The 144179-nt window shown below is 37.9% G+C and overlaps 4 protein-coding genes and 1 long non-coding RNA gene across 7 annotated transcripts; 2 read left to right on the plus strand and 3 right to left on the minus strand.

Annotated features, from left to right (window-relative positions):
• The first annotated feature begins 22795 nt into the window (after positions 1–22795).
• Positions 22796–28743, plus strand: LOC110696648. The gene is made up of 2 exons (XR_002506367.1): positions 22796–23877; positions 28497–28743. It is a non-coding gene; the product is annotated as an uncharacterized LOC110696648 (long non-coding RNA).
• A 3811-nt stretch (positions 28744–32554) lies between these two features.
• On the minus strand, positions 32555–68192 carry LOC110696744 (protein FAR1-RELATED SEQUENCE 5-like). The gene is made up of 2 exons (XM_021874095.1): positions 68153–68192; positions 32555–33216 (listed from the first exon to the last, which is right to left on the minus strand). Exons 1-2 carry the CDS (start codon positions 68190–68192, stop codon positions 32555–32557), a joined length of 702 nt encoding a protein of 233 aa, XP_021729787.1.
• A 3647-nt stretch (positions 68193–71839) lies between these two features.
• On the minus strand, positions 71840–74440 carry LOC110696788. The gene is made up of 5 exons (XM_021874129.1): positions 73341–74440; positions 72938–73259; positions 72712–72858; positions 72526–72639; positions 71840–72449 (listed from the first exon to the last, which is right to left on the minus strand). Exons 2-5 carry the CDS (start codon positions 72998–73000, stop codon positions 72297–72299), a joined length of 477 nt encoding a protein of 158 aa, XP_021729821.1. The 5' UTR covers positions 73001–73259; positions 73341–74440; the 3' UTR covers positions 71840–72296.
• A 10675-nt stretch (positions 74441–85115) lies between these two features.
• Positions 85116–91051, plus strand: LOC110696649 (CBL-interacting serine/threonine-protein kinase 6-like). Of its 3 annotated transcripts, none has more exons than XM_021874003.1 (3): positions 85116–89029; positions 90348–90665; positions 90785–91051. In XM_021874003.1, the coding sequence occupies exon 1, from the start codon at positions 85541–85543 to the stop codon at positions 86942–86944; it is 1404 nt and encodes a 467-aa protein (XP_021729695.1). In that variant the 5' UTR covers positions 85116–85540; the 3' UTR covers positions 86945–89029; positions 90348–90665; positions 90785–91051. The 3 variants fall into 3 exon arrangements, with proteins under 3 accessions (XP_021729695.1, XP_021729696.1, XP_021729694.1); XM_021874004.1 differs by lacking the exon at positions 90348–90665 and having other exon boundaries at positions 85116–88819; positions 88911–89029; XM_021874002.1 differs by lacking the exon at positions 90348–90665.
• A 52083-nt stretch (positions 91052–143134) lies between these two features.
• On the minus strand, positions 143135–144072 carry LOC110696745 (uncharacterized mitochondrial protein AtMg00810-like). Its single transcript, XM_021874096.1, has 3 exons — positions 143509–144072; positions 143392–143405; positions 143135–143294 (listed from the first exon to the last, which is right to left on the minus strand). The coding sequence occupies exons 1-3, from the start codon at positions 144070–144072 to the stop codon at positions 143135–143137; spliced, it is 738 nt and encodes a 245-aa protein (XP_021729788.1).
• Positions 144073–144179: the final 107 nt, after the last annotated feature.

Consider the following 144179-nt stretch of genomic DNA (forward strand, 5'->3'; position numbering starts at 1 on the left):
CCCTGAACCCTTATTTGGTTCAAGACCTTATGGAGTTGACGATCTCTTGGATCGTTAAGGGGTGTAACCTTCGCCCTGTGAACGGTTTACAAGTTCCTAAAAACTTGTTAGCGACTCTTTTGCTCTATCTTCTTCCCTTTTGGACACCACCGTACTTTAGTGTATGATCACAGTGGGGTTCAAGCTAAGGGGGTTAACCTTGAAATTTATTCCCTACAGTTCTGTGTATTCCCTCTACTCATTTTCCCTATAAATACCCCCTCCTTTCTACACTTCGGGGAATCAAGTCCTTCTCTCTTTCTCTCTTTTACACCAACTTCTCTCTCTCTCATATTATAAGCCTAAAACCTATATTCTTAATTACACCATTCTTCCCATAATCACTCCAAGGAGTCCATACTTAACCAGAGGTTCTGTCCTTAAACCGAGGCGTGAAAGGTATAAATAACTGAGGGTTTGGACCAAATCAAATCTACATTTATTTAATTTAGTTTTCATTTGATTTATATTTTTTTATTGAAGTTACTAACAATTTATTCATGATGTAGCAATTTTAAGGAACGCTCGGAATGTGAATAATTAATTAATTTAATTACTCTTATTTTATTTTAAAATTGCTAGTATCATGATTAGGTTTATTTATATTTGATTTGACTGACGCTATTATTGTTATATTTCTTCCAATATTAATGTTTATTCTATTATTATATATGATCACCATATTGCATGTTTAAAGGGAATATGTAATTGAAAATCATGCCTAATAAGATAATTTGGACGACCGGTTTAGGTTCCTTTTTAATCTTTCAATTAAATCAAGTGATCACTAATATTTTAGAATTATATGTTGTATTAATATTCAACCAATTTATCCTAATAATAGTTTAGAGCAAATTGAATCTTTGTTTGCATGCCTTTGAGATCGCAAGAATCACTTTTCACTATAAGAATCAAGTAGAGGCCAATACGGGCGAATGTGACTCCATGACTTACTTCGTACCATCATCCTCGATCCTCCTTTCGTTGTTCCGAACCATATGGAGTTAGTAATCTCATGTATTATGAATGGGGTGTAACCTTCACAGGTCAGCCGTTGTTGCCTATCGTTGTCCCTTATTTGTGGTTGCCTTTATGATCCGTGAACGGTTTACAAGTACCTTAAAAACTTGTTGGCGACTCTCTACTTTCCTTGTCCTTAATCGTATATGTCAATTCTCGCTTCCTATGAGTGCCAAGCAAGCCTATTCACACATGCTTTAACGTAGGCGCACTTCAAACGACACCTACAGCGTGCGTCACTTTAAAACCTATATCAGTGGTGGCGTATTTCGCTTCTAAGGTAATGGTTTCTGTTAAACACTAGTAATGCATTCGAATGGATTAATTCGATCATGATCTTTTGTGCTTAGCCTTGTCTTACCTTGTTCATACCTTCTTTAAGTACATAAATATCGAGCCCCGAGTGTCAAAACCCAAATATCGTTATGTTAGAGGAGTTTAACTCCGGATGTGGGTGTTTGTGTAGGCTGCGGGCGCAAGTATGGGCTGCGGGCAGGCAGTAGCAAACACCCGCTTTGGAGGACGTAGGTCTGACCCGCGGGCGCGTGTTTGGGGCTGTAATCGCGGGGTTTTTCGAGTGTGAGGCGGTTTGTGAGATGTTAGTTCTTTTACTTTTTCTTTCCTTTCTCTAATACCCACGATTCCTTTTATTTTCTTTTGATTCCTTTGGGCCCACATGAACATAAGAACATTTATATGCTACATGTTTGTGTAAATCAGACTACTTTTATTTTTCATCACTTATTATTATTATACGATTGATTCATACATTAATCATTTCATTCTTCATCAATTATTTTTGGAGACGGAAAATAAGAAAAAACCTAAACACAAATCTACCCTTTGAGATCTAAACAATTCTTGAGCAATCCCAACCTTCGACTTCAGGTACAAGAATTACGGAGGTCGTTGTGTAAATTTTAGGGGGCGTGCGTCACTAGAATATATGTACCGATGGTGGCGTATTTCGCTTCTAAGACAGTGGGTCCCAAACCACGGCACAACTGAAGGAGGACAAGTCTTTTATAAAAAAAGTTCTGTAATTTATTATAGTTTTTTATTTCAAAAGGTAATTTTTTCCATCAATTTAGAAGCGAAATAATATTTAGATCTGTTGATATCATGGCTAGCAACTCTCAATCTCGTTTATACCTAGATCTGTCCAAAATTGAGTCTCTTGATGGAGCTAATTACAAGAGATGGTCACAAAGAATGTTGATTGCTTTTGAACAAGTTGAAGTTGATTATGTTTTGTTTAATGATGCCCCAAAACCTATTAAACAAACCAATGTTGTTATGGATGTACCTAGTGCCCCCATTATTGGTGAAAAACAAATTACTTCTTCTAGTCAGGATACAACCACGACTATTATTGTTAACGAATCTGAAATCAAGAAATATGATCGAAATAAGTTTGTTAGGGGTCATCTTCTAAATCTGATGAAGAATAATATTTTTGATCTGTATGTAAAAATCAAGTCTGCTAAGGCTATGTGGAAAGCCCTAGAAAAGAAATATGAGGCTAATGATGCTGGGAAAAAGATATATGTGACAGGTAATTGGTTGAATTTTAAGATGGTTGATTTAAAGCCTATCGTGGATCAAGTCCATGTCTATGAAAATCTTGTAACTGAAATTCTTGCTGAAGGCATGAAGATGTATGAAATCCTGCAGGCAAATGTTTTGATTGAAAAGTTACCCAATTCATAGTCTAATTATCGTAATCATCTTAAGCATAAGAAAAGGGATTTGACCCTCGAAGAACTTGTGAGCCACATGAAGGTCGAGGAGGCAAATCGCCTTAAGGACTCCGCCTCTAAGCCGAAAAATGAATTATCTGTGAAAGCTAATCTCGTTGAATCTAACCCTGAATCTGACAGGAAAACAAGTGAGAATCATGCCGGGAAAGGGAAATTTGAAACAAAGAAGGGTAGCCTTAAGCCAAAGGGCAAGATTGAAAAGAAAAGGACTACGGTTAAATGTTAGAACTGTGACAAAGTTGGGCACTTTGCTTCAAACTGCAGACTTAAGGGAAAAGATGGAAAAAAGGCAAGCAAAGGGAACAAAGGAAAATCTAAAAATCAGGCTCATTTGGCTGAGGATGATGATGTGATTGTTGTGGTTGTTTTTTAGGTAAACTTGGTTGAGAATAATACTGAGTAGATTGTTGATACATGAGCATCCAAACACTTTTGTTCCATCAAGGATTTGTTTGCAAATATGGAAGAGGCCAAAGAAGATGAACAAATTTACATGGGAAATTCTAGTAGCTCAGCTGTGCTTGGAAGAGGAAAGGTGGTCTTAAAACTAACTTCAGGAAAGACTTTGGCTCTGCATAATGTAATTTATGTTCCTTCTCTTCGTAGGAACTTAATTTCTGGTGCTTTGTTAAACAAATTAGGTGTTAAGATAGTTTTTTATGCTAATAATCTTGTGGTAACCCACAATGGGGAGTATGTAGGAAAAGGTTACCTTAGTGGGGGTTTATTTGTCCTTAACATTGTAACCGAATCTTTTATGAATAAGAATTCTTCATCTGCTTATATTATTGTGTCTTTTAAATTATGGCATGCTAGATTGGGTCATGTTGGTGCTACAAAATTAAAACGAATGAAAAGTTTAAACTTGCTCCCAACCTTGTCATTAGATAGACTAGATAAATGTCAAGTTTGTGCAGAATCTAAATTTGTGAAGAAACCATAAAAATCTTTCACTAATAGGGAGACTGAACCACTTGAGCTAATTCACTCTGATTTAGCTGACTTTCAGAACTTGAAAAGTAGGGGAGAAAAACGATATTATGTTACTTTTGTTGATGATTACTCCAGATACAACAGGTTTTATCTTTTAAGGTTAAAGAATGAAGTTGAGTCCAAGTTTCTTGTTTATAAGGCAGAAGTTGATCGAAAATCAGTTGGATCAGAAAATTTTGTGTTCGATCAGACAGGGGAGGAGAGTATTGCTCTAGTTTCCTAAAGGGTCTATGTGAGACTGAAGGAATTATTCATGAAGTCTCAGCTCCATACAAAATGGGATTGCAGAACGGAAAAATAAAACTCTTAAGGAGATGATGAATGCAATGCTCTTGAATTCCAGGTTGCTAGACAACATGTGGGGGAAGCTGTACTGTCAGCAAATTTTTTTTAGAACAGAGTTACTCACAAGAAGTTAGACAAGACTTCATACGAGCTATGGAAAGGTTATGCTCCGAATCTGAGTTACTTGAAAGTGTGGGGGTGTCCAGCAAAGGTGGGATATACTTCCTTCAAACGGCAAACAGTTGGTTTGAGAACGTTTGATACGATATTTATTGGATATGCTGAGAATAGTGCTGCTTACAAATTTATGAGTCTGGGTGACAATGTCATTAGCGAGTCCCGTGATGCAGAGTTCTTCAAACAAGTGTTTCCTTTGAAGAAAATTGATGTCACTAACAATTTTTATTCAATTCCCTTGTCTACAGAGTAGGTTGAAACTTATCCCAGGACTGAGGAATTAACTCAGCCTAGGAGAAGTAAACGACAGAGCACATAAGCAACTTTTGGCCCTTATTTCATTACAGCGTTCCTAACTGAGATGGAAGGTGAAGATGATCTGGATGAGGTCATGGTTTGTCTTCAGGTTGTAGATGAAGATCCCAAAACATTCGAAGAAGCAATGACCTCGGTTGATGCAAGTCTTTGGAAGGAAGCAGTTGACAGTGAACTTGAGTCCATCATGCAAAATGGTACTTGGGAACTTATTGACTTACCAAAGGGAAGAAGACCTATAGGGTGCAAGTGGATTTTCAAGAAGAAAATGAGGACAGACGGCACCGTGGAAAGATTCAAGGCCAGATTGGTGATAAGAGGCTTCACTCAGAAATATGGCATTGATTATTTTTATACTTATTCTCCGGTGACCAAGATAGTAACTATTTGTACGTTGTTTGCCTTGGCATCATCATTTAAATTGTTTGTGCATCAAATAGATGTTAAGAAAGCTTTCTTGAATGGCGATCTGGAAGAGGAGATTTATATGGAGCAACCTCCAGGGTTCGCAGTACCTGGGATGGAGAATAAGGTTTGTAGACTCAAGAAGTCCCTGTATGGAATGAAGTAGGCACCAAAGCAGTGGTATGAAAAACTTCATAGTACCATTCTTAGTTTCGGTTTTATTGTCAATGGTAGTGATGCATGTGTTTACTCTAAAATGTTTGGTAAGCATTGTGTGATCATATGACTGTATGTGGATGACATGTTGTTGTTTAGTGCTGATTTGAGTGCTATAACTGAAACTAAAAAATTACTTTCTTCTAAGTTTGAGATGAAAGATTTGGGAGAAGTAGATGTAATTCTTGGTGTTAAGGTGTTAAAAACCAAGAAAGGCTTTTTTCTTACTCAATCTCATTATGTGGAGAAAGTGTTGTAAAAGTTTGATTGCTTTAATCTTGTGCCTTTGAAGACTCCGTATGATCATAACACTATTCTAGTGAAGAATGTGGGTGCGGCAGTCTCTCAGGGAGAATATGCTAAGGTAATCAATAGTTTGATATTTTTCATGAATTGTACTCGCCTAGATATTGCATTTGCTGTAAGCAGGCTTAGCAGGTACACTCATTCTCCTAGTGCTGAACATTGGAGTGCATTAAAGCGTGTGCTTAGGTACCTTCGAGGGACCATGACTTGGGGTTTGGACTTTATTGGCCATCCTTTGGTTCTTGAAGGGTTTTGTGATGCAAATTGAATAACTTCTAGTTATGAAGTGAGCTCCACTAGCGGGTTTGTGTTTACTCTATGTGGGAGTGCAATATCATAGAAATCTTCAAAGCAATCATGTATATCTAGATCTACTATGGAAGCAAAGTTCATAGCCTTAGATCTTGCTACCCAAGAAGCTGATTGGTTAAGAAACATGTTAGCGGATATCCCATTATGGGGGAAACCAACACCACCGGTCTCTATGCATTGTGATTCACAAGCGGCGATTTGTGTTGCAAAGAATAGTGTCTACAACGGCAGAAAAGCGGCACATACATGTTAGACAGAAGTCGATAAGCCAATATATTGTGAACGGGGTTGTTTCTGTGGACTATGTTCGGACAGAGAAAAACCTAGCTGACCCTTTTACAAAGGGCTTATGCAAGAGAATGGCAGCTGAGTCATCATACGAATGGGTTTAAGACCTTGTGATGGACGAATTTAAAATTGTAAGTAATAATTAATGTTTGATTTGAATAAATCCTTATCTATTAATGATTGTCTAATTGTTAAAGTAGTTGGATTTATTGTCTATTAATTATGCTTATAATGCTTGAATCTAATGTCTCCTTTGAGTGGTTGTTAATCAGGTAGATTCAAGGCAGGTTGAGTGTGACTCTTAATGTCATTTGTCCAGTTATTCTTTAGTACGGAGAAAATAGTGATTCTTAAATGTACTTAGAATCTCTAACCCAAATACTCCAAGAATGGATAGATTTTGAAACTGAATGTAGAGATTGAGCATACGCTTAATATCTCTAGCCCAGTGGCTCAAGAGTTGGGAACGATATTGATTCTTAAATGCACTTAGAATCACTAGCCTGGATACTACTTGAGTAGGGAATGATAAAGGTACCATAGAGATGAGGTTGGGTTTAGCCCTTAATGCCCTAAGAGCTGATATGAATTTTGATGGATATAACCTTCAATCGCAGTTGAAAGGTTTGGAATCTTGAGTCTCGGTCAAGAAACGCTAAGCAACACGAGCTTAAAACCTAAACTAGGCCAAGAATACACAAGCACAAGCTTACGTAAAACTTTATAAATTTCAAATCAATCAATCATACTTTTCGTTAAACACCATCACGTATTTATAAGCTAAATAATTAGCCTAAAAATCGGTAATACAAATTCTAATCTAACTAGGAAACTAACTCTAACTTGTAAAGATAATATTTTGCAAATATGATCTTTAAAGTTAATCTTATCTTATACTAACCGAATTAAACTAACAAAAATATCCTAATAAATTCGGTCATCTAATAATAAACTAAAAATAACAATAAAAATAATTATAATAACAATATTGATGCCTTGGAACCGCATCAAGAGCTTGTTGATCAGTGGTAAGATAGATGTACCGTTGAGTTGATGGAGGTTTAACTTAAGTGTTCTTAATGTTCCAGTTCCTTTGCATGAATAGTCCTGGATTTGCAAAGTGCATGTGAGGTACACATGTCTGCAAGAATAGTCTTTGGATTTGCTTGGAATGTAAGGAACACCTGCGTGATTACGAAGAGTGGCAATCTTCTAGGGAGGTCAAGTGTGGTTCTTCTGAAGTACTCATTAGTACCCAAGTGTAGCAAAGAATTGCGGGGTTGCTCGAGCTCTAAAGTCAAGGTATGTGTTCCCAAGGTCCCTTACTCGCTCCTAGGAGTGCAAACCTTTGGATACTCACTAGGAAAGTGTTGAAAACCTTGTGCACTAATGTGTTAGTTCAAACCTTTGGATACTAGCATTTAAGTACTAAGACTTTCTTTTACTATTTAGATCTCATGTTATAACATTCGTATGCATTAGTGGGGGATTGTTGAGCACTAGTAATGCATACGAATGGATTAATTTATGATCTTTTGTACTTAACCTTGTCTTACCTTGTTCATACCTTCTTTAAGTACATAGATATTGAGTCGCAAGTGTCAAAACCCGAACATCGTTATGTTAGAGGAGTTAAACTCCGGATGTGGGTGTTTGTGTAGGCTGCGGGCGCAGGTATGGGCTGTGGGCATGCAGTAGCAAACACCCGCTGTGGAGGACGCAGGTCTGACCCGCGGATTCGATGTTGCGGGCGCGGGTTCGAGGCTGCGATCGCGGGGTGTGTCGAGTGTGAGGCGGTTTTTTGAGATGTTGGTTCTTTGAATTTTTCTTTCCTTTCTTTAATACCCACGATTCCTTTTATTTTCTTTTTATTCCTTTGGGCCCACATGAACATAAGAACATTAATATACTACATGTTTGTGTAAATCAGAGTACTTTTATTTTTCATCACTCGTTATTATTATACGATTGATTCGTACATTAATTATTTCGTTCTTCATCAATTATTTTAGGAGACAGAAAATAAGAAAAACCCTAAACACAAACCTACCTTTTGAGATCTGAACAGTTCTTGAGCAATTCCAACCTTTGAGTTTGGGTACAAGAATTATGGAGGTCGTTATGTAAATCTTGGGGGGCGTGCGTCACTAAAATATCTATACTGGTGGTGGCGTATTTTGCTTCTAAGACAGTGGGTCCCAAACCACGGCACAACTAAAGGAGGACAGGTCTTTGATCAGGAAAGTTCTTTAATTTATTTTAGTTTTTTATTTCAACAGGTAATTTTTTCCAACAGTTTCCAAAACAGAAGACAGCAGAAGGAGGACAAGTCGTTGATTTGAGTATGGCGATTAAATTTGTTCTAGGGAATTTCTTGATTATCTAATATTATTCATGAAACCAACAAATATTTTTTCGACAAATTCAAAAGCGAAATAGTATTAATTTATAAACTGTTGATTTTAAATTTATGGAGTTCGTTTTGTTTTGGATTAAGAATTTCATACATAATATATTATGGACGAATTGTTATCTTGGACGGTGAAGAACTTATTCATTCAGTCGAATTATCGATGTCAAGGAATTAGATGTTAGTATGTTACTCCATGATAGTAGCGAATCTCTATCATTAACGTAGTGTTTCTCACATGACATTTTTGTAAATAAACCAACAACTTTATTCAACTTTATTCAACTCTTGAGCCCACAATAATGAAAAGATTGTTGATTTCTTTATGAAAATGTCCCCATGAAAAACAAAATATGAGAAACAAGGAATTCTCCGTTGTTTACTATACAAATTCTCTTGATCAAGAAAGCCGGTCGTGTTTTATTTTGGGTAAATTTCGGAGAGCGAAAATCTATGCAATTGTTGATCATCATCAAATTTGTGTAATACCTTTGGCATTATTATCTTGATTTGATTTATGTTGCTTGAAGCACGAGTACATAGGGCCATAGTGGGGAATTTTTCTTTATTCTCTTATTGAAAGTTGCGGCGGCCTTGACAATGGATTTGGGCTTCAAGATTTAACATCATGGTTATACAATCAAGATCTAATTTGGTGAAGTTTCATCCAAGTCATATTCTTGAGTATGAAATTGAGTATCCTTGAGCTTTGGTGGATATATGGAAATATACTTTCCAAGAATTACATTAATTGGTATTATATAATGATCTTGCGACTGAAGCATGTGCTAGCTCAGTGTCTTGGTGGGCATTGCCACATTAAAGGATATACTTCCTCCGTTTCTTTTTAGTTGACACGTTTCTTTAGTCACGTTTGCCAATCCACTTATTCAATCATTAATATTTTTAATTAGGAAAATTTGTCCAAAATAACACCACCTTTCACCGGTTTTCCAAGAATAGAACGACCTTTAGATTATTCCAAAATAAAACGACCTTTGATACACATCTGCCAAAAATGAAACGCAACCTGTTATGAGAAAGGTTACTATGTCACGTGTCACAATGTCATTAGTCAATTTTTTAATTTTTTTTAAAAAACTTTAAAATAAAAAAAAATTCTTTACAAAAAAAAAAAAAAAAAATCCTCCCTCCCTGGCAGCCAACCCCACCGCTAGGCCTCCTTGTAACCACCGGCGACTAAAGCCCCAACTCCGGCGTCGATGGCACCCCTCCTAAACCAGACCCATACCCAGACCCCGACCACCAGCTCCAACCACTGAACCACCTTCCTCCCGCCCTAAAACCCTCCTCATTCATCTCGAAAACGATCCTCCCTCCCCTCGAAAACGTTCCTCTCACCACCGGCCGGCGCCGAACCACCTCCACTATGCCGGCGAACTAATTTCGCCCTTCAAGACGACCGTCTCCACCCCTTCCCCCCTCGAATCACCACCCGAAACATTAAACCTTAAATTCTTGTGGTGGTTTTTGGATGGCTCAGGAAGAGGGGAAAGGGCCGAAAATGGGTCGGTAAACGGGAGGGGTGCTGGAAATGGGGTCAGGAAGTGGAGGGGCCGGAGAAAGGGTGGTTTCAGGTGAATGGTCTTGGTGGGGGTGGTGGATGCCGGTGAAAGGGGTGGGCAGAGGGCTGGGAAGGGGGGTTTGGTTGTTTTTTTTTTTTTTTTAGTTTTTTGTTTTTTTAAGTTTTTTTAAAATCAAAAATAAAAATAAATAAATTGACCAATCAAATTAGAACATGTGTCCCAAGGTTACCTATAAAACAAGTTTCCGGTTTTTTGTTTCATTTTTGGCAAATGCATGTGAAAGGTGGTGTTATTATGGAATAATCAAAAGGTGGTGCTATTATAGGAAGACCTCCCAAAGGTGGTGTTCTTTTTGACAAATTTTCCCTTTAATTATCGATAAGAAAAAATTATGAAAATTTGATATTTTGAAAGTATATAATGTGAAGAATCTAACAAGATCCCACATGAATATATTTTTCATTACTTATAAAGAACAAAACAAGGTCAAAAGGAGGTGTGTGAATATTACTAAAGTCAAAACGTGTAAACTACAAAAAACGGAGGTAGTATATTTCCTAATTTTCATTACTGGTGGCTCATTGAGAAGTAAAATTGCGAAGATCAAGGAAGTTTCTCCTCAATTTATTTTTAGTTAAATTCTAACTTTATATAATATATGTGTATATTACATGTGCCCAAGTACACATAATTTTATTATTATGGAGTTTTGTGATGCAATTTGGGGGTTGAGTTAGATTTTGTGACTAACTAGTAAGTTGGTTTTACTCATGTTAGTTAGTGGTATTGAGGAGGAAGATTTCCATGAGTGATTCTTTTATCTGTGGCTATTTGTTAGTTTTATGAGTTGCAACTACCTTTCCTCTACTATTTGTTTTAGCTCTGTCTAATCATGTATGATTATTGGTGTTATTATTTTTCCTAGTAAATTAGGGATGTTATTTGTTCTATCTTTTGATAGTCGTCATGTTGACATGTTTCCCTAAGCTTGGAAAATTATATTTTGTTGAGTATGGAGTATGTGATGAGCTTATGATTTTCCCTTTCAGATTGAAAAGAAAATTTAGAATTATTGTTGTTAATTCCTGTGTTTGTTTAGCTTATCTTTGAACTAGAATTGTGTATAATTGCCTGAGGACTAGTGTTTTATTTTTTCTTGTTGAAGGTCTAGGAGTGATCGGTTTTTTCTCCATGCTTGAGAACAGAAGTAAAAGGTATGGTTTAACAAGGACTAATAAGGTTGTACAAATCTATATATTGTGGACTCCACATGCGGTAAGAATAAAAATTAAGTTTCTACGTCTACTATGTTGATTTTATATCATGTGAATTTTTTCTATGTGAAGGTAGCCTTATAGTTCAGTTTGTTATGCTGCTAAAGTGTTATTAACCCAAGTTGTTAGTTGTCTTTCCTTAAAACTTTGACAAGAATCAGGTTTTATTATCACAAAGTGTGTGATGCCGGGGGGGTTCTAACTTTGAAGTTTATCTGTAAAGTACGTTTCATATCGTATTTGTAACCAGTATGTAAATGTTTAGGTGATGCATATGTTGGACTATGAGCTATGTGTGTAAGTCTATGTGACTTAGATACGACGAATCATGTATGTGAAGTTTCTCAAATACAGTTTTTATCATGTGTTAACCTATTAACCTTGGTTGATCATGTGGTTGCTTTTGTCTCTTAAGCTTTGGTCTGACCAGTGTAATTGATGAGTGAATCAACTAAGGTAAGTGTAATGGTTAAAGCTTAAACTAGCTGAGTTTCGTCTTGTGTTCACTTTCTTGTTTGATTTCTTGGTATTCTAGTAATGGTTGACAGAAATCCGGAACCATATGAATAGACCATGATAAATGTTACTTGAACTAGTGAAGAGAAGAAGGATGTCAACTTGAAAGTAAGCCCTTGTTGAGTTTTATGTGCTTGAGGTTTATGTCTTGCCTTGCCATGATATGTCCTTCCGTTGTAAGTGTCTTTCAAGGACATTGAAGGGTGTTTGTTTACATTGAAAGGAGATTAAGGGTAAGATATTGTATTTTCACTGTATACATGTAAGTTTGGTAATGACCAATTTTGTTACTCGCTTGTATTATGAGTTTGTTTGGTTTGCAGTAAGGTTGTGTAAGCTTCCGAGCATGATTGACTAATAATCATGGGGTTTAATAGTGATACAATCATATGAGACAACACAAGTATAAGGTATAACCTTCATATATTAAATTAACTTTTGCAGTTAATGTGGTGAGTGGACCTAGACAAGTCATGTGGGGGGTCAAGTGTACGTACCTAAACCATATCAAATGTTTTTTTCATTCTTGGCATGCTAGTGTATTGATGTAATGCATGGGTGTGTTTATTATGATAAGCATTGATGTTAGTCAGATGCTTGCTTAATCATATGTTGTCGATCACTCATGTATTGGTTGATTGAGATTGAAGGTCTTAATATTTATCTATGCCAAGATGAAAGTACGAGATAATGAGATGAGTGGTGAGATTCTAGAAGGTAAGACCATTGAATCAACCAGGTATGTATTGAACTCATTCTCACTATGTAGAGAATTTAATATGGTGAATATGTTGATCATATTAAAACCAGAGGTGTTGGGTGTGGATTAGCTATGATGTTTGATCCAATATTCTAATGATTTGAAAGTTAATTGGTTTAAAATATTATTCTTGACATGATGTAGCTTTACAAAAAGAATGTTATTATTTCACTTAATTTGTCTATATAGCATTGTCCAATCGTTGTTGGAGTTGAAACAATGCAGGGGACAAAAGTTAAGTAAACAATAAAGATTATGATTGCCCAGCCAGTGTAAGTTTATACAGGTTGATGTTTGTACTCTGTTTTGAGTTATTTACAAAGCAACAGTGTGACACACTATCCAGTATGAAGCAAAGATTATTTCTAGGGATGATAAGTGTCAAGAATATAAGTTATTGCAAAATAAACTCTAGAATTTTTGTCCATTGTGGGGGTAAGTTGATCCTCATGTTCTCTACATCATTTCCACAAGTGTCTTTGTGTGTTTTGCTAGGAACTATGAAGGTAGTGACAAATTAAGACAAGTCTTGTGAAAATGGTACTCTTGTTAGAGTATGTAAAAGCAGGAAAGAACCAAGCAGTTCCTTACAAAAGGATGGAGCACAAATAAGTCCTTGATTGTCTGAGGGAATGTGTTTAAAATCCCATGTGGTGTTTCATTCTAGTGACGAAGTGTTAGATAATGAGTTTACACTATTGAGGTATCAAATTTTGTAACCCTCTAATTTTTATGGTTATGAGATGCCTTGCAAGACATGCTTCTTGATATTAACAGGTTGAGTCCTAGTGCTCTTAATGTGTCCATGGCCTAGGTTGGGTGGTCATTGGTCAGGTGAGACATCTTACATAGATGCACCGATGTGCTTTTAACTTTGAAATTTAGTTTTTATTGAGTTTTGAGCCTAGTTTTGGTTGACTCATAGTTATTTTACACTGTTGGTGTATGTTGAATCTAACTCTTTTGAGTGGATTTGACCAGGTGATTCAGAGATAGGCTGATTGTGGCTCTTAATGTAATTAGTCCGAATATTCTTTGAGTAGGGAGAAGTGGTGATTCTTAAATTACCTAGAATCACTAGCCCAGTTACTCCTAGAGTAGGAGTGATAATGATGTCGACGTAGAGGATAAGCATACTCTTAATACCTATATACCGTTAATCAAGAGTGAGGAGTGATGGTGGTCTGAAGTGACCTGAGACTTCATAAGTAGGGAATGTGAGAGGTACCGAAGAGATGAGGTTGGATTTAGCCCTTAATGCTACACCTAGTCTATGACTCGATGAGTAGGATAGGTGCACCGAAATGTTGAAAGAGGATGAGCTAAATAGTTCTTAATGTTGAAACTTCGATGCATGAATAGTACTTAAATTTGCAAAGTATTGTGACTTGAACATATTTTCATGAATAGTTCTCGAATTTGCAGGAGTGTGTGATGTAGTTACACAGCGACACCTGCGTGAGTACGAAGAGTGGTGATCTTCTAGGGTGAACAAGTATGGTACTCTTCAAGTACTCGTTAGTTCTAAAAATTAGCCAAATTTGCGGAATTGATTAAACTCTAAAGTCAAGTTATGTGTTTACAAGGTCCCTTCCTCACTCTAGGAGTTCAAATCTTAGGATACTCACTAGGAAAGTGTTGAAAACCTTGTTCCATAATGTGTTAGTTTAAATCTTCGGATACTAGCATTTAAGTATTGAGACTTTCATTTATTGTTCAAATTTCATGTTGTTATTCCGCTTGCATTAGTGGGGGATTGTTGGAAATGGTAATGTAATAGGATAATTGCAAAGCCTAACAATCCGCACTCATGGGGGATTAAACGTTTCAAGGAATACTCGCGGCCGACCGGGTGGGTCGTTGCCCGATCGGGCCCACCTAATTTGCTTGATTGGGTTTGTTTATTTGTCTCTTATTCTTGGGATACATATCAATACGAATATTGCCTTTTTCTTTCTGAAATTAATAACACAGTATTATTGAACCCTAAACACATAAATATAAGTCTACCCTTTGAGATCTAAACAGTTCTTGAGCAATTCCAACCTTTGATTCGGGTACACGAATAGCAAATGTCGTTGTATAAAACTTAGGGGGCAAGCGTCATTGGAAAACCTGTACTGGTGGTGGTGTATTTTGCTTCTAAGGCAATGGGTTCCAAACCATGACACAACAAAAGGAGGACAGGTCTTTTATTTGAGTATAGCGATCGAATTTTTTCTAGGGAAGTTCTTGAATTGCTAATATTATTCATGGAATCAACAAGTATTTTTCCAACATGATATCCCATGACAAGTTTTCAGCATATATCCTGTTGTAGCACTCTATGACTGGTGGGATAAAGGATGATGATTTAGAGGTATGAGTTGCCTTATTGGGATGAATTTTCAAGAAAAAGCCATCCCTGAGATAAGAGCAGATTGACACAAGTACAAGAATGATGTGAAACTTAAGTAAAAAAGATATCAAGAGTCAAGAGAACATTGGAAAACACATACATGTCAGATCCATCTAGTGCTAGGGCTTTTTTAGTAGCCTCTTTTGTATTAAAAAAGAATGATAACATTATAAAATTAGCAAAAGAAAGCAATCTAATATTAAGAAAGAGGGATGGAGGTAGGGGTTCTTTAATTTTATTATTGGGGTCACATTCTGTAGGGTGGTGCTGGTGGCTACTAAACATATGTAAGTTAATAACTGACCCTGCCACTAGCCAACTAGAATCATCTCATCTAAAAAGAGATCATCAATAAATAATATTGCTACAGAAAAATCTTGTTATGATTTGCAGTTGAATGCATTTATGTAATGGGTTTTAAAAGAGCACAATATATTGACTAAGTACAAGAGAAAATTTATCGTTTAAAGGCTCAAACCCAAGGAAATTAAACAAGCATGTTTAATTATTTAAATTATTTAATCATCCAGTAATCTAGCCGATACCACCAAAGCCTTAAAATAACCGAGCTGCTACAACTTCCAAGTCTCTCCAACACCCTATAAGATGGCATTGTCCAAAAGTTTAAGTGATATTGACTTGCCAAATTGAAAAAACTCTACAAGTAATAGATAGTTTGATACAGTAAACATGACAAAGTAAGATCACTGCCATAATGGTAATGTAGTTAAAAATATCAGGAATTCTACGCTTGCATATCTTGAAGCCAGAGGATCACAAAGGTCCGTTGTTTTGATTGATACAAACGAGAAGTAACTTAAAATTTATAGGATAACATAAAATTGATAAAAAAAAATGCAAATCCTCCAAAGGTATTTCAGTCTCAGACACCTAAGAAAAGAAATCACTACCACAATGGAGAAAAGGGATAAAGCTTAGAAATCTTGTGGTACAATATTTAATGAAAAGTAAGTATGACATCACATATGAAATATTTGGATCATACGTATGTACTCATAATTTTGATAAATTAGCTTAAACAAGATTCTGTTTTGCAAAGCACTAGGAGAAAGAAAGTAAGCCCTAGGCCGATGACTACAAGTTGCTACACAATTTCATTCTATTATTTCCTTCTTTTTCAGTTCTAATATGATCTCTTCTCTATACTAGTCTATAGAATCCCCCTCCCAATCTTGTTGTTCTTTTCTTTGTTTCTCACCTGATATTTTCTCGCTCTCTTAATCCCCCTCCCGATCTTTTCTATGTCCCCCCATCCCTCCCCCCCCCCCTTTCTCTCTCTCTCTCTCTTTCTCGATCTCTCTTGTCTTCTTCTTTTCTCTATCTCCACCATCCCCCCTTTTTTCTCTTTCTCTTTCTCTCACCTTTATTCTTTCTCTCTCTCTCTCGCACCTTTTCTCTTCTCTTCTTTATCTCCCCCATTCCTTGCTCCCCCCTTCTTTCTTTCTCTTTCTCTCACCTTTCTTTTTTTTCTTCTTTATCCCCCCATTCATCCCCCTCTCACTCTCTCTCTATATTTGTCTCATATGAGACTCATGTTCACACCTAGGCTTGGCTAATTTGTTTAAATCTTGCTTAATTTGAAACAAAAGCAAGTCTATAAGTCATAAATCCTTAATATTGTCATGTTGGTATGTCAAGTTATTGTTGTTGCATGATCCCTATAAATTGAGGCTCTAATATCATGTTAAGTTTAAGAAACCTGCCTAATCTACCAAATGAAATCAAAATGCTAGTTATTTTAAAGCATTAACCAATCATACATTGACAGCACTATATTGTATCATGATAGAGTGTGTTGATTAGGTCAACCTATTTACTATGTCTAATATTTCACAAAAGATGGATTAATTCTGATTGTTAAACTTCAGAGCCAGCAAAATGAGCAGCTGCTTAATTTTGCATACAAATAGTAAATATTTAGAAATGAAATGCCCTAAATATTTAATTTACCTTTCTAGTTGGAAATGAGCATTTGCTTAATTTTGCATATAAAGTGTAATTAGTCATCAGCATGAAGACTTGAGTCAATTGTTCCCAATGCTCTTGTTGTAGACCAGGATGTCATCAAAGAATGTCAAATCACATTGTCTCAGGAATGGTCTAAATACATCATTCTACAACTTTGAAAATAGGATGGAGAATTAGTAAGCCCAAAGGGCATGACCAAGAATTCATAATGAACTTCATGAGTCTTAAATGTTGTTCATTGTTTTGAAGAGTTCTGAGTTGATGATATTTGCCCTGAGAGCTAGCTTGCTAATTCATTAATTAACTCATCTAGAACTGAATGGGGAATTTATTCTTGATAGTTCTTTTGTTAAGCTTCATGTAATCAACACATAACCTCCACGTTCAATCTTTCTTCTTAACCAAAACTACTGGGAAAGCAAAGGAACTGGAACTGGTTTAATAATTCCTCTTTTTAGCATCTCTTGCACCCATTATTCAACGATGTCATTCTGCTTGAGTGGATACCTATAGGGTCAAATATTCCCTGCCCCCTTCCTTGGCTCCAATCTAATTATATGATCATAAACACCTTTACTTGGGAATAAGTCTTCAAGTTCCTCAAAAACATTAGCAAATTGAGATTTCAATCCTTTTAATTCATCATGTACGTCCACAATCTTCCCCAGATACTTAGATTAGACATGTAGGTTGAACAGATTCTATCATCTAAGATACCTGTAAAAAAAAAGATCCGAGCAGCACAAAACATTAATCTTGTTGATGGTTTATCTTGCAACACCTTTGGTTTCTGACTAGGCATACCCTTCAACACCACCTTATCATTATGCACCTTGAATTTCATGGTCAAGTGCTTGAAATTCCAGAAAATGGACCTCAAGGTACTCAACCATTGAATCCCTAAGACCATATCACAGCTTCCCAATGGAATCAGCATGACATCTGTAGTGTACTCTACCCTCCTAGTGTTAAGTAAACCTTCTACACAATTCTTGACACACTAGGTTATTCCTATCAGCCACCATAACTGATTGTCCTTCAATATCTTCACTCTTGTGGCCTAGTGATTCAACCATCTGTATATCCAAAAAGCTCTAAGTGCTTCCTAAATCAAACAGAGTATGCAGAGGAGTTGCATTCACCATAGCCTTAACTCTCATGGTATGGAAATTCTGACTTCTAGTCAAAGCACTCAAAGAAATACAAGGATCCAAGTCCTGAGTCTGTTTTTATTCTTTCAGCTCAAAACGTATGTATAGCAACATCAACTTCATCCAACCTACGTATTTCTACTGTAAATTATTGGGGTTCCTTAAACTAGCATTTGTGATTCTTGTCATAAAAAGGATCATATTAATAACATAGCCTTCTCATCTCTCACTTCTACAGGGAAATATTTGGTCGATTAATTTTTTTTTAGGGAAGGTGAGATGTATCATTTGTGGGGTAGGTAAGGTTGTTGTTGGTGGCAGGACTAGAAAAGGTTTTCTGGTAAGGGGTGTAGGTTTTGGGAGTTTTTTAAGGGTTAGTAGACATGGACTTATCTTGTAACCATGCAAGTCCTATTGTTGCAGTTAAAGAATGAGGTTTAAAGGCTCTAATGAATGGTCTAATCCCAGGTTTGAAACCACAAACGAAGCTTTCTAGCAAGTATTTTTCATGGAACACATAACTATTCTACAACATTACATCTCTTCAATTCTCAAATTCATCAACATAAGTCTCAATGGTACCAGTTTGACTCAACTTGTTAAATAAATCCTCTAAAACATTGACCCCTATTTCATCCTTAAATCTTCTATTAACATCAATCACAAAATCATTCCAATCAACAGTAGAACAGGTAGATAACTAACTAGTCACCCAGTTTTCAGCCTTATCGTCATGTTAAGTGAAGCGAAGTCTACTTTTTGTTCATTAGGAATTTTGTACATATTAATATACTTAGAGCATTTATTAATCCACATTCTAGGATTACTACCATTAATTTTAGGAAACACAATTTTAGGATTATATGGTTATTACCCCAGCTTTGGTTGCACACCACACTCATCAGCTCGAGTTATAGGAATATTATCCTTCATTGTTTGCATAATGCGCGTCATTTCATCAAATTTCTGGGTAGAAGCCAAAATCTGAGCCTCGAACTTCTTCTCCAGCTTTGCTAATTGCGTTTCCATTTTTTTAACCTAGTTGGTAACTGTTGGTGCCAAAATGATCCAGCAGCAGCATTAACTTGGCTCTGATACCACTGATAAGGTACATAATCCTTATCATATTTCTAATAACAAAATTCGAGCTCAAATTACAGAAAGGAAATACAGAAGATAAGAAGATTGAAGAAGGAGATGAGAATAACATAATAGAAAGAGAAAGAGGGGAAGATAATGAGATAGGGAGAAAAGGTAGTAATTGATTTCTTAATTAGCCAAATACAACACGACAAGCTTAATAAGAAAAATTGCAAAATAGAAAGATTCATTTCTAACAACCAAACTAAGGGAGAAAATGACTAAAGCAAAAGCATTAACAAACTTAAGCCTAACAAACTTTCCCGCCAAAAATATAACAGTATTTCCTTAATTGCATTCATAATGTAACATTTAGTTAGAGAATTTATTATTGGATCCTTTGAAAATATTATCATCTATTTCTCAACCCAATCTCGAAGCAAATATGGATCAAGAAAAAATGTATCTTGCTCAAGCGGACAAATCTATGCATGAATGAAGATTAATTATTTTTTTAGACTTTACTTAACTATCTTTGTAATACATATTACGCAGAGCATATCAAATTATCAATGCAATATAGTTCAACCATAACTTTTAAAATAAAATGATATAGAATTAGGGACATTGTCTTTTCAAAGTTCAAATTAAACACCGTTTGACAGCGATTGGTGTGGGCTATGCAGTTCGTGGCACGACGTGTGTTATACAAATGCAGTTGCTATAGATTGGTTAGTTAATGTGTCCCAGTGGCTGGCGATTGGTATAGATCTAAGCTAGAGTAATAAATAAGAGAAATGAATGTAGAATGGTAGATGGATGATCAAATCAATAAAAAAAAGATAATATTCATTTCCTAACAAATGTAATTTTGAAAAATCAATTTTAAAAAAAACCTCACAAAATGGGTAAGCAGGTCGGGTTTGGTCCACAAATATACGAGTTATATGATTTTAGGCAAATTTGGGTTTCAGGTAAAATAAAATTGTTCAAAACTAAAAAAAATATGTCGAGGTCAAAATTTGATAGCCTTACCTCTTAAGTCTTAATTATGTGCTCGCGATGCGTGCAAGTAAATTAGATTTTCACTATCAATTTGATCCACATCAATAACTAATTAAACTATGATCTTGATATTCAACATAATTGTAAACTTTGAAAATATATGTTAAAAATTTTAAATATCATGCTAACAAATACTTCCTCCATTCAATATTGCAACCTTTCCCTATTCACAAATGTTTTCTCTATTTCTATCCCCTCATCACGTGAGCCCCTATCTTTATTCCTCTTTATCTCTCTCCTCTTCTTAAAACTCGTGTCCCCGGCCACTTGAAAAACCGTACTCTAGAAATTTTCTCCTTTTGAAATACATGTTTGGCCCTTTTTAAAATGTAAAATAGGAAATAACTAAGTGTAGGGAATATTTCAAGCATCCAACATTTGAGCCCCACTGTGATCGTACACTTAAACATGGTGGCATCCAAAGGGAAGGTTACACCCCTTAACGATCCATAAGATCGTTAACTCCAATAGGTTTGGAACATAACCATGACTGGACATTCGGGGATGAAGGTACAACTCCAACCTAAAAGAGATTGAACTTGCCCTTATAATAGGCCTCTACTTTATTCTTTTCGTATTCATGTGCGCTTTCTGACTAACATGTAATCAATAGGTTTACCCTAAACCTATTTAATATATGTTGGTTGAATATTAATGCACAAACAAATCTATTATTGGCGATAACTTGAATTATAATCATATTAGCCTAAACAAGATTATTAATTATCTTATTAAGCATGATTACAAGTACAAATTCCCTTTAAATATGTATAAAAGGCGTCATCAAGCAATAACAATAATACGAAGTAATGTATATCAAGCAACATAAAAATAACAACCATCATCATAATAATAATATTCTCAATCTCATCAAAGCATAATAATTTTAGCAAGATCCTATGCATGATACCAACAAGATTAATAACAAATCCTAGCATGTCACTAAACATTAAATATAAAAGTTTTATCCCTAACATGATACTAACATGATATTAGGAAAATAGGAAGCAACCTAAACATGATACTAGAAACATACATGATATTAGAAATCGTAGTTATTACCCTAAACATGATACTAGGAATTAATATAATCAAAGCATGATTTCTATATCAAAAGAATAATTAGAGCAATTAAATAACTTACTTGTATGCCTCGTATCTCTTTCTAATAATAAAATACACGCGTTAGTAACTTCAAGGAAAATATTAAATTAAACAATTAAACTAAATAATTGAAATAGAGATTTAGGACCAAACCCTCAAAAATTATCAACCTTTCACGTCTAGGGCGAAGGCAACTTCGAACTTGTCTAGGTGTGTCTAGAACTCGTGAATGTGGAATTTTGCAAAAGGGGGAAGGTTTAGAAAGAGGGAGAAAGAATAAGCTTTTATTTCTTGCATGCCATAGTCCCGTTTTTCATTCATAATTTCCTCTATTTGTTTAAGATATCTTGCATGCCATAGAGGATTTTGTCTTCCTTTATTGTTCATTGATATCTTGTGTTTGATATATGATTTCCTCTTTTGTTTTTTAACGATATCCTGTAATGTTTTTCAGATATTTTTCCATATTAATAAGCACAATCATTATGTAAATATTGTTGTCAATACTATTGGAAATAAGAAAAGAAGACCTGTAGTTGAGTTCATTGCGCACTACAAGAAAATAACCTTTTCGTAGCGATTATTTTAACCTTTATTATCGATTTTCATTGCAACAAAAAAGCTTTTCCAATGAATGGTCATTCGATACAATATCCCTCATTGCCTTAGCCTTTAATAGTGGTTTTTTAATATCGATGGGGTTGGCCTCAATAATCGATATGAAAAACTACATCCAATCGTGGTGATTATTGTAGCAATTATAATCGCTATAAATGTTGAACTCATTTTCTTAAAAAAAAAATAAATAAAAAAATAAAAAATCATACATATGATCTTTACAAGATTCGAACATGCAACCTCCAACTCTTATATTAAATGTTTCACCAATAACCTATGACATATTTTATGTATTATTTGTCAAAAAATATTTATATATCAAGTGTAGAAAAGGCTTTTCGTATCGATTTTTGGGATTTAGTGGTGATTGTAAATGATACGATTTCTCATAATTTTATTAATGTACAAAAATAGTGTGGGTATGTATTATTATGTTTTCCGTATTGATTTTATATGGGAAAACCATGGCGATTGTAAAATGATACGATTTCCTTAATTATTTCACAAACATACTTGCATATTGTAGCGAATGTACAATCGCTACAAAATAATCGCTACGAAAAGACAATTTTCTTGTAGTTGACAACCGAAGGGATAAACTTGTAAAATTTAAGAATAGAGATAATCTGTTGGTAAGTTTTTATTTTTTGTTTCATATAGATAATATGTTTTATCTTCCATTTTTAACTTCAATATTTAATTATTCTTGTAGATTGATGTTGTACATTCATATGGTGGAAAAATATTTAAACATCCTATTTTGTTTAATCTTACTACATGGGGTGACAATAAATATCTTAATTTCAAATGGAGGTAAACCAAAGAAGTAGAAGATTGTGGTCTGTACTTAATCAAAGTTATGGAGTTATATAATGGTGACTGCGATGAAACTCTATCAGAATTAAATTCGATAATATATTATTTTGATTATATCTTTTATTGTGTTGATGATGTCCTATATTGTTTTGATTATATCTTTTATATTGTTGATGATGTCTTTTATCGCATAAATCATGCCCTCTATTCTTTTTATTATATCTTTTATGCTGTTGATGATGTCTTATATCGCATTAATGATGTCTTCTATTCTTTTAATTATATATTTTTTTCTTTTTATTATTTCTTTTATTCTATTGATGATGTTCTTTATCTCGTAAAAAATTTCCTATATTATATTGATGATATCTTGTAAATGTTTATATGATTTCCTCTTTTATTGTCCATATTTTATAATTGTTTTGATGATTTCACTAGTGGAAAAAAGTCTATTTGTAACGGCTTAATTGTAACGGGCATGTTGTTGCCCGTTACAATAACATCATTCGTAACGGGCAATATTAAGGTCCGTTACAAAAAAAATTCAATCCGCGTAAAAAATGAGTATTTGTAACGGGCAATTACCGACAGTTACAAATACTAAGTTATTCGTAAGGACATTTGTAACTGACTTAAAATGTCCGTTACGATTAAATGTTCAAAATTAATAACCCTAAAAAATTTTCAAACCCTAAAAACTTTTCAATCCCCTTTTTTCATTTTCCCTCCCTCATACTCGATCTGTTCCCCATTATTGAAGCGCAATCTCATCTTCTTGCAAGCTCCTTCGCCGATCCTCTGTTTCTCCGTCGCCGGGCCTCGTCTCTTCTCCCTTTCTCCTTGCAAGCTCCGGTGGTCGCCTCTTTTTTTTCATCCCTTCTCCATCCCTTTCTCCCTTGCGAGCTCCGGTCGTTTTCTCCTCGCAATTTCCGCCGTTTGCTCCGGTGGTTTTCTCCGGTCGTTTTAATTGATTGGGACGGTCGTTTTCTCCGGTCTCCTTTGCAAGATCTCTTCTCGAAACTCAAGAATCCAGGTATTTTTTTTTCTTTTTTCTTTTTTGAATTTGAATTTGAATTTGAGCTTGAGTTTTTTTATTTTGTTTGTTATGAATTCGAGTGGATTTTTGGATAATTGATGTTGATTTTAGAAGTGGGGAGCCGAGGTGATACTGTGAAGTGGGAAAGTTGGAATTCTTAATTTTATATATTTGTTTGTGAATTATTATATAATAATGAATAAAGAAAGGGTTAATTTGTTTAAGGTTGTTGATTATTGAAATTATCATGTTGATGAAATTTTCTGTTTATTATATAATATAGCTGGTGATGATTGTTGTGAGCTGTATTTGAGGATCACCTGGGTTTTATTGTGATGTTGCAATGATTATATCTGTCTTTGGATTCTCGTATTTGAGGTTCAATTGGGTTTTATTGTGATCTTGCAATGATCGCCATCGAATCCATGCTGTTTATGGCTAGCTAGGCAATGCTTAGGAACAGAATTATTGTTTCTTACGGAGTAAAATCTGTTGGGATTTTAGCATCTGCTATATGACTATATCGTCGTAAAGATTTGAGGATATAATGAGTTTGTAGGTAGCCATAGTTTAATGAAAGGGATTTAGGTTACTTGTCTCCTTTTTTTCATTCTAGTTGAATTATAAAAAATTTGCTTCTTTTGTAGAAAATAATTTTCTCATTGTATGGTAAATGAAAGCCTGCGAACGGCTTGGGATTCTTTTCTTACAAACAATTTTGAGGCTTCAGGCAATTTTTCTCCTTTTTTTTTGCTGATGTATTGATGTACCAAAGATGAGAGCTATAACTGCTTGATATTTATGTACGAATTCCTAAGAATTAGAGGTAGAGGTGAATATTTTTCTCGCATTTTGAAATTTTGAAGTATGTTGTACTTTATATAGATACTTTTAGTGTATAGTTTCATGGTTGGTCTATTTTATTGTATGTGCATAATTTATTTGCATCAAATATCAAATTTTCTTTGTTAGGTAAATAACTCATGTTTATGTGTTTGGTTACTTTTATTTGACATGATTGATCTTGAATGTGTTAATATTTATTATGCATTATATCTTCATATGCCTAGATACCCGTTCAAGATTTACTCATTAGGAATAAATCTTGAATAGTCCCCATTTGGGACTGTTCTTAGAATTGTATTCTCACTTAGGATGTAAATGGTTGCTTGTTTTTCGGAAGTAAAGGTAATTTTGTGTTAGCATTCCCTAATGTGTTCTCGGGGTACATATGTAATTAAGAAATTAATTACATCGTGTACTCTGAAAACCATAGGGAAATGCTGCCGAAATTTCCTTAGGGCCGAAAAATGGTCAACCATTTGCTAGTGAGAATACACTTCCAACGATGGGTTAGGTTGGAGCGATAAGTACCTTTGGAATCATGCATTCGGAATGTGTTGATATGTGATGTTGAATATAATTTGTTTCTTGGGTTTTAATCATACATTTTTAGAAATGGACCGTCGTTGGATGTATAATGGTTCTCGAACCACACCAGAATACTTAGCCGGGGTCAACGAGTTCGGTAGAATCGCAGTGCAACACTAGTGGAGTACACTCGTTGAACAAAGGCTAACCAAAGCAAGACCTATTTTTTGCCCTTGTCGTGATTGTAACAATGTGAAGAGGTAGGAAGACATTAAGAAAATAGAGGACCATTTGATTATTCGTGGGTTTATGCCAGACTATAGTATTTGGTATTGGCATGGTGAAAAATTTCCTCCCGCGGATAATTCTTCTATTAACGACAATGAAGCTAATGAGAGAGAGCCGAATGGTTTTGATGATAATGAAGTGGGTTTTAATGATGACATGGAGGAAGACAGAATAGAAGAGATGATAGACGGGTTAGGCGATCATGTTAATGAAGATTCTCATATATATGAGAATGTGTCGAAAGCAGCTGAGACACCGTTGTATCCTGGTTGTTCTAAGTATTCCAAGCTTTTTGGGATTTTAACTTTATATAACTTGAAAGCGAAGAGCGGGTGGACCAACACTAGTTTCACTTTGTTGTTAGAAACCCTCTCTAATATGTTTCCAGAAGGAAATGACATTCCTAAGTCGACTTACTATGCGAAGAAGTTGATGTGTCCATTGGGTTTAGAGTACACCAAGATCCATGCATGTCCTAATGATTGTGTGCTATATCGAAAGGAGAATGCAAAATTGGATGCTTGCCCAAAGTGTGGTGTGTCACGATACAAGCGAGAGGGCTTAAATAAGGATCCCTTGAAGTGGCCACCAGCTAAGGTAGTATGGTACCTTCTTATAATACCAAGGTTGAAGCGCCTGTTCTCAATTAAGGATGAAGTAAAGAAGTTGGTTTGGCATGAAAATGAGAAGAAGTCTAACATTCAAAAAATAAACAAGTTACATAATATATATGACATAATGAAAAAAAAAACATATGATAATTAATCATTATACTACAAAAATAAGGCTCATAAAATAATGAATCTATCAAAAATAACATAAGTACTCACCAATTTGAATATAACAGAACAAAACATCACTATAAAGATTGAACAAAACATCACCAATTTGAATGGAATCAATTCGAACATAATAACCCAGAGATAACTCAAAATTCCCAATTTGAACATAATAAATTAATAACTCAATTTCACAATTCGAACAAAATAAATTAATTTCCCAGAAATAACTCAAAATTCCTAATTCGAACATAATTCAAATTCCCAATTCAAAAAAACAAATGAAAGAGGAAAAGAGGAGTAAATTATAAAATCCTTACCTTTGAGTGACTGAGAGAGGTGGTGGCGACAGAAGGTGGTGGCGCGTCGCGGATTGAGGGAGTACGAAGTCTACGAACACCAGATCTGAAGAAAGGAACTGATATTCGACCAAGGAGACAATATACGGTGGCCAGAGTGAGATACGGTGGTGAGATACAATGGTCGGAGTGAAGGAAATGAAGGGTTTTGGTGAGGAAGTAGAAGAATTGAGGAGTGAAGGGGGCCGAAAGTCAGAAAAATGAAGGAGAAAATTAGGGTTTGCTATATATATGTAGGGGAATTGGGTTGGAATCTATATGGGCTTTAAACATTTCGGTTTGGATTTTGGTTTTCGGTTTTTTAGGACCCAGAACCGAATCCAAACCGAAATAATTCGGTTTCAATATTTTGGAACCGAATCCAAACCGAAAACCGAAAAAACCGAACCGAATTTCTAGTTCGGTTTGGTTTGGATCGGTTTTCGGTTTTTATCCAAACTACTTTCACCCCTAGATCAGACACACAGCTGATTCGTTGCAATGGAAAGACATTGACAAGACATTTCCAGAATTCGGGAAGGAGCCGAGGAACATAAGCCGGGTAGAAGTCCCTTAGGCAATTTTGAAGCCTTTTTGGCTCTATACGCTCCTAAAAGTGAGTAAATGGTCAATTTTCATTGATTTCAATTCATAGAAACCAAAATATAAGGTAATTAAGGATGTTTAGTATTATATTGTGCTAATTTGAACCAATGCATGGAAGATGGGAAAGGTAGAAGTCCCTTAGGCAATTTTGAAGCCTTTTTGGCTCTATACGCTCCTAAAAGTGAGTAAATGGTCAAGTTTCATTGATTTCAATTCATAGAAACCAAAATATAAGGTAATTAAGGATTTTAAGTATTATATTGTGTTAATTTGAACCAATACATGAAAGATGGGAAAGGTAGAAGTCCCTTAGGAAATTTTGAAGCCTTTTTGGCTCTATACGCTCCTAAAAGTTAGTAAATGGTCAATTTTCATTGATTTCAATTCTTAGAAACCAAAATATAAGGTAATTAAGGATGTTATGTGTTATACTGTGTTAATTTGAACAAATACTTGAAAGATGGGAAAGGTAGAAGTCCCTTAGGCAATTTTGAAGCCTTTTTGGCCTTATACGCTCCTAAAAGTGAGTAAATGGTCACTTTTCATTGATTTCAATTTATAGAAACCAAAATATAAGGTAATTAAGTATTTTATATGTTATATTGTGTTAATTTGAACAAATACTTGAAAGATAGGAAAGGTAGAAGTCCTTTAGACAATTTTGAAGCGTTTTTGGCTCTATACGCTCCCAAGAGTGAGATAATGGTCAATTTTCATTGATTTCAATGCATAAAAATCAAAATATAAGGTAATTAAGGATTTTTAGTATTATATTGTGTTAATTTGAACCAATACATGAAAGATGGGAAAGGTAGAAGTCCCTTAGGCAATTTTGAAGCCTTTTTAGCTCTATACGTTACTAAAAGTGAGTAAATGGTCAATTTTCGTTGATTTCAATTCATAGAAACCAAAATATAAGGTAATTAAGGATGTTATGTGTTATATTGTGTTAATTTGAACAAATACTTGAAAGATGGGAAAGGTAGAAGTCCCTTAGGCAATTTTGAAGCCTTTTTGGCTCTATACGCTCCCAAAAGTGAGTAAATGTTCACTTTTTTTATTGATTTCTACTCATAGAAATCAAAATATAAGTCAATTAAGGATGTCAAGTGTTTTTTTTCTATATTATGAGTTTTATTTCTATAATTTGGTTCATCACATTTATTCTAATGATTGTTTTTATTATGGATTGTTTTTATTTTGTAACCTCTTTCATATGTTTTTTTTTCAATAGGATTTTTGTCCAAGGACAACCCTGTATGATGTTGACGAGTTGAATGTGGTTCGAGAACAGTGGGCGCAATACTTTAGAAGTAAATATTTATTGAATGCATAACTATTAGCTTAGGTAGAACAATGTAATATTTTTAGTGTTGTTGTATATGTTGGATAAATTTATACAAGTTTTTATTTGTAATGTGTTACTACTTCAGTTTTTATATTACGTCGTATTAATTTTTATGAAAGATTGTTCGGTATAATTGCTTATTTACAGAAACAGGTTTATTATAACAGGTTTTAATTAATATATATTAATTATATATAAATACATGCTGTCGAAATTAAATAAAATGAAATTTTAATTTAATAATTATTTGTAACGGGCAGCAGAATTGTCAGTTACAAATAACCAGTTATTCGTAACGGGCATTTTTGTTGCCCGTTACAAATAAGTGTTAAATTATATACAATAAAACTTTATTCGTAACGGACATTTAAGATGTCAGTTGCGAATAATCACTTATTCGTAACGGGCGTTTTAGGTGCCTGTTTCGAATAAGGACTTATTTTAATACAAAAAAGGATTTATTTGTAACAGACATTTCAGATGTCCGTTACGAATAACCCCTTATTCGTAACTAACATTTCAAATGTCCGTTATGAATAACCCCTTATTCGTAACTAATATTTTAAATGTCCGTTACGAATAATGGGTTATTCGTAACGGACATTTGAAATGTCAGTTACGAATAATGGGTTATTCGTAACGGACATTTGAAATGTCCGTTACGAATAAATCATTATTCGTAACGAACAGTGCCCGTTACGAATAACAATGGTCATCCGTAACGGTCGCATACGTAACGGACGTTGTCCGTTACGAATGGGCCCTTTTTGCCCGTTACGGATGACGTTTTTTCCACTAGTGTTTCCTCTATTCTTGAACATTATATCTTTTATTGCTGTAGATGATATCATATTGAGTTAAACTATGTGTGGATTTCATTATCTGATTTGAGGATATAGTTTATATTTTCTTATATTTTTGTTTCTTTTTTTTCTTTTGTAGAAAGTCAATAGGAAGATTTTTAGGTGTAAACTGGCATTGGACTTGGTACTTAGCCCTAAGAACATCTTTTCTAATGATATTCGAATGGATTGTGTAAAATTTTGTCTAAACAAAAAAGAAATTCTTGCGAAGTAGAAAATTAGGAAGAAAGAGGAAGAACTGTTTTACGCTGAACAAGCAAGAATAGAAAGAGAAGCACAACCTTTGGTTGCTAAACTTAGTAAACAACATAAACAAGAATCAAACCAATATGTAAATTTGTTTATATATATATATATATATATGAACATATGTTTTCAATTGAAATTATATTACATTTTTACATATAAATTATATGTTTTAATTGTTTGAGGATATCATTTGTTTAAATATCATATGATTGTTTTGTTACATATGTTGATATTCTTATTACACTTATTTAAACCTTATTATAAAATTTAATAAATGTGTCTTTTACAGAATATTAGTAAACCAATATAGGATATATTTTATTAATTGAGTATACCATAAATCTCTTGAAGTATATCAGTTATACATTTGAGGATATGTAACGTATGTAAGAAGATATGATATATTTCTTGGAGGGTATGTATTTTATGTTAAAGAATGTGTCAGATAATTAGAAGGATATATATTATCTTGCTTTATGATATGATAAATACGATATAGAATATGTATGATATCAATTTTAATATAGAGGATATGTAATTCATTATTTCTTACATATATTGTAGTATACATCATATAAATAATAGTATAAAGGACAAATAGCCACAAATTCAAATATATTAAAATATAATAGAAATATTTTTCCAAAATATTTAAATTAGTTGTGGATTAGAAGTTTTTGTTCCAAATTCATTAACATGTCTAGTAGTTGTCTTTCGCTTCTCAAAGTGACCTCTGATTCTCTTGTTTCTTTCAGGTGGCCTTACTTTTGTTTTTGGTCGTAAAGGATCAGGTACTGTTTTTCTACTTTCTTCTTCTTCGTTGATTTTCTTGATCTTTTCCTCATCAGATTGAAATGCTTTCTTAACTGCCTTATACATCTTGTCAAGAGATTCATCACACACTTTTTTAGCATCATCGTTTGTTTGGAACATGCATACTAAATTGTAGAAATTTCTTGCAATAGTGTGTCTCCATGGAGTATCTAGAATTGTAGCAACTTCTTCAACATTTCCTGAAAATTTTTTAAATAGCATTTTAGTAATGAAATTAATTTTTTTTGTTATTAATACATTATACTTTATTGAACATACCTTCTTTGTCTTCCCAAATTGAAGCTTTTACATTTTTTGTCCTTATTTTCATAATATATTGTGGAGGTATGGTGAATACATTACGCATATGCATTACTCTAAGTATATGATAACAAATTATACCTGTTGCATTGAAACATAAGTGATACAAAATACAAAACATCATCAACAGAATATAAACTAAAAACAAAATAAGAATCTGTAGCATAATAATTGTAAAATTAAATAGGAGTACGGTTTATAAATAATAAAATATAACATATCATAAGAAGAACATAGTACATGTGTTATAAAATAGAGTATATAATGAAGACAATAGAAGACATCAGTAAAAGTATCACAAAATTTCGCAAATTCTATAGAGGACATCATTCATTAAATAAAAGACATCATCATCACAATATAAGAAATCAATTATTAGATACAGAATATTATCTAGACAATAGAGGACATAATGATAATTCTGGAATTAAAATATAACTGTTTCATTAAAACATAAGTAGGAACATGCAAATTCCTTCAGACTATCACTGTAAAACACACTGCTATTGTGTTTGAAATCCTCATTCAAAGAAACTTGAAACATCTTTAGACCAGCTGTCATTTGATTTGACACATTTCTAACATACGATCTCATACTTGTCTCATGTTCGTCTTCAAAGTCATTACAAATGTTGAGAGTGTATATTTCAGCAGCCTATTTTAAGAGTTTGCATTTTGTCTTTGGCTTTTCTGTTTTACATATGAAATTATCTGCCTTTTCATTGCTTCTCCACCTTTCAATTGTAGCTTCAAATATATGAAAGAATTCATATGATGAAGTTATTTTGTTAGCCTTGAAAGATATTTCTCTATTATTAATTTCAGATCTTTGGGAAGACAAAATTCCAGCTGAAAAAATATCTTTGCTAAACACAGGACACCATTTCTCTTTTAAATTATACAGTCTGTCAAACCATTCTTTCTCTTCTAATCCATACTTTTAAATAATATCATTTCAACATTTATGAAATTCTTCCTCATCATCACAACCATATAAGCATTTGTCAAACATGTTTTTAAAATCTTCATTGCTTTTCAGCTGGCCAAATATTGATACAATGTTTTTTTGGAGATGCCACAAACATAACCTATGTCTTGTCTTTGGAAGAACCTGAAATTTTGATAAAATTATAACCATAAATTATATGGTTTTATAATATAACACTTAGTTTATAAGTTAATATAAATCTATAAGAGGATACCATTCAGTCTTTTCATGATATTATTTACTATTAAGAAAATATCACCTAGTATTTGGAGGATATAATCTACTCCTTTTATGATATAATTCATTCAACATAAAATATCACCTAGTATTTGGAGGATTATATATATGATCTTTTGAGAATATCTTACCTTTCCATTGCATTGCTCATTGCTTGATCTTGATCAGTGAGAATTATCTTTGGTTCTGCTCCTGCCATTGACTTTTTGAAAGTTTCAAGTACCCATTCAAAATTTTCTGTAGTTTCATTAGTTATAAAAGCACACCTAAACATTTTTGTTCTCCAATGATTGTTTACTCTAACAAATTGTGCACATATTAAACCATATTTTTTGGTCTATATGTGGTATCAAATATTAATACATCTCCAAATGCTTTAAAATCTTCCAACATCATTGAATCACGCCAAAAATAGCTCACTATATGATCAGTTTCACCAAACTTTAATCTGTAAAAGAAAGAAGAATCTGATTCTACTCTTTGTTGTAGTGTGTCCAATACACTTGCATATCTCCTCCTTCAATTATGCTAGATTTGTACCTAGTTACATAGTTTAATAGATCTCTCTTTGTGTGACCTAAAGCTTCCTCTGATCCTACTTCTCTTTTAAGGTATTCATAACAGTCCATTGGTTTAATTCCACTATCTACCATCTTTTCAATCACCAATCCAATCTCTTCTTTAACACTTCTTTCAGATTTCAAGTGATGTCTTTCTGAAGGATAAACCAATTCATGATTGTGTTTAATATTGTGTTGAACAACACAATATTCTCCATATTCTGTCTTGTTGAATCTAATATTAGCTCTACAACCAGTTCTGGTCTCATTAATACTCCTCTCTTTTCTTTTCTTTGATGACTCTTTTTCCTCAGTTATGAATTCTGAATTTGCTATCTCCTTTTCTTTTTTCTTTCTCTTTCTTCTATGACCTTCTTTTGAGCAGAAAAAATAAAAATCAGATATTATCCCATCTGTTTTATTTCGCCTGAGAGTATTTTTTTTTCTTACACTGAATCCAATAGCTCTTGTATGAGCTTTATACATAGGCAATGCATCTTCACGATTATCAACAAGTCTTCCCGCCAAAGATAACTTGATATTTTCATCATTATCATATTTATAATAATCCAAATCTGCAATTTGAAAATGTTAACACTAATTATATCCTCTATGTAATTAATCATATCTTCTATGCTATTAATGATATCCTCTATCTTACACAACATATCCTCATTTAATGTGAATAATATCCTCTATTTAACGCAGCATATCCTCATTTAATGTGAATAATATCCTCTTTTTAATATATGATATCCTCTATTGTGTATATAAAATCCTTTATTCTATATATTATATCCTCTATTCAGTGTAATATATTTCTAGTGTTGACATTCTTTTTTTTATTTTATTACATAGTCATTCGTATTTATGATATCATTATCATAATTTAGGTTATCATGTATTATTTGTGCTATAATGTTCATCAATAATGATCTATTTTTTACTTAAATTTTTTTCTCAAATTACAATGACCTATTTTTTACCCTGATTTTTTACTTTTATATATTTTGAAATGTATATGAACATTACAATACATTCATTAACAGAATTTTAAGCAATAAATTTATATTACAATACCTATTTTTTTTAGATGTTACAGTAGATTCATTAGGAGAACTTGTTGATGCTTTTCCATTATCATTCTTTGCTTGTTGAACATTTGATTGAATTTCTAGGCCATTCGTTTCATGTTCTTCGATCGAGCTTCTACAATTTTTTGATGTTGATGTAGAAAAATTGGGTGAAATTGGTTGATTTTAATTTGTTGATATTTTTTGCATTTTGTTCACATTTGCTGATTTTTCTTCTATCGATATTGCACTTTTTTGTTGATTTTTTAACAAAAATGAGTATAAGTGTGAAAACCAAGGTTATACATATATATACATATATGTATATATATATATACATATATATATGTATATATATATATATATGTATATATATATATTTATATATATGTATATATATATATATACATATATATACATATATATATATATATATATATATATATATACATATATCTGTATATATATATATGTATAATATGTATATATATACAGATATATGTATATACATATATATACTATATGTATAATATGTATATATATATATATTTTTTTGTTCTTAATTAACTTTTTTTTTTGTTAGTTAGAGGCCAAAATATATAATACTTTGTTTTTTGAGGAAAGAATATATAATACTTTATTTGGTATTATATGTTTAAGAAATAATTTTTTATTAATTTTAAAAATATAATACATAGTATTTGTTTTAATATTTGTTATAAATACATTTAAGTTGAGATTTATTTGTTTGATTTATCAAATAATTTGTTTTACCCTATTGAGGATATAATATATCAGTTCAAGCATATACAATATCCTAAGGTAGATATGATATTTTCATGTAATGACTTATTTTTCTCTATCGAAAATATTCTGCACATATATAAGGCTATGATATAAATCTCTGATTATTTGTTTTACTTTATTGAGGATATAATTTATTTATATATGAATTCATTATTCGAATTGAGGATATGATATGCTATAGCTTAATTTAATTTGAGGATACACTGTTAAAAAGTAGGATATGATTTGTATGTTTGAGGTTGAATTTTTCTTAATTGAGGAAATGCTTAAAACACCATATTTTATCTATCAAACTATTCTACAAAACTTGATAATATCTTCCAATGTTTAATATTTAAAACTAGTGAGTAGCTCGGGCGTTGCCCCGAGTTACTACGTACTGTTGTAGACGTTCAATCGATAATTAAGTCTTTTTGAAAATTGTAGCTGTCATGGTCAAACTAAAATTAAGTTTTTTTTAGTATATTCTATTTTAATTGAACCTTGTGGTTTGCACTTATATATTGTTTTTTACATATTAATAACATATTTGATAATTGGCTAAGATGGTGAAATGGTTATTGTTGGTATACAAGGTGGAGGGTTCGATCCTCCTTATTGTTTTTAAATTCAATATAATTTTGGTCGCTTGGGTGATGTTGTTGTTTGAATGATGATGTGGCATCATAAGATATTGAAAAGATGACGTGGCACAACAAAAAGGACTACGTGGCACATCGACGTTCTTAGGAACGCCTTTTAATATATAAAAATAATATAGTCTTAAAATAAAAACTTTAATATTTAATACATCAAAATAACATTTATTCATTTTTCAGAATATAAAAAATTGAAAATACATAAAAAAAAATTAAGTTTTAATCATATTCTTATTCTTACAAGATTTCAAGAACATACTATGACATTGTTATTACATTTTCCATAATTTTTCTACCCAAAACAAAATATTTTATATATTTGAAACTACAGGACAAACCTCTACAAATAACACCTTCTCTTTTCCTAATTCTCTAACACATCCCACCTTTTAAAGATGGGATGTGTTAGAAATTTTGAAAATTGAGAAGGTATTGTTTATAGGGGTTTGTCCTGTAGGTTCAAAAGTAAAAGATGTTGGGTTTAGGTTGAAGAAATTACAGAAATGCAGTCACCATTTCCTAGTGTGCTCTCAAAATCAGATAAAAAGAAGAGATATAATTATGGATCTACTTTGAGGATTGTGCAACCACCCTCTTCTTCTTCTGCATGTCCTCCGATGAAATATCTCCAAAAGCCTCTGTACCAGCTTCAATATCATCTTTCCATGTTTTCTTCTTTTTATCTTTTACAGGATTTTCAATCTTGTTCACTTCTTTTGTTAATTAAATACAAAGTTTTTCCTCACCATTGCATCGATCAATTGCTCCCTGTAATTTACCTTTTAGAAAACCTAATTGACTTTCCATTGATTTTATATCGATTTCTTCATTATCAATTGAATCGTACTTTTTTTGTGTGATGATTTTTTTGTTTTTCCATGTGTACTTTTTTTTAGAACATTTAGATTAAGGGTTTTCTAAATAGAAGCAAAAAGAAAGAATATTGAAGGAAAGTTTAGATTTGCATAGATGAAAGCAAAGTGTACTATATATAGGAGGACGTCAAGTTTTAGGTTTAGGTTTTTTATTTTTATTTTTTTTAAATATTGTGTCGCTTGGTTGATGATAAGAATCTTTGAATAATATTAATATTTTATTGAAGATATTTTTTTAAGTAATTATATTTTATTTAAGATATTTTTAATAATTTGTACCTTGAATAAAAAGATAAGAATGATATCTTCTGTATACTTAAATATTTCATTTATGTAATTATATCCTCCGTCCTCATAGTTATGTCCTTAGTTCATATATTTTTATTTGTAGACACCTAAAAAGTCTCCCCAAAACAAAACCTGATGATGAATAACCTTTCACCGCCACTATTGGTCGCGTTCAGTATTTAATCCCGAGAGTGCTTAAAAAATCGTATTTAATTAAATTTAACTTTTCAATAATCCATGGATCAGTCTTGATGTTTAGTCAAAGCATAGTTTTTTTAATTTCAACCCAAACCTTTTTTTTATTTTATTGTTTTATTATTTAATTTGGCCCAAACCTTTTATTTATTTTATTTACTTATTTTCTTATTTTAGCCCAAATAATAATAAATTAGAAATGGTCGGAAATTATCAATCGGCACTTAAAATGCTGAACGAAATTAGGGTTAAAAATGAAATTATACGGAAAAACGGGCTAAAATCTCCTGCGTCACGACATTATTCTAGCGTGTCACGGGAAACTCTCTCGTCTGACGGTGGGATTCCCCGTGACACGGGACACCCGATGTGACACGGGAGTTTCCGTGTCCTTTCCGCGTAAACCCTTAACGCGTTTTCTCCCCCGTTCACTAAATATTTCCTGCGTCACACAACAGTACACCGTGCCACGGAAATGTTCCCCGTCTGACGGTGGGATTTCCCGTGTCACGGTACACTTTGCTGTGTCGTGGTATTTTTTTAGGGTTTTTTTCTTTTTAGGGTTCTGTGTGTTCCCTCAACACATTTTTTATATAAATACCCCCTCATTTCTGATGTACGGGGCATGAATTAATTCTCTATTATTTTATCTCTTCTATGCTCTTGTCTAAACACTAGCCTACCCTATTCTTTCAAAATTCTTCTTCAAGCACTCCAAGGAGCCCATACTTTACTCGTGGTTCTGTCCTTAAGCCAAGGCGTGAAAGGTAGAACTGTTTGAGGGTTTGGCCCGAAATCAATTCTATTTAATTTAATTTAATTCAATTATTGTTTTATTATTATTTCCTTGAAGTTACTAACTCGTTAATTATTTTATCGTTGCAAGCAAACAGAATCAAAGTAAGAATTATGTTCCTTTTATTTCTATTATTTTTCTAACGATTTTATATTGTTGAAATTATTATTAAATTGCTTCCAATATTAATGTTTGTTCTATTATTATTTTTTATCACTATATTGCATGTTTAAAGGGAATATGTAATTGAAAATCACGACTAATAAGATAATTTGGATGACCGGTTTAGGTTCTTTTTAATCTTGTTGTTTAATCAAGTGATCACAATAGTTTAGAATTATGTGTTGCATTAATATTCAACCAATTTAGCTAAATAACAGTTTGGAGCAAATTGAATTTTTGTTTGCATGCCTTTGAGATCGCAAGAATCATTTTTCACTATAAGAATCGAGTAGAGGCCAATACGGGCGAATGTGACTCCATGACTCACTTCGTACCATCATCCCCGATCCTCCTTTCGTGGTTCCGAACCATATGGAGTTAGTAATCTCATGGATTATGAATGGGGTGTAACCTTCACGGGTTAATCGTTGTTGCCTATCGTTGTCCCTTATCGTGGTTGCCTTTTTATGATCCGTGAACGGTTTACAAGTTCCTTATTAACTTGTTGGCAGCTCCCCACTTTCCTTGTCCCTAATCGTATTATGTCAATTCCCACTTCCTATGAGTGCCAAGCATATTCACGCATGCTTTAACGTAGGCGCACTTCAAACTACGCCTACAATTTGGCGACTCCACTAGGGAGGATTCTTGGTTATTTATCAATTTGCGTGATCGATATTGAATTAAGATGAGTTGATGAGACTTGAAAGATTCTTGAAAAATATTCCTGTGATTAATTTGGCATTTTTTCATAAGCATAGACGTTTTAACGTCGCATTTAGGTCTGTCCCGTAGGAAAAATTGAATAACTTGATTGCGTACGAAGGAAAACAGGGCACCAGTCAGATTTTCTGACTGTCGTGCTACGGCAGAATCTGCCGTGTCACGGTGCATTACACCGTCTGACGGTGTGCAGCACCGTGGCACGGGAATCTCTGCCATGTCACGGCAGTCTAAAATCAGTCTGGTGGCTTGTTTTCTCTTTTCACAGTCAACTTCCTTCGATTTTTCTAAAAAAACATATGTGCTCTACATGCGTCTTAGCCCCGGGGATTTAAGCTCTATCAACCCAAAAACGCTCATGGCAATAAGGGTTCATCCGAGTTATTAAATCCACCCAAACCATGGAGTCGAGTTCGATTTCATCACGAACTCGCGAAGCCGCCCGTTGGCATACACCCTCAAGGGAGGCTGCCTTGCTAACACGTCCAAACTCTTAAACATGGTACCCTTTTGACACCCAAAGCTTGACCAATAGTTGAACATAGATCTTGACCTTAGGTTGCGAACTCTTTTACATCATCGTGACTAAATGCTACATGGTTTGTTTGGTGCTAATCCTTATGTGTTTGCTCTTTTTGTTTAACCCATGACCGAGGGTTTTTATTTCTACATAGTAATTAAAATCTGGAAAATAAGAAAATTTAGGCCTGGAATTGAGTACCGTGTCACTGTAGGTTTGCCGTCCCACGGTGTACAATGCCGTGCCACGGTACATTGCCCTGTCTGACGGTGCTTTGTACCGTGTCACGAAAGTCAGCACCTTGACATGGTGCCCAGAAGGTATGTCCAGTCAGCTTTTTTTTTGGTCTTCGTGCATGCTTATGTGGTTCGTATGTCTGGTTTGGTGTCCTGTCTAGCTGTACGGTCATAACACGTGTCCATAACTGTAGGGAATAATTTCAAGCGTTAATCCCCTTGCTTGAACCCCACTATGATAATACACTAAAGTACGGTGGCGTCCAAAAGGGAAGAAGATAGAGCAAAAAAGTCGGCAACAAGTTTTAGGAACTTGTAAACCGTTCACAGGGTGAAGGTTACACCCCTTAACGATCCAAGAGATCATCAACTCCATAAGGTCTTGAACCAAATAAGGGTTCAGGGATGAAGGTACAAATCCAACCTAAAAGAGATTGAACCTGCCCTAATAATAGGCCTCTACTTTATTCTGATCGTATTCATGTGCGCTTTCTGACTAACATACAATCAATAGGATTAACCATAAACCTGTTTATCTATGTTGGTTGAATTTAATGGACAAACAAATCTATTATTGGCGATCACTTGAAATTATAATCACATTAACCCTAACAAAATTATTAATTATCTTATTGAGCGTGATTACAAGTACAAAATTCCCTTTAAACATGCATAAAAGGCGTGATCAAGCAATAACAATAAAATATATATCAAGCAACATAAATAAAATAAATAAATATAATCATGATCATAAAATTATAACAATGAAATAATCATCATAATAACAATCATATTAATCATAATAATAATCATGTTCATAATAATAATAATTATAGCAATAATAAAAATAGCAAGATCCTAGGCATGATACTAACAAGATTAATAACAAACCCTAGCATGTCACTAAGCAATAAAAATCAAATCTTTAGCCCTAACATGATAATAACAATCATAGATATTAGGAAGAACATAGGAAGCATCGCAGGAATCATAACAAGCATATTTGATATTATAACCTTTTCCCTAAACATGATACTAGAAATATCATAATAACAATTTAAACATGATTTCTACATCATATCAATTAATAAATTAAAGTACTTACTTTGATGCCTCGTACCCCTTTCTAATAACAAAATACACACGTTAGTAACTTCAAGGAAAATAATCAAAGAAACAATTAAATTAAATAATTGAAAGAGAGATTTGGGACCAAATCCTCAGAAAGTAAACCTTTCACGTCTAGGGCGAAGGCAACTTCGAATATGGCTAGGTGTTTCTAGATCTAAGGAATGCGGAATTTTGTATGTAAAAGCAAGGTTAGAAAAGAGAAAGAGAAGGATGAATGATTAAGGAAATCTTGATGAGAATTAGCGAATGATTAAAGAGAATAAAAGAGAATTGAAAACTGATTGTAGGTGAATATAATTGAAAACTGATTGTTGATGATTGAAAACGGAGTTTTTCTGTCATTATTTATAGAGAAAATCAGCCAAAAAGATAATATTAAAACAGAGCATCTGGCGCACGAAAAACAGAGCTGGCGCCAACCCTGGCTAATTGGCGTCAGGCGCTAACACTAGCGCCAGGCGCCAATGGCTGGCGCCAGGCGCCAGGCCTATTTTTGACGCGTTTTCAAAAATTAGATAAGTTTTCCGTATTGGAGGATAAAATCGTATCTTTTCCTCGAAAATGCTTTTTGATTTTAATTAAAACTCTGAAAAGTCAACAAAAGTCAATTTATCAATGCTAATTGAATTAGGAATGAAAAGAACCTTCTAGAAGAATCTAGAAGACCAAAACCATTCCTAATTGCATTAGGAATGATAAATCATATTAGGCCCTCCCCTAGATCATTGGGTCGTATATAAGGCTCAAACCGGGCCCAGTTTAGTAAATTGGCCATAACTTCCTCAATATTCATCGGAATTGGGCTTATAATATATCGTTGGAAAGGTCTTTGCAAGCCCCATCCAAATACACTACTATTGGACCCATGTCATGGACCAACCAAACTGGATTGTCTGCTTTCTTAAAATAAGTTTTCAAAAACAGGGAGAAGAGAAAAGAAATTAAAACTGTCCGCAACACTGAACTTTCCACACTTTCGCTTCATTCGATTATGATTCGACGTGAAAGGTACAAATCATCAGGTTTGGTTTTGGAGAGACACAAATGGGTGTCTACAGAAGCCCCCACTTTGACTGAGTTTGGAGAAACGCGAGTTTCGAAAACAAAAGTCAAAGTATCGATAGGGATGGAGAATGATTCAGAACGTTCTGCGATCCTTAACCACTCTTGTAACGTCGATACCTGCAAACTAGCGTTAGTTAAACAGATAAAAGAGTTAAGAAACGTGTATCTTGCACCGTCGAGCACATGTCTCTGAAAGTAACCGATTGTTTTGACGACCTCCTGCAAGCTAGAGAATGTCATCCCGCTTGAAAACTGCTACACCTGTAACTGCTTCCAATATAGAAGATTGCTTTGCCCGAAACGATCCTCCTCCGCATTGATAATATTACACGTCCAAGGGAATACTATCGAAACAATCTTCAGTTGTTTGTGACAACTCTCCACAATCTAGGGAACGCCACCTTGCTGTTTCGATGTTCACTCGTCTCTGAACAAAGAGCTTCCTTTTTTGAATATGAAGTTCTAACTGATGTGTCCACGCGTCTCTGAATGAAGATCTTGATAATAGGATGTCCACGCGTCTCTGAGCAAAAGAGCTTGTAGGAAATGTCCACGCGTCTCTGAACAAAAGAGCTTGAAAAGGATTGTCCACGCGTCTCTGGAGCAAAGAGATTTGATGGAGATATTCACGCGTCTCTGAACAAAAGAGCTTGAATAATATGCCCACACGTCTCTGGAGCAAAGAGCTTTGAATGAAATGTCCACGCGTCTCTGAACAAAAGAGCTTTGATGATATGCCCACGTGTCTCTGTACAAAGAGCTTGATGGAAGAAATGTTCACGCGTCTCTGAACAAAAGAGCTTTGATGCTTGAACGTTTGTTGCGATAATATTCCGAAGAAAAATTTCCGAAGACAAACGTTGTCGATCTTTAAAGCTCGCCTGAACTTTGCTTCCGCTAAAACCAATATGTCGGTGTCTCCGTGATTAGGCGCTTTAAGCTAAGTGAGACGATTTTTCATCAGGTCGACCACTTATTGTGATTGAAATCAAACTAACTACTTAATCATGTCAAATTGCTTATAGGGGCTAACTGGCGTACCAAGGAACCCAAAATTGTTGCATGAGGTCGAAATCACCTTTCTCAGAGGCTTCGAGCTCTGTCGTTGCTGAGATAATTCTGGCGCCAGGAATTGGAGTAGGGTCTTCCCTATTCTACTGTACCTGTATTTATTTTTGACTATAGAACTTTGCCAATCTCTTTAATTATCTTAGGATTGACCTAAGGCTTTAAATTATCGTAGGGTTGACCTAAGGTTTAATGTTGCTTGACTTATTGTGATTTGACACGACTCAAGGTATAAACTTGACTCTCTATGATTGACTCGAGGTTGACTCGACTCAAAGTGAATTGACACGTGTGACTCGTGACCCGTGTGTGCATAGTATTATGATCGTGCGACTCGAGAATGCTAAAAAGCAAAAAATTTCCGTCGTTTTTGTGGAGGGTACCGACTTTCTCCTAAAAAAGAAAGACGCGAAAAAGAATCGAAGTTTTGAAGGTGCATGTTAAATGACGTTAATCAAATGTTGTTTGATACTATCTCTCAAGGTGCAAGGATTAATCCATCCTAGGCTATCTCAACTGTTGGCTCAATGAAAGTATTTGGGTAACTTAGGCACGGAGGCTAAGTACTTCATACTTCGATGTACTGACAATTATGAGTGATGAGTGATGTTGATATGACAGGGCATGCTTCAGCGTTGCGTTAAGATTCCATGACAAAGGGTTCCTAAGGGAAGTATATTTGGTCATGTATGTGTGATGTGTGTGATAGTGACACTAAATCTAGGCCGCAAGAGCTAAGTGTGTGGAAAGATATTATTTGTTAAAAGAGTCAAATGGTGGTGACTCTTAGGCTAGGTAAGCTAATGATGTAGGGATCAAGTCCCCAAGTCTAGCTCTAAGTGAATAGGGATGAGCATAGGGGATCCCTTGATATGATCATGGTGTGAGTGTGTGAATGTGAATATGAATGCATGTTTATTACGGCCGCACCTCAATGTGAGGTTGCCTACGTATCCGTTAGGAATCAGGCCGAACGTAGCTCTAGCCGAACCTCGCACAATTGTGTGTATACCTCAAAAAGGTCTTTTTAAGGGTTGTAACGTGGTTAGGCTAAAGGTTGAAGAAGAAGGGGATAAAAGGCTCAAGACCCTAGATAAGCCCCAAAGGTGTGCAACCTTGCTTTTGAATCTTTGTATTTTATGCTTGAGTTCCTACTCTTTTTTAACTCTCTTTTGCTTTAGCATTTATTTTATTTTTTATAAGTGTGGGCAATCTCGATCATGCGGTCTATCACTCACTTGGCATTCATGTTTCTCAGGAACGGTACCGAGCACTCGATAAGAGACGCAATCTGAGACGTGTTTTTATCAAAGACATTTTCATATCAAAGACATTAGAACACTTGCCCTTTTGCATACTTTTATTATTTTTTTATTTATTTTTGCTATTTTAATATTTTGAAACACTCAAGCTTTTTATGATATTGAAAACTGTATAAGTTGCACACTATCCCATCCCAAGGTTAGGTAGATGTAGGTTGAAGAAATGAAAGGTCTATCATTAGACAAGGCTCAAAGTGGTTTATGCAGAAAGGATTGTATAATTAGAAAGGTGAAAGTAGATATGATGTGGCTACAAGGGGTGCCTCAAATCATTGGTATACCTTGTGCTTAATTCGACATGGATTTTTTTTAATGCAGTGTAATGAAATGATCATATGCAAGGAAATAAATGCTCATTTTACTAAAAGAAAATATATAATGATCCTACAAAATAAATCTAAGGAGAATAGAAAGATTCCTATGCTAGACTTATTGGGGAGAGGGTAAATAAAAAAAAAAGAAAAAGAGGTCACGAAATCTTGTCGTTGAAGCTCGCCTCTTGTCTTGTGTTGTTTCCTTTATCATCACTCGCTCTTCTTGTTAACTGGAGGCATGGGAAGCTTGTTGTTATCAATTAAATGTTGGATAGCCTCCTTTAGCTTCCAACAGCTCTCAGTAGCATGACCCCTACCTTGATGGTATTTGCAGTGTTCGTCTGGATTCCAAATAGGTGATCTCTTCTCAAGTGGGGGATCTTGAATAGGTCCAATGGGAGTAATGAGTCCTTTGGCATGGAGTCGATTGAAAGCATTATCGTAGCTAATTCCAATAGGGGTGAAATCTCTTCTCAGTTGCTTTCGATTACCCATGGCTAGGATCTCACTAAGGTCGAAAGTAACAAAACTATTACTAGAGTAGGTGTTTTCGGAAGAAGAAGGATAGTCGTTCTTCTTCCCTTTACAGCCACTGTTACTATCGTTACTAATCTTGGCCTTCTTGTCGCGCGGAGGAACATGAAGGGGATTTGAATCAATGAGATCTTGAACACGATCTTTGAGGGCGAGACATACTTTGGTGGTGTGACCACGACCTCTATGGTATTGACAATAAGAATTTGGATCCCAATTGGGAAACCGTTTTTCAAGTGGAGGGTCTTGACTGGGACCAATGGGGTGGATAAGACCTTGATCTTGAAGATAGTCGAAAGCTTCATTGCAAGTCATTCTTATTGGTGTGTATTCTTCAATGGTCTGTTTTGTCTGTGGGTTAGGAGCATTGAGTTCTTCATTAAACTCTTGGCGAGAATTTTGTTCGATGGCCATTACCCGATTTGCTAATCCTTCTACCACATTCAAGAGCATGGCAACGGCATCTTGCAATTTTCGAACGTCCTCTTTTAGACTTGACGAGTCTTCCTTAGTATTATCTAAGAAAAGACTTTCATCCTCCTCAATTATGGCCACTTCATCGAGAGAGGTTATATAAGCTGTCTCGATCATGGGCTCTCCTACAGGTGTGATAAGAAGTGATGGATCGAAGGATGTTTGATTTTCTTCGATGGCTAGAATCTTAGACGTTTTATTGTCATCGATCAGATCTTGAATAGATTCTTTGAGTTTCCAACACTCCTCAGTGTCGTGACCCTTTCCTTGGTGATATTTGCAGTGTTTATTAGGGTTCCACTTGGGTGGCCTGGCTTCTGGAACTGGATCTTTGATGGGCCCTATGGGCATGACTAGTCCTTTGTGGTGTAGCTTCTCAAAAGCTGTTTCATAGCTCATACCAAGTGGAGTGAACACTCTTTTTGACCTTTGGATTCGCGATTTAGAGGTGTTGGTAGCATGTACCTCATTAATGGGAGAGGAAGAAGAAGGATGGTCGTTCTTATTTCCTCTCGCACTATTGTCTTTCAGAAGGTCATCTTCAATGTCAATGCCTATGTTATACACAGCCTTGAAAGTATTCAAGTTGTGTTGGTATTTTAAGTGCTTTGAATACTTCCCTTGGAGATTCTTGATAAACATCCTCACAGATTCTTTTTCGATAGGAGCCTTGACCATATTAGCAGAAGTTTCCTTCCATTTGTTGAAGAAAGAAGTGAACCCTTCATTTTCTTTTTGTTTTAACATCTTGAGTTGTCTAAGGTCTGTTTCGTCTTGGATGTTGCACTTATATCTATCTATGAAAGCGTTTGCTATCGACTCCTAAGAAGAGGTCTTTTCTTTCTCGAGAGAAAAGAACCATTGTTGACAAACGGTTTCGAGAGATAGTGGGAACAGAGAGGGGAAAACCTTCTTATCGATACCCTTAATACTCATTATAGTTTCGATAGCTCTTAGATGGAAGTAAGGGTTATCTGTCGCCTTGAATTTAGGGATGTCAGTGGCGTTGAACTTATGTGGAAGAAGTTCCTTGTCCAGCGAGACCCCTTGTGAACTGATTTCCTGAAATTTATAGTCACTAGATAGCTTTCTTAGACTCTCATGCATGAGGTCCATCTGTTGTTGCTTCACGGGATCATCGATCTTGAGTGCTAGGAGCTTCAGTGTCTCGGTCACGGTAACCAGTTGGTTCCTAAGCCCGTTGACTTCTTCTTGAGTTGCCATTACCTTTTTAGCCTTCCTCTTTTGACGAATCGGTTTATCAAAAAGCGAGACTTGAATAAAGAGGTTGTCCTTGATTAATCGCCCTTCTCTCCTCGACCAAGTACTGTGGAAAAGGAATTTGGGGATATTTTATTGTTAATTATTTGACTCAAACTTTATTCAGCATGCAATGGATGGAGGAAGTGAAGAAATATTGGAGTAGAATGTGAAGAATATTCAGATGGAGGGATATGGAGAATTGGGAATAGAAGGTACCCCCCATCTCAAATGACGGAAAAGACCGACTCATGCATGAACCTAAGACATGGTCATGGTGACATATACTCAAAGTGTGTGCGAAGACTAGTGAGTGTAGGTGACATGTTAAGACTCGTGTCATGGCCATGTGGCTAGAGTATGTGACTAGACTCAATTAATGACTCGACAAGGTGTTATTGACAGCGAACATTAACCGAATTAATTAGCAAACTGGTTAATTAGACTCTAGGTGATGACTCGACCAATAATCCGAACTGTCGGCCAAACGACTGGACTGGCGTCACACTGTGTAGCTTGGCTCCAAACGACAGAGCTGTCGCTAGGCACCACACTCCACATTGTGGCGCTACAGCTCAGACTTTGGCGCCAATATTGGAGCTTCAGTCTGGGACTGTTTTCGGTGTTATTAATCAACTGGGGTATGCCTAAAGTCGTACTAGGTCAATTCCGATTAAAATATTAGACTTTATTGACTCAAATTAATTAATTAATTAATTAATTAGGCAAAGTTCTTTAAGTCATTAATTTATTTAATCTCAACACAAGTCAAACAAACGATTAAGAGAAACATAGAATATATGCACAACAAATAATGCACAATTAGTCAAGTAGGCACAATATGATGCAATGAGTTCGCAACCTAACCATGGCTCTAGTTCTCTAAAGTTCGGGATATGGTTTAGTCAATAGAGGGTCCATGGTTAATTTCCCGGAAGCACCGCGCAGAAGCCTAACCGTGAAGGGTTGGCCCGAGTGGATGGGACACCGCGAGCTTTAGAAAAAACTCGCTTCCATGGTTTGGTGAATTCAACATCTCATATGTACCCTTTGTTGCACAGAGCGTTCAATCGGGTAGATGGAGCATGAATTCCTAGAGGGTTATGTCCATATGTAGAACACATATGGGTTTTAGAAAAGTGAGAAAAAAATGCAATCAGGAAGTAGGATCGAGCAAACAATACGAAAAATCGGTCGAAATTAGAACGCATATATCTGGCTCGGTATTGGGGGAGGTTGGCGCCAGCAATCAGAGACTGGCGCCAGTTTTTGACTGTAGCGCCTGGCGCCAATGCTGGCGTCTGGCGCTACAGTCAAAAGTCTGGCGCCAATGCTCTGGCCCCTGGCGCTACTTCCCACATGCCTCAGCAGCTTTCTATGCTCGATAAAATTTTCCAGTTTCGTGCGGTGTTATTTCGGTCCTAGTTGTGAAAGATATTTCTCAAATTTCCTACGTGTAAAATCCTATGTTTTTAACTCATTAAGGATGGTCTTTCCAATGAGATCTTTTTTATGCATATAACTAGAATGTTAATCAAAATTACGCACATGAAATACTTAGAACGTTTCGAGTCTCATCCACTCATTCTAAATCATTTCCGAAACAAATTCAGGAATTAAAATAGAAATCCTCCCCAGCGGAGTCGCCAAAAACTATAGGGAATAATTTCAATCGTTAATCCCCTTGCTTGAACCCCACTGTGATCATACACTAAAGTACGGTGGCGTCCAAAAGGGAAGAAGATAGAGCAAAAGAGTCGCCAACAAGTTTTAGGAACTTGTAAACCGTTCACAGGGTGAAGGTTACACCCCTTAACGATCCAAGAGATCGTCAACTCCATAAGGTCTTGAACCAAATAAGGGTTTGGGGATGAAGGTACAAATCCAACCTAAAAGAGATTGAACCTGCCCTAATAATAGGCCTCTACTTTATTCTGATCGTATTCACGTGCGCTTTCTGACTAACATACAATCAATAGGATTAACCCCAAACCTGTTTATCTATGTTGGTTGAATTTAATGCACAAACAAATCTATTATTGGCGATCACTTGAAATTATAATCACATTAACCCTAACAAAATTATTAATTATCTTATTGAGCGTGATTACAAGTAAAAATATTCCTTTAAACATGCATAAAAGGCGTGATCAAGCAATAACAATAAAATATATATCAAGCAACATAAATAAAATAAATAAATATAATAATGATCATAAAATTATAACAATGAAATAATCATCATAATAACAATCATATTAATCATAATAATAATCATGTTCATAATAATAATAATTATAGTAATAATAAAAATAGCAAGATCCTAGGCATGATACTAACAAGATTAATATAAGCAATAAAAATCAAATCTTTAGCCCTAACATGATACTAACAATCATAGATATTAGGAAGAACATATGAAGCATCGCAGGAATCATAATAAGCATATTTGATATTATAACCTTTTCCCTAAACATGATACTAGGAATATCATAATAACAATTTAAACATGATTTCTACATCATAACATCAATTAATCAATTAAAGTACTTACTTACTTTGATGCCTCGTACCTCTTTCTAATAACAAAATACATACGTTAGTAACTTCAAGGAAAATAATCAAAGAAACAATTAAATTAAATAATTGAAAGAGAGATTTGGGACCAAACTCTCAGAACTTAAACCTTTCACGTCTAGGGCGAAGGCAACTTCGAATATGGCTAGGTGTTTCTAGATCTAATGAATGCGAAATTTTGTATGTAAAAGCAAGGTTAGAAAAGAGAAAGAGAAGGATGAATGATTAAGGAAATATTGATGAGAATTAGCGAATGATTAAAGAGAATGAAAGAGAATTGAAAACTGACTGTAGGTGAATATAATTGAAAACTGATTGTTGATGATTAAAAACGGAGTTTTTACGTCATTATTTATAGAGAAAATCAGCCAAAAAAATAATATTAAAACAGAGCATCTGGCGCACGAAAAACATAGCTGGCGCCAACCCTGGCTAATTGGCGCCAGGCGCCAACACTAGCGCCAGGCGCCAATGGATGGCGCCAGGCCTAGCTCCAGGCGCCAATGCCTGGTGTCAGGCGCCGGGTCTGTTTTTGACGCATTTTCGAAAATCAGATAAGTTTGCCGTACTGGAGGATAAAATCGTATCTTTTCCTCCAAAATGCTTTTTTATTTTAATTAAAACTCTGAAAAGTCAACAAAAGTCAATTTATCAATGCTAATTGAATTTGGAATAAAAAGAACCTTCTAGAAGAATCTAGAAGACAAAAATCATTCTTAATTGCATTAGGAATGATAAATCATATTAGGCCCTCCCCTAGATCATTGGGCCGTATATAAGGCTCAAATCGGGCTCAGTTCAGTAAATTGGCCAATAACTTCCTCAATATTCATCGGAAATGGGCTTATAATATATCGTTGGAAAGGTCTTTGCAAGCCCCATCCGACTACACTACTATTGGACCCATGTCATGGACCAACCAAACTGGATTGGATGCTTTCTTAAAATAAGTTTTCAAAAACAGAGAGAAGAGAAAAGAAATTAAAACTGTCCGCAACACTGAACTTTCCACACTTTCGCTTCATTCGATTATGATTCGACGTGAAAGGTACTCATCACCGGGTTTGGTTTTGGGGAGAAACAAATAGGTGTCTACAATAACCTTCACTTAATCACTCACATGTTGTGTTCACACACTTCTTTCGTTAATCGCGCACCATTTCATGACCGTATTTTAGGGTAGTCTTGTGTCGTTTTTTTTGTGTCTTTTTTTTTGGAGTAAGTCGGATGGTATCCTCCCGTATATTTTATTTTTCTTTTTTTAAAAAAAATAAATAAAGAGTATTTCAAATTTCAAATTTTTCCGGATGGGTTAAGGTTAAGTTTGGTCATTAAAGGTGTGTTTGTTTCGGTGTCACAGCACTTGGTCAAGAAGCAGGGGTAGATTGTTACGGTTCGAGTCAATACCTCAAAAACCTCTTATACCAAAGAGGTGTACAAGAAAACCACCACAATTATCTCCACAAGATCCATCTCCAGTCTACTTTCAACCAATGGCTACTAAGGAAGATATCGAGAACATCAACAAGACAATTGAGATATTCTCTAACATGATGCAAACACTCACCACTAGAGTCAACACGGTGGAGCAAGATAATCAGAACAATGTCACAGCCGCTGCAATGGACAAGATTAAGGAATAGATGAGTAAGATCTCTAAAGAGTTCACTTATGTGGAGCAACCTGTCACCTCGTCGTCCATAAGGGACAAGCTTCCTGAGAAGTTTTCCACTGCTGACATTCCTAAGTTCAAGCCTACTGATTATCCGCTTTTCCATTTGAAGGCCTTTTCTGCGACCATGGCTCTTAAGGGAGTAGATGTGACACTCTTCCCTACTGTGTTCCCTCTTTCCTTAGAGCATGCCTGTCAACAATGGTTCTACTCTCTGGAATCCAAACATGTTGCGACCTGGGAGGATGTTGCTGAAAGCTTCATGAATCGTTACAAGTGTAACATTCAGGCCAAGACTTCTTAACTTGAACTCTTTATTCTCAAACAGAAAGAGAATGAAGGCTTCACCACTTACTTAAGCAAGTGGAGGAAAACAGTTGCGCTCTTGGTGGATCCCCCCAAGGAAAAAAGAGATGGTTTGCTTGTTTATTGCCAATTTGACTCATAAGTACAAGCAACACTTGAAAGTTTTTGCCTTTGAGTACCTTCGAAGCTGTATACGATATTGGAATCAATATCGAAGATGAACTAATGAAGACTGCTGGTAGCAACAATAATAACAACAACACTTGGAAAAACAAGAAGAACGACACTCCTTCTTCTTCGTCTTCCAAGCCCAATAATGCTACCAACAATATCAATATCAATGATGTGCTGGCCCTTAATGCTCCTCCTCAAAGATTCCAAAGGAAAAGGAGGGTTTACACGCCTTTGGGAATGACTTATGATGCTGCTTTTGATCGCTTGCATAGTCAAGGGCTGATTATGCCATTTGGATCATTTTTAGAACCTCGACCAGAGAACAGAACCGCTAGCTATGACCCCAATGCTCATTACAAGTTTCATCAAGGAAAGGTTCATAAATCTGAGAAGTTTTGGAGGTTGAAGGATGCGATCCAAGACCTGATTAATGTTAATCAACTTCTTGTCCCTCTAGGGGGCAAGAAGCCTAACATTCAAACAGGTCCTCTTTTTTATGCTTTGGCTATCATGGGAGATGAAGTCTCCTTTGATCCGTCAATACTCATTCAACCTATGAATGAACCTTTACTGGAAGTTGTACTTGTCTCGAGCTATGAAGAAGTGAATGGAATTTGGGATAGTGACGATGAAGACGTCTATCTCATGGATATAGCCTGTTCGTCTCTTGGCACGAGTGAAGATTTTTGGGGAGACCTTGAGGTCAAGGTTATCACCAGAAGTGGACGGTTGCAACAGCCTAGTCCACCTCCACCGCAATCACAACCAATATTTGATCCCATCGACCCTGTGAACAACGATGTGGTCAAACAATTACAAATCACCAAGGTGGAAATGAATGTATGGAAGCTTTTGGCCACCTCTCATGAGCATCGAAAGGCTGTGATGAATGCTCTGGTAAAAATAGGAGTTGATGATGATATGACTCCTCAAGGACTGGTCAACTTTCTCACTACTTAATTGCCAAGTACTAGCAATTTGATTTCCTTTTCTGACAAGGATTTGCCCCTGAAAGGGGACCAACAGAACAAGGCCTTACACCTCACTGTGGTGTGTAGGCAGATGAATGTTCCTATGAGCATGGTTGATAATCGCTCTACAATCAATGTATGCCCACTTCGCACTACAAAGAAGTTGGGCATAAAAAATGAAGAATTGACTCCCTCCACTCAAGGGATTCGCGCTTATGATAATACTCGTCGTCAAGCTGTGGGTACTATCATGCTAAACATAACTACTGGAGCCATTGAACGTTGCACCAAGTTTCAGGTGGTGGACATTAAGGCTTCTTTTAATTTGTTGTTAGGACGTCCTTGGCTTCATGAGCTAAAGGCGATCCCATTATCGTTGCACCAGAAAGTGAAAGCCATATTTGGAGGGGTTACAATTACCATTGATGCCTCCCCCATGCGCATTCAAGTTATCGATACTCCCATCATCCATGTTGAACTTGACGAAGAAGATGAAGATCTCTGGGGGTTTTTGCTCGATGATGTTCTCATGATCGAAGAAGAGGAGGAGAAGTGTCATCTCGACTTCGATCCGTATTCAAATACCAATGTTAATGCCATTATGAAGAAGCAAGGGCATTTCCCTAGAATGACCCTCAGACTTAAAAAGAAAATGACTGAACTTTGGGGCCATCCTGGTGCATCTAAGAAAGATACCTTTGGCTTGGGAATCAAGCTAACAAAAGAAGATATGAAACAAGCCCTCTTGAAAATGAAGGCTCGCAATAATGCTCGAATCATGAAGACGGAAATGGCCATGGATCCATATCCATTCACCCTCAATGGCCAATATATCAAAGAAGGGGAAGACTTCCCATGTTATGAATTCCTTGAGCCCTTCGTCCACGATGGGAGGCGCGAGCCAGGATTTGAGATGTTCCTCGATTGTGATTTCGTCGATGAAGGCGAAGAACTCTTCAAAACAGAGAAACCAGCTAGTCCAAACTCTGATGATCTGAACATAAACCTTCTTTTTGGACTAGAGAAGAATGAATCCAAGCCTATCTGCAATGATGATTCTGAGCTCATTCTAGCTGTTATATCAAGCAAGGATTTTGACCCCTCCGAGTTAATCGTCCAGGCTGATAATATTTCAAAGGGATGGCGCAAGACAGTGAAGATCACTACACCAAGCGGAGAGAAGTTGGAAATAATCGCTGGCGAAGGTCCTATGTTTGATGAGTCTGAGTCATCTGGGTCCGAGTCTGAGTCTAAGTCTGTAGACGAGTCTGAGGCCAACCCTCTTTCTGCTATAGAGTCCAATCCTGAGTCTCTTGTTGAGTCTTCTCTTTCTATCCCAAATAATTCCGGCGAGGTCGCAGCTGACCTTGCCCCTCTTGATGTATTGACCAATGAATTCAATAAAATGAATACCTTTTCTTAAGATGTGTGCCATTCCCCTAACCCTGATCAATATTGCTTTGCTAATGATAAAAATGACAAAGAAATAATAAAAGCAATGGAAGAACACGAAAATAAAACAGCAGTTATTGAAGATACAAAAACAGTTAATATTTCCAATGATACGACTATCGAAGAAGTAAAAATTGGATTAACACTAAGTCAAGACAAACGCAAAGAGCTAATTAACTTACTTAGTGAATTTGTTGATGTATTGGCTTGGTCATACCAAGATATGCCAGGAATTGACAGGGATATAGCTCAGCATACGATACCACTCATCTCAGGAATGAAGCCTGTCAAACAAAACCTACGCCGAATGAAACCGGATGTCGCTCTCAAAATAAAAGAAGAAATCAAAAAGCAATTGGCTGCAGGTTTCATCAAAGTATCCAAGTATCCAGAGTGGATAGCAAATGTGGTTCCAGTTCCGAAGAAGGATGGAAGGGTCAGAATATGTGTTGATTACATGGACCTCAATAAGGCAAGCTCGAAAGATGGGTTCCCTCTACCTCACATTGACATTATGGTCGATAACACAACAAACCATGCACTCCTATCGCATGGACGGCTACGCCGGATATAATCAAGTATTAATGGCCGAATAAGATATGGAGAAAACCACATTCATCACATAGTGGGGTATATATTGCTATACGGTAATGCCATTCAGGATGAAAAACGCGGGTGCCACCTACCAAAGAGCAGCCACGACATTGTTACATGATATGATGCACAAAGAGGTGGAGGTCTATGTTGACGATATGATCGTCAATTCAAAAGATCGCCCAGGCCACATCATTGCACTTCGCAAGTTCTTTGAAAGACTCCGCAAGTACAACATGAGATTAAATCCAGCAAAGTGTGCATTTGGGGTCACGTTAGGAAAACTACTTGGTTATGTGATCATTTCTTGAGGGATTGAAATTGATCCCACAAAAGTCAAAGCGATCATGGCCATGCCACCGCCCAAGGATGAGAAAGAAATTCGAGGCTTCATAGGAAGGCTGCAATATATAAGTAGGTTCATATCAAAACTCACGGCGATATGTGAACCTGTATTCAAGAAGCTTAAGAAAAATGTCCCGGTCACATGGGATGACAATTGCCAAAAAGCTTTCGACAAAATCAAAGAGTACCTGGAAAACCCACCCGTGCTAGCGCCAGCAATACCTGAATTTCCTCTTCGACTCTACCTTACGGTCACAAGAGAAACGATGAGGGGAATGCTAGCACAAGAGATCGAAAGCAAGGAGAATGCAATTTACTATTTGAGCAAGAAGCTTCAAGGATATGAGAAACAATACACACCGCTTGAAAAGTTGTATCTCACACTTGTGTGGGCCGCACAGAAACTAAGACATTACATGCTCACTCATACAGTGCATGTCGTGTCCAAGATGGATCCTCTCAAATACTTGTTCGAAAAAGCAACACTCAATGGCAGATTATCAAGGTAGATAGTCAACCTTGCTCAGTTTGACTTGAAATTTGTACCACAAAAAACCATCAAAGGTTCTGCGGTTTCTGACTTCTTAGCAGATTTTCCGCTATAAGAAGTTGAGAAGGAAGAAGATGAATACGATTTCCCTGACGAAGATCTACTCATGACCGAGGATGATAGCTGGACGCTTTACTTTGACGGAGCTTCAAACCAAAAAGGTTGTGGTGTAGGAGTCTTGCTCATGTCACCCAACGAAGAGCATATCCCAATTTCCATGAAACTCGACTTTGATGTCACCAACAATACCACAGAGTATGAGGCATGCATTTTGGGATTAGAAACAACTATGGCCTTGGGAATTAAGAAACTCATAATCTATGGTGATTCATCACTTATCATTAACCAAATCTCGAAGAGATGGAAGGTGAGAAGTGAAAGTCTCGCTACGTATCAAGCTCATCTGGAAACTCTCACGGAGCAACTAGTTGAAGTGGAATATACGTACTTGCCTAGAGATGAAAACCGGTTTGCCGACGCACTGGCTAAATTAGCATCAATGCTGCGAATTCCAACGAATACAATCAGAATGTCGTTGACCATAGAAAGAAGATATGAGACGGCTGATGTTCACGCACTCGATGATGAACAAGAATCACAAGAAGAAGATGAAGAGCCATGGTATACAGATATCCTTAACTACGTGACAAAAGGAGAATAACCTCCTGATACTGATAAAAGGGCATGCCGTGCTTTGAGGCTCCTGGCCTCACAGTATGTGCTCATCAGGGGAGAACTCCACAAGAGGACTGCACTAGGGAGAAATCTCTTATGTATATCCAAGAAAGAAGCACAGAAAACCATGGAAAATCTTCATGCCGGCATATGTGGAACGCATATGAATGCTAAGATGTTAGTCCAGAAGATTCAACGACAAGGTTATTATTGGACTACCATGGAGAGAGATTATCACGAATACGTCAAGAAATATGTTAAATGTCAAGTCTATGCAAATCTACAACACGTTCCACCTTCACTTCTCTACACATATACCTCTCCATGGCCTTTCTCTACTTGGGGTATCGACATCATTGGAAAGATAACGCCACCAGGACAAGGGAGGCATGAATTCATCCTCGTAGCAATCGACTATTTCACCAAATGGGTCGAAGCTGCCTCATACACTAAATTAACGGCAAAACATGTAGCTCAATTCATTGAGAAAAATATCATATGCCGCTATGGGGTACCTCATGAGATGATCAGTGATAATGGAACGCATTTTCAAGCCGAATGTGCGGAATTATTACAGAAATATCATATCAAGCATCACAGATCATCACCCTATAGGCCACAAACAAATGGTGCCGTCGAATCGGCCAACAAAAACGTTAAAACTATCATCGAAAAGATGACGGAAAATTACAAAGATTGGCTAAGTAAGCTACATTTCGCTCTTTGGGGTTATCGAACCTCTGTTCGTACATCAACGGGAGCTACCCCTTTCTCTTTGGTCTATGGAGTTGAAGCTGTACAACCAATAGAGCTCGAAATTCCTTCTCTCCTGATCGCATTGGAAATCTAACTAGATGAAGTCGACTGGATTAGAGCAAGATATGATGAACTAGTCTTACTTGACGAAAAACACTTGGTAGCTTTGCATCATGTCCAAACCTACCAACAGCGTATGGTGCGACATTTAAATAAAAAAGTCAAGACTAGGAACATCAAAAAAGGTGACTTGGTGCTTAAGGCACTTCGCAAAAATGTGTTGGGTCCAAGAGGAAAATTCAGACCAAATTGGTCAGGTCCGTACATTGTTAAATCCATCTTGTCTGGCGGAGCGGCACACTTGGTAGACATGGACGATAACGGTTTCCACAATTTAACCAACTTGGATCAACTCAAGTAATTCTATGCCTAGTTGCATGGGTTCATGACCCAATAGAGCTACGTTTGGCCTGATTCCTTTTTAAGGATACATAGGCAACCCCTCAAGGGGGCCCGGCCAATTAAAAAAAATAAAATCATTCCTCTGTCGATCAAGTACACGCGCTATTTCAGCATTTCGTCACGACAAAATGGGGCTAAAATAAAAAAAAAAGGCCAAATTAGAAAATAACACCTGTAAAAAGACCCGATTTTGGTTATAACACCTTAACATTTCGAAATTTTATTATAACACCTACAAAAATCCCAAAATTTTGGTTTCACCACCCACTAACGGATTTTTGGATGGAAACCGTTAGTGGGACCCACTAGGGACACGTGTCAGCTGTGTATTGGCTTAAAAAAAAGAAAAAAAAAAAAAAAAACCCTAACCCCCTAACCAAGGCAGCCCCACCATCGGCACCACCTACCCAGCCGCCGGCATCACCTGCCCTCGCATAATCCGGCGATACCAGGCCCAGCCCAGCCCTGAAGTTGAGCAGCGAAAAACCTTCCGGATTAACGCTTGCAATTGACGGTTTCCTGAGCAGTGAAATCGCCGGAACTTCACCGACGAAACTCACCGGATTCTGCAGGATTTCAGCCCGTTTCTTGAGCCACGAAATCTTCCGAACAACCACCTGCGAATTGACGGAGAACCACCTGCGAATCTGCTGAATTTCGCAGCGATTTCAGCCGGTTTTTGCGAAGCAACACCACCGGAATCTGGCTAAGACAACTTCCCGTTTGACGCCTGAAATTGATGGAGAACCACTTGCGAAATTTCGATTGGTGCTTGTAGCGGTTGTTGACGGTGGTTTGGTTGTGGGTCTGAAAGAGGCGAAGGGGCTAAGTGGTTTTCGTGGAGGGTTGTGGTGGGTTGGGGTGATTTTTCGGGGAGAAGGAAGGGGGAAGGGGATTTACGGGGGGGCTGATGTTGGTGGGGGTGACGGCCGGTGGTTTCGCCGGAGAAGGAATGGAATCCAACGACAGTGGGGGGTCTCCGGCGGTGTAGTGACGGTCGGCGGTGGTGGGGCTGGTGGCTGGGTTAGAGTTTAGGGGTTTTTTTTTTTTTAATTTTAATTTTTATTAATTTTTATTTTTAAGCCAATAAACAACTGACACGTGTCCCTAGTGGGTCCCACTAACGGTTTCCATCCAAAAATCCGTTAGTGGGTGGTGAAACCAAAATTTTGGGATTTTTGTAGGTGTTATAATAAAATTTCGAAATGTTAAGGTGTTATAACCAAAATCGGGTCTTTTTGCAGGTGTTATTTTCTAATTTGGCCTAAAAAAAAAAATTACTTGGCAGCATCCAGAGTCCACCGTGGCACGGGAATTTCCACCGTGTCACGGCAGCTACCACCATGGCACGGTGGAATTGCAGCAAAAAAAAAAAATTACCGCGCCATGGGAATCTCCACCGTGTCACGGCAGTTTCCACCGTGGCAAGGTGGAATTGCAGCAAAAAAAAAAGTACCACGCCACGGGAATCTCCACCATGTCACGGCAGTTTTCACCGTGGCACGGTGGAACTCAGACTTTGCGATTTTTTTAAGTTACACATTCTGTTATTTGTTCGACGTTTTTTTATTTTTATTTTTCCATTGCGTCCGACTTCTTGACTCGGATATATATATATATAAAAAAAAAAAGTCATTGTAATTTTTATTTAAGGCAAAAATTATTGAAATAAATGTGACTACAATTATTGGCATCATGCGCCTTATTTTAAAAATAAAAATTATAAATCATATGAGCAAGGCAATATTAATCTAATCCTTCTTCACTTTAGGAACCTCCTTCTCTTTTTCAACTAGGTCGGCCTTCACCGTTAATGTGTCTTGTTTAGGGTAAAAATACCCTAGACACGTGGACCAATGAGAGGAGGCCACGTGTTGAGTTCAAGATGGCCCATGTGGCTTAATATCCCCTTGACACGGCCCCCTTGGATAAATCTCTGAAATGGCGGCCTTCAAGTCCCAAATCCCAAGAAGCGCCGTAAAACGACGCAGCCCACTAAAATCTAGGTCAAGTGACCTAGATGTGAGCACATTCTCCAATGACCCTATAAATAGGGAGATATTTCCCCATTTTGGGGACACATTCAATCATTTATTACACACACATTCTCTCTCATCAGAAAAAGACCTGAGCTTGGAATCCAAGCAGATCCCCACCTAAATTTCCGCATTCTTTTTTCCCTTTCAAGTTACTAACTTGATCGTCAGAGGCGGAGGTCCAACCACTCGGAGTCTCCATTGTTTTGCAGGTACAACTCAGCCGGACCAGACTTCGTGACGTAACTCTCCCGAGGGACAAAAACACCCAAAAAATTTGTCGCAGTCTATGGGGAGAGTACCTCAAAGATGGTTCAAGAGTCTGTACCACCCCTTAAGCATCTGGGCGATGACCCGGAAGTTTTTACAGACCAGGAGGATGAAGATCCTCAGGTTGAAACCTATACAACCGATGATGGCTCTCTAATAACCAAGCGCATTCGGCACAGAGACACTCTGGAGCGGGGTGCCATCCAGGCGGGTACAAATCGACCTCCTGGGCAGCCGGAAGGGGAAACCCACACGGCAGCTGGATCAGCTCCTGTCACCCGAGACGAACTCATGAGGTTCATGAGAAGTTTCAAGGGTGAAATCAAATATCTGATCACTAAGAGCCGGGCTGGCCCAAGTAGGGGTCAGTCGGCCAAAAACTCCTCATCCAAAGGAGAAGGCAGCCGGGACCATTGATTGGTCCAAAATTCTTCTTCCTAAGAGGAATACCAACAACACCCGCCGGACTCAACAACCGGTGGGAAGCAAGAAATCAACTCTTGATGCCCGGGAGATCATCACCCGCAAGAGGAATCAACAGTTGTCTGAGTCGGCTTCTATGTCGAACTTTCCAGACAGCTTCAACAACACCTCTACAGGGAATGCACTTTCCCTGCATGAGAGCCAGACAGGCGGTAATACCGTCCATTCTGGCCCTCAGATGATTGGGACTGGACCTTATGTACCTTCTCAGGTCTACGGTCAGTATCCTCCTTATTTCATGCAGTCGGCCTTCTTCGGAGGTCAGGCGGCATACAACAATGTCCAGCCACTGGACTGGCAGCTCCGTCTACTCCGCCTGGGTGAACAACCTTCTGCGTTCACCTAGGAGATAACTGAGGCGGCACAGCCGACCAAGGTTTAAAATGTGTTGGTAGGTACCTATGACAGTACCACCAACCCAAAAGATCACCTCATGGCATACACCAACCTCATATACTTGCAAGGGTTGGACGATGCCACTTGGTGTCGATGCTTCCCGACTACATTGAAGGGCATTGCCCAACAATGGTTTGGCAACCTGCCAGCCGGGTCCATCGATAGTTTCAGGAAGCTTGCCTTCTGGTTTGCTTCCAACTTCTCAATGAACATCCCTGCTAAGAAAACAAGTCTTGACTTGAGCACCATTAAGCAGGGAGAGAGAGAAGGGCTGCGCTCCTATGTCAGGCGGTTCAATCTGATCAGAATTCAGATTCAAAGACTGTCTGATGAGGTAGCTTTTACAGACTTTTTCAAAGGTCTGAGAGACGGGTCGACTTTTAAGTTCAACCTAGTCAGAAAAGGGGCTTTCATTTTACAGGCGGCCCTAAGGGAGGCGGAAGCTACATTCAAGCAACCGACCTCTGCTCGCCTGGTAATCAGTCGGACTCCAAGGAATCTGGCAAGCTGAAAGACAGCCGGCCTGCTCAGCCAGCCAAAAAGAAAGAAGGGAGCAAGAAAAGAAAAGAAATCTGGGCGATTAGTGACTCTGACCAGCCGTCCCAAAAGAAGAAGAAAGAATTTAAACCGTACGTTCCTAAGTACAAGTTTAACAAGGACTGCAAGTCCATCCTCATGGAAATTAAGGACCGGTTGTCCCTAGAGAATCTGAATCAAATGAAAAGTTCCATTCAATCAAGGAACAAAAACAAATTCTGCCAATACCATGAGGAAGTTGGCCATGACACCAACGACTGCTTCAGCCTTCAACGGGCGTTGGACCGTCTGGCTGACAAGGGGATGTTAAAGTCCTACATTTCTAAGTCCAAAGGGACTAATAAGAAGAATCTGGGGCAGTCGTCCAAGACACCCCAGCCTGCTAGTAGTTTGGATACTGACAAGGAGCCGGTCTACACAATAGCAGGCGGGTTCTCATGCGGTGGCCCTACCATCCGGGGCACCAAGAGCCATCTTCGAAAGATGGACAAAGATGATAATGAGCAGGCGTCTGCAAGCTCCTCCTTCCTAGACGTCCTGATCACTGAGAAGGACAGGGGCAGCGTCCGCCGTCCGCATGACGACCCGATCGTCGTTGAATGTAAGGTTGCCAACCAGCTAGTTGGACGGATCCTTATTGACACCGGCAGCTCATCAGACATCATCACCCTCCGGTTCCTGCAAAAGCTGAAATACAATGTCAACAGCATGCATCCGGTTACCCACCCCTTGGTTGGTTTTGGGGGTGGAATGGTTTACCTAGTCGGAAGGGTTGATTTACCAATTTGGCTGGGTGAGAAAGGAAAAGGGCGACACCTGGTCGTCAAGTTCTTGGTCGTTGAGGAGCTGACCGCCTACAACATTATTCTGGGCCGGCCAACCCTCAACGAAGCCAAGGCTGTAATCATCCCTTCCCTCATGGTCATCAAGTATGAGAGGGATGACGGCTCTGTTGGTTCCTTGAATGGGGATCAGAAGACGGCACGGGAGTGCTATCTCTCAGCCGTCAAAGATATCGTGGCCCCAGACAGCCAGGAACCAATAGACCTTGACAATATCAAGGATGTCGACCCAGCCCTAGCCCCACCAACAGCCAGAAAGAAAAGAAAGGCACCTCTGCTGGTGGAGGTGAAGAAAGAGAAAAAATAGCAATCGCTGGCCGGTGAACGGTCTAATGAGCTCCGTCCCCAACCGGCTAGAGAACATGTTGATATACCTTTGGACGACAACCGTCCGGAGCGTACTGTAAAGGTTGGGACGGTTTCTTATGCTAAGTTGGGTGCAGATTTGCACCTTCTGCTGAAAGAATCCAAAGACATTTTGCCTTTGAAGTGGAAGAGATGCCAGGCGTCAGCCCGGATCTTGCTGTCCACAAACTCGCCGTGGATCCTAAAAAGAAGCCCATCCGGCAAAAGAAAATAAATCACGGCGAGGAAAGAAGTCAGGCAGCAGCTGCCGAAGTAAAAACGTTGTTGGACGCTGGGTTCATTCGGCCATGTAATTTTCCCGACTGGGTGGCGAATGTTGTGCTTGTAAAGAAGCGGAATGGTACCTGGCGTATGTGTGTTAATTACACAGACCTCAACAAGGCATGCCCTAAGGACAGTTATCCGCTTCCTAAGATCGACAGTCTGGTCGATTCAACAACCGGGCATGCCTTGATGAGTTTCATGGATGCCTACTCCGGCTTCCATCAGATACCCCTGTGGAAAAAAGATCAAGAGAAGACGGCCTTCGTAACTGATTAGGGGTTATTCTGTTACACTGTGATGCCATTTGGATTGAAAAATGTGCCGGCTACATTCCAACAGATGATTAATACGGTATTCATTAATCAAATTGGGAGGAATGTAGAGGCGTACCTCGATGACATGATATTCAAATCCAAGTAGCAGGCGGATCACCTTGTTGATCTCCGAGAAACCTTCACCACACTCAGGCGGCATAAGGTTATGCTAAATCCTAAGAAATGCGTCTTTGATGTTGAGTCTGGGAAGTTTCTCGGATTCCTGAATGATCAAAGGGGGATAGAGGCTAACCCTGAGAAGATACAGGCGGTAATTGACATGAAGTCACCCCGCACTGTCAAGGAAGCACAGAGATTTATCGGTTTCCTGGCGGCCTTGGGGAGGTTCCTCAACCGGTCAGGTGACAAATGCCTTTACTTCTTCCAAGCAATCAGGAAGAAGACCAGATTTGAATGGGGGGTGATGCTGAGGCGGCCTTTCAACGGCTGAAAGAACACTTGCACTCTTTGCCAAGGCTTGTTAGTCCACTGCCTAAAGAGGTGTTATACATGTACCTAACCGTCTCTGATCATGCCCTTAGTGTTGTTCTCCTTGCTGAGAGAGACGACGTTCAGCTCCCGGTCTATTTCATTAGCCATGTTCTAAAAAATGCTGAGCTCTGGTACCCCATGGTAGAAAATTTTGGCCTTGCCTTGTATATGGCTTTCAAGAAGTTGAAACCGTATTTTCTGGCTCATCCGGTGGTAATTTACACCGACCAGCCCTTCAAGCGGCCAATGTCTACCTTGGAATCATCCGGCAGAATGTTGAAATGGGCTATTGAAATGCAAAGTCTTGAAATCACTTTTGAACCTAGAAAGGCAGTGAAAGGTCAGGCGTTGCCGACTTCATTGTTAAAATGACACGACCAGTGCAATCGGATAACATTGACCAGGTTTGGAAAGTGTATGTAGACGGGAGCTCGACGAAGAACGGTTGTGGTGCAGGAATTATATATGAGTCCCCTAAGGGGGACAGATTTGAATATGCACTGCGGTTTAAGTTTCAAGCCTCAAATAACGAGGCGAAGTATGAAGCCCTGCTAGCCGGAATTCGCATGTGTAAGGTAGCAGGGGCAACTAAAATTGACGCCTACTTTGATTCACAGTTGGTCGTGAGCCAGTATGAGGGAAAATATGAGGCAACTCATCCGGCTATGATCAAATACCTTCAGGCAGTCAAAGAAGAGGCTGGGGCACTTGAGGAATTCCGTCGGAATCAAGTGCCCAGGTCGGATAACAATCAAGCGGATGCGTTGTCCAAATTGGCTTCATCCGCTTGCTGTGATACGCCTCGGTCGGTCTTTCGGGAAGTTCTTAAAAAGAGAAGCATATATGAAGAGCCCATTGGAATTCTGGACCGAAGCTCTACCTGAATGGATGGCATCCGGGCGTATTTAGCAGACGGCATACTTCCTGATTCACCACAGGAAGCAGCCGTCATGAAGAAACAAGTGGCAAACTTCGAGTTGAGAAACGGAGAGCTCTTCAAGGCGGGTTTCCTTAAACCTCTATTGAAGTGTGTTACCCCAGAAAACGGGAAAGAAGTTCTCGAAGAATTGCATGCCGGGTACTGCGCCTCTCATATAGGCGACAGGTCCCTAGCCGTCAGAGCCAGGCGGCATTACTTTTGGCCTACTCTTGAAGCAGATGCTAAAGAGTTGGTGAAGAGATGTGACAAATGCCAGAGGTTTCGCAGACTTATTCACCGCCCGGCTACTGACCTAACGGCAATCCGCAGCCCAGTCCCGTTTGCTAAATGGGGCATGGATATCTTGGGTCCTTATACGCCTGCTCCAGGCGGAAAGCGCTACATTTTGGTGGTTGTGGATTATTTCACCAAATGGGTAGAAGTTGAGCCGGTTTAGAACTTCAAGACAAAGGATGTCATCTCTTTCATTTGGAAAAACATCATCACCCGATTTGGGGTACCTATGTCTATGGTGTTTGATAATGGCCCTCAGTTTGAAACCCCTCATCTTAAGACTTGGTTGGGAGATCAGGGCATCTCACATTGTTTTGCATCAGTCAGCCGACCCCAAGTAAACGGTCAGGTTGAAGCCTTCAACAAACTCATCTCAGACGGCATAAATAAGAAAATCGAAAGAGTCGGTGGCTTATGGGCAGAAGAGCTAATTCATGTCCTATGGGCCATCCAGACTACTACCAAAGGGGCAACCGGTGAAACCCCATTCCTTATGGTATACGGTGCTGAAGCCGTCTTGCCCATTGAACATTACGAGCCGACTCTACGAGTCATGCTTTATGATGATGAGGCAAATTGAGAGGCCATGCGGCTAGCATTGGACTCCCTCCCGGAACGCAGGGGCAACGCTGCCCTGCGCCATGAGATATACCGTCTGAGAATGACCAGAGCCTACAACAAGAAAGTGCACAGGTGTCCTTTGAAAGTTGACGACTTTGTGTTACGAAAAATGGAGGCAACCGGTAGGGCCAATGAGGCTGGAAAGCTAACGCCTAATTGGGAAGGCCCCTACCGGATTTATGAAGAAGTCGGAGACGGCACCTACCGTCTGGAAACCCCAGACGGCCGGTGCCTACCTAGAACTTGGAATGTAGATAACCTAAAAAGGTACTACTTCTGAGAAATGTAAATTTTTGTAAACAGTAAGTCAATTAATGAAAATTCAGACTTTGTTTGCAGAATTGTTTCGCTATTTTTTGCTTGTCCGACTGGGTGATACTCAGACGGACCCTTTGTTTAACTAACTAAGTTTGATACTTAGTGTAATTCAATAATTGCTTGTCCGCCTAGGTAATACTCAGACGGACTATTTGTTTAACCAACTAAGTTCGACACTTAGTATAAATTCAATGTTGTAATAACGCTCAGCCGATGGTCCGATTAAAAAAACTAAGCACAAAAACGCTTAGTGGCTATACAACCGGTCTCAAACAAGACCAAAGGCCAAAGTGGCCGGATGGTTGCTTATTTTATAAAACCGCCTGTCCCAACATGGACAAAGGCGTCCGGCGACACCCCTCCTGGTGCAATCGTCGCAGAGAACAGAATATTTGTCGGTTCTACGTACCTATGCAGACGACGAAAATTGAACGACCAAATTGGTCAACTCATAGCCGTCTGACCAGAATAATCTATGAAGAACGATTAAGTTACCGAATATCGGATGCCCCGAGGCATCAGTCGGTAACCGACTGATGTTCTCACTTAGGTTATTTATTCCAAAGTTGCACTCTCTCTCCCAATTGGGGCAAAAGATTTTGTGTAATGGTTATGTAATAACCCTAGACGGAATATAACCGCCTGGGTAAGAAGCTCAAAGCACTCGCTCTAATGGCCGGTTGTGCACTTGGTTTGGGGCAATCACCATTGTGATTGATTGGCCTAAGAACACTCCATACTTCTCCTAGTATCAAGTGTTTTCAAGTTAATCAATCAATTTGAAACAAAACCAACCACACAGCCGTCCAGGGGCAAGAGCACCCGGATTGCAAATTGCTGCATGCTTTCTTAAGTTAGGAAAAATATTAAAGAATTGCAAACATACGCAAAATTCAAATTGAAAAATTCGTTCAAACACAAACATATATAAACGCCGACTGAGTCGGAATACTTCATAAATATTTAAAATGGCACAAAGGCCAGAATAAGTGTTAACCGAACACATCCGGTGAAGAAAGAAAGAAATAAAATGTTAACCCAACTCCATAGTTGGTAAAGATACAACAGTTTACGGCATACAAGCCGGTAAAGAAACAGTTTGGCATACTGCCGCAGAAAGTGGGAAGGCTCGCCTAAGGCTGAGGTGGATGATGCTGCTCCGGCTGATCTTGGCTGGGTTGGCCTTCATTTTTCTCATCCGCCGCCGGCTCCTCGTTATCAGAGACTTCATATCCCTGATCTGCAGCCCAATCTTTGAAACGAAGCGGAGGAGCCTCACCCATTACTTGGGCATCATACACCTCAGTGGCGTAATCATACCTGAGCTTATAGACCTCAAATTCTACATCTGGGTAGAGGAGGCTCCAAGTGATCTTCAGCCGGGCCAGATTATCACGCTCATTCTCCTCTATCAGCCGTTTTTTCTCTTGGGCGAGCTCGTCCGACTGCTTGTTTCGTAGAATGACAAGCTCAACCCCCAGGCGGGAAACGTGTGCTCGGAGTTGAGTGTTTTCTTGATCAGCATCCTCTAATGCCTTGATCTCAAATTTGGCATCCTTCAGTTTTTGCTCAAGGTCATCAGCGCGGCTGTTAGCTTTGTCGTTCGCAGCCGTCAAGCTCTGGATTAGCTCCTCCTGTTTCAACTCTACTGCTTTAATCTTTAAATCACACATATAATTAGCATATTCAGCAGAGTTGAGGTTTTCAAGGGCCCTCCGTTTGGCGTCATTTACCTCTTCTTGCTTTTGCCTAAAGGGGCCCCAGAGTCCGTCCACCCTCAGCATCACCTGAGAAAAGAGCAGCCAGATTATGATTTACTTAGTAAAATTAAAAGAAAATATATCAAGGTTGTGGGGTTCCTTACCTCAACCAGCTCGCCCATTATCCGGTCGAAGTCCACTACCTGCAGATCAGGTATGGAGTTCTTCTCTGACCAGGTGAGGGTCCTCACCATCCGTTTTGCGAAGCCTACAAGATCCGGCTCGTTGGATGTCAATTCTACACCAAAAGTAGTACTCCGTGAGTAAGAGGCAGCATAGTTGGCACTCATCCGTTGCCGGCTGCTGACTGAACCCCCAGAGGGGTCTACCTTAGTCTTGACTCTCATGAAGTCAAGTGGCCAAGGTATTTCAATCCTTCCCTTACCTTGGGTTCCGGATGGGGCGCAGGCTTCCGCTTCTCCCCGGTTGTTGCCGCACCGGCTACAACATTAGGTGGCTCGCCACCCTTCGATGCCGTAGAGGCATCCGGCGCTTTCTGCTGTGAGCGTTCTGAGCTTTCGCTCAAGATCTTCATCGCAGCAGAAGATTTGCCACCGGTCGTTGGACGATCGGTTTTGGCAGAAGAGTCTTACCGGGGAGGGTCTTTTCTGGCTACCTTTGCAGCCGGAGTCTTTTCTAAATCCTCTCCTTGCCTTTTGAAAAGCTTGGAGAAGGATCGGGGTACACGCTTTGCAGAGTCCTGCAAAATGAAAGTGGTTGAGTATACCCAGCCGGCAATCTGCCTAAAATATATATATATATATAATAATGATATGTATTCAGGCGGTCTTTTACCCCGCCTTTTTTGGACTCTTTGGCGTCCACGGCTGCTTTCTTAGCCAGAGCCGCTTCCTTGCGCAGCTGCGCCACTGACTTAGCCGGTGTCTTTGTCGGATCGACCATTTTCAAGGCGTCGGCTGCATGAACAGAATTCATGGTTAGAAGAAATTGTGGCAAGTTTACAATAAAAATAAAAATAACAAACACTCCGGATGTAAGTGGATCTACCCTTGGGAAACATGGGACTTAACCCACAGGCGGACAAGAAGCATTCATCCTTGAAATAGTCCGGATGGGGATGCAATTTTTGGGAGCAATAATGTGAGTCCCATCCCCCATGGGCTCAGTTGTGGTCTCAAAGAAGCCCGGCTCTATTATTTGCTCCCGGGCCTTAGTAGATAGCTCCGGGAGAGGGCATTTCCTTCCCAGAAGAGCCGACGCTGTGTTGTACTGGCGGAGAGTCCAGTTGTATCTCAGAGTTGGGGAAGAAATCAAATAGAAATTGTCCTTCCACCCGGACCATTTGGACACCTTGTCCAAACTCATCAGATACTGGGGCAAGGTAGAAAGAGTGTACCATGCCCCATGACCGCCTGGTACCTTGCTCAAATAATGCATGTGAGCGAAGGCGGAGAAGCTGGGATTTATGTTTTGGAACTCGCAGGCGGCGATGTAACTCAGAATATTCACCCACGAATTGGGGGTGCGCTGCCAGACTCCTAAATCATACCCCTTCAGGATTTTCCTAATCCCGGTATGAAGGGGGAACCAGAGGTCGGCTTCTATTCCCGCCTCGTAGCATACAAAATAGGTCTGCATTATCAATGTCATCGTCCCACGCCATTACTGTGTCAGCAAGCGGAACAATGATATCCCACCCCTTCCCAAAGGGGTGCTTCTCTTTAAAGGCCCTAAAGCCGCTTCTTAGTAGGGCGATGTCACCCAGCAGCATTCTAGTCCTTTTTGGGTTAGGGTGGTCAGCGACTTTAGGCGGCTGCTGATAGTCAGCCGCAAAGTTATCCGGGTCAGAGCTAGAAGATTCGGCCTTTGAACCTTCACCGGCCTCGTCGTCACCGGTTCCATTAGAGGAGGCGGCTTCCTCACCGCCTTCCTCTCGTACTCCTGAGCTCCCGAAAGTAGAGGGAGCCTCTTCATCAGAACCACTCTCCTCCAAATCCCTCTATTCCCCGTCTGGAATAACCTCATCGGATGGCACTGACATAGTGCGCCGGCTCTTAGATTTTCTGGTCGTCTGTTTGACTATGGCCATTGTATCCTGCACAGACACAGAGAGGGAGGAATTCGGAGATGAGTACATCGGTTCTGACAGTCCAGAAAAGGCACCCCCTGTTCTAGACTCAGCTGATCCGGGGGACCGGCTGAGTATCCTAGGCAGTGCCGAGTGTGTGGATTGAGAACTCATTTTTATTTTCTAAAACTATGTATACCGGCGGAGAAAGAATGTATACTAGTTGAAAAAGAGAAAAGCTAAAATGGTATAGGCGGTTACCTTACTTTAACTCTGAATAATCTGAAAACCGCTACAACCGGTAAACCGGGTGTTGAACTGCTAGCACACGGAACCTCGAAAATACTCTGACGCAGGCGGAGGCAGAGAATCTCTCTCTAAAAGATCTCTCTTTCTCTCTCTAAAAAAAGTCAAATGAAAATAAGGTGAGAGAAAAAGGGGGGTAAATTTCTATTTATAGAAGGTGAAAACGGGGGAAAATTCTAGTTTGAAATTTAAATTTTACTATCCGTTACTGTTCACCTCTGATAGGTGGACACGTGTCACAGGCCCCACGTGATACGCACGTGAGCCCTGTGAGGGGCAAATTTTTAGGGTAAAGGATGGCCCACGTGTCTTAATATCCCCTTGACACATGGCCCCTTGGATAAATCTCTAAAATGGCGGCTTCAAGGGCCCAAATCCCAATAAGCGCCGTAAAACGGCGCAGCCCACTAAAATCTAGGTCAAGTGACCAAGATGGGGGCACATTCTCCAATGACCCTATAAATAGGGAGATATTTCCCCATTTTGGGGACACATTCAATCACTTATTACACACGCATTCTCTCTCATCAGAAAAAGACCTGAGCTTGGAATCCAAGCAAATCCCCACCTAAATTTCCGCATTCTTTTTTCCCTTCCAAGTTGCTAACTTGATCGTCGGAGGCGGAGATCCAACCACCCGGAGGCTCCGTTGTTTTGCAGGTACAACTCAGCCGGACCAGACTTCGTGACGTAACTCTCCCGAGGGACAAAAACACCCAAAACATGTCTTTTGTAGCCCGAACCGTCACACCCCTAGTCGAACTTTTACCCCTTTCACCTTTATTATAATTCTTTGGTTGCTTTTCTCTATCAACCATCTTCTCCTTACCTTTTCCTTTCACATAATTCTTCCTTTTAGGAATTATAGGAGTCTTAAACTCAATCCCTTGTGTTCTCGGACCTAGACGATCTTTAGGAGGCGCTTTCTTACTTCCAAGACGGCCCTTCACGTCAAAGTTGCGTGATCCGACTCGATCCTTCTACTTCTAGGATTCAACCATGCCTTGTATGCACTAGATAAGGGAGGAGGAGCTTGGTTACTTGCAGAAACGGTCCACAAAGGTCTTCCAATCCAATAAGCCTCGTACTTGTGAACGTTACTTTCATGCAATAATACTTCACGAGGACTATCGTTATAGCATAGAACTACTTGTTCAAGTCCATATTGTCGCATCAATCGAGAAGGACAATAAAAAGTCAGCCTTGAAATATTAGGAACACGACAATACGGAGTATCATTCGTACCAACCATCCTAGTAAGCTTCCACCAAGGAACCACCCAACGAATGGAAAATTCTCTCTTTGCAAAGAAATTCTTCCAATCTTCATACGACATGTTCACAGAGTAATTCTTCTTTCTGCAGACTAGATCGTTGGGACCATATTTTTCAATATCGTCGGGGCTTCAAAAAGTTCTAAATGCTCCATCAACCAAATCTGCAAAATAAAAAAAAAATTAGTCGAAAAAAAAATTGCAGAATCCACCGTGACACGGCAGAATGCACCATGATACGATGCCTGTTTTGTGTCACGAGGGCTACTCAAAAAGCGCGTTTTTACCTGCAGCAGTACTAGAGAGCCCTTCCTGACGGCTTTCCGATCAGCTTTTGCTTCGTCAAGGCCGCGTAAAGTTTCTCCAAGGCACGTAGGCATAGGAGATCTCCTAGATTCGACATGTTCAAGCACAGATGCTAGACAAGCATGTCCTACCCTACCATTTGCAAATAAAATCTTGCTAAACATGCAAAAAATATAAGCCCTGCTACGGTATATATGATAAGACTCAGAGACAGGGCGATTGAAATATAAATTTGCAAGTTTTTCTAGGTCTACCTCATTACCACACACAATTCTATTTAAATCTGGATCTCTCAGTTTCAGATGGCGTTCAAACTCTTGGTAATAATACTCACGTAGGGTAGGCATGGCAATAAGATTTCTGGCAGGAAACCCAAAGATGGCACCGAATTCCTCCGGCAGGGGACATATTTCATCATAATCAAATTTAAAACAATGTGTTTCTGGAATCCAATAGTCTAATGCTGCCCTAAGAAAATCATGTTCAATAGCTACATGTCTCAGGGCTAATAAACCCCTGACATGAAACCATTCCAACTCTCTTTTGTCAGCATTGGTCAAAGAATAAGACCAGTCGCACAATGTATTATCAAAATTCTGAGACATTATTATTGAAATATGAAATTCTAATTATTTTATGTTTTGTAATTATGCATATCGCGAATATACTGGTCCTATTTTATAGCAAAAACGCTTAGAAATACTCAGAATCTATCTTTCTATACGCGTAAACCACACCGTTGCAGAATACGCGCACCGTGACACAGGATTTCCCGCCGTGTCACTGGAATATATGCCGCGACACTACAGCTTTTGTCGTGACACGGTGTACAGTGCCGTGTCGCGTTGCCCACGCGTTTTCATTTTTTGTCCTTTTCCTATATCTATCCAGATTTTAATTGTTTTATCTTCACCGTTTATCTTTTAATTCTGTTTTTCGAGAGTTTCATTCCTAATAAAATTCTCAACTTTTTTTTTATTATTAACATTTTTTTTTATTTGTATCATTTTATTTTATTATTTTTTATTACTTTATTATTATTTCTATTTATCTTTATTATTTACTCTTATTTCTATTATTATTATTATTATTATTATTTTATTTTTTTCTTTCTTTGGGGAAGTTGTAAACCTTGTCCCATTTCCATACTTATTTATTTTGGAGGAGTTGTAAAACTTATCCCTTTTTTCTTTTCTTTTTATTTCTTTTTTCTTTTGGGGAAGGTCGGTACCCTCCACTCACGTTTTTTTTCTCGCGTTATTAATAAATACACAATCACACAGAATGAGTCTCAAGCAGACACTAATACACACTAATAAATACATAAACTGTGAATAATGTACAAAATGAGTCATAATAGATAAGCAGCGTCAAGTGTCATCACAGTATGTACAAATAAAGACCCTCGGTCAAAAATCTGTAGAACTAGAAAAGTGAGGATCAGTGTCATCTCCAGCCTGTGAATATGGGAGCGGTGAGCCAAAGAGTCTCGCCATCATCCGGGTACGAGGAGTAGTATCCCTACTAGTCCCTGTAACTCCAGTAGCAGTCAAACTCAAAGCAGGACTCGTCCAACTGGCAAACAGTGTAAACTGACTCCAAGAAGTAGGAAGCGTCGGTGGAGGCATCGTCCCATACACTGGAACTGAAAACAAGCCTGACACCGGTGGAGTAAGCGCCCCAGACGATGGAGCTGAGTATAAGCCATGATCCACAGGAGTGATAACTGGCCTGAACTCAGGCTGTGAAGACTGTGAAAATGACTGTCGCTGCCACTGACCCTGAAAGTGCTGGGACGACTGGGAAGACTAAGGCTACTGCCACTGAGCCTCCTGAAATGGCAGAGAAAGCTGAGGCTCCCGCTGACACTGAGAATGCCGATGAACCTCCAGAGATCGTCTGCCACGACTAGGCTCTCCCTCGTCCGAGCCTCTATGCCTCGAGCACGAGCGGGACCTCCATCGCTCCTGAAAGACATAAAATCAAAAGATGTTAACAGTGCAAAATAGAAGAAGTGGTAAAAATAAGAAAAAGTGAACATACCTCAAAAACATCGCTAGAACCGCCCCGACAACTCGCACCACGCCGAATCTTGATGATGCAGTACTTCAAAGTGTGAACCAGCTTCATGAATCCCATCATCTCCGAGCGGGTAGGCTGAGAACAAAGCAAAGAAAAACTCAGTAACAAGCGGCATTAAAAAGGATGAATAATGTATCAAAAGCTTACTGGCTCAAAAACATCAGGCAAAGACTCCTGCGCATATCTGAAACCCTCTAGTGCATCAGCAATATGGTCCTCAGTAATACCAATCGGCCCTGGGTAGCGGACAGATTGAGGCGTAATCTCAATCTTCCCTACACGGCGAATAGTCGTCTGAAAATACGATCGGATAATCAGGTTATTCGACGATTTAAACAGAGACTAGAAATAAAATTCCTAAAAAAAATCATACCTCGGGAAGACGGGGTGGAGGAGCCAAGAAGGGAAGCAAGTCTTGCGCATAATCGCCCTCCATACGCACAAGCTCCTGCCAAGGAAAAGTGTAGCGCTCTCCCCGTTTACCAACTCCCCAAGCAAGCGTGAGTCCAGCATCGATTCCAGTGGAGACAAGGGCACCACAAAGCGATCACCACTGTGCTGACGAACGACACGCTCCCCATATACCAGACAAAGCTTCTAGTACCAACAAAAACAGTGCGGTACGCTGAAAGCTGCAAGGCCTCGGGATGAATAGTCATCCCAACCCAAGGACGATGCTGGACATCAATAGCAACCTGAAAACCATAAAAAGTTGCAATGAAACGCCAAAAATAACGTCAAGATAGAAAATAACGGGCTACGAAAGTAATTCTTACACCAACAGAAGAGGTGCCTCGGCGTAGCAGCCTGCATAGCGCAGAGACAGACTTCACTCGTGACTCGCCTCGGTCACGCCAGCTGGCTCCGACAGGGAAGTCATGGACCGCTCCACGACACCGTCGAGGGGCCAATCTCGGAAAGTACTCATAGAACCATAGCTGCAATGAAAAGTAATCTTTGAGCGCACGAGTCGAACAAATTAAACCAAAACAAGAAGAGGAAAGATCATCACCTCTACGACTCTCCATAATCCGTAGACAGTGACAAGGGCCTGGTCGTTCAGCTGCCTACAGCCATGACGTAACGACAAGAGAAGATCGGCATATCCGAGCCTGGCCTAGCTAAAGGATCCTATCTCACTTATCCTGGGCAAAGAAGGAAGATAGCAAACGAGCGCACGCAAACTCCTATCAGGAGAAAGAGTCATGGAAATGAGAATCAAAATGAAGATCCGCACTCACTGTTCAGCTGATGTCTCATCCATATCAAAACCACGAGCCAGAACAGAAGACAACTCTGATCGCCCGCTCCTAGGACCACCTCGAGACACTGGCTGAGTCTTGATATGCTGAACGATCGGACCTAACAAATAGGCTGCCTCAGCCGCCGCCTAAGAAAGATCAGACATCTTCGCTACGGCCCGGTCAGTGAAGCGTAGACCACTGATCATGCTAAAATCCAGAGGGGTCATTGTCATTTTCATCTCATCCAACAACGCGCGAACGACTGTCGCGTCACAACCTCGGGGGCTGCAAAACCCTACGATCGCCGAATAAAAATCTACTAAACCAGCAGATTCCCACAAGGCGTTCGTAACAGGATTCCTCGTGATAATCCCATGAAGTCCAGGAATCAAATCTCCAGCTCCAGAAACGTGATGGCGAAGCGTGCCATCGACTATGCCGGCAAGTGGACGGTGAGAAACGTGGTTCTCACGGCAGAAAACCAACTCATCCGACGACCACGGAGGTGGAACCCACCTGCCCCTACTCAAAGAAGAACGAGGCTCCGTCTCTAGGGCATCGTCGTCCATGCCCTCAAGAACTGTGGGAGTGTCCTCCCGAAAAGCCTGACGCCGGCCACGAGTGGAAAGATCGCGATCCTGTTATCTAGGCATGCTATTACAAAAATAAAAATCTAAATGCTTAGCATCATTTCCTAAGTTATTTAGTCATTTATTCCAAACAGCTTAACGGTTATTTCAAGTTGCATTTTCTATTATACGCTAAATTTATACCTCAAAGCTAAAAATTAGTAAAATATTGGAATTATTTCTAGTATTGTTTAGTTTCTCCATGACAAACTAATACTATGTTCTCCTAATTGCATGATACTATGTTCTCCATGACAATGTAGTACATACACAAAACGAAACATGTTTCAAAATTGCACGAAAACAATAGATCGACACATCATGGCATATTTTACAAGATCTACAACTAATATATCATCATTTCAAGTGCAAAAGAACAACAAGAACACCATTTCACACAAGTAGTACCAAAAAATGGTGATTTGCTCCATTCTTCACCAAATCATGCAATTTTTGTCTCAAATTGCTCACAAACACACATACATGCATATACAAGCTAATTCATGGCAAAAATTTCAATATAAAACCTCAAAATAAAAAATCCCCAAATTGATTTTTCAAGGGTTTTTACATGAAATTACTCACTTGAAGCAAAATTCGAGACAAAAATCAAAGGAAACTTACATGGATCCTTGTGGAGATTCAAAAATGAAGAAAATAGCAAAAAATTAGAGCAAAATTGATGAGGATTTGAGCTCCAAAGCTCAAAAAACCGTGAAGACAGCAGTAACAGCCGCCGCGACACGGCTAGCCAAAGCCGTGACACGGTGTTCAGGGCCCGTGTCACGGTGAATCTGGGAAGCGGCGGAGCTCCGGCCAGCAACGACGAGCACCGGGACAGCATCAGCGACGAGCAGTAACAGAGAAAAAAATAAAAGGAGACACAACAGCAGAAGCGTCGTGTCACGGTGACTGAAAACATGACACGGTGAAGTCGGTCGTGCGCCTGTTCCGAGCTGATGTGGCACGGTAGTTTTTGAGATTAAAAATAAAAAATTTTAAGGAGAAAGGAAGAACAGGGAGATGAATATGGTGAAAGTGTAGTATGAAATGGCAAATGGAAGTAAAATTTTAAAGAAAAGAGGATCCCGTTATACTCCCCGTTTTTCGTGCCACGGTGACCGTTACCGTGTAACGACACAAAACTGACGTGGCGCACGTGATTTTAGCTGGTCAAAAACACTAGTTGACCAGTTCTGCAACCACTAAAATCCCGCGCCACGGGATATTATGTCGCGTGATGGGAGCACCTGCCGTGTCGCGGGAGTTGTTCTTCGTGACACGGTGGTCTCGCGCGTGTCCTGCACACTCCTTGAAGCTGTCAGCGAATATTCCTGGCATTTTGACCAAAATTGCACGATTTTCCGCACAAATTGGACAGTTAGTTTTTCAGTAAAATTACGCAGAAAATTCTAACTGACATTTAAAGGGTATCAAAATTACTATTTTAACCCTAGTGAGCGTCAAAGTCAATTTTGTCGATATTTTAAACACCTAATATGGTCGGATAGTCGACTTGAAGGTATGAATCATTTGCGGCCCACGTTCGGGGATAATCGAACCATCATACACTTGCAATTTTCAGCGATTACATCAGTTTTCGGTTTTCCTCAAGCATGGAAAACATTATCGGTGGGTTTTTCTTCAAGTATAGAAAACCGCCAAGTCGGCTTTCCTCAAGCGTGGAAAGCGTTATCAGTGGATTTTTCTTCAAGTATAGAAAACCGCCAAGTCGGCTTTCCTCAAGCATGGAAAGTATTATCGATGGAATTCTTCAAGCATAGAATGACACCAAATTCATCAATCGGCTTTCCTCAGGCATGGAAAGTATCATCCGGTAGGTTTCTTCAGGCTTAGAAAGCTACCAAATTCAACAATCAGCCTTCCTCAAGCATCGAAAGCGTTTCAACGAACGTCATCCAGTGGATTCCTTCAAGCATAGGAAGCTGCCAAACTCATTTGTCACTGATACACTGGTGCCAGATACGTATTCTATCCTTTTACTCTTTTATCTGTGGAATTAACATTTTTTTGTAGGTATCGGCGTACACAGAGTGGTTTAGGATCGCAGAACGTCTTAAATCATTCTCCGTCCCTATCAGCTACTTTGACTATCGTTTTCGAAACTGACGTTTCTACAAACTCAGTCAAAGTGGGGGTTTCTGTAGACACCTAAAAATGTCTCCCCAAACCCGATGATGAACAACCTTTCACCGCCACTATTGGTCGGGGTCAGTATTTAATCCCGAGAGTGCTTAAAATTCGTATTTAATTAAATTTAATTTTTGATTAATCCATGGATCAGTCTTGAAGTTTAGTCAAAGCATAGTTTTTTTAATTTCAGCCCAAACCTTTTTTTTATTTTATTGTTTTATTATTTATTTTGGCCCAAACCTTTTATTTATTTTATTTTCTTATTTTCTTATTTTAGCCCAAATAATAATAAATTAAAAAAGGCCCGAAATTATCAGTTGGCACTTAAAATGTTGAACGAAATTAGGGTTAAAAATGAATTTAGACGGAAAAACGGGCTAAAAACTCCCGCGTCACGTCATTATTCTACCGTGTCACGGGAAACTCTCCCGTCTAACGGTGGGATTTTCCGTGACACGGGACACCTGATGTGACACGGGGGTTTCCGTGTCCTTTCCGCGTAAACCCTTAACGCGTTTTCTCCCCCGTTCACTTAATATTTCCCACGTCACACAACAATACATCGTGCCACGGGAACGTTCCCCGTCTGACGGTGGGATTTCCTGTGTCACGGTACACTTTGCTGTGTCGCGGTATACTTTTTTAGGGTTTTTATCTTTTTAGGATTCCGTGTGTTCCCTCAGCACATTTTTTCTATAAATACCCCCTCATTTCTGATGTACGGGGCATGAATTAATTCTCTATTTTTTTTCTCTCTTCTATGCTCTTGCCTAAACACTAGCCTACCCTTCTTCTTTCAAAATTCCTTCTTCAAGCACTCCAAGGAGTCCATACTTTACTCGTGGTTTTGTCCTTAAGCCAAGGCGTGAAAGGCAGAACTTTTTGAGGGTTTGGCCCCAAATCAATTCTGTTTAATTTAATTTAATTCAATTATTGTTTTATTATTATTTCCTTGAAGTTACTAACTCGTTTATTATTTTATGGTCGCAAGCAAACAGAATCAAAGTAAGAATTATGTTCCTTTTATTTCTATTATTTTTCTAACGATTTTATATTGTTGGAATTATTGTTAAATTGCTTCCAATATTAATGTTTGTTCTATTATTATTTTTTTATCAGTATATTTCATGTTTAAAGGGAATATGTAATTGAAAATCACGACTAATAAGATAATTTGGACGACCGGTTTAGGTTACTTTTAATCTTGTTGTTTAATCAAGTGATCACAATATTTTAGAATTATGTGTTGCATTAATATTCAACCAATTTAGCTAAATAACAGTTTGGAGCAAATTGAATCTGTTTGTATGTCTTTGAGATCGCATGAATCATTTTTCACTATAAGAATCGAGTAGAGGTCAATACGGGCGAATGTGACTCCATGACTCACTTCGTACCATCATCCCTGATCCTCCTTTCGTGGTTTCGAACCATATGGAGTTAGTAATCTCATGGATTATGAATGGGGTGTAACCTTCACGGGTCAATCGTTGTTGCCTATCGTTGCCCCTCATCGTGGTTGCCTTTTTATGATCCGTGAACGGTTTACAAGTTCCTTAAAAACTTGTTGGCGGCTCCCTGCTTTCCTTGTCCCTAATCGTATTATGTCAATTCCCACTTCCTATGAGTGCCAAGCATATTCACGCATGCTTTAACGTAGGTGCACTTCAAACAATTGTAACTATAAATGATTAATTTAGTGTAAGTTTAGGTATTATAAATGATTAACTATAAATAAGACAAAACACTGCAGAATGATTGTAACTAGTTTAGTGTAAGTTTAGGTATTATAAATGATTAATTTGGTTAGGGTGGTAGCACAACGACCTATCTTATATCGATTAGTAGTTGCATGCTAAAATTTAGTATTTAGAGGATATCAACTTAATTTAGGATGGTATCAACTAGTATTTAGTCTTTACAGGATATCATTCAATTAGTAACTAGTTGATTTATAACAACTATTATTTTATCTTTAAAAGATATCATTCACTCATATGATTTTAGTATGTTATTGTTGGAGATTATCATTCACTCTTTATATTATATTAGTAATAATTTTGTTTTTAAAATCTAGTAATTTTACGAAATGATATTTATTTAGAATGATATCAGCTAATTTTTCTGTTCATAGAATAAAGTCTAGTCATTTGAAGAAATGATATTTCAATAATAGAATATTAGCTAATATTCATTTTTAGAGGATATCATCCAGTCATTGTAGGATATCGTCTAGTGTTTCGATATCTCGTTATTAGTAAATTGCAGTATTTTGTTTTTAGAGGATATCATTCGGTTATTGTAGGATATCTTCCAGTGTTTGAATTTATGTTATTAATAGTTGGAAGATAAATTTTAGCGTTTAGTCTTTAAAGGATATGATCCAGTCATTGTAGACATCCTTCAGTTTAGATGATATCATCAAATGTTTTGAGGATATCTGTAATCCCCCATATTTTCAACTTAATTATAATGTATTTATTTATTATTTATACAAATATTTTTATTTTTGATTTTATAAGTATGAATTATTTTGATGTAAAGTAATAAGATTTTCATTATTATTAAACATTATTATTAAACTAAAACTATTAAGTTTTGGGTTGAAATCAAAATCCCCTTTTAAGTTTAGTGGCCTAACACACTAACTTACTTAAACCCAAACAAGAATCCTAATTCTACTTGGATTAGGAAAGTTAAGCCCATACTTTTACAAAAACATAAACCCTTAAACCCACCTTATTTCCCCTCACTTCTCTCCTCTTCTTTCACGTGAAATAAAAAAAAAACCCTCAACTCTTTCCTCCTTCCTGCTTTACGATTCAGAACAACAACAACAAAAAAATAAATAAAAATTTGTTGATGCCCAACGAAGCCCGACGCCCAGTCATAGCATCGCCGCCCATAACCTGCCTCCGTCCACCCCGACGAACCACCGTACATCATCCCTGCATTTCGCCCCTCTTCCTCCCTTTTTCCTCACTTCTCTTGTGTTGTTATTTTTAATTTAAAGCTTCAATTTTTATTTAATTTCAATTCTAAATTATTGTTATTATGGTTTGATTTTATATATAAGTTATAAAAGATTATGAATTTATGGGTTTTAGCATGTTTAATTTATGATACAAAATTTCAGATTTTATGTTATGTATAATTTAGGGTTTAAATGTTAATTTTTCATGGTTTAGGGTTTAAAAACGTGTTAAGCAAGTTAATTATCAGTATTATGCTTTCATAATGACAAAACCCACAATTTAATACTTAAAATTAATTTTCAGATTATATATTTGGTGAAATTGAAGTTTTATGTTGTTTATTTGAAAGGGTTTTAAGGTTTAATGTGTAATACACTATTCTAATTATTGAATTATGAATGTAGATCTCAAAAGTTTGAAATTTATAATTTAAATTAATTTTCAGATTTTATATAATCTGATTTTTATTATTTAGAGCCAAAAATAAAGTTTTAGAATGCTTCTATACGTTTTAAACAACTATTTATGCAATATGATAAGTATAGATTATTTGGATTGCAAAAACTATTAATAAAACAAATTTTCAGCATATGTTAGTAAGTTAAACTTGCTGTAATTTTATATTATACGTTGTATTTTCATGATTTTAACATATAAACTAATAGTTGGGATGTTATATTACTCCCTCCGTTACATATTACTCACAACAAAGGGGTATTATTTGTGAGACGGTACTCCGTGTGCTCCCTCAGCACATTTTCCCTATAAATACCCCCTTATTTCTGATGTACAGGGCATCAATTAATTCTCTAGTTTTATTTTTCTCTCTTCTATGATTTAGCCTAAACACTAGCCTACCCTTCTCATTTCAAAATTCCTTCTTCAAGTGCTCAAAGGAGTCCATACTTTACTCGTGGTTCTGTCCTTAAGCCAAGGCGTGAAAGGTAGAACTGTTTGAGGGTTTGGCCCCAAATCAACTCTACTTTGTTTAATTTAATTTAATCATTGTTTTTTTTTATTTCCTTGAAGTTACTAACTCGTTTATTATTTTGTAGTTGCAAACAAACAGAATCAAAGTAAGAATCATGTTCCTTTTATTTCTATTATTTTTCTAACGATTTTATATTGTTGGAATTATGGTTAAATTGCTTCCAATATTAATGTGTATTTTATTATTATTTATGATCACCATATTGCATGTTAAAAGGGAATATGTAATTGAAAATCACGCCTAATAAGATAATTTGGACAACTGGTTTAGGTTCCTTTTTAATCTTATTGTTTAATCAAGTGATCACAAATATTTTAGAATTATGTGGTGCATTAATATTCAACCAATTTAGCTTAATAATAGTTTGGAGCAAATTGAATCTTTGTTTGTATGCCTTTGAGATCGCAGGAATCACTTTTCACTATAAGAACCGAGTAGAGGCCAATACGGGCGAATATGACTCCATGACTCACTTCGTACCATCATCCCCGATCCTCCTTTCGTGGTTCCGAACCATATGGAGTTAGTAATCTCATGGATTATGAATAGGGTGTAACCTTCACGGGTCAATCGTTGTTGCCTTCGTTGTCCCTTTATCGTGGTTGCCTTTTATGATCCGTGAACGGTTTACAAGTTCCTTAAAAACTTGTTGGCGGCTCCCTACTTTCCTTGTCCCTAATCGTATTATGTCAATTCCCACTTCCTATGAGTGCCAAGCATATTCACCACATGCTTTTAACGTAGGCGCACTTCGAGCGACGCCTACAACCGTACAGGAGGATAAAATCGTATTTTCCTCAAAAAATTCTTTTATTCTGATTAAAACTCTAAAAAGTCAACAAAAGTCAATTTATCAATGCTAATTGAATTAGGAATGAAAAGAACCTTCTAGAAGAATCTAGAAGACCAAAACCATTCCTAATTGCATTAGGAATGATAAATCTATATTATGCCCTCCTCTAGATCATTAGGCCGCATATAAGGCTCAAACCGGGCTCATTTTAGTAATTTGGCTATAACTTCCTCAATATTCATCGGAATTGGGCTTATAATATATCGTTGGAAAGCTCTTTTCAAGCCCTATCCAACTACACTACTATTGGACCCATATCATGGACCAACCAAACTGGATTGACTGTTTTCTTAAAATAGATTTTCAAAAACAGAGAGAAGAGAAAAGAAATTAAAACTATCCGCAACACTAAACTTTCCGCACTTTCACTACTTCATTCGATTACGATTCGACGTGAAAGGTACTCATCACCGGGTTCGGTTTTGGGGAGACACAAATGGGTGTCTACGGTATCGATTTTTTTTGTTATTTTAATCGATTTAAATTCGATTTTTTTTTATTTTCTGGGTTTTTAACTGTTCGATTTTTTTATTTTAATCGATTTTAATTCGATTTTTTTTTCTGGGTTTTTTTATTTTTTTCGCAGCTAATTCATTTTAATCGATTTATTTTGGATGTTTTAATTGGCGTAGGTATACTATTGCTTTGCAACCCAAAATAGTGCACATAATTAAAGAATCAATAATCAAGAATATGGGGATTTTTAGATTGTGATGTTGTAATTTTGTTTTGATTTATATTGTAGTTTTTTTTTTTATTATTTATATGTTGTAATTGATCAATTTTATAGACCTATATTGTAAATTTTTTTTATTATATACTGTAAATTTTATTGAATGGTATTCGATTTATATTTTTTTGTTCTTATTTATTTTAGTCAATTTAATTTTTAAGTGAAAAAAGACAAAAAAAAAATGATTTTTTTGGGCTTTTTCGGCATCAGTTAACCGGTGCCAGAAACTTATTATTAATTTTTTGTGGGCTTTTATGGCACCGGTTAACCGGTGCTAATTTCGAGTTTTGCCACCGGTTCAAATCGGTGGCTTTTCCATCCCTAATTAGCACCCCCCACATTGGCACTGGTTCAAAACCGATGGCATTGAGGGGTTTTGAACCGGTGTCAATTTTGTTTTTTCACCTAGTGAAACTAATGATGAGTGATGATTGATTATTAGTAGCATGTTAGGGATTTCTTTTATGTTTTACAGCTTGTATGTACTCAGCTTTGCTGATTGCGTGCTTTGTGTGCCTTTCTTCGGTCATGGCCTTCGCCTTTCAATGACCCTGTGACGATCCAATTTTTACACTTGTAATATTTGGGAGCAGATTAACCACATGTTCTTACACATGCAACATCCGTTTCTAGATGGTGGGATCTTGAGTGGAGTGTTGGTTACTTTTCTTATTTTTATTGTTATTTACTTTTAAAGTTATTTAAACTCAACTTTACTTTCATACTATTTCTATGGGGTTGAGTTTTGAATAAGGGCCTTAATGGTTCCAAGTTGTAAGATTTAGTTTTGGTTTTGGTTATTGATTTTGAAACTTATCTATAATTGATTTAGCTTTTGCGCTGCTATTTTCTGAAAAAGCCTTAACGTTTGAACACGTGGCGGTAACACGCCAGTAATTCTCTTGAATATTGTTCAGGGTCCTCACAAGTTTAAAGAAAGAATTATTGGGGTGTTACAATATCAGCCTGTACACAGGTGTTTAAGTCCGCGTCTTTTTTAATCGGGCTGACGAAGCCCGATTGTACCAGGCTTTAAAACCGCGCCTTTTTTTTATTGTTTGTGCTTTGACGTACGAGTTGTTTCGTCAGTCAAGCCGCACATAATACGCTCTCTTAATAAAATACACATTATTACGAATCTAACAAGACTCACTTTGATATACTTTTTCCGTATATATTATTGTATATTTAAGGTCAAAGTTTGGTCAAATTTGATATTCAGATCAAATCAGATAAGAACATAATCAGATTAGATTAGACCAAACCAGATCAGATAAGTTTAGATAAGAAAAATTAAGGCGAACCAAAAAAGGCCTAAATTACGGAGTAATTACTAATATACATTGATTTAAAAACTATTTTTCACAATACCGTCTACATGGACTTGGTTTCAAGGTTCAATATTTGCTAGTATAAAACCGCTAACATTGTTGGTGGTTTTAACTAATATAGAACCTCTAATGATATTAGCGGGGTTTTATATATAAAGAGCTGCTTTAAAATAGAACAACTAATACCATTAGAGGTTCTATATAATTTGATTTTATCATTAAAGATATTATATAATCTAATATAAGTGAAAGCTAAAGTTAGCTTCAACTTATCTTTCAAAACATAAAGCTAGCTTCAACTTAGAACCGCTAATATCATTAGCTTATATAATATCGTTAATGGTATTAGCGGTTCTATACATAGAACCTCTAATGGTATTAATGTTTCTATATAGAACCGCTAACATTATACTGCCAAATTCCAAACCTAGGAACCAAACCTATGATGATATTGTGGCAAATAATTTTTAAACAAATGTATATAAGGAATTAATTTGTATTTTAACATTATTCAAGGAAATCAGCTTATGTAATTCTGAAAGAAATTAATTTGGAGATTAATGTATTAAATGGTTACATGTAGCTCTTGATATTATATGCATGATAACAAGAAATTAGAAATAATGGTAAAATAAACTTAAATAACAAACCTTGAGTCAGCTGGTAAAGGCTATACATACAACCTTACTTTGTCATGTTTTTATTGGCTACAATAATAGCCCATGTTCCATTAAAATTCAATTTATATTTGACTCCTAATTTTTTTTCCTTTTTTTAATGATGTGTCAAATTTCTAGTGATATTGTATGTAGAGATAACATACAAGTATTGTATGTGTATCAGCTCTCGAGTTAGCTACACAATTTGCCTCTCTCCAAATCACCACAAAAAATCCCAAGGATAACAAATTTTATTTAAAGGCAAAATAATTGTAGAAACCGTGTAATATCATTGGGAATTCAAAAACGGCATAAACAAAAACCAGGTGCTTAATAAATCACGTTTATTATTCACTTCATAACAAAAAAAAAAAAAAAAAAAAAAAAAAAAAAAAAAAAAAGGCAGTCAATCGTCCTTAAAACAAGGGGCAGATAATTACGCATCTACGCTACAATTCAAATCAAGTAGTAGCGGTGTGCAACGGATCAGATCACAACAATTATCATTGAGATTTTAGTAGTAGCAAGTTGCATTATGGTGTGGGTTAAATGATTAGGTCTTTCACACGGTACACGTAAGACTAAGTAAGCAAATACCCTACCACCGTTGTCTTATTGAGTTGTATATCCACGTATTTTTTATAATACTTTTTCCAATTTTACCCATTCTATTTTTATCAATTTGCGAGTCAACTTCAGCTTCACCACCATCTATCCTTTTATGTTGTGATTATGAATGAGCTGTTTCTCAACAATACTAGTATTGTGCCTAACAAACCAACAAATCTTTTTTGAAATTATTTTAAAATAAAGGATAGGAATTGTAATTTGTATTGAATTTTCCACGTCAGGATGAGTCAAGTTACAGTAAGTATTTTTTTATTTATTAATTAAAAAATGAAAATAGCCAACTGAAACGATCCCTCTAGGTTTCTGCTGAATTTTCCCCGTTTTTTTACACTATAAATACCTTCCTACAATTTTTATCAATATTATTCAAACCTAAAATACCTCAATATTCATTCTCTCTCTACTTTCTCTCTCCTACAAAACTACTTTCTTTCCTCCGCCCTTAGAAATACAAATACACCACCACAAAGCAGCCGTGAGAAAGAGGCATTAGCCGGCGAATTAATGCGGAAATATGAGTTGTCTATCGCTTTTTAACCCGTATGTGCGAGGTGGTATTGCTCAGAAGAACCATCATGTGCTCGGAGGCCGGAATTGGCACCGTAAACACGTCGAAGACGGGTAGTTTTTCTTTTTTATAGAACAAAATACAAAATATAGAAGATCTTGTGAATTCTTAAACCTCCTCCTCTCTCAGATTAGAAAAAAAAAAGAGTAAAGTATATATATAATCGGGGTTAATTTGGTAGATTTAATTCGTGATTTCTCAAGTCTAAAATGATGGGGGAATTCATGTTAGCGGTTAAAGATAACAACAGCAACAAAAATGCGGCCGAGTCGAGGCCGAATTACTGTAAATTGGTGATGCAGGGGAAGTATGAGCTCGGAAGGGTGCTGGGTCAGGGGACCTTTGCCCGGGTTTACTATGCGCGCAACCTCGAATCGGGGAAGAGCGTTGCGATGAAAGTTGTGGGAAAAGAGAAGGTCGTAAGGGCGAAGATGATGGATCAGATGAAGAGGGAGATCAGCGTCATGAAGAGGCTGAAACACCCTAATATTGTCGAGCTTTACGAGGTTATGGCTACGAAGTCGAAGATCTTCTTAGCGTTGGAGCTCGTCCGAGGGGGCGAGCTCCACGCTAAGGTTTCAAAGGAAGGGAAATTGGAAGAACATACGGCGAGATCGTATTTCCGGCAATTGATCTCTGCTGTTGATTACTGCCATAGTAGAGGGGTTTTCCATCGAGATTTGAAATTGGAGAATTTGTTGTTGGATCAAGATGATAATCTCAAGATCACTGATTTCGGATTGAGTGCTTTCTTTGAAGAAGAAGAGAATAACCAGGTTTTGTTGCGGACTACTTGTGGGACGCCGCACTATGTTGCGCCTGAGGTGGTTAGCAAAAGGGGGCAAGGTTACGACGGTTCGAAGGCGGATATATGGTCTTGTGGTGTGATATTGTTTGTCCTTCTTGCTGGTTATCTCCCTTTTCATGACGAGAATATTATGCAGATGTATCGGAAGGTGTACAAGGGTGATTTCACTTGTCCGACTTGGTTTTCGGCCGAGGCGAGGGAGTTGATCACTCGGATGCTTGATCCTAACCCTGCTACACGCATCACCTTGGCTGAGATTATGGAATCAAAGTGGTTTAAAGCTGATATCTTCGAGGCCGACGACGAAGAAGAAGGGAATAACAACACCACCATCAACAAGTTTCTGAAGAAGGAAGTGGAGGCGTTGAATGCTTTCCATATCATATCGATGTCAGAAGGGTTAGACCTCTCCGCCCTCTTCTCGGAAGAGAAGAAGAAGAGGGAGGAGAGGGAAGAAATTGGATTCACAACAACAATATCTCAAACTGAAGTGATTTCGAGGTTGGAAGAATTGGCTGCCTTGAGTGGTAAGTTCAAGGTCAGCAAGGTTGGGGACTCTGTGGTGAGGCTGCAAGGGCAGGAGAAGGGTAGGAAAGGTAGGCTGGTAATCGTGGTCGAGCTATTCGCGGTGTCTTCCTCTTTCCTAATGGTGGAGGTGAAGAAGGATAGCGGCGACACGCTCGAGTTCAACCGGTTTTGCCAGAACCAACTCCGCCCTGCTCTCTTGGATGTTATATGGACCACCGCCGCCTCCGATAATCACACCATACCACCTGCCTCATACCCCTGTGTTGCAGTGTGCTAAAATTTTGGCAGATGCCTTAAACACTTCCCCTTTCTTTTAGGATTTTGAGAGTTTGACATGATGTTTTATTGTTTGTGTTGTTTTTCTGTTGTGCTATTGATTAATTATTATTATTTTTTTTTTTTCATGTTTCATGTCCATGGTTTTATCAGTCAGTTATAGATTTTTCTTTTTATGTTACTCAGATGTGTACCTGATTTTCGATGTCAATACAAGGTGATTAGAACTAGCTTCTTCTGTCTAAAACTAGCTTCTTCTGTCTAAATTGCTTAGCAATTACCATTGTTTGCCATACTGTGTCGATGTTTGCTGGTATAGTTTTCAAAAATCCGATTTCTGGTTTTGCCTACTCCCAAGGTTTTCAATCAAAAACATTTTTACCACAATTTTGATAAGGGTTTGCTAATATAGTTTTTAAAATTCGATTTTCAGATTTTGTCTAAATTATGGTTTTCAATTAAAGAAATAATTTCACCACAATTTTTAAAAGACTTGCTAAAGTGCTGGTATAGATTTTAAAATTCGATTTTCAGATTTTGTCTACACCATGGTTTTCAATAAAGAAATAATTTCATGTTTTGCTGGTGTAGTTTATAAAATTTGATTTCCAGAATTTGTCTACATCATGGTTTTCAATTAAAGAAACAATTTCACTACAATTTTGTAAAGGTTTGCTTGTATAGGTGTTAAAAATTCGATCTTCCAATTTTTTTACACCATCCTTTTCAATCAAAGGAGCTACTTCACCTTCACCACAATTTTAGTAAGGATGCTCTGGTTTAAAATCTTCTTGTAATTGGGAGGAAGAAAAGGCTATAGATTTTACGCTCTCCAGACAAGAAAAATCATCGTTTAATCATGCTTTAGTTCGATTTTTCATGTCAGTTTTTCCCAAATTATATCTTTCATGAACTGTTTTAAGTTGGAAATTCTTTCCCCTATTTAATAAGAGTCATAGCAATGTGTGTGAAAACAATTTCAAAGCTTTGAAGCAAACGGTGTTCATTGAAATGGGAAGGAAATTGAATCTATTTTATCCCTTCCCCAGTTTACTTTTTCTTTCCCAGCCTAACAATCAATGGAAGCATATGATCCACTAATCTTCGAATTCGTACTCCCTAACTCTCTTAATCCCCTCACTCAATGAAGCCGAAAGTGTTAAATAAAGGAATAGATTTAAACTTGTCACTGTATTCACAACTTCCGTAGCCCATGTTGCAGTTGTTCAATGCATTGACGATGAACGCTAACAGCCTATTAACCTTTTCATTCGATGTAAACATTTGAAAACAGTTGGTAAATTTTCTTAGATTATATGTAATTGATCATCATAACTGCACATATCTGCTTGTTTAGTCTTTAGGAAGAAAAGTAGCCAATCTCATGGTATGAACACTGGAGGAGACATTATGAGGTGAATCATTCAGTAAGTGTTTAGTGTTCAATTGTTATTTGATTCATGTGTAGTACATCTGTTTTTTTGTTTTTCCTGTTTTTGAGGTGGGATGATTTGAATCTGTGCTACATGTTTCTTCCATTTGGTTGATGAGATAACATAACATGTGTGATATGTACCTTTTTTCAATCCGTTTGATAGCTTCTCATATGACCATATGATATGTTCAGTGTTCTATTTCCATCTAGTTGATTGAATAACATCTAACATGTCTTGCATGTTCATGTTCCATGTGGTTGACGAAATGATCTCTGATGTGTTGCATGTTCATTAACTTCAAATGTATGACGTGTTTCATTTACGAGTTTCTTGAATCTTGATAATGTTTGTCAAATCTGTTGCGTACTTTAGTCTCCCTTTCTTCTTGTTCTTGTCTTGTGTGTTTCAGGACTTGATCTTGGTTTTGTTAACCAATTATGGTAAGTCTGTACTGTATTTTGGTTCTGGCTTCGCAATTCATTCTGTGTTTTACTCTGTACCTGTAGTGAATCTGTGGTTCCCCTCATACAGGTTGGTGTTTGGCGTTAAGGTTCATAGCTGATCTGTACTATGATTGTGGTCAAGCATTTCTGATAGTTACAATCAGATTACGAGGACATTGGATATTGCTTTATTGCGTAAATTGACAGGTAAAACTCTGCTTATCGCCATCATTTTTCAAGAACATCTTAAAAGTTTGTTGAGAATAATTTCAGACAAAGTTTCATGTTGTGGGAGTTAAGATCAAGAATGATTTACTTGCAATTGTAATTTACACAAAATTGAGTACTCTTAACGTTCTTCCTATAGTTTAATTTTCTGCTTCTGAATAATGCGTTACCGCATATGATAGTTTAATTTTCTGATAATGCTTTACCCTGCCGTGATAGTTTAATATTTTGCTTCGAATAATGCTTTACTCTGCTGTGATGGTTGCTATGTTTTTTTTTTTTTTTAATTTTTGTTAGCACTTGTTTCCATATTCTTTTGTGATATTATGTCCTTATTCGTGCACCACCTTGATAGTTCATTTTGGATGGTAACATTCTTGCACCACCTATCAGCGTTGATAAATGGTTATGAAATGAACACTCTTTGAATCAACTTGTGACTCTCCTAGAGTCGTATGCCCTGTTTGGAAAAACTAGCAGCTGTAGTTCGTAGATTTTAGCAGTCGAGTAGAGGGAAACTGTACTCGTGACAGAAATCACTTCGACAGTGATAGAAGCCACTTGCTTGAAACTGTACTACATTGTGAACCACTTGCTTGAAAGTGAAACTAGTACATTGTGAACCACTTGCCTGAATAGTTGATATTGAAATCATATTAAACTAATTAATTACAAGAGCGATGATGTACCTTAGAAAACATCCCATTATTATATATAGTACTGTATAAAAAATTCGACACTTTAGGCTCAATGACAATTATATGTATATCTAAGAGAACGACCTCTTTAATTATTTACTCTTTTTGACTTTGATGTAGCCAATAAATACTTTTAGCGTATTAAATTAGGGAGTAGTTAAATTATTGTTTGATTAGATCATTTCGATTTCAAGTTGAAATTATTTATAAGTTGGTTTATCAGTACTCCGTACCTTTTAATTTGGTGTGGATGCCAACTACTTTGAATACTTTAGCTGATAAAGAATTTGTGGGTGAATTTGTTTTTTAAAATTTTGTTTTTAATGTTATAAAAGATGGCCAAAATTCACAAATAGGCTCTTTTTTCTCGAACTCAATTAGTGGTTTTGTTGACATAAAAAAAACATGGTAGTAGCCTTTTTACTGTAGTAAACTGTTAATTCATTTATATATAGCCACTATAGGTTTATTTATTGTAAAACCAATTAAATTAGCAGTTTATTATGAACTTAGTCTACCTATTTTTTGTATTTAGTTTTATGTTTTAGCTTTCAATTTATGGCAGTGTATATTAACATACTATGTATAATTTATGGCAGTGTATTACTGATCCAGGCTCATTCTCGAGACTTCTCTTAGCTACTGTTATGTAAACACACGTATACAACATTCGGTAAACACAAATGAGGATTGTCTTTTAAGTTTGTTATGTAGAGTATTTAAGGTTCACTAGGCAAAGATTTCATTCATTTTTCTTGCTTTCATGTCAGGCTGCTAGACTTAATTCTTGTAATGGTTTTGAGCAAGTGTTTGTTGACTCTGTTCCGTAAGGCTTGATTGCCTTGGCGGAGATCGATATTTCTTGATTATACTAATTAGGCTCGCCAAGCCTTGTCCTTTAAAAAAAAGTTTTACAGGTGAATAAAAAACATAGGGGATGCTAAATGCATGCTTCTTTCTATATTATTGCTAAATGCATGTTTCTATCTTTATGATGGCTAATTTATTAATTAATCTAATTTTTTTTGTGTTATAGGTGTAAAAGTTAATGATCGGGTAGCTTAAAATACGGAGCACAATATGGTTCCCGTGAAGCATTGGAGTCTTGGAGAGAACTCATGCTTCACGTTGATTATGGGTGATATAGCATTCATACAATCACACGCAAACAGATGGAATTGGATGTGAAGATATTTCCTTTTGATTATTGTAGAACGTTGAGGAAGGTTCATTAAGTATTCAATTGGTCATGTAATGTAGAATTTTATGTCCAACTTGCAATATCAATCCTTATCACATTTAAGGGCCTGTTCCGATTGACTGAACTCAGCTGAACTGAATTGAAATGAAATGAACTTATTAATTAGTGATTTTTAACTACGGATTAGTGATCTTTGATTATTTATTGATTATTTATTACTATACATATGTGTATATACAAATGTATATATTATTAATATTATTATTAATATTGCTATTATATTATTATAATTATTATTATTATTATTATTATTATTGATGATGATTATTATTATTTAATTTATTACTTATTTATTATTATTATTATTATTTATTGATTATTATTATTATTATTATTATTATTATTATTTAATTTATTACTTATTTATTATTATTATTATTATTATTATTATTATTATTATTATTATTATTGTTGTTAATATTATTATTAATCTCAAAAAATACAAAGTTATAAAACCTATAGAAAATTAGTGGGAAGCCGAGATACAATCTGGGCCCCCACTCCTCCAGCTATTGAAAAGCCGATCCTAGTAAAGATATGATCTGCAGCACGCGCCCCAATATCCTGAGTCTTCGAAAAATTCTGGATCCGCTTCAGCAATGCAACAGCCTCATTTTCTAACTTCCCAAGAGAAAGAGAAAGCCATATCCTATTGCTCGACAACTAGATTCGTACTTCACCCGCTTCCGATTAGCCGCATCAGTTAATATTATTATTATTATTATTATGAAGGAAGCCATATCCTATTGTTATTATTGTTATAACAAGTTACTTGACACGTGACGGCCTGTGGTTAGTCTTAAAAATAAAATAAAATAAAATAATTTTTTAACAAAAAAATTAATATTTTTTACAGTAAAAATTCAAAAAAAAAAACAAAAAAAAGGGAAATTCTACATGGTGGCCTCCTACTTTTAAGTTTTCCACGTGGGAGACGATGTTTTTTTTAATATCTAAAGTGACATCTAAATTTCTTTAATTTACAATTAGTGGCCTAATTGTCATTAAATGGGCTAACCATCTCCTAAATGGCTCATTTTTTAACTAAATTAGACAAAATTACTAACCTAACCCTGATTTAATGCATCCCCTCCCCTTTTTCATTAATGCCAACCACACTGCACTGTTCCTCGACATTCATCCAACAAAAATCCCAAAACCTTTCTTCTTCATTCAACATACATCAAATCACAACTGAAACTTAGTGTGTTTTAATTAGGGTGAAACAAACACAACCGATTAATGTTTTTTTTTTCGAAATTATTGAGCAATTGGTAGCGATTAAGGGTTTGGTGAAGATCGAAATTTGGCAAATTTGGGGGAGCGAAATTTAGGGTTTTTGGATCGATTTGAAGCAGAATTCTGACAATCGTGGACATCCTAGGAGTTGCTAAGTGCTATACAGACCTTAAGCAAGGTATGTCTTTAAATATTACGGTTTTTTGATGTTCTTTTAGACTTGAAGAAGTTAGGTGCTCTGTTTTTTGTTGTTGTGTGTATATGTTGATTAAAGATGATAACTTTATGCTTGTATGTGGGTGTTTGATGTTTAAATTTATGCGTCTGGTTTTTATGTTGCAGAATGGATCAAGTTATGATTAAATTTGCTCACATGGGTAATGTAATTGATGTTTTTGTTGAAGATGTGGACAAAGTCATGTGGATTGATTTAATCATAGAGTGTGAGGAAGGGTTTAGGAAAAACAACTATGATTTCCCTAAATTCCCTAAGTTTCACTACTCTTATAAAATGAAAGATGTTAACATTACTTCTAATAGTGATCTAATGAGTATGCTGGATAGATTGAAGGATAGGGAAGAGATTACTATTTGGATTGGGTTTGGGGATAAACCTAGTGACTGTGTTATTGCTGCTAGAAAGCTTGCTGAAACACTGAAGAAAAACAACCCTGCTAGCCCACCTAAAAACTTGAATAGTCCAGAAAAGGAACATTTTCAGATAAATGAGGGGTTAAATGATCTTGAACAAGGTTGGATTGTTGCTAGAAAGCTTGCTGAAACACTGAAGAAAAACAACCCTGCTAGCCCACCTAAAAACTTGAATAGTCTAGAAAAGGAACATTCTCAGATAAATGAGGGGTTAAATGATCTTGAACAAGGTTAGATTGTAGGAAATCTTGAAAGTGATGATTACATCAATGATATTAGGATAGAAGCTGAGTTAAATTACAATGCACCAACTGAAGAGGAAGATGAATATGAAGAGCAGAATCAACAAAAGGGGAAAAGAAAGATTGCACCTAAATCTAAGAAAAGTAAGAAACTACCTGTCAAGAGAAAGCTAAAAGTAGGCACTAGTTCAGAAACAATAACCCCACAAGAAACTTTCTCAAATGCCCCTATTGTTCCTCAAACAGAAAGTGCTGTCTTTCCAAAACCCTTTCCTAATGTCTTACACAAAATTCCAAAGACTACAGTAGCTAGGAAGAAGGGTTCTCAGAACAATAATACTGTTGTTGAGGCAATGGTGGTGACTGAGAGTGAGTTCAATGAAGCATTTAGGAATAGGCATGAGAGGGAAGATCAGGTGGTAGATGACAGTGCAAGGGTGGAAGATCAGGTGGTAGATGACAGTAATAGGGTGGAAGATCAGGTGGTAGATGACAGTAATAGGGTAGAAGTTGATGAAGATGCTGAGCTTCAAGTTGATGAAGATGCTGAGCTTCAAGATGACAGGGATGGTGATGGTGAAGATGATGAAGAAATTGGGGACATTCATGACTCATATGACCCATACATATCAGAGGAATGACAAAGGGAACTAGGTGCAGATAAGACATATTTTAGTAGGATGTATAAAAATGGAGAATTTGTGTCTGATGTTGAGTTTGGCAGTATAGTGTTGAAGCCTTGGATGATATTTACTGATAAAGACCACTTCATGTCTGTCTTCAGAGATTACTGTATACAGTGTGGCTTTGCAGTGGTGGTTGATAGGAGCAGTCTAAGGGGGTTCACTGCTTCATGTCTTGATTTGCATTGTAGTTGGAGACTCCATTCAAGCAAGCTACCAGATGGAGTGACTTGGGCAATAAAGAGCATAACTGACTCTGAGCATACATGTAGAGGATTAGATGAAAGAAATACCCTGGTGACTGTGAAATGGGCTGCAGAAAAGCTAATGGAAGACATAAGGGCTAATAATGACATCTTTGGAAAGACATTAAATGAGCTCTTATTTAGTAGATATGGTGTGGTAATGGCAACAAGTACTCTTTATAAGATGAGAGGGGTGGCTTTGAGGCAGATCAATGGTGGGCATGATACTTCTTTTGGGCATTTGCCAAAATACTGTGAAATGGTTAAAGCAACCAACCCAGGATCTGAGGCACACTGTGTTTGGAAGCAACTGAATCCACCTGATCCAGCCCTCACCTTTTCAACAATATTCATTTCATTCAAGGCTGCCATAGATGGTGTAATTGCAGGATGTAGGAGTTTGGTGGGAGTTGATGGAGCCCACTTGAAAGGCCATTTTGGTGGTGTTCTTCTGTCTGCCGTGGCATTAGATGGAAATAATGAACTGTTTCCCTTTGCTTGGGCTGTAGTTCCGAAGGAAAATGCTGACACATGGAAGTTTTTCTTTTGGCACTTGAAAAAGATCGTGTCAAACTCTGGGAGGGGTAATGACTGGTGTATCATTTCAGACAGACAAAAAGTAAGCTTTATCTGATATTTGATCCAACCAAATGTTAATTTAATGCAACTAATAGCTAATCTAATTATTGTGTACTTGTATACAGGGAATAGATCCAGCACTGATTGAGATATGGCCTGAGGTGGACATGAGGTATTGCTGCAAACACTTAGCAGCAAATTGGAAAGGAGCATTTCCTGGCCCTTTGATGCATTCACTCTTCTGGTTAGCATGCAGTGCCACATCACCTTTCACATTTAAAAAGGCCATGGATAGGATTAAGGCAGTAAATCCTAAGGCTTGTGAATGGTTGGCTGATTTGGGGAACCAGTCAAGGTGGACAAGGCACAAATTTGATCCCAAGATATGCAATGAAGAAAATAAAACCAACTTTGTAGACAGTTTCAATTCAACATTGGGTGTGGATAGATGCAGGCCTATTTTAACACTATTAGAAGGTATAACTTTTGGTTTGTAACTTTCTTTAATGTTGATTTACGTTGTCTATAATGTTGCTAACATAGCATACCATGCTTGAATAGGTATAAGAAGAATGTGTATGGTGAGGCTATCAACTAGAAGACAAAAGTGCAACAGTTGGAATGAAGATGAACCTTGCCCAAAAATAGTAAAGAGAATAAGGTTGTTGACCTTTGAATCAAGAACTTGCAAAGCTTATCAATCAAGGGAGGGTGAATATGAATTGAGGGATGGGAAGTCTATGCTTCCTGTATCACTTAACAAAAAAAACTTGTATTTGTGGTTTATGGCAAATTTCAGGTTTGCCTTGAAAACATGCAGTTAGAGCAATATTGGCTGTTGGACTGAACCCTTACAACTTCTGCAGCGCATGGTTCTCAGTCCAAACATATAAGCAAGCTTATGCCAACTCTATTCACTCTGTACCTGATTTTGGGCACTGACCAGAGATTGACATGCCCACAATCCTCCCACCACAAATGACAAGAAGCCATTGGTAGGCCATCTAGACAGAGGAAAAGGGCAGCTGATGAACCAGACAAAGGGAAAAGGTCAACGACAGTGCAATGTTCTAAGTGTCAGTCCTATGGTCACAACAAGCAGACCTTTAAGGGTGGAATCACTGCAGCTGAGCAAAGTGCAAAGGTTGGCAAGAAGATTGCAAAGGCTAGGGATGAAAATGCAGCAAGGAAAGCTACTAAACAAAGTGCAGAACAGAGCACTTCCACATCACAGCCAGTTGGAAAGACAAGATTCACAAGAAGCTCACTTAAGTTTGCTTCTCAACTTGAGCCCTCCATTATTAAAACTCAGCATTCCCAGAAAGCTTATGAGGGTCCCAGCAGCCAACCTGTGACTAGGTCAAAGACAAATGCAAAAGGAAAGAACAAAGTCTAAGTTGTCCTGTGACATGTAGCTTACTGAACTAAGTCTAAGCTTAAGTATTGTGGTTTTTTTTTTTGGAGCCTAAGATACATATATGATCTGTATTTTGACTAAATCCTTTAATGTCCTGTATTTTGACATTGCAACATACTTTTGATATCATATTTATGCAAAATATTATTTCATATTAGTTGCTATCATTTCATATGAGATTATTGCAACAGGCTTTTGATATCATATTTAAGTCATATTGCTTTTCAATCTGATTTGTAACATACTCCATAAAATTGTTGGCTAAATTAACATAACTAAAGAAAATACCATAAATAAACATCCATTAAATGTAATAGACAATAAAACTCCCAATCCCAATTTTTATTTATACTCATAAGAATTACATAAATTCATTCATAAAACCCGTACAATTTAGGATTCACCTACTTGATACCCATACTACCCCTTTCCCTTCATTACCCTTAGTACATCATTTCATGTAAACAAGAAAATTGCAGCAATCTCTGAATTTGGTGAAGCATCATAATAACGCACAATTGCTTCAGATGCGCCCCTCTTCCTTGAAGACAGTCCTCGATAATTCATCCTTACCCAAATGCAATTGCAGAGCTATTTTTTCGCAATTGAAATTGCAGAGGAAACCCTAGAAAATGAATTGGAAAAGGGGAATTGATGTTAGGCGAGAAACTGATAATAAAAAAGGGAGAGGATGGATTAAATCAGGGTTAGGTTAGTAATTTTGTCTAATTTTAGTTAAAAAATGAGTCATTTAGGAGATGGTTAGCCCATTTAATGACAATTAGGCCACTAATTGTAAATTAAAGAAATTTAGATGTCACTTTAGAGATTAAAAAAAAACATCGTCTCCCACGTGGAAAACTTAAAAGTAGGAGGCCACCATGTAGAATTTCCCAAAAAAAAAAAACCCACCCCAGCTGCCCAAGCGGCCAAGCCACCGCTTAAGTCCCCAGCCCCACAGCTCTAGCCACCAGAACCCAACCCCAGCGCCGGCATCGGGGTCTAGCCCCTACCCTACACCCACCGCGAGTCCAGCCCCAACCCTAACCCAACCCCAGCGCGACTCCAGCCTCAACCCTAGCCCTACTGCGACTCCAACCACTACCTCGAAAACCCCATTTTCGTCCTGATCCCAGCTTCCTTCCCCTTACCAGTCCCTTTTTCGGCAACCTCACTTTTCCTACGCTCCGATTACGGCCCCCATCTCCTTCCTAAGCCTCAATTTCGGCCCATCTCCCCATCCCTTTTATGTCCCGATCCCAGCCCCCTTCCTCTTCCCCGATCCCTTTTCCGGTCCCTCCCCTTCCCCATGCTCCGATTTCGACCCTATGCCCTTCCAACATTGAGTGGAGAACAACGCGGCGAGGCTGGCTACTCTAGGCCTCGTCTAGCTGGTGGTAGAAGCGGCGAGGTGGCTGAGGTCGCGGTGGGGCTAGGGTCTGGGGTTAATTTTAGTGGGTTTTTTTTTTTTTTTTTTTTTTTTTTTTGTAAAAAAATTAAAAAAAATTAATTAATGTTAATTATTAATAATCATTTCTTAAAACAAAATTAAAATAAAAAGTTATTTTTTGACCAATCACGTGATGACATGTGTAAATTTAAACTTAATTAAAAATAAATTACCTACTCAACCGGTCATAGGTCGCTTGGGACCATTGGTGGCGGATTGACTATAAAGGTCGGATTATTTAAAAATAATTTAAAGGTGGGATTATTTTGGACGGACGACCCAAAGGTGGGATTATTCCGAGCAATTTTTCCTTATTTTTATATTACAAACTTATAGAAATTTTTTTAAATAAAGAGAGAAAGAGATTAAATAGAAAGGGCACATGTGATTTGAGAGAAACAAATTTATTTTAGGAAATAAAAAGTGATGCACCTATATTGAAACTTTCATTTATAAAAAGTGATGCATCTAAAAGCACGAACGAAGAATATGTTCATTTGAATCAAATAGAGGAATTCATTCATCATAACAATGATCATTAACACGATCTTGCACCATATGATGATCCTATTTGTCAATTGGTGGTTGGAGTGGTTGTTTATATTGGTTGCTCAATTGCATTAGCAGTTTGGCTATTAACTAATTTTACGTATATTTGGTAAAATCTATATCTATATTAATATATTAAAAGACGTTTCTAAAAACGTCCAAGTGTCACATAAACTCTCCTCATTACGCCACGTCATCCATGCAACTACTCATAATTCTATATGACTCTTCCTTCCATTTGTTTTCATTACATGTCATGGACTTATAATAATAAAAAAAAATAATTCACCACAAGATTTTTAACTCACAACCTCTAATTCTGAAACTAATTGTCTTACCAGCAAGGTATGTAATTGTGTATGTAATCTTTTGAATACAAAATATTAATATATAAAATATGACATTATCAACAACGATTAATTATAAAAAAATTAAATCATAAATTACGACATATAATATTGATTAGTTCCATGTAATAATCCAGGGCATTGCCTGGACCAAAAAACTATTTAGCTATTAATAGTTGGTTGTAGCATGTAGGTATACAAACTAACTTCTAAGGACATAACTATATTTATATTTTACTCCTTATATTTTAATTTAACTAATATCAATATTGATAATTTTTTTATTAATTATCAATTACTTAGTAGTAACTATTTATTAGTTATTGTATATAACAATGATTAATTGCTAATTATAAATTAATAATGAATTGTTTATTACTCCCTCCGTCCCCGAAAGAACGACTCTTTAGGATTGATTTTGCAGGTATTAAGAAAGTTAAATAAAAGAAGTAAAAGTATATTGGAAATATAAATTTATCAAGGGTTTACAAAAATTAGAGAGAGATAATAATAAAATTAAATAAAAAAACAAAATTTTATATGGGGGAGCTAATTTTGCACAAATATTGTTGCAAATTAGTGGGTATTTTAATGCTAGAGCTGATACACATACAATGATTGTATGTTGTCCCTACATACAACACCATTAGAAATTTGACACATCATTAGAAAATAGGAGAAAATTAGAAGTCAAATATAAATTGAATCTGGGGCATCGCCGGGACCCAAAAACTATTTAGCTATTAATAGTTGGTTGTAGCATGTAGGTATACAAACTGACTTTTAAGGACATAGCTATAATTATATTTTACTCCGTATATTTTAATTTAACTAATATTATTATTGATAATTTTTTTTATTAATTATCAGTTACTTAGTAGTAACTATTTATTAGTTATTGTATATAACAATGATTAATTGCTAATTATAAATTAATAATGAATTGTTTATTACTCCCTCCGTCCCCGAAAGAACGACTCTTTAGGATTGATTTTGCAGGTATTAAGAAAGTTAAATAAAAGAAGTAAAAGTATATTGGAAATATAAATTTATCAAGGGTTTATAAAAATTAGAGAGAGATAATAATAAAATTACATAAAAAAACAAAATTTTATATGGGGGAGCTAATTTTGCACAAATATTGTTGCAAATTAGTGGGTATTTTAATGCTAGAGCTGATACACATACAATGATTGTATGTTGTCCCTACATACAACACCATTAGAAATTTGACACATCATTAGAAAATAGGAGAAAATTAGAAGTCAAATATAAATTGAATCTGGGGCATCGCCGGGACCCAAAAACTATTTAGCTATTAATAGTTGGTTGTAGCATGTAGGTATACAAACTGACTTTTAAGGACATAGCTATAATTATATTTTACTCCGTATATTTTAATTTAACTAATATTATTATTGATAATTTTTTTTATTAATTATCAGTTACTTAGTAGTAACTATTTATTAGTTATTGTATATAACAATGATTAATTGCTAATTATAAATTAATAATGAATTGTTTATTACTCCCTCCGTCCCCGAAAGAACGACTCTTTAGGATTGATTTTGCAGGTATTATGAAAGTTAAATAAAAGAAGTAAAAGTGTTTCGGGTGTTTTTTGGATTTCCTCATATACTGGTCACGCTCTTATGGCAATGAGACTGAGACACCTGCAAAACAACAAATATTCCGTTGTCGGAATATTCGCCTCCGACGATCAAGTCAGTGATCGGAAACGGAAAAGGCTAGAGAGAGAAAGTAGAGAGAAGTTGGAGCTATTAATGCTCTTTTTCTTGTAATGTCTTAATCCACCCCTCTCATCATAAATGATTGGGGTATTTATAGGGGTGGAACTTTTGTCAATTTTAGGGTCTGTACCCTAAAATTGCGTGACGTGATTGGCTGCGCAATCAGAGAACGCCACGTGTCGTTTTGGGGGCGCCGCTTTGCGGCTTTCAATTATATTTCTCGGGATTTAGGCCCTGATGTAATTAGGCCTCTTTTGCGTGCTGATTTCAGGGGTCATATATTCCCTAAACACGTGGCACTTCATGTAGCGACACGTGTCACCCTATCATTGGGCCACGTGTCGCTACAGGATTGGCCTGAGCTCTCGAGTGCTTTTAAGCTGAATGCGTGGCATCTTCCCATAGTGACACGTGTCACCCTCTAACTGGGCCACGTGTCGCTACGGGACTGGTCCACGTGTACGGGGTATTTTTACCCTCAACATTTGCCCCTCAGAGGGGGTGGCTCGTACGCTTACAGGCCGCCTCCTCTGACCTTAATTAGCCTTGGTGCGTTCAAGTACATTAGGATTTTGACAGACGGCTTTTGTCCGCCTAAAAAATTTCAAGCGGACGCCCATCTTTGCGGAGGGAGCGGACAGCAGTAGGCCGTCTCATTTTTTGAGAAAATCGGCCGTCCATCCATTGCGGAGGGAGCCTTAGCTCCGTCTTCTTATCCGTTTATTTTTGGACGTGCCGTTGTTAAGTCGTCTTCTTTTCCGCCTATTCTAACGGCGTTGTCCTTCGCCCCTTCAAATTCTAGGTTAAATTTTCAAATTATAACCGTTCAACTTTTTTAGGCGGGAAAGATGAATTTACCATCTTGCCCTCATAAGTTTTGCCTATAAATATAAGGGGTTTGACCTCATTTTGGCACTTTACATTCTTGAGAATTCTAGAGAGAAGTCAGAGCTTTTCTAGAGAGAGAAAGTGATTTCCCCTGAATCTTCAAGAGCTATGCCGCTCAATTTGAGTTTCCAGGAGACTTTTTTGAGTTTTCCGGTCAATCTTCCAAGATCTTCAAGAACTTTAAACTTTCAACACGTACAGAGGTAGGCTGCCCGTTTTCTTCTTCTTGTATTATTTATTTATTTTTTAAAACTGGCTCAGCACTCGGCTTCGTCCGTTTCTCCTCATGAGGCCGGCCGTTTGCCTGGGACTGAGGAGTCTAGAGTGGACGGAGACGAGTTGTCTCCTTCATGGAGTGGGTCCATTTCTAGTGCGTACCAACACACCTCCACCTCTTCTTCTCTGTCCCTGCAGTCGAACATGGTGAGAACCATGCAAACACATGATCGTCACGCGGCCAGAAATCCGGACGGCAGTCTGGTAAATCCTAGGGTCCCCTATGACCCATATAATACTGACATTGAGACCAGATCCACTACCCCGAACAACCGCCTCCACGGGCACCCATTGCTCGACCGTGGAGGTTACTTCTTTCTTTGAGGAGCGCCAAAGAACTCAAGGCGCTTCTGCCGCGGTGGGGACGTCCGCGCGAACTCCGAGATTAATGATCCCCCAATATGCCAACTCGGTCATGGATGAGGCCGAGTTGCTACTTCGTGAAGGACCTCCTTCCTGTTCCCGGGCGGACGCTGATCCGTCCGTCCCAACCCCTTCTGAACTCTATCTCCGATATGGTAGGTCGGACAGGCCAAGGACTGAGATCTTGATTAATGAACCGTCCGACCTGCCTCCTCGCAGTGCCCCTCCTACAAGGAGTCAGGCGGCCACTGCCAAAGACAAGGGCAAAATCCCCTTAATTCTTGAAGACGTTCCCTCATCTAGGGGCGACTGTAGTTCTAGGGGCCACAGCTCAACAGAGGCAGCCGATCTGGATAGAGTGTTGTCTTCAGAGTTTGGGAATGCTCCTCAACAAGAGGAAGAGGAAGAGGTCGAGAAAGCGGCCGAGGGCGAGGCGGCGGCCGAGGAGAATGTCGCCAACATTGACAACTTTAAAGATCTGTACGCCTGTACGGTGGGTAGCACGGCCTTGGGCTACCTAAATGACAAGTTTGAGACATACAAGGCATTCCTCCACCTTGGGGAGGGATTTGAGATTCAGCCTCCAAGGAAGTCACATGTTGTGGCTGCTTGGGAGGAAGAGAGGTCGCGTCAAAGGTCCTTCAGCGTTTATAGCGCGGCTTTAGACGTTGGACTGCGCTTCCCTCTCCACCCCTTCGCCCGCACCGTTTTGGACGAATATGACATCGCTCTCTTCCAGCTGATGCCGAACAACTGGTTGAACATATTTGGGTATTTAGTGACGTGCATCTGTAAAGGCTTCAAGCCGGACTTTGCAGTCTTCTGTGAGATGTACCCTAACCAAGCTGGACGCAGACACGGACGACTGGCTCATTCTGAGTTCCAACAGGGACTACATGGTGGTGGTTGACCGCGTCTCCAAATGGCATGATTGGAAGCACCGATTCTACCGCATCAAGACCAAAGATGTTGAATTTAATTTGCGAATGAGTCGGTTTAACGCTGAACCAATTCAGCTTGGACGCGGGGACCTCAAGCCTGATAAGCCACCCATCCACCCCAGCCAAGATCATCATCTTGAATACTTCAAAGTCAAGAGGGTGAAGAGGAACGGCAAAACTGAGCCCGTTCCGAGTAACTAGGTCCTTTTATCCAGTTGGCTTCGGGACCCTACGTTCATGTCGGCCTACGGCCTATACAAGAATTTGCCCCAAGGTGGACACTTGGACATATATAGGTTTTTGCATGTACATAGGTTATTTGAAATTGAAAAATTTTCTAACACTTTTTTCTTTTTCTTTTACAGCTGAGGCGTACAAGACGCTGGATTCAGAATAGAAGGGGGAGGTGAACATGTCTGAAATCGACTTGGCCCGCTACAAGGCTCGTCAGAAGCTGTACGAGCAATCTAAGGGGGTAAGAACATCCTTTCTACCTCCATTCCTTCTTTTCGTCCGTGTTGGGATAATGGGAAGGTCCTCCTTTCTGGGTTCTCACGGACGTATCATTGCGTCCGTGTTGGCATGATGGAAGGGATCTCCTTCCTAGCTAGACACGGACACTAATTTATTATCCTTCTCATTTTTTGCTAACTTTCGCCTCTCTTCAGCTGTCGACTCCGACCCCAAGGTCCAAGCGAAAGCAGTCGTCCCCTGCTTCCAAACGGACAAGGACGGGAAGGTGTCCAAGCAAAGGAAGACGGTCGCCTATAAGACCACTTCCACCACTGCGGCGAAGACTACATCGCGGACTGTTTCCAAGTAGTCAAAAGGAGAACAACCCCGGCTGGGTGATAGCGGGGCCTCCAAGTCCATGGATCCGGCCGCCACGCCGGTTCATGATAAGTCCGAGAAATCGGACAGTAGGGGTAAGTCTACCCCGGCAAAACCGACCGGGCCAGAAGTGACTCCTCCCGTACAAAAAGTCCAAGAATCTGATAGGCTTGAGGCCTTTCAGTCGGCCGACGACCAGCCTGGCCGCACGGGTGAGGAGGGTGACGAGCCTGCGCCGCCTCCGTTATTCACCTTCAATCCCCTAATGCTCCGAGCTTCTCTGACGGTCAGTTTGAGTAACTTTGCATATTTTATTTATTATTTATATTTTTTTTATATGCCCGATTGAGCTTAAACTAAACTCTTTGCGCCCGCGTGCAGATATTGCAGAGGAGCTACACATGAAACTGCCCGGCAATCCCTTTCTGGCGTGGACAGGAAGGCCATGAGGGAGGCCATGGCCAAGGCTGTCCCCGCTGAGCAGCGAGACAAGTTGCAGGGGATTCATGAGGGCTTCCTTGGCCCAATGATCAATTGCAGTGCTGAGGTAATTTTTCTTTCAACATTCACACTTAGTTAATTTTTCACTCTTATTTTGCTAACATGTTTTTCCTGTACGCAGCTTCCTGCGATTGAATGCCTTCCTTGAATAGAAAGACAAGGAGAATGAAAAACTAAAGCATGCCTAGGATCAGATTCAGAAAACCCAGGATGCCATTACCGGAGAAACGGTTGTCCAACGCCGATACATTGAAACCCAAATCAACGCGCTGTCCGACAAGGGAGCGCGGCAAGCTGAAGATTTGGTGAAGCTGGGCCAGGCCCTAGAGCAAGAATCCGTGGCTAGGGACATCATGAGACAAGAGAGGGATCAAGCCCTCCTGGATGTCCAACGCTGGAAAGAAGGGTTCGAGCCTCCGAAAAGCTTAAGAGTGAGGTGGCCTTAGCCCAAAAACACTTAAAAGAGGCTTGGACGAGGCGGACAATCTTAAGGCCGAGGTGGAAACTTTCAAGAAGTCCGTTGAGGACTTAACTCTGCAGCTGAAAATAACTCGGGCCCCTAGTGCAGATGAGGTCGTCCGCATTGAACAAAATGCTGAGGATAGGCTGAAGAGCCACTTCTTCGAGGCGAGCTCATGGTGGACGAGGGCGAGGCGGCCTTTTATCAAGAGCGCTTCACCAAACACCTCAACTTTGTCTGCCGCAGGGAAGAGGCTAAGAAGGCCGGGCAGCCTTCTCCTGAGCTGGACGTCACACCAACTACCTCAGAGGATGAGGAAAATGAAGAAGTGGCGGCTGACAATGATGGCGAGGAGGAGAGCAAGGAGACGCCTGCTGAGGACGCGTCCTTTCCCGCCTCTCAAGAGCGCGTCCAAGGCCAGGATCCAGCTTCTTAGAGCCCCCAGCCGCCCCATGATATCAGCTCTTTGTTCTGCCTTTTTTAACCAATTTTTATTTTCTTTATTTGCCGCCTTTTTGAGCGGTTTTTGTAAGACATTTAGCCGCCCTTTGAGCGGTCTTTAATTAATTGAAGCTCTTCTTTTCATTAATTTCATACTTAGCAAATTTTATATACTTTTAGCATGTCTTTGCATTTTCGCACGCGTATTTTTTGCACGTTTTTGCATTTTTCGTACAATGGGGGGTATGCCCCTTTATTCGGCGTTCGCCTAGTCCATATTTTGAATGGTTTGATTGACTTGGTAGAGTTTATACCTTAAGGGGTATGACTGCTAGCAAGCTAATCAAATCATAGCAATGATTTCCCTTGGACTAGGTATACGCCGAATCAACATATTATTCGGCCGTTTGATTGGCTTTATGCGAGTTGTTGTTGAAACTATCGCTCGGACATGCTAAAAAAATTTCAAGTATTATCTCAACTTAAAATTTCTAAGTTTGGCTGGGCTAGAATGCCTAGGTATGCCCTTGCCCCATTAGAGGGGTTACATAGGATACCTTACCTTTTCCGTCCGTCTAAATGAGGAACGGATGTATACATGTGAATTAAGGTCAAGTCACTCATTTTTTTTTACGACCGGGTTGCTGTGTTGCAAGAAACCTAGTTACAAGTTTCATGCGGCGTTTCTGCTTAGACTATGAAAGTGCAAATAAGCACAAGTAGAATGGAAAAATAATATAACAATGTTTGACTTTTCATTAATTTGTCAAAATTACATTGTTTTGGCCGTACGACTTTAGTTACATTGCTCGGTCAACAGACCTAGCAGTATATACTGCTTTTTGGCTAAGTACTAAGAAAAGACTTAAATATAATATTTCTTCAAATTGTTAGTGTTCCATGTATGCGGAATCGGACGACCGTTCATGGCTTCGAGACAGTAAGTACCATCTCGGACTTCTTCACTGATTCGATACGGCCCTTCCCAGTTTGGGGTCAGCTTTCCATCTTCATTTGCCCGACCCACAACCTCCATTTTCCTTAGGACCAGATCTCCCATTTTTAGCGGACGCCTTGACACTCGGCAATTGTATGCCCTTGTCATCCTTAGGCAATAAATTTCGTGCCTAAGCGCTGCATTGCCCCTAGCTTCTGGAAGGAAGTCTAGGGCAGTCTTCATGGCCTCCCAATTGGCCGCTTCATCGTATAACATCACTCTAAGAGTGGGATCATACATCTCAATTGGGAGAACAGCCTCAACGCCGTATACCAAAAAGAATGGGGTTTCCCCTGTGGAGCTCTTGGCCGTTGTTCGTATGGACCACAATACATTAACCAACTCATCATCCCATAGATCACCTGCCTTTTCAAGCTTGGGCTTGATACCATTGGAGATCAACTTGTTGTATGCTTCTACCTGGCCATTGGCTTGTGGTCGGCCGATCGAAGCAAAGCAATGAGCTATACCCTAGTCTCCTAACCATTCCTTGAGTTGAGGCGTTTCGAACTGGGGTCCATTGTCGAACACCATAGACTGAGGAACGCCAAAACGTGTAATGATACTCTTCCATATGAAGGCTGAAACATCCGTCCACTTGATGCCCCGGACAGCCTCGGCCTCCACCCATTTTATGAAGTAGTCTACTGCTACAAACACATAACTCATTTGACCAGATGCTGGCGTGTACGCTCCTAAGATATCCATCCCCCATTTGGCAAAGGGGAGCGGACTACTTATGGCCGACAAACTGTTAGCAGGGCGATGGATCAAGGCTGCAAATCTCTGGCACTTGTCTCATTTTTTCACCATTTTCATGGCGTCCGACTTTAAGCTCGACCAGTAGTACCCAAGATGGGTAGCCTTTTTAGCCAAGGCTCGCCCTCCAATATGGGAGCCGCACTGCAGTGGAGGTTTTTCCAGGACATCATGCCCCTTCTCAGGAGTAATACATTTCAGGTATGGCTTCATAAATTCCTTTTTAAACAACTCCCCCTGCTTCATTTCGAACCAGACCGCTCTTTTCTTCATCAGCCAGCTCTCTTTAGGATCGGCCGGAAGTAATCCATCCCTTAAATAAGAAATGACCCCGTCTATCCAAGTGGAGCTTCTATCAATGATTTGTACTGGATCAGCATCAATACTCCTTTTTTATTTTACCTCCTAAAATACTGATCTACGAGTATCACATGATGCTGAGGATGCTAACTTAGATAGGGCGTCCGCCTGATGATTGGATGAACGAGGAACTTGTTGTAGAGTAAAATGATCTAGGCCCTTAGCCTCCTCTTTGAAAATCTTCAAATATTTCATCATAGCCGGCTCCCTTGCCTCAAAATCTCCATTTACTTGGCCGACTACAAGCAGGGAGTCCGAGCTTACATCCACTTTTGTTGCTCCTGCCGCCTTACACATTCTAAGGCCAGCCAGGAGAGCTTCATACTCAGCCTCGTTATTAGAAGCTTGGAACTGAAATCTCAAAGCATATTCAAACTTATCCCCCTCGGGCGATTGACAAATGACTCCAGCACCACATCCGTTTACCGTTGCACTACCATCAACAAACACCTTCCAGATCTGATCTCCGGCCGGCTGAAGATCAGGCCGAGTCATCTCAGCTAAGAAATCAGCAAAGGCTTGTCCCTTGATTGCTTTTCTTGGCTCAAACGTAATGTCAAAGCCTCTCATTTCCAAGGCCCACTTGAGCATACGACCTCTGGCCTCTAGAGTTGTAAATGGCTTCTTTAGAGGTTGGTCTGTGTAGACCACAATTGAATGTGCCAAGAAGTACGGCCGCAGCTTCTTTGATGCCATGTACAATGCTAAGCCAAATTTTTCATTGGGGGGGCACCTTAGCTCGGCGTTGTGAAGTACATGGCTGATAAAATAGACTGGGATCTGGTGGCCGTCCCTTTCAGCAAGCAGGAAGACACTTAGAGAGTGTTTAGAGATGGCGAGATAGATGAATAACTTCTCATTCTTGAGTGGACTGACGAGTCGAGGCAACGTATGCAAATGGCTTTTTAGTTGTACGAGTGCTTCCTCGACCTCTTCTGTCCACTCAAACATGGCTTTCTTCTTGATGGTTTGAAAGAAATAACGACACTTATCCCCTGACCTTGACAGAATTCTACCAAGTGTTGCGTGCTAAACAACCGATCAGTCTTTGTACTTCCTTAATCGTCCTTGGTGACTTCATGTCCAGGACAGCTTGAATCTTTTTAGGGTTGTGTAGGGAATTAATTTCAAGCTTTAATCCCACAAGCTTGAACCCCACTGTGATCATACACTAAAGTACGGTGGCGTCCAAAAGGGAAGAAGATAGAGCAAAAGAGTCGCCAACAAGTTTTTAAGGAACTTGTAAACCGTTCACGAGGTGAAGGTTACACCCCTTAACGATCCAAGAGATCGTCAACTCCATAAGGTCTACAACCAAATAAGGGTTCGGGGATGAAGGTACAAATCCAACCTAAAAGAGATTGAACCTGCCCTAATAATAGGCCTCTACATTATTCTGATTGTATTCATGTGCGCTTTTAATTAACATGCAATCAATAGGATCAACCCTAAACTTGTTTATCTATGTTGGTTGAATATTAATGCACAAATAAATCTATTATTGGCGATCACTTGAATTATAATCAAATTAACCCTAACATGATTACAAGTACCAATTCCCTTTAAACATGCAATAAAGGCGTGATCAAGCAATGACAATGAATAACAAACAACATAATAAATAATCAATATGATCATGACAATAAAATTTATAATAATAATGATAATCATCATAAATAAAATAATCATCATCAAAATAATAACAATAATAATATTCATAATCATCATAAATCATAACAATTATAATCATAATCATGGTCATGTTAATATTAAAGCACAATAATAGCAAGATCCTAGGCATGATACTAACAAGATTAATAGCAAACCCTAGCATGTCACTAAGCAATAAAAATCAAATCTTTAGCCCTAACATGATACTAACAATGAATAAATATTAGGAAGAACATAAGAAGCATCATAGCATCATATTTAATATTAAAATTAACCTAGACATGATACTAGGAATATCATAATAACAATGTAAACATGATTTCTACTTCATAACATTAATTAATCAATTAAAGCACTTACTTTGATGCCTCGTACCTCTTTCTAATAACAAAATACACACGTTAGTAACTTCAAGGAAAATAATAATCAAACAACTAATTTAAATAATTGAAATAGAGATTTGGGACCAAACCCTCAGAAATTAAACCTTTCACGTCTAGGGCGAAGGCAACTTTGAATATGTCTAGGTGTTTCTAGATCTTGTGAATGCAGAATTTTGTATGTAAAAGCAAAGTTTAGAGAAAGAAAGAGATGAATGAAAGATTAAAGAATGCTAATTAAAACTGATTGTAGATGAGAACTCGTGAATGATGAGAATTGGTGAATTGGTGATTGTAGGTGAATGACAACGAAGTTTTTAATACGTTATTTATAGAGAAAATCAGCCAAAACCATAAAATAAACAAAACAGAGTCTAACGCACAAAAAATTGAGTTGGCGCAAACCCTGGCTAACTGGAGCCAGGCGCCAGGCCTGGTTCCAGGCGCCAAAGCTTGGGGTCAGGCGCCAAGCCTAGTTTTAACGCGTTTTCAAAAATCAGATAAGTTTTCCGTACTGGAGGATAAAATCATATAATTTCCTTGAAAATGCTATTTGATTTTGATTAAAACTCTGAAAAGTCAACAAAAGTCAATTTATCAATGCTAATTGAATTAGGAATGAAAAGAACCTTCTAGAAGAATCTAGAAGACTAAAACCATTCCTAATTGCGAATAGGGACGAAAATGATTCAGAACGTTCTGCAATCCTAAATCACTCTTGTAACGCCGATACCTACAAAACTAGCGTTAGTTAAACAGATAAAAGAGTTAAGAAACGCGTATCTTGCACCGTCGAGCACACGTCTCTGAAAGTAACCGATTTGCTGTTGCTTTACTGTTTTTTTGATGACCTCCTGCAAGCTAGAGAATTCTATCCCGCTTGAAAACCGCTACGCCCGTAACTGCTTCCAAATTGGAAGATTGCTTCGCCTGAAACGATCCTCCTCCTCATTGATAATATTCCACGTCCAAGGGAATACCATCGAAGATTGCTTCTCTTGAAACAAATCCTCATCCGCATTGATAATATTCCACGTCCAAGGGAATACTATCGAAGATTATTTCTCTTGAAACAATCTCCATCCGCATTATGATCGAAGACAACTTCGCCTGAAATTACCTCCAGTTGTTTGTGACAACTCTCCGCAAGCTAGGGAATGCCGTCGAAGATATCCTCACTTGAAGTCATCTTCATTTGATGCGATAATTTTCCAAAGGAAATTACCGAAGACCCACGCCTGTCGATCTTTAAAAGTTTGCCTGAACTTTGCTTCCGCTATGCCTGTACGTCGGTGCTTCTGCTTCTTTGAACCATTATGTCGGTGCCTTTTGCGAATGAACCTATATGTCGGTGCTTTTTTCTTTTGAACCTATATGCCGGTGCTTTTCGTTAAGGAGCCAATGTTTAGGCGCTTTAAGCTAAGTGAGACGATCTTTTATTAGGTCGATCACTTTACGTAATCAAGCCGATTACTAAATCATGTCAATTGCTTAGAGGGGCTAACTGGCATACCAAGGAACCCAAAAATATGTTGCATAAAGGTAGAACAACCTCACCAAGTGGTTGGGTGCTCTGGCGCCACTAAAAAGCTATCAGCGCCCCTTAATTAGTCTTAGCGCCAGGCGTTGAGATCGGCGCCAGGCGCCAAGCCTAATTTTTGACGCCAATGCTTAGCGCTTGGTGCCAGCACGGGGATTTCCTTAAATTCCCCTTTCCTCTTCATTTTTCCGGCTGCTCGTCGCGAAATTGCTCGAAAAAATCCGAAAACTTCAATTGCTCGGTTCTTGCTCGTTTCTCAACCGAATTCGCTCAAATTTGTTGCAAATCAAAGCTCTTTTAATCTATTTTCCCGATCTATGTAAGTTTTCTTCAAACTCACATCAGCTTTCATGAATTTTTGGCATGTTTATTCACGAATTTTATGTAAATTCAAAATTTATAATGCACAATTTGCTTTTTTGTCAAGTTTTATGCCATGAAATTGCTTGATTATGTTTATATATTTCCTTGGGAGTAATTTGAGACTTGTTTGACTCAATTTGGTGAAGAAATGAGCAATTTGCCATTGTTGGACCTCTTGAGGTCGTGAAGAACAATGTGACTTGTTCTTGATGTTTTTGCTAGCAATTCTTGTCCAATTTGTCACAATAATTATTATAGTGTTGCAAGAAATTGTGTGATTTCTTGAAAAATGTCGTTATGCTTAATTTGAATTTATGCTCTGTTTTAGTGCTACGTACTCTGTTTTTTGAGAACATAGTATCATGCGGCTAGGCGGACCTTAGATACTATAGAACCTTAATTTATGATAATTTTGCACAATGTAGTATGGCTAGACAGCAAGGCTCGGGTTCACGGTCCCGAAATACCAGACGGGAGCATGAACCCGTAGAGGATGACGTCACACCTTCCACTTCGCTTGGTCGACTTCCCGAATAGGATGAGCGGACCCTGTTCTTCGCCCCCGTCCACCACATTTCTGAGAGGGTGAGACGGGGCATCACGGTCGGGAGGACGCACTATCACGGTTCCGACTGTGATGGTTTGGGTGATTTGTACAAGATGTACATCGCCAGGGATCTTGAGACGAGACTCCTATGGGAGTCTCTTGGACCGTCTACTTTATTCTAGATCTCCGAGGCTATGGTTGCCTCCAGCGGGGGTCACCATGTAGTGTGCGCTTTGGTGGAGTTCTCCTGGGACACCACCAACACCTTTCATTTCCCCTGGGGCGAGATGATGGTCACCCCTACGGGCTTCAGTCTCATCACAGGACCGGAGTTCAACTCTGTGCCACTGCCGTTCGACAGTGGGATCGACGTCTTTTCTTCGGAGGTCAAGGAGCTGTTGGGGCCGATCGCTATTCGGGCCCGAGCTGAGGTCGAGACGACTCAGTTTAGAGCTAGGGGAATTCGCCGCTCGACGCTAGCAGCGGCTTTTGATGACGATGCGACCACCCGAGAGCAGCGGGTGCGCATCTTTGCACTGATGTTGTTGTCAGGGACATTCTCCCCTGACAAAGGTAGTAGGGCGTTGCTTTACTATCTTCCTATTGTCCGTGATCTTCATCGGATCGGGACTTATGGCTGGGCCATCTTGGCCTATGCTGACTTCGTTCGTGCGCTGAGGGACTCGTGTCGACACCGGTCCTTTGGGACGAACATTGCTTTGTCTGCCTTTTGGAAGGTCGTAAAGGTAAACATTATTCTTTATAAAGTTTAGCTCTACATATTAGCTAGAATTTACTCACACTTTTAACTCCTTTTAGATATGGTTTTATGAGCACTTCCCTTCTGCTGCACCGGCGAGACCATCGCCACGCGGATTTCCAGTGAGTGCCTCTTGGGGTGGTCGCCATGTGGATATGTCTACTACACATGTCCGGAACTGGATCATTGAGGTACGACTTTTATTATTTATTTGCTTTTCCGCTATGCTTTAGGTATACTCACGCCTGATTTATGTTCGTTGTAGGGTCCTGAGGTGGTGTACCGGCCATGGGGCGGTTGGACAGTCCCTGGGTTAGCCGCACAGTATTCTGCTGAGCGTCGCTATTTCTTGGGGACTTATGGAGCGATCGCGTACTTAGGAGAGAGGGTTGCTAGACAACATTCCTCTGATGTCTTCGTCATTCCTGCTGCTCCACCACGTCTCATGTTCGACGAGGCGCGATTGTCGAGCATGTCTAAGGGAGTTGGTACCCCTTGGCGATCCTATGTGATCCCTGGGTTGTGCTATGCTGAGGAGCTACTACCGTTGTTAGCTCCAGCCCCCGTACCGGCCGAGGATGTGAGGGTAAGATTTTTCAGCTTTTACTTTCCATGAAGTAGCCCCCAAGTAATGTTTTACTAACTTTTTGTTTTATCAGGACGGTGCTGCTAAGTTTGTGCCACCCCGTATGCCCCCGTCTAGCTCGAGACGTCGTCGTACTACGTTAGGGGGCAGAGGTGGTCGCTCTGAGGCTGCTCGTGTTGACGTTGCAGAGGGCTTTGGATCTTCTTCTGAGGGTGCTCATGCTGCACCGGTAGGAGAGGCTACCTCGGCTTTCAGAGGTGGTGGGATGTACGAGGTAGGCTCGTCATCGCAGCAGCCTCCGCAGCCTCAGCCTCAGATTGATCCTGGTTGGAGTGGACCTACATTGAGTCTTCCTCCTCCCACAGAGACTGGAGCTAGAGATGGAGCTGGTGGAAAGGTGACTCCTCGTACGGCGCAATTTTATGATATGATGGGCATACGTCCTCCGGCGCCGTAGTTTGTTCCTGTGTATATTTTATTTTGACTTTTCATAGAACTTTGCCTTAGACTCACTATTTATAGACACATTTTGTATTTTTATGCTATTATGAGTTTATTTTGTTTGTTGTTATTATGTGTGATAGGTCCTATTTTGCACATGTTTTAGGTTGGTATCTAAGCTCATTTGATTACAAAATTAGAGATCTTGGGTGCATATTTGCATTATTTGCTTAAGTTGTGCTCTACTACTCTTCGTTTGTGTGTTTTGATGAATTTCAGATGATTTATATGCAAATGGAGTATGGTTGGCTAATATTGAGTATAATAATCATGGAGTATGAAAACATATTGCTTAAGAATATCAAATCATGTGTTCGAGACGAACTTGAGTGAAAATGAAGCAAAACGTTGATGAAATACTTGACAAATATGACACCTGTTCACTATTATGCTCATAACTTTTGGTATAAAAATGATAATGGAGTGATTACACATCTCAAACAGAGCTCCGGATATGAAGTTATGACTGGTTTAAGATGAGTGATACGCGCAGCAGAACCAGGCACGTCCGTGCCTGGAAGACAGACTCAACAGCAATTTGCTACGCAGTGAGGTGCGTCCGTGCCTCCCTATTAGGCACGTCTGTGCCTCCTGGAATCCTAGTGCGCCAAAGCTTGGAGTTAAATCTTATCTTTTTAGGTTTATTTATATACTCTTTTAGGCTTTGTTTTAAAGCATTCATTAATTAATTAAGCATTGTTCTTATTTTATTTTCTCTCCTTAAGCAAAAGTTCTCCTTTATTTTTTTCCAAGTTTTGTAATTCAAGATTCAAGATTTCTACTTTCAATTTTATTCAAGATTTGGTATTTATTTTTCATCCTTTGTTATTTAATTATGTTTTCATTATTTATTATTGTTTTTGTTTCTTTAATCATGTGTGAGTAGATTCTTTAATTCAAGATCTAGTGTAGCCCTATTATTATTGATGCATGAATTAAATCTTTAATTTTTTTAATAACTTTAACAATTAAATTGCTAAATTGATTGTGATTATGCCAATGCTAGGTTAGACGTAACTATAGTATTGCGATTATTCCATTGTTTTTATCACAGCGAGAGTTGGGTATAAACGGATTTGAGTAAATCAATTTAGGGTTTGATTCTCAACACGAGAGTAGTTGTGTTTGATAATTGGGAAGTGAGAGTAACGTGTTTAATGTCTTTAATATGCATGATACCATGAGAATAGGATTGATTGTATGTTAGGGAAGCCATTGATACTCGAGAGAGATCCTTGGTATTTATTAGGGTTTACTTTTCTCCGTTCAATTGAAATCGTATGTTAAGGGTAGAATTACAATTGCATCGATAATAGTTGTGGTGAAGCTAGATCTTGGATGTTTTTAATTGCTTGATTTAATCATCTTAATTAGTTTATTTTCGAATTTTTCCTAAATTTTAGATCCTCAGTTATTGATTATAATTGATTCTTGCTTAGTAGAAATTCGAGTCTATTTAATTATTTTCGAACCTTAGTCTCTTAGGATCTGACCCTTACTTGCCAGTCTACATTAGTATTGGTATGTTAGGTTATTTTTGATAGGTACGCGACACGCCTACCAATGTGTATGTTTGTGTGTGCAAGAGAAGTGTGACAAACAATTTTGCGCAAAAATTCCGTCATTTTTATTATTGATGGAGGGTATCCGACTCTCTCCCCCAAAAGAAAAAATAAAAAAGGAAAAAATCAAACTAGAAGCTTGTGTGTATAAAAATTTGGAAAATTAATCTAAATAAATCCAAAAGGAGAATAATATAATTAATAAAATAGTTATTTTAATTAAATAAGAAAAAGGATAAAAAAGAAAATTTCAGGAAAGATAAGCGGAGCCATAAAATCATTAGCCGACTCGAGTTTAGTATAAAAACGCAGGTTAAGCACGCGCGCCAGATGTGGCAACTTGGCGCCAGCGGGCGCCACAATATGGCACGTGGCGCCAGGCGCTAAACTTGGCATGTGGCGCCAAGCGCTGACGGCTGGCGCCAATTACGGGGTTTTGACGCCAATTGACGTTGATGCCGTATTTTATTCTGATTAAAACTTCTCGCAATAAATAGCCCCCTGCCCAGCCGATTCTTCTCATAATTCCAGCAACAATAATTCTTTGCCTTAGAAAAATATAATCATGTCTTTAGCCACCAAGACTTTCACCCAATACACTCATGAATGGTGTCGATCTCTTAATGCTAGGGAGAGAAAAGAACTAGATTTATTTACTTGGGGGAATTTATGGCATCAAAGGGGTAGATCTTGACTTAGATTTCATATATACCGCTCTAGAGTTTTTGAATGTTGATACTCATTGCTATAGAATAGGGTATGATGAGATTAGTCCTTTGCCAGAGGAATTTGGTGCTATTTTAGGTTTCCCTGCAATAGACCTTATAGTAATCCCTAGAGTAGATGCATATTATTATAAGGATTTTGAGCGCTTCTTTAATTTGAAAGAAAGGGATTTATCAAAAATAGTAGATGGCAACATAGTGAATTCGAAAGAATTTGCACGCCATTATTTTGATAAACCTCTTTCTGAATCTTTTCATATATATAGAAGAAGGGTGTTCCTATTTTGCATGCTTAATCAATTTTTTTCTTAGTAGTGGTAAAAATAATGAAGGCCAATCAATTATAACCACTGTTTTAGAACAAATTAAATCAGGGAGAAATCCAATGCCATTGATAGTTGGAGAGACTATGATTAGTCTTGATGAATTGAAAAGGGACCCAAAAGAACCTTTTTACGGCTCTCCAATTTTATTACAGGTAGAAAAATAATATTTTTAATTACATAAATCAAAAAATATATTATTGTATTGTAATAATAATTTATTTGCATTGCAATTTTTTACAGATGTGGCTAATGGAAAGGCTAGGATTAATTAGCCCTCCGGACGATATTGAGAAGTATACTCCTAATTGCTTTGTGAGGAGGAAGAAACGCTTCCCTAAGATTGGGCGCCATGGGTGGAGAAAAGTCTTCGAATCTCGTGATTTTGCTATCAAGTGGGTCGTCCCATGGTGGAAAATAGAAAGGATGGTTGGTGTTAACAAGCAACCTTTCTGCCGTCTTCCAAGCTTGTCTCGTGTGACTTATTATTACCCCTGAAGGGTAAAAAGGCAATACGGCTTGTTTCAGAATATTCCTTCCGGGGATTTTCGTCCTCCCTATGAGTACCCTGTTTCTCAAGAAGTAGACAGATTTGATGCTTACTAGAGTGCTAGACCTTTATGGGAAGTGATTACCCAAAAGGTTCCTCCTTATTTGCCCAATGATGTGAGGAAGTGGTTGCTAAAGAAACCTTCGAAGGATTCAATGAAAGATCAGGGTAGAACTGATGTAAAAACTCGTCTGGGTGATAGGGTGATTCCTGCCAAGGAACGTCTAGGTGCAAGAATTGAATTCAAAACACCTGCAATGCCTAGGAAGAAAGGTGCTACCAAAGATAAAGGAAAAAGGAAAGCTAACACCACAGATAAAAAGACTTGGGTGGAAAAGAAACATGGAGTATTAGCTGAAGGGGAGACTATCTATACTAAGATTGAATGTAGGTCCTCTAAAGGGTGCCTACTAGCTAAAGTTATGGATGAGGAGGAGGAAGCAGACAAGAATTGGAAAAGGGCTAAAAAGGAAAAGAAAGATTAGGAGCATTGCTTAACTTTCAATTTATTAGACTTAGCTTATTTTTCATTTAAAGTTAATTTATTTCAGCTTTATTTAAATTCCATCAATAATGTAATTTATTTTATTAATGAAATTATTTACTTTAAATTTATTTTATTAAAGCAATGAAAACCGAAAAAATGATTTTTCCAGAAATCCTTCGAGTACGGAAGTCGAAATTTTTCCGAAAAACATCGAAATTTGCCCAGAATTTATTTTCAAATTGGCGCCAGTTATTTGCAATTGACGCCTGTCATTGAAGTCTGGCGCCAGGCGCCAATTTCATCGGCTGGCGCTGATGGCTGTTGGCTGGTGCCAGGTCCTACTCTGCGACACCGATAATTCGCCGATCTTCTGTCGAATTTTTAATTAATTCTGGAACGCAGAGATTTCGAACAATAAAGTGGCCTCACCCGTAAAGGGTTGCCTACGTATCCTTTCTTAAGGAATCAGGCCGAACGTAGCTCTCTTGAGTATCCTACTCAAGTAATTATGGGTAGTATTTCTTAAGTTGGTCAAGATTTGTCATGTTCGAGAATTTTTCCGTCCATATCAGTTAGTTTTGTTGCACCTCCTGACAGGATTGTTTTGACAATGTAGGGTCCAGACCAATTAGGTCTAAATTTACCCCTTGGATTTAAAACATTTTTCCTTAGTGCTTTTAACACCAAGTTCCCTACTTTGATATTTCTTGTCTTGACCTTCTTATTAAAATGCCTAGCCATACGAGTCTGGTAACACTGAGTGTGATGTAGAGCTTCTAGTTGTTTCTCGTCGAGTAGAATCAATTCTTCATATCTTGCCCTAGTCCATTCAACTTCATCGAGTTTACTCTCTAACGCAATGCGTAGAGATGGTATTTCTAGTTCGACAGGTTTTACGGCATCCATTCCATATACCAAGGAAAATGGCGTATTTCCTGTTGATGTACGGATTGACGTGCGGTAACCCCACAATGCGAAGTGAAGTTCGTCAGGCCAATCCTTATAATTTTCCGTCATTTTCTCGATGATACTCTTTAAATTTTTATTATCCGCCTCGACTGCTCCATTTGCTTGAGGTCTATAAGGGGAAGAATGATGATGTTGAATGCCGTATTTTTGTAGCAAGTCTTCACATTCGGCCTGAAAGTGAGTTCCATTGTCACTTATCATTTAATGTGGGACTCCGTATCGACAAATAATATTTCTCTCGATAAAGAGTGCTACATGTTTTGCAGTGAGTTTAGCGTACGATTGCGCTTTGACCCACTTTGTGAAGTAATCGATTGCTACTAGGATGTATTCGTGGCCTCCTGTTCCTGGGGAGTGATTTTTCCAATGATGTCAATTCCCCATGTAGAGAATGGCCATGGCGATGTGTAGGTGTAGAGCAAGGATGGAGGGACATGTTGTAAATTGGCATAAATTTGGCACTTAGGGCATCTTTTTACGTATTGATGGCAATCCCTATTCATTGTAGTCCAATAATATCCTTCTCGCATTATCTTTTGGACTAACATTTTGCCATTTATATGAGTGCCACAGATTCCTTCGTGGACTATTCTCATTGCTCTTTGTGCATCCTTCTTTCCTACACATAGGAGAGCTCGACCTTTAGGTACCCTTTTATATAGCTCGTTGTCTATGAGTATATATTGGGAAGCCAAAAGCCTTAATGCTCGTTTTTCTCTTTTGTTAGCATGAGGAGGGTATTCTCCTTTGGTGACATAATTGAGTATGTCCGTGTACCACGGTTCTTCTTCTTCTTCTTGTTCTTCGTCTTGGACTACTTCATCGTCTTCTATAGCCTGGATGTATGCTGGTTTGTGCCTTTTTTTCTATATTTAGAGGCATTTGCTCGATTTCCGTGGGAATCCTAACCATTGAGGCTAGTCTTGCCAAGGCATCAGCAAATTGGTTTTCCTCTCTAGGTAGATATGTGTATTCTACCTTGTCTAATTGATCGGTAAGAGTTTCCAGATAGGTTTGGTAAGGGGCTAGACTTTCGCTCCTTACTTTCCACCTTTTAGATATCTGATTGATAATCAAAGAAGAGTCTCCGAATATTCTTAACTTTTTCACTCCCAATGCCAGAGCTGTTTCAAGGCCTACCACGCATGCTTCATATTCAGCAGCATTGTTGGTAACGTCGAAATCAAGCTTTATGGAGATTGGAACATGCTCCTCTTTAGGTGATACTAGTAGTACTCCAACGCCACATCCCTTTTGGTTTGAGGCTCCGTCAGAATATAAGTTCCAAGTATGATCTTTAGTAACCATTAGGTCTTCATCTGGAAATTCATTGTCTTGTATTGGCGTCAAGTCTTCTATTGGAAAATCTGCTAGAAAGTCTGACACCACGGATCCTTTGATAGCTTTTTGTGGCATGAACCTTACATCAAACTGGGCTAGATTGACTATCCATCTTGATATGCGTCCATTGAGTGTAGATTTCTCGAATAGATACTTGAGTGGATCTAATCGGGAGACTACGAAGACGGTATGCACCATCATGTAATGTCTTAACTTAGTTGTGGCCCACACCAAGGCGAGGCACAAATTTTTGAGCGGTGTATAGCGTGCTTCGTATTCGAGCATTTTCTTGCTTAGGTAGTAGATTGCGTTCTCTTCGCCTTCTACTTCCTGTGCTAGCATGGCTCCCATTGTCTCTTTGGTAACCGTCAAATATAACCTACGAGGTATTCCGGGGAGTGCTGGTGCTAATACGGGAGGGTTTGCGAGATAGGCTTTGATCTTTCCAAAGGCTTTTTGACACTCGTCATCCCATATCACTGGTACATTCTTCTTGAAAATTGGTTCACATATTGTTGTCAGTTTTGATATGAACCTACTTATGTATTGCAACCGGCCAATAAATCCTTGAATCTGTTTCTCAGTCTTGGGTGGTGGCATTGACATGATTGCTTTGATCGTGGTTGGGTCTACCTCTATTCCTCTAGAGCTTATGACGTAACCCAAAAGCTTGCCTGAGGTGACTCCAAAAGCACACTTAGATGGATTCAACCTCATATTATATTTTCTTAGCCTTTCGAAAAATTTCCTTAAGGCTACTTGATGGCCTGGATGGTCTTTTGATTTTACAATAATGTCGTCGACATATACTTCGACTTCTTTGTGCATCATGTCATGGAGTAAGGCAGTTGCTGCACGTTGGTAAGTAGCACCCGCGTTTTTCAACCCGAATGGCATTACCGTGTAGCAGTAAGTGCCCCATGGTGTTATAAAGGTTGTTTTCTCCATGTCTTCTTTTGCCATGAGAATCTGGTTGTAACCTGCGTACCCATCCATAAAAGAGAGAAGCGCGTGATTCGCTGTGTTATCTACCAGAACATCGATGTGTGGCAAAGGGAAGTCGTCCTTTGAACTTGCCTTATTTAGATCTCGATAGTCGACACACATTCTTACCCTTCCGTCTTTCTTCGTAACGGGGACGACGTTGGCGACCCATTCGGGGTATTTGGATACCTTGATGAAACCTGCAGTTATTTGTTTTTGAACTTCTTCTTTAATTTTAAGGGCTACATCGGGTTTCATTCGACGTAACTTTTGTTTTACAGGTTTCATTCCTGGAATTAGTGGTATAGTGTGTTGAGCTATTTCTTTATTAATGCCTGGCAGATCTTCATATGACCAAGCAAATACATCGATAAATTCTTTAAGTAAGTTAATTAAATCGGTTCTTTCTTGTTTATTCAGTGTTAGTCCGATTTCAACTTCTCTTCTATGAGTTGAATCATTTGAGATATCAACTGTTTCAGTTTCTTCAATTACCGGTGTTTTCTTTTCGAGTGTTTCCATTGCTTTAATAATTTCTTTGTCTTTTTCATTGTTAGTTAAGAAATGCTCGTCATCTTGGGTTAGAGAAGAACACGAGAAGTAAGGAGAATGAGAAATATTATTATACTCTGAGATCATTACATCAAAGAGTGATATGTCCTCAGGGACTAGATCACTAACTATCCTAGGAGAAGAAATAGGAGGGGGAGGTATTACTACTAAAGACTTAGAAGACTCTAGGGGGAAAGACTCCGACTCAAACTCTGACTCAGACGACTCTTCAAACATCGGTCCTTGCCCTGTCGTGATGGATATCTTCCTTCCGCTTGGAGTAGTCACCTTGATAGTCTTGCGCCATCCATGTAAGGATCCTTTAGCTGGAGTGATTAGCTTCGAGGGATCAAAACTTTCGCTTTGTAGGACTGTTTAAATGAGCGAGGAGTTATCCTCCTTATAAGTTGGCTCATTAGTTTCTCGCCCGAACAGTAATCCCATGACGTTAAAGTCAAAGCATGGGGGTGCTTTCTCCTTGTGGACGGGAGTTGGGGTTTCATCAGTGAAGTAGTAATCCAAGAAAATCTCGAATCCCGGTTGTCTTATGCCGTTTACAACAAATGGCTCGGGAAATTCATGGCATGGATAGTCCTCTCCATCTTTTATAAATTGACCATTAAGCGTAAGAGGGTACTGATCCATTGGAATTGCTTTCTTTTGAATGCGAGCATCTCTACGTGCTTTTGCCTTTTCCTGGGCTCGCTTGAGATCTTTCCGAGTCGGTTCGAAACCAAGTCCGAAAGTGTCTAACTTAGGGAGGCCAGGTAACTCCAGCGATTTTGCCGTTCCTTTCTTCTTCCCTAGGGTCATCCCAGGAAAGTGTCCTTGTTTCTTCAGCATGGCATTGACAATCATGTTGGAATGGGGGTCATGGCAAAGAGGGGTCCTTTCATCCTCCTGGATTAGGGAGACTTCTTCGTTAAAACCCCATAGATCCTCATCATCCTCGTCGTGCTCCACATTAATAATTGGGTTTTCTATAGATTTGATCCTCATAGGTGAAGCATCGATGGTGATTGGGTTTCCCCCAACTATAGCTTTCACTTGTTGGTGGAGAGACGAAGGGACGGCCTTTAGATCATGAAGCCAAGGGCGTCCCAACATCAAGTTGAACGAAGCTTTAATATCTACTACTTGGAAAGTAGTAGCATGTTCTATTGCTCTTGCCGTTACATTTAGGGTAATCTTGCCAAGAGCTTGACGACGAGTGTTGTCGTAGGCCCTTATTCCTTGTGTAGACAGATTTAAATATTCGTCCCTAATGTCGAGCATCCTCGCAGTTCTAAGTGGACAGACGTTGATGGCCAATCCATTGTCTACAAGAGTCATAGGGACATTCATCCTCTTGCAAACTACTGTGAGGTTTAATGCCTTGTAATGTTTGTCACCTTGTGGGGGTAAATCTTTGTCAGAAAAAGTGATCAAATTAATCGGACTGGGAAGGTCACTTGTGAGGAAGTTGGCTAATCCCTCAGGAGTAGTGTAAGAAACTATCCCAATTTTGTCCAAGGCATTCATTACAGCCAACCTATGTTCTCGAGATGTTGCCAAAAGTTTCCATACATTCATCTCAACTTTTGTTTTCTTAAACTGCTTAACAATATCATTGTCTTCAATGATAGGTATGGGAACTTGTTGTGTGGTTGGCATAGGTTGTGTTGAAATGGGAGGTTGCATTCTCCCGGATCTTGTAAGGATGTCTATCGACGAGTCTTCTTCAGCCCAAATGTCATCTGTGGTGCATGACACAGAAGGTGTAGGTCCTACTAGGTCCTTTAGATAGAAATCTTCTTCATCACTGTCCCAAACTCCATTGATGGTTGTATCCTCTTCTTGTTGAATTTGGACTAGTTTCTTTTCATCAATCATTTTCTAAACCAAATCCTTGAATTTGAAACAGTTTTCTATAGTGTGACCCTCTGATTGATGATACTGACAGTAATATCTTTTTGTCCTTTTCAATGACTCGAATGGTCTCGGTTCAAGAGGTTTGATCTCGCCACTCTCGGAGAGCATTTCGAACATTTGTGCATATGGGATCCCAATTGGAATGTAAATTCTATTGCTCTTCTTGGGTTTTTCAGTGACTTGTAAGGGAAAATGCTTTGCCTCATAAGTCGTTCCCTTGCTAACTAGAGGTAATGAGATCTTATTAGCTTCCACAAGATCTTGAATGAGGTTTTGAAACCTGTAGCATTCATCAGTGGTATGACCGTTTCCTCGATGGTATTTGCAGTAGAATTTGGGATTCCACCTTGGAGATCGCTTTTCTAATATTGGATCCTCTGTTGGACCAATAGGTTTGATTAGTCCTTGATCATAGAGACGAACAAAAATAGCATCATAGGTCATTCCTATGGGTGTGAATTCTCTTTTAGGTTTATCTTTCGGAAATGGAACCTCATCATATTTCTTATGGAGTTCGTTCATAGCTTTGAGAGCTTCACGTAGTAGTTGCGATACCTCCCTCATAGACAGTGTGAGCAATTGTATATCATCCTTATTTTCCGGTTCTGGAAGGTTATCCTTGACATCGAAAAAGATTTCCTCTTCTTTTTCTATGGCACGGATTTCTTTGACAGGTCTAATGAGAGATGAGGGGTCAACCTCGTTTTCCTCATCAGAGATAGCCAGGGTATGAGCGAGAGGTGCATTGTCAATGCTTGGCTTCTTACTGGCAGGGGGCAACGGCAGCTTATTGTTGTCGATCAAGTCTTGATGGCTTCTTTAAGCTTCCAACAGTTTTCAGTGAGATGGCCCCTACCTTGGTGATACTTGCAGTGTGCATTGGGGTTCCAATTAGCCGACCTCTTCTCAACTGGTGGATCCCCAAATGGTCCAATAGGAGTTATAAGACCTTTTTCATTTAATCGATCAAATGCGGTGTCATAACTCATGCCAATAGGAGTAAAGTTCCTCCTAAATGGTTTCTTCTGCCCTTGATTGTTCATAGCAAGGACTTCTCCTAAATTAAAAGTGTTGACGTTGTTTGAGAGGGCGGTTTTGGAAGAAGAAGGATTGTCGTTCTTCTTTCCTTTCCAGCCACTGTTGGAGTTATTGTTGGCAGCTTTTAACTTAGCCAAGTCATCTTCAATATTGATCCCAATGTCATAAACGGCTTTGAAGGTATGGAGATTGTTTTGATACTTGAGATGCTTGGAATTATTTTCTTGAAGATTTTTTATGAACAGTCTCACAGATTCTTTTTCACTTGGCACCTCAATCATCTTAGCTGAAGTTTCCCTCCATTTTTTAAAGAAAGAGGTGAAGCCTTCATTCTCTTTCTGCTTGAGGATTTCAAGTTCCCTATGGTTAGTCTCGACTTGAATGTTGCACTTGTACCTATCAACGAAAGCGTTTGCTATGGACTCCCAGGTAGAGGTCTTTTCTTTCTCGAGAGAAAAGAACCATTGTTGGCAAACGGTTTCGAGAGATAGTGAGAATAAAGAGGGGAAAACCTTCTTGTCGATACCCTTAATACTCATTATTGTTTCGAATGCTCTTAAATGAAAGTAATGGTTGTCAGTTGCTCTAAATTTTGGGATGTCGTTGGCATTGAACTTCTGCGGAAGAAGTTCTTTGTCCACCGAGACCCCTTGTGATGTAAGTTCTTGAAATTTTTAGTCGCTAGACAACTTGCTTAGACTCTCTTGCATGAGGTCCATCTGTTGTTGCTTCACGAGATCATCGATCTTGAGTGCGAGAAGCTTCAGTGTCTCAGTCACGGTAGCCAGTTGGTTCTTAAGATCATTAACTTCTTCTTGTGTTGCCATTATAGTCTTAGCTTTCCTCTTACGAGCTATGGGTTTTTCGAAAAGTTGGACTTGTACGAAGAGGTTGTCTTTGATTAACCGTCCTTCCTTTCTTGACCACGTGCTGTAAATAAACCATTTTGCGTTTTAATTACTTGACTCGAATCAATTTGACTTTACGGTTTATTTTAAGGAAGAAAAAGAAAAAAGAAAAGGGTGCATATTTTTTGGCAAAAATAATGTACATATTTTTAGGAAACTAAGTATAGTTTTTTTTTATTTGGAGGATTAATATCCGACTTACCCCCTTAAAAAAATGACAGAAAAAACGCGCACACAAGACTCTCTTAAACATGGTCAAAGCATGTGTATTGGTGTGTGCGTTGAGTGTAAGTGACATGCTTGGACTCTTGTGTAAGACCATGGGACTTAGTGCCTAAACTCGATCATCGACTCAAATAAGTACTATTGACAGCAAAATTTAACCGAATTAATTAGCAAACTGATTAATTAGACTCTAGGTGATGACTCGACCAATAATCCAAACTGTCGGCCAAACGACAGGACTGGCGTCACATCGTGGAGCTTGGCGCCAGACGACAGAGCTGTCGTCAGGCGCTACACTCCATAATGTGGCACTACAGCTCAGACCTTGGCGCCAATATTGGAGCTTCGATCTGGGACTGTTTTCGGTGTTATTAGTCAATTGGGGTATGCCTAAAGTCGTACTAGGTCAATTCCAATTAAAATATTAGACTTTAATGACTCTAATTAATTAATTAATTAATTAATTAGGCAAAGTTCTTTAAGTCATTAATTTATTTAGTCTCAACACAAGTCAACAAACGGTTAAGAGAAACATAGAAGATATATGCACAACAAATAATGCATAATTAGTCAAGTAGGCACAATATGATGCAATGCGTTTGCAATCTAACCATGGCTCTAGTTCTCTAAAGTTCGGGATATGGGTTAGTCAATAAAGGGTCCATGGTTAATTGTCCGGATGCACCGCGCGGAAGCCTAACCGTGAATGGTTGGCGCGAGTGGATGGGACACCGCGAGATTTAGAAAAAACTCGCTTCCATGGTTTGGTGAATTCAACATCTCGGATGTACCCTTTGTTGCACGGAGCATTCAATCGGGTAGATGGAGCATGAATTCCCAGAGGGTTATGTCCATATGTAGAACACATATGGGTTTCAGAAAAGTGAGAAAAAATTTAATCAGGAAGTAGGATCGAGCAAACAATACGAAAAACCGGTCGAAATTAGAACGCATATTTCTGGCTCGGTATTGGGGGAAATTGGCGCCAGTAAACAGAGACTGGCGCCAGCTTTTAACTGTAGCGTCTGGCGCTACAACTAAAATACTGGCGCCAAGCTCTGGCCCCTGACGCTACTTCCCACATGCCTCAGCAGCTTTCTGTGCTCGATAAAATTTTCCAGTTTCGCGCGGTGTTATTTCAGTCCTAGTTGTGAAAGACATTTCTCAAATTTCCTACGTGTAAAATCCTATGTTTTTAACTCATTACGGATGGTCTTTCCAATGAGATCTTTTTTATGCATATGACAATAATGTTAATCAAAATTACGCACATGAAATACTTAGAACTTTTCGAGTCTCATCCACTCATTCTAAATCATTGCCGAAACAAATTTAGGAATTAAAATAAAAATCCTCCCTAGTGGAGTCGCCAAAAATTGTAGGGAATAAATTTCAAGCTTTAATCCCACTAGCTTGAACCCCACTGTGATCATACACTAAAGTATGGTGGCGTCCAAAAGGGAAGAAGATAGAGCAAAAGAGTCGCCAACAAGTTTTTAAGGAACTTGTAAACCGTTCACGAGGTGAAGGTTACACCCCTTAACGATCCAAGAGATCGTCAACTCCATAAGGTCTACAACCAAATAAGGGTTCGGGGATGAAGGTACAAATCCAACCTAAAAGAGATTGAACCTACCCTAATAATAGGCCTCTACTTTATTCTGATTGTATTCATGTGCGCTTTTAATTAACATGCAATCAGTAGGATTAACCCTAAACCTGTTTATCTATGTTGGTTGAATATTAATGCACAAATAAATCTATTATTGGCGATCACTTGAATTATAATCAAATTAACCCTAACAAGATTATTAATATCTTATTAAGCATGATTACAAGTACCAATTCCTTTTAAACATGCAATAAAGGCGTGATCAAGCAATGACAATGAATAACAAGAAACATAATAAATAATCAATATGATCATAGCAATAAAATTTATAATAATAATGATAATCATCATAAATAAAATAATCATCATCAAAATAATAACAATAATAATATTCATAATCATCATAAATCATAACAATTATAATCATAATCATGGTCATGTTAATATTAAAGCACAATAATAGCAAGATCCTAGGCATGATACTAACAAGATTAATAGCAAACCCTAGCATGTCACTAAGCAATAAAAATCAAATCTTTAGCCCTAACATGATACTAACAATGAATAAATATTAGGAAGAACATAGGAAGCATCATAGCAATCATATTTAATATTAAAATTACCCTAGACATGATACTAGGAATATCATAATAACAATGTAAACATGATTTCTACATCATAACATCAATTAAAGCACTTACTTTGATGCCTCGTACCTCTTTCTAATAACAAAATACACACGTTAGTAACTTCAAGGAAAATAATAATCAAACAACTAAATTAAATAATTGAAATAGAGACTTGGGACCAGGCTGATGATGTCGGCCGCGCTACCCGTGTCAATCAATATTCGTCCAACCTTTAAATTGGCTATCTTCATAATGAATACCATGGGATCATTGTGCAGGGCTTTGGCCTCCCCCCGGTCAGCCTCACTTATGATTACTTCGGGAAAGGGTTCGGCCTTTACTACATCCGCTTGCATCACCTTTCCCAAGTTTCAGGCGTCCTGCTTGATCCCTTTCATGGTTGGGCCGCCTGAGGCGAATCCTCTTGATATCACGGCCACAAAGCCTAAATCAGTGTTATTCCCATCATCTTCCTTGTCTTTGTTCTTATCATGTTTCTATCTCTTCTCGGACGTGTTGTATGTCCGCGTGTAAGTGAATTTGGACTTCATCACATAAGAGTTCAGCATGCCCTTCTCGGCTAGCTTGTCTAACAATCTCTTCAAATTGATACAATCGTTTGTGTCGTGTCCCACGTCCTTGTGGTAATGACAGTACTTGTTCTTGTTACTGTATTGAGTCGGGCCTCTCAGCGGCTGGGGCTTTTCAAACTCAAACTTACCTTTGATTTCCATCAGGATGGAATAACAGTCTTTGTTGAACTCATACTGGGGCTCGTACGCCTTGAACTTCTTTGATTTCCTTGGCTGACCGTCGGCCACCCAGACTTCTTTTCTCTTTTTTCCTTCTTTCATTTGGCCGGCCGAGTCTTGCTGAGAAGATTGCTTCTTCTCAACCCCCTTGGCCGGCGCTTCTAATTTTGTGAGCGAACAAAAGTCCGCCGCCTCAATATAAGATTCGGCTTCCCGCAAAACACCTGCGTATGTCCGAATCTTTTTCCTTACCAGGTCAAATTTAAAACCATTATGCCTTAATCCCCGGAGAATTCAGAGTAAGCCATTTCATCCGGCAGATTATGAATTTGGGCTTTTCTTGGTTAAATCGCTGGACGTACGACCGTAGGCCCTCATTTTTCTCTTGAACAATTGTTGCCAAATTAAGGCTAGTCTTTTGAGGTGGTATGTTGTATGAAAAATTTCCCACAAACAACAAACTAAGAGTAGTGAAGCAATTGATACATCCGGCCGGGAGGCTATTTAACCAATCTTGTGCCACACCCTTCAAAGTGGCTGGAAAGCATTTGCACCAGGTAGCATCATCTACACTTTGCAAGTACACCAGGTTTCTGTACAAGGTGATGTGTTCTTCTGGGTTTCCCGTACCATCATAAGCTCCCACAAGTACACTCTTCACCTTTGGCGGCCGAGGGGCAGTTAAAATACCTTGCAAAAACGGAGGCGGCTTATCTCCCAGAGTCAGCAGGCGCATCTGCCAGTCAATTGGATGTGGCTGCACGGACGGTCCAGCCAGGTAGGGAGCCTGACCGTACGTCTGTCTGTATGGCCCATATTTTCCGAAGACTTGGGGATTCGGCTGCATCAAGCCATTGAAACCCTGGGGAGGTTGATATTGAAGTGATTGAACTGGAATAGGAGTTGGAGTACGGACAACTGGAATGGAATTTGGAGTGCGGACAGCTTGATTCTGCTGGAGATGGCCGTGTTAGTATGATAGGAGAGAGAATGATTTGAAAAATCATCCGGCATAGTTGGGGTTGAGGCCGTGTCCGAGTAAGCGGTACGCTCCCGTTGCTTATGCCGAAGGTAATCCCTTGCGTCCTTCCATCGTCTAGACGGCTCAGGCTCTTCTCTTCGAGGTTGCCTACTCCTCCCCCAGCCGACTGTGTTTTCGCCAACAGATCAGAGAAATTTGTCCGCGGAACCCTTGGGGACCTTCCAGTCGGCCTACGAAATGGGGTGTTCCTAGCGTCCGTTGCATTAGCCGCTTTGCTTTGTGCTTTCTTTGGAGCCCTCTCCCCCTCTCTCCTGGGCGGCTGCCTAGAGGTAGAGGCTCTGTTGCTCTCAAACTCCTTCCGGAGCTTGTTGAGTGCGACCTTCAAAGAGGCTGTAGTAACAGGAGGATCATTGGCCTCTTGAAATGAGGCAGTTAGCGGATCGCTAGTAATTATTGTAGGGATTATGTCCTCTACATGGCCGTCCTCGCCTGGACGAGGGTCGGGATTAGGTGTCTGACCATGTATTGCCATAACGGACGAGTAATCCCCACAGACGGCGCCAAATGTTTCGGGTGTTTTTTGGATTTCCTCGCATACTGGTCACGCTCTTCTGGCAACGAGACTGAGACACCTGCAAAACAACGAATATTCCGTTGTCGGAATATTCGCCTCCGACGATCAAGTCAGTGATCGGAAATGGAAAAGGCTAGAGAGAGAAAGTAAAGAGAAGTTGGAGCTATTAATGCTCTTTTTCTTGTAATGTCTTAATCCACCCCTCCCATCATAAATGATTGGGGTATTTATAGGGGTGGAACTTGTGTCAATTTTAGGGTTTGTACCCTAAAAATTGCGTGACGTGATTGGCTGCGCAATCGAAGAACGCCACGTGTTGTTTTCGGGGCGCCGCTTTGCCGCTTTCAAAGATATCTCTCGGGATTTGGGCCCTGATGTAATTAGGCCTCTTTTGCGTGCTGATTTCAGGGGTCATATATGCCCTAAACACGTGGCATCTTCCTATAGCGACATGTGTCACCATCTCATTGGGCCACGTGTCGCTACAGGATTGGCCTGAGCTCTCGAGTGCTTTTAAGCTGAATGCGTGGCATCTTCCCATAGTGACACGTGTCACCCTCTAACTGGGCCACGTGTCGCTACGGGACTGATCCACGTGTACGGGGTATTTTTACCCTCAACAAAAAGTATATTGGAAATATAAATTTATCAAGGGTTTACAAAAAGTAGAGAGAGATAATAATAAAATTACATAAAAAAAAAAAATTATATGGGGAAGCTAATTTTGCACAAATATTGTAGCAAATTAGTGGGTATTTTAATGCTAGAGCTGATACACATACGATGATTGTATGTTGTCCCTACATACAACACCATTAGAAATTTGACACATCATTAGAAAATAGGAGAAAGTTAGAAGTCAAATATAAATTGAATATAATATAATGGAACTTGGGTCTATTATTCTAGCCAATAAAAACATAACATATTAGAGTTGTATGTAGGGACCACATACAATAATTGTATGTGTAGCCTTTTTCATTTTAATGCAAAAGGGATGATCATTTTGGGACTATAATTTGGCCATATGGTTAGTTTGAACTTTTGGGGACGGAGGGGAGTACTAATTACTTCCTCCATTCTTTTATTATTGCACCACTTGCCTTTTAAGGAAATTTCACAAATATTGCACCATTTCCATTTAAAGAAACAAAATATGTGTGTTCACATTGTAAATATCCAATATACCCTTACTTTTAACACTTGATTCTTTACTTTATGTTTACATCACATGGCCTTATTTGTACTTTTACCCTTCTCTCTCCTCATTTTTCCCACTACCAAAAATGTGAGCCCAACATGTATGGTGCAATAATAAAAAAACGGAGTAAGTATTAGTTATTAATAAATTACAAATGATTAATTGTTAATTAATACTCCATAGTTATTAATGGATAATTATTTATTACTAATTATTAGTTATTAATCATTAATGATTAATTATTATCTATAATTAATAACTTTTAATTATTAATTATTAATTGTTAATTATTTTAAAAAATGATAGAATAGTTAATGTAAGAATGAAAAGCCAAAATTCAAGACTAGCTTTATATTTTTGGCGGAAAAAGTTGGCTTTTCAGCTATGGAGTACTAAAAATCCATTTATAAAAACACTTATCATATCCGTTTATGCAACTTAAAAAGCCAAAATCCAATGAAAAAGCTGGCTAAAAAACATTACCAAATAACTTTAATATCTCTTGCATGTATTGCTAAAAGCCTTGTTTGACAAATGGTTGTTGGCTGGTTCACTTGGGTTGTTTGACTAGCTGAAATGTTTAGTTGTTTATAATGGCTTTTGAAATTGGTTGTTTATAAAAGTGTTTGGTAAATTAATTGTTGGTTGTTGGCTGTTTATTAGATAATTTGTAAGCCAACAAGCCAAAAGCCAACAAAAAAGCTACTTAAAGTAGTTTTTTCATTTTGGCTTAAAAGCCAGCTTTTTCGCTGACTAAAAAGCCAATTACTAAATAATTTTTTGGCTATTTGACCACATAAAAAAACCAAAAACCAAAAGCTAGCCAAAAAATCATTTTCCAAACATGGCCAAAATATGTATAATTTTTTTTAGAGACGGGTGATTTGTTGCAACCTCGAGGACGATTTTCGTTTAATTCATCTACCTGTGATTACGCATAACTCTTTACCAACGAACCAATCCCACCACAGAGGTACTCATTACTAAATACACTTGAATGATGATTTTTTTTTTTTTGGATAGTCAAAATATTTACATAATCTTAAAGCAACTATTTCAATCTCATTTACCAAACTAAATACTCCAAATGCATATATTATCATTTATTAAAATATTCATCTATTTCCAAAATGTGTATTCCTATATATATTTTACCTGCTCCCAAAATACTTCTCTTGATACGAGTACCGGTTAAAAAACCAAATGTAACTTAAGAAAAGAAATGAAGAGAGTAATAATTATTAATAAGTACAAGTAATATTTTGAATCCACACATTAAAATAATTAAATATAGCAAACCCTACATAATTATGTTATTTTTTACAACTTTACAAGTATATATTATCAATTTTACTTAGGTTCAATTTATTTTCTTAGTTTGATCATGTGAGTTGTAAATGACACAAATAAAAATAAACAAAGTCATTTGTATATGTATGACTCTATTCATCATGATATTATGCTTACTACCAAGATTAATTTGAGTAGTTCAAAATGATGTGGATACCAACTAAAGCTACCTTAGTTGTTAAAAGTCTCTCAAAGATGCCAATAAAAATTTGAGCTCTAACTTCACATAAAAATAATTGAATTTCAAATCTTATTGACATCACAATTAATCATGATATATATTTAAATCAAATTATTTACACATCAATTATATTAGCATCTTATGTATTTTAATTTTATACTCATGTGTATTTTTTTTTTTTATGACAGCTGCGAATGTTTATGGCCGGTTAGCAAATAATATGGAGCACACAATGAATCTTGTGTTTTGACGTTTTTTTAAGATCTCATGTATCACAAAAAGTGGTGGGAAAATCAGAAAATCGTACAAAAACAGAGGGAATGAAATAATGGGAGATGTCTTCCTTTGAATTATAACGTAGAACATTGAAGAAGATTTTGTAGATTAACAAAAGATTATCACATGTAATACAAGTTTATAGTTTCTTACCTAAACTTTTATAGTTTTATGTATGATTGTATGAATGTATGATAATTGAAATAATTAGAATGACAACTGTACGAGGAAAATATGGAACGGAAAATATAATTAATTAAGCAGAAATATTCAATGATATGGTTGTTAGAACTTAGAATGTTCTTTTACCAAAATTTTAGCCTCCTTTTTCTTTCTCACTGTTTCTCATTAAAAATTTGTGGACGGCAAGCCGACCTTTGAATTTTCTCAATCGATTTTCTTATAATAAAGTCAAAAACTTACTTTAAAGAATATACGAGCTATTATTATTATTATTATTATTATTATAAAAAAATAAAAAGACTTATAAAGTCAATCGATTTACAAGAAATTAGTAGAAAGCCGAGATACAATCTAGACTCCTCCCTTATAGCTATAACATATAGGGTATAAAACATATTTCCGAGCCAGTGTGAGACAAAGATCACGAGTTCGAATCTCATCCACCCTCCACTTTAGCCCAAACGGGCTCTCGTGTGAGGGGATGTAATAGAGTATTAAATATATTCGTGGGGTTCGATTCAACCAGATTAAGCTTTTGGTTGAGTTGATCCTCTAACATAGCGAACCTGATCCTGTTGAAATGGAGCATCAATATCTTGAGCCTTAGCAAATGCGTGAACTCGTTTCAGCAACGCAATAACATCTTTCTCTAATTCTAGAATAAAGAAAAGGAGAAAGGAAAAAAACCATATCTAATAGTCCTATAACGTGCCCCATATTTGTCCCGCTTCCGCTGAGCCACATCCAACACAACACAACCAGGAATGAAGTTAGACAACCCTGATTGTGTCAAAGGAGTAGACCCCGTCAAGTCAATACACATATTATGAAGCTGGTAACATTTAAAAACTTACGAGTAAATTACTAAAATCAGTTGATCTTTGATTTGATTACAATTTAATTTATATCTCTAATTATATACTTGTATATGCTCTTTTTTTTTTCTCTTAATGACTCAATATTTTTACATTTTTCATACAAACCTTCATTCATTCATGTTAATTGTTGTTGTACTTGCTTTATTGTACTGTAGCCTTGTACGCCTACTCGTTTTATCAATAGTAATTAAATTGAACTTAAAGAATATAGAGGGTATAACTAACTAGATTAGATTATGAATATTACAAATTCTTAAATGGACCTAGTTCACACTAATTTATTGTGGACCACTAACATTAGAGAAAGTATGGTTGTTTTATTAATAAAAAAAAGGGTCACTATAATTAAAAAAAAGTTCACTATGTTGAAATAAAAATCATTTTGGTAATGTATAGGCCTAAGTGGTTATTTTTGTAATGAAATATTTTATATATTGATCAATATGAATAATAAAGGTCACTATGTTAAAATTAGGGTAATAGCGTCGTATTTCAAGTTCACAATATTATTAAACGTTGTAATAGTTTTAATAAAGATTACTATGTTATAAATAAGGTTACTATGTTAAAAATAATGGTCATTATGTTCAATATAATGTCAGTTGCGTGTGTATAGATCTCGGGTCCACAATAATATTATTGTAGACCAGGTTCACGCAAGTTTTTTTTATGAATATAGCACAAAATTTTTATATAAATAACATACTTTTTGAATATAAAAATCAATCATAGATATACCTCTCAACCATATCATTTTATTAAGAAAAGATTTTTTTCCCCAAGGAATAGGACTTGCACTCCAATATGGTACCAATACGGCAATAAGGTCAAGAACCTAGAATCCTTGTAGATAAGGTTGTGTTTCCTTTATCATGTTATTAAATTGGGAAGTTTCGAGCTTTATCTTGTACCTTTTGTTTTTCTTAATTATCCATAGCTTGAGGAACATGGCCCACATGAAAGTGCCACTAATATGAAGGAGAATAAAAGTGTTAAAAAAAAGTGCCACTAATATGAAGGAAAATAAAAAGGTTAGATAGGTGGATACATCAAAAGGGGCCACATCGGCCCACATAAAATTATGGACCCACGTCAAGTTGTAAGTAACCTTTATGGGAGGGTAAATGGCCCAAAAGTGGGGCCCTTATTGAAGAGGATAGACTTTTTTTTTTTTTTTTTGATATAAGGAGATAGACATAGATTGTAGAGGAAATGAAAAGTGTAATCTTATCTAAATTTGTCGAATTTTGTACACCCGTACCATATTTGACCATAATAATTCCAATTGTTATCTTGGCAGAGTTTTATGCAAGTTTGTAACATGAAGTACTTCACTACTTTCTATTGTTATTTTCTTTTTATTGTAATTGGTTGGTTGTTGGGATGATGTATCGAATTTAACAAAGTTTTAATAAATTTAGATTCATTTTTTAAATTAGACCTATATTTGACCCAAATTGTTTTGGTATGGAAAATGGAATTCATATTTAGGGCTTGTTTGGTTACCTTTAATTTCAATGGGCACTCAAAATTCCCATAAATTTCCTTTTGGGTATGTTGTTGGGTTGACATTAAAAAATAAAAATGGGGAAAGTCATAATTCATGGAAATTTTCACTTCCCACAAAACATGGGAAGTTACTTACCCACCCCTCTCTTGGTCATTCACAATTCCCATGATTTATAGATTCCCACATGACAACCAAACATATTTATGTAATTCCTAGGAATTTTAATAAAGGAAGTAATTTCCCATGAATTAGAATTTCCCATGGGAATTTACTTCCTACATCAACCAAATAAGCCCTTAGATTCAATAAATTCGAGTTTAAAACAAATCTCACGTATTTAATTAGTCTTTTATCGTATTTTTGCGATAAACATAATTTTCAAGTAGATAAGATTTGCCTTTTGGGGTAGAGACTAGAGAGTCTAGAAGGGTTTAGAAAATTGAACATTTTGGATCATTAGAGGAAAAAAATATTTAAATTATGAAACAATGAATAAATTGAATAAACAGGTTGGGTATGGAAATTAAGATTAAACCCATACCCAAATTTATTTATTTTTATCCGAAGAACGTAAATTCGACTAAAATTTTGAATACTCTCTCTGTCTCGTTTTGTTTCCATTTACAAATGTGGAGATTATAATGTAAATAGAATTACATACTTTAATTTAGGGGTGAACATGGGTTGGGTTCCCAAACCGTTAACATCAACGATTCGAATAATTGATAACTAATATCATTAAAAATGATATTTATAAATCGAACCGATAAGTTTGGGTATTCGGATTTTTCAAACAGTATATAATGTACCCAATATGAAATCCAAAAATGACGTTTAAACTTAATAATGTAGTTATTTTGATATCATGCAACACTAACAACAATACCACATGATCTTGACCAAATCATATAACTAATATATAAAGCTAAAGGTTCGTTTGGCATTGCTGCGATTTTCTTTTTTTGGTTTTTTGTTTTTTAAAAGTGTATGATATATGTCCCAAAATGAATCAAAAATGATTTAAATTAATTAAAAACATGATTATTTTGAAAACTGACAACAGAAAAAATGGAAACACCTTTTTCTTGTTTCCTGTTTTTAGTTTTTGGTTTTCAAAAAAACAGAAAACTGAAAACCAAAAATGATGTCAAACAAGCCCTAAACTTTTAGCCAGATCACGTGACAGTGACACTTGGCGTTCTAACTTTTCGCAAGTGTCGCCGCCACGTTGGATAGATTTAAATAGACTTCATAAGATAAAAAAATTATAGAATTTTATGATAAAATTGTTAGTTTAGAGTTTTATTTTCGATAAAATACTCCAAGGTACAAATTGAATTATAATTTTATTCAAAAAAGTTATTATATTATAATTCTCAAAAATTATCATATAAATTTATTTTTTTGTATCATAATATTTTTTGGAACGAAGGAAGTAGTTCAAAACGTAAAACATCCCTTTATAATGTATACTAATCGGTTAAATAATATACTTCGTATATAATTCACAATCTAATAAAATTTTATTAGGGTTGGGTCATGAGTTATCCCAGATTAAAAATTTATATTAAAATTAAATAAACAACCCGTGCATTATTGCACGCGTGCATTGCACGGAACACAAAACTAGTTATTAATAATATTACTAATCTTTTATATTATAAAAGTGATTATGAAATAGAGTTTAGATAAATATATTACTCAATAACCACACATAAGTAGGAAAAAAAAAATTGTTTATCAAATCGGATCAGGTAACCTTTAATCTAAAATATTACCCAATAACCACACATACCATACCTGATAACAAATCATCAAATTGAGTACTCAAAGCGTTATGGATATTGGATCGGGTATCCTAATTTTTAAATCAGTTACAGATTATATTTTCGGGTTTTAAAATAGTTTTGCTCAACTCTACTTTGATTATTTTTTATACTTCAAAACACACTCACGTGTGATCTTATTGAATTCGAATTTTAGTTTTAAAATGAAATTTTATATAATTTTTTATAATACAGAACTTAAGTTGTTTTTGTTAATTTGTTACAATATTGCATTGTAAACCGTGCAAAAAAATTAAAATAGATTAAACAAATAAAAACCGACAGGACAAGTGCACCGGGCATATGACTTTGCCCACATTTTGGACCCTCTTCTCTCTTCTTTGCTTAATGGCCCGTACCCTTGCTTGGCCCATTCTCAAATCTCTTCCTTGGACTTCAAATTTGGTCCAATGCTTCTAAAGCTAACCCAACTTAGTAAAGATTAGAGATGACAATATTAAGTGGATATCAGCTAATCCGCTCCACCCGCTTAAAATAAATGGACGAAAACCCGAATTAAATGGATGAGAAGCGGGTGACGGATGAAGCGGATGATGGATCAGATCGAATGTGGATGGTATTTTTTTCACCCGCTAACCATCCACCCATCCGTTTAACATATATTAAATTTTTAATCAAAGAATTTTACTATTAAAATATAGAATGTGCAAGAAAATTACTTGTCTTTTTTTTGTTGCAAATTAATTTTTCAAACAATATGTTGTTATTGTTTCTTTTTTATTAATAAATTAAAAAAATTATTATATAAATAACCGAAAATTAAAGTTTATCTGAGTTTTTTTTTTTACATTTTAGTACTCATCCATTTGTCATCCGCTCCACCCGTTTCATCCGCGGATGATGGACGGACGGATATGGATGATGGGTGAAGCAGATGACGGATGGATGTGGATGGAGCAATTAGGATAATGGATTGATGCGGGTGAAGCTCCACCCGATCCAAATCCGATCCATTGCCATCTCTGATAAAGATGACCATGAGCTTCGGACACCGGTCATATGTGTGTAAGAGGGTGGCAATCAAAGTTGTTCAATCATTGGATGGACTTGAACAATCCAACTAAACAATTCACTTCACATGTCCAAAGGAAGTTCCATCCCAAAATCAAATGGAAATAAGAGAAGTAGTCCCTTAGCCTTATAAAGTGATTAATTCTCTCTTATTTAACCAATATGGGACATTTAATTTACATGTGGTGATAATTAAAAGGTCTATTATTCAACATGCCTTCTTCTTACTTCAAGATGTTACTATGGGATTGTATCCATTCCATGCTTCTAATAGCTAATAAACTAGTTACTTTCATCCCTATCATTTTCCTTATTTGTTCACGATGTGGCCTATAATTTAATAAATTCCATTTTGCATCTTTTTATTGATAACTGTTTTACTTCTTTCATCTTGCGGTTCGAAAAAAAAAAACTAGTTATCCTACTTCCTTCAATTTTCAAGCTTTGATATTAGTTGAGACGATTAATACAAGAGGAGGGGTGAATTGTATTGAGTTCCTAATGACTACTTTTTGAGGATAAATAAACAATGCGTATAGGAACTTATTAAAACACACAGATTTTACGAGGAAACCTTCCAGGGCCCAAATGGAAGTAAAACTTCGACCCTACCTTAGGGATTTCAAACACAAAACACTTCACTATAATAGGGCAAATACCAAGTTACAACTTATTAGACACAGACCTTTATTTCACAAGTTCCTCACTGGACTTGCTACTTGATAGGACCCTATCCTACCCAATCTAAGCACCACACTTAGATTCACTCGTACCACCAAAGTACTACACGTACTACCAAAGCACAGCTACTCGTACCACCCCAGTACAGAACTCACAGCCTCACCTAGAAGCCAACACAAAACTGTATGTAACACAAACTATAAATTCACCCAAATAACCCAACCAATACAAATATAAGACACCTAGTATGATAGGTAAGCAATGCACGAAATCCGAAACTAATATGATAAGTTAAAAGCTTGGTAAACTTACTCAATTAAAGCACTGTGATTTCTCCACGCATAAACTCACAAAAAACATAAATCATTTTGCTCTCGACTATTTATACAAGTAACACTCGTATAGAAAGTAGGTTTTCTGAAAAAATAAATATGTTAACTTAACTTATCTTTTAAACACGGTTTTAGCAAATCAAGTGGAATAAAATCTTTTCCGAAAATAAGTTTAAAAAAATATTTATTAAGAAGAATTATCTTTTTAATAAATCGACTTTAGAGAAAATAATCTTTTTAGAAAATCTTTTCATAAAATCTATCTTTTATTATTTTCATATTTATTTTATTTACCAAACAAACTTATCACGTTTCTAATAAATTTCGTGCACTAACCTACTTACCATATTAACAATAATTTCTAAGATAAAACCTTAACTATTATTGTTGCGCCGTACTTTGATCAGGTAAATTACTTGGGCTCCAAGCATATCAAGTTCCACTAAAGAACTTAACTGCTAGTCTTCAAGTTCCTGTTAAGGAACGTTCCTGTTAGGGAACTTAGTTCTTGTTAGAGAACTCTTCCTCTTATTTGTTTAACTTCTTCAATAAAGATCTTCTTCATGTCTTCTTAGATTCAGATGGTTCTTCAATCACCAAGATTAATCTGCACCTTGACTAATCACACACTAGAGAATCTTTATTAGTTGAGTTTGCTTTTAGTTCAAGTTCCTCGTCATCAAAACCATTATGCTTCAACAATTTCCCCCTTTTTGATGATGACAAATTTAAGCAATCTCTAAAACAAGTTAAACAAAATAGAAGGTCGTATTTTTTATATTTTTTTTATTAACAAAAAGTAAACACACACAGCACAAAAATAAAAGGAAATATTGAAAAGAATAATCCCACCTTTCGCCCATCTGCTCAAAATAATCCCACCTTTTCGAATTCCAGAAATAATCCCACCTTGTAACCCCATCTTCTCAAAATGATCCTTTTTACCCACAACCGTTTCAACAGGTAATTTTATTTTTTTTTCAAATAAATAAAACAAAGGCAAAATAAAATTAAAAAAAAAAAAAGAAAAAGAAAAAAATCCCCCAACACCCTAACGCAGCCCCACACCCACCATTGGCACCACCTGTCCCCCCATCGGCGACAACTTAACCCTAGCCGTCGGCACCCCTGCCCCACCAATACCGGAAAAACCTTCCTTCCCCCTTCTCTTTCCCCGAAAACCATCTTAACCCAGCCTAACCACCTCAATCATTCGACCTCTTCGAACCACCGCAAACACCACCCAAATTCCACCTCAAACACCACCTCAAAATAATCCCACCGCAAACACCTCAAAATTGGCCGATGTCTGGGATTGCCAGCGGCAAATGTGTTGTTTTGGGGTTGAATTGGAGGTTGTGGCTGCGACTTGTGGGGTTGCGACATCACGATGGTTGGAGATGGTTGTAGCGATGTTGATGGCTGCAATTTTAAAGGCTGCCACGCTGGGGGAAGTTGGGGTAATTCTGGAGTTAGTGCAGTTGTGGTCGTTGTGGGGTATGTTGGGAGAATTTGGAGGTGGTGCGGTGGGGTTATTGGTGTGGCTGGGCGAAGCCCGGGAGTTAAGAGGGGTTGTGATCGGTGGCAATTTGGTGTGTGTGGGTTCGATGGTGGTGGGTTGTAGTGGCAGCAACTGCAGAGAGGAAGGTGAAATTTGTGATGGTGGTGATGGTGGTAAGGCGCGGCGGCAGGGGGTTGTGACAGTGGTGATAAGGGGGTGGTCATGTAGCTGGGAGAATTTTTTTTTAATTGTTTTGTTTTTGTTTTAAATTATTTAAAATTTAAGACCAATTAAAAGGTGACACGTGTCAAGTCACCTTCTAAAACAGGTTACTAATTTCATAAACCGGTAAAAGGATCATTTTGGGAAGATGGGGTTACAAGGTGGGATTATTTCTGGAATTCGAAAAGGTGGGATTATTTTGAGCATATGGGCGAAAGGTGGGATTATTCTTTTCAATTTTTCCAAAATAAAACTAAAAACAAAAAAATAAGCAAAAACAGAAATAAACTAGAAGAAAAACCAAACTAAACAACTGCAGCTTAAATTATTAATCATTGAAAACCCAAAATATATATCATCCAGTTGAACAATTTAAGAAAATTTACAACCAAAATTAATTGTTCAAACATTAAAACAGAAATTAAACTTGTTCATGACTGAAGTAGAGAAAATAGGCTAGGCTGAAAAGGAAAGGAGATAGGCTAGGTTTCTAGAAACTCCAGAATTTTCTTGTAGTCCTCCTTTGTCTGTTGTGCATAAGCTTCCAAATTCTCTTCAAGACTCTTGATTTTCACTAGGAACTCCTCCTTTTGTTCTTGTAGAGCCCTGTTCAGTTCTTCCTGAAACTTCCTTTGCTGTTGAAGTTCCTTGTCCTATTTTAGCACAACCTTCTTGAGTTCCTTTAACTCCTTCCCCTGCTCCTGCACTAGCTTTTCCAGGGTCAGCATATGAAGTTTTCCAGCAGAATCCTTCACCTGATTCTCAACCCTTTCCATCCTGTCCACCAATTCACCAACTTGCCCATTGAGGATGCTTTCCTCAACATCCAACTCCAGTGGTTGTTCCATGCTTGTTTGAGGAACAACACTGGCATAAATACTCCTGCTTTTTCTCACAGGCTGCTCAGATACAACCTTTTCCTTCCTCTTCCCAGTCACTTTCTCTTTCTTTTTCTCTCCCTTCTCTATTTTCTGAATTTTTCCATTCACTACCTCCAAACTCAACCTAGCTAAAGTTTCCTCATTGATCACATTTTCTGGCTTTTCATCCAAAGCCCCATATTTACCCTTCAGAACCACTCCAGCATTTTCAAACACAGTAGACAAAATGGCTCCATACCCCACTTTTGTCCTACTAGGAACACAATGTGCTAAATGCTGGTACATCAATGCAGGAAAGTTGACTTTAATTTTCTTAGACAAACAGAATATTACAGCCATATCCATCAGACATGCTTCCCATTTCTTAGCAGTTCTAGGCAAAATAGTTTTCTTCACTAGATTAAACAACAATTTGTTCAAGGGACTTAGATCATTGTGACTCATGACCTTCTTCCCCCTTTGACCACCTAAGGCCTCAACAATGTCGCCTGTCAAATAGTTACCTACTTTGACACTGGCCTTTCCTTTGATATATGACTCGTAACCCTCAGTAGGTGTTTTCAGAATTTTACCTAGGGTTTCAATATTTAGTTCAATTTTTACCCCATCAACAACACTCGAAATTACCCCTAATTTTGCTTGAAAGTTTTGACAAAACTCAGTCATAGCAACAAGATATAGATAATTTGCTGAGACTCTTGATAGCAAGAATTCCCAGCCTTGGAACTTAATTAAATCAAGAAATTCTAAAAACCTTGCTTTCCTACACCAAACAAGATCAATGCGATGTCCTACAACATACCTCCCGGCCTGTGACTCAAGTTCGGTTTGATCAGTTACCTCCTCTTCTTCATCTTCCTTTTCTGAATTGTTCTGATCTTCTTTATCTTCTTCTCCATCATTCATCTCTTCTTCCTCTTCGTTCTCCTCTTTTGTCTCTTCTAAATTTTTTTCCTTGAGAAAAATCATTAACTTCCTCGATTTGCTCTTCAAGAGACTTCTCACTTTGTTTCTTCTCTTTCCACTCTTTTAGCCGTTGAAGAATACTTGAGACAGAGGATTCTTCTTGATCACTCTTACTTTTAAATTCTTTAGGTTTCAGAGGTGAGTTTTTAGGGTTTTCAGGAGTTTTGTTTGAAGTAGAGGATGACTTGTAGTTCACCATGGCTAAGGGAGATGTTTCTTCTTGAATAGTATTTTCGGAGTGTTGAGAGTTTTCTGAGGAGACAATTTCAGCAATGATCACCATTGTTGTTTTAGGGAAGGTTTTTAAAGTTCGAGAGGGTTTTTACTGAGAAGGGGTTAATTGATTTGACAGTGAGGTGAAAGAAGTAGGTGAAATCAGCTTTTTATAATTAATGAAGCGGTGTGAAGGAATTTAAGGGGTTTCACTGTTCAGTCATTAATTGAACAAATTCAATTAATTTTTCAATTTTGAAATTATTGGATGAATCTTTCAAAAAAATTTCTTTTCAAATTCATTTAATTTAAAAGAAAATTTCTATAAATACACAGTTGGAACACGCTTTTTACATAGGTGCAATGTATATATTTAATAACTAACACAGTTAAGTAATTTAATGAACTTACCTTTGGTAGTTAACAACGGTGACACTTCAGCTATGCTTATCACACCAAAATTGTGTTAAATGCTCTTTTCGCTTTATTTCCATTATCCCTGACTTTTCCATATCTAGGAACTTCAGAAGCAATCAATTCATCTTGATCATTCCAAGTTCCAGTCTCAATTTCACAAATCTTTCTCTGTTCAAGGGTTTGGTCAAAATATCTGCAAGTTGATATTCCGTATTACAAAATTCCAATTTAATATTCCCTTGCTCCACATTATCTTTTAGAAAGTGATGCCTAATGTGGATGTGTTTTACCTTAGAGTGCTGAACTAGATCATTAGAAATACATATAGCACTTGTGTTGTCACAGTATATAGGTGCACATTCAAAAATAAGACCAAAATCTCTAACCTGTTATTTTATCCAAAGTACTTGTGAACAACATGCTGCTGCTGCCACGTATTCAGCTTCATCTATAGATAAAGAAACTATGTTTTGCTTCTTGGAACCCCAAGAAACTAAACAAGGTCCTAAAAACTGTACCATACCTGAAGTGCTTTTTCTATTCACTAAATCACCTGCATAGTCAGCATCAGTAAATCCATGTAAATCAAATGAGTCACTTCTAGGATAGAAGAGACACAAGTCATCAGTTCCTTCCAAGTATCTAAGGATTCTCTTTACTGCTTTCAAGTGAGACTCCTTTGGGTTTGCTTGGAACCCGGCACACAAACCTACACTGAAAGATATGTCAGGTCTACTAGTTGTTAAGTAAAGTAAAGAACCTATCATACCTCTGTACATAGGTTGATCAACACAAGTTCCAGATGGATCATCATCCAATCTGGTTGCAATGCCCATTGGAGTATCATTTGTCTCAGAATTTTCAAGTTTGTATTTCTTGATCAGTTCCTTGATATACTTTTGTTGATGGATCATGATTCCTTTCTCAGATTGCTTTATTTGCAGTCCGAGGAAGAAATTTAATTCTCCCATCATGCTCATCTCAAATTCTCCACTCATAAGGTCAGCAAAATACTTGCACAAAGATTCATTAGTTGCACCAAACAAAATATCATCAACATAAATTTGTACAACTAATA

Source organism: Chenopodium quinoa, unplaced genomic scaffold, assembly GCF_001683475.1.
Source record: "Chenopodium quinoa cultivar QQ74 unplaced genomic scaffold, ASM168347v1, whole genome shotgun sequence".
Lineage (NCBI taxonomy): Eukaryota > Viridiplantae > Streptophyta > Magnoliopsida > Caryophyllales > Amaranthaceae > Chenopodium > Chenopodium quinoa.

Bases quoted from the DNA above. Each gene is read 5' to 3' on its own strand.
- LOC110696788 (XM_021874129.1), bottom strand. From the start codon at position 73,000: ATGGAGGGCGATTATGCGCAAGACTTGCTTCCCTTCTTGGCTCCTCCA. The intron at 72,859-72,937 runs GTATGATTTTTT...TCGTATTTTCAG, and splicing joins CTCCACCCCGTCTTCCCGAG to ACGACTATTCGCCGTGTAGG. The intron at 72,640-72,711 runs GTAAGCTTTTGA...CTTTGTTCTCAG, and splicing joins TGCCTGATGTTTTTGAGCCA to CCTACCCGCTCGGAGATGAT.
- LOC110696745 (XM_021874096.1), bottom strand. From the start codon at position 144,072: ATGGGAGAATTAAATTTCTTCCTCGGACTGCAAATAAAGCAATCTGAG.
- LOC110696744 (XM_021874095.1), bottom strand. From the start codon at position 68,192: ATGGCGTGGGACGATGACATTGATAATGCAGACCTATTTT. The intron at 33,217-68,152 runs GTATGCTACGAG...TTCAAATTGCAG, and splicing joins TGATAATGCAGACCTATTTT to ATTTGGATTATTATAAATAT.
- LOC110696649 (XM_021874003.1), top strand. From the start codon at position 85,541: ATGATGGGGGAATTCATGTTAGCGGTTAAAGATAACAACAGCAACAAA.